We start from the raw sequence: 144,179 nt of genomic DNA on the forward strand, positions 1-144,179 counted from the left end.
GTGCTGCACATTATCCTAGAACATTACCTTAATTATACCTTTGAGTTTATATATGTACATTTTAGCACAGTTTACTTCACACTTGAACAACTTTTTTTGTATTGCAATTGGTTTTGTCTCTCATCATAGAAGCTTTTTTGTTCATATTACTGTTATTACTGTTCATTCATCTCACCTATTTACTTGACAAGTGATGATTTTGGGTTTAGTGTTAATAAATAAAAATCTGTTTGAACTAGATATTCAAAAGCTATCATGCTGCCATTATTCTATCAAAAATACATAAATTACTGTGGGATCTCCTGCAGCAAATAGTTAATGAACAGCTATTAATAATCCGTATAATAGAATTCAGAAACCAATGCAGAATGATTCTGCTTTCCTAACACCATGTGTGTTCCATGTTAATTCAGTTGTTCTCATATACAAACAGGAGATTTACAAACTAAAAATGTTTTCAGTCTTACAACAGTACAACTATTTTAAAAATGCTGTAATTGGCAAATTCTGAAGGTGACCGGGCCCCTTGTATGAACAGCAGCATTTTAGGTCCAACACTGACCTTAAACCCTAACTTTTACACACTCCACAGACCCGCTGAGTATTTCCAGCATTTTTTTGTTTTGTTTTTATTTTACCTCCAAAACCTATTGGAGGAAAATTAAGGTATTTTTCAAAGTTTTTCAGAACGTCCATAATTCCTTCTACAACAAAGCAAAATAATGTAGGAAAGCTGGCATGTGAAATGAAAACACGCGATTTGTTTTACACTCCCACAACAAGGGTCAACTGAAAGAAGGTTTATTTAAAAAAAAACAAACGGATAAACCGGATTGCAAAATGAAAATGATCAGATGCAGATACACTCTCAAACACATTAAATGGCCCTGGACTTGCACTCAGGCACGTGGCTACAGTAGAACCCGGAAACCTCTCGGCCTGCGTTCCATTGCCATTGTGAAGTCAGCGGCGGCGGGCGCCTGCGCATATTCGCCTGGAGCCCAGGTGAGGGAATTTGTTGCATTTTCCTGACCACGTGCCTTTACAGGTCAGGAACAGACCTTGGTCGACAGCTCCAGGTGAATTGAACGTAACTGCTATTTTCTTTTTTTAAATCTCGGTAATAATTGTGACCTGCTGTGCAAGAAATGACGGTGACGGAGTGTGAGCCATAGTCTGGTCTGTTCACTGGTCTAACTGTAATGGCTTTCACACTTTCTCTCTTTTTCCTGGGGTCTGGTTGCTGCTGCCTAAGTCCATCGATTTATTGTCTACTGTTAGTTACCTTGGAAAGGCGCTTCTGGGCCTTCTTGCTGCACTCAGTGTTTTACTCATTTACCCGCAGTGAGAGTCATTTAGAGTCCAACTTAGACCAAATAAGTTCGGCAGCTTACTTCCTTGAGTGCACCAGTTGGCTTTTTTAACAGTTATTTAACAACACTTGCTGAATTACCTTTTTTTTTTAATTTTCAGATTTTCTAAAGTGAATTCAAATTCGGTGTTGGGTATTAATTATGTGATACAACTTTTTTTTATTAATGTGCTTGCTCTATTTTTAGAGTTTTGTTTTACTGGAATGATTAATGCATACTTTCTTACTAGATACTTATTAATACATTTGAGATTTTCTTGGATTTCTTCTATATATTAGAGATGGGGAAATAAAAGGGACCAAATTTGCATAATGTTTATTTTACGTTGCACAACTGAGTCTTCATTTCTAGAGGTTTTCTTTACTGGACTCAGTTTTTTAAAGTTTTAGTGTTTTTTTTTATTTTAGTTCTCTGTTTAGCAAGGTGCCATCTAATTGCAGGGACTACAGTCCACGCAGTGCTGGTCTTTTGACCCAGTGACACACAGGATAGTGGTATGGTTCCAAGTGACAATGGTGTATGTTTTGGAGAGGAACTTACAAAGTTGGTGTTTCCATGTAATCTCTACCTTGGTGTTTCTTGATGGGATTACAACAGGGTATATAGTGTACAGCATTGCATTATCACTGGACCATTAGAAACTGCCAGCTGTGACAATGGTACACAATTTTATTAAACATCATTAATAAAAGCTTCTACTTAAAGCACAGAACATGTTTCCACTGTCAACTTTTCTGTTGTGTTAGCTGGCATGCTGTAAATTCCAAATCTGTTTGCACTGTCAGGGTATCTTTCCCTTCAAGTTGACTGTCAAGTGGATTACAATATCAACAATATTTTAGGTGAAAATGTTGAGCTTTGGTGCAACCATAAAATGGTTATATCCATGTGGAAATGGACACCAAAGCATCAGTACTAACACATAATGGCATAACCTGGTTCTTTCATTCTTGTCTTCTGTATATACATCTAAATCCTTTCTTGTCAGAATTAAACAAATTACGGACTTTGAATTTCACAGCTGGGACTTTATAGACTGAACTTCCTTTTTAAAAAAAGGACCAAAACACTGATTTTAAAAATAGCTGTAGGAAGCTGTTGACCCAAAGGTTGGCCAAGTTTCATAGTGGATTAACCAAAAGTAAGTCCAAGTAGAAATTAAAATTTAACTCCAGGGTAGTTCATTATTAAAGGGGTGCTGCCATCAAGTCTAAAACATGTTGGCCCTGTCGTGCAACTTCAGTTCTGGTACGATGTTTGGTATGTTGTATCTGAGTGGCTGGTGGATCATATTTAAAAAGCACATCCCTTCAGCTGCTCACAGCAAGTGAGGTGCAGGCTGTGCCTGACTTGCAAAACACTTGACAGTATCCAGCATTAAATATGGTTTGTAATTGGGCAACATTTGCTGTATAATCCTGAGTATGCAAAAAATGTAATGCTGATAATCAATTTAGGCTTTGTAGTTGGACTCGTGGGATGGAATGCTTGTGTGGAATGCTCTAAAAGCCATTGCTAGAGGATCACTGCACTTTTTAAAAGCAAGGTACCTGGCTCTCATTAAGTGCTTGGCAAAAGTGAGGACTGCAGATGCTGGAAACCAGAGTTTAGATCAGAGTGGTGCTGGAAAAGCACAGCAGGCCAGGCAGCAAAAGCCTTTTTGCCCGAAACGTCGACTTTCCTGATCCTCGGATGCTGCCTGGCCTGCTGTGCTTTTCCAGCACCACTCTGATCTAAACTCATTAAGTGCTGTTTACACAGCTATTTGTTCAAACAGTGGGGAAGTCTAGTTATAGATAAACTGGAGCCAAGTGGTATGAGCCAATAGACCTTGGGCTGGCAACAGGTAGCTCATTGATCAGTGAAATGGTGATCATCCACTGATGGCAAAGGCCTTCTGTATGCCAACAACTGTTTGATTGGATCCCAGTTGGCTGAACAGCTAGCAGATCTGAATGTTTGAAGGAGTAGCCAAAAGGGAAAGAACTGTCCCTTTTTCCTTTGTGGTTTTAAAAAAAACACTTCAAGCCTGAAAACTAGTTTATTTCCCCTCACAATTGTTGTAAACTGTTGCTTGATAACTAATAAGTCAGAGGCTCTATAAGCTGTCCTAGGCTCTCGGAAGCAAGGGAAAGTACATGGACAATGAAAATCAAAGAGCAGCATTTCCTGACAAGCCAAAAGGATCATAATAGGACCCTTTCTTCCCCCACCTGTCTAACTCATTTTTGATTCTGTGTGCAGGGAAAGTTTATAGGTGTTAGAGTTGTAACTAGCAGAGTTGTACATTGACAGTTCATAATTGTTTACATAATTATAGCTAAAATCAGTTTATTTATAATAACTAGTCATTCTTGATGAGTGCTGAAATCTGGTCTGTGCTTTATGTCAACCTCAATCTGTAGAGATGGCTAAATTAGGGAATTCTGTGCACTTTTAAAAATCATAACTTTTGTGTCAACTCCTGGAACAGTGGGCCTTGATATCCCACGTTCTACCCTAGTGAGGGCTAACACGATTAACAGGCCCCTGTTCTTTGCAGACAGATCACACACAGCATATGTTTCAATTCAACAAAATAGGTGGCAGATATTCTCTGGCTTGTTGGTCATTGGTATGGGAAATCAGAACGGATCTGCCTACTCTAACATTTAAGCACAGCTTGGAAGTTAACTGTCCATCATCATGTGAGATGCCCCAGTCAATACCTCCACTAATCACTGCCTACTTGCCAACTAATCACTCTGCTCTCATACCATATGTGTTGTTTTCTCTTTACTTTGATGTTGGGATTTGACTGAGTACAAGATCAAAACCTTTGAAAAGGTGTATTTTATTTTAGCAACACACATGTTGTGATTTACCAAACAACTATATGAATTAACTGCCTTCTGACTCTGCCACCATACGATTTTGTTGTTTATTTTTTTAGATTAATACTATGATTAGGTGCTGAACACTGAGCTATAACTAAACCACAGAATCACATTTTATTATAAGCAATATAAAGTGACTACACCCATATGGGAGCTGGCTCCCAGCAAGCAAGAGGTAGTAACAATAGTGCTGTGACTATTTTGAGTGATCTCACTAACTTAATATTCCTGCTATCAACCAATCTTTGGCAGCAACTGTAATTCTGAAGTATTCTGCTTGTAAAAAGCAATTAAAAATCACTTTTTCAAATTGAAATTCAGAGAGTTTCAATGATTATTAGGCATTTCTTTCATTGTATGCTTAATGTGACAAGCTATATTTTGTTAATATTAAGATTTTCTCTTAAACTTAGACATGTTGAAAAAATACCAGCAATGTTTTCCCTGTTCTTGAAAGCTATTGCCTTCTTCTGGAGGAGAGCTGATAATGACTTGGAACAGGACAATTATGTCACTGCAGGTATTGAGTTTTAATCCATGTTGTTAAAGTACAAAATGATCTTTACTTAGTACCATAGCTACAACATGCATGTAATCGTGTTATTGAGATGTTGTTGAAATTAAGCATTTAGACTCTACGAAGCATCCCTTTCTTATTCAACAAGCATGTTTTGTATTCATTGCGTGCCATTGTTAATAATAAAGCAAAGCAAGTTTCTCACTTATGTCGTTTGCTGCAGATGCTCTCAGATTTTTTGCTAGCTTTTTGCACTATAAATCATGTACAAAGTTTGTGCAAAGATTTGTAGCTCAGGTGCTCATTGTTGTGGTTCTGTTCGCCGAGCTGGGAATTTCTGGTCCAGACGTTTCGTCCCCTGTCTATGTGACATCCTCAGTGCTTGGGAGTCTCCTGTGAAGCGCTTCTGTGATCTTCCCTACGGCATTTGTAGTGGTTTGAATCTGCCGCTTCCGGTTGTCAGTTCCAGCTGTCCGCTGCAGTGGTCGGTATATAGGGTCCAGGTCAATGTGCTTATTGATTGAATCTGTGGATGAGTGCCAAGCCTCTAAGAATCCCCTGGCTGTTCTCTGTTTGGCTTGGCCTATAATAATAGTGTTGTCCCAGTCGAACTCATGTTGCTTGTCCTCTGTGTGTGTGGCTACTAAGGATAGCTGGTCGTGTCGTTTCGTGGCTAGTTGGTGTTCATGGATGTGGATCGTTGGCTGTCTTCTTGTTTGTCCTATGTAGTGTTTTGTGCAGTCCTTGCATGGGATTTTGTACACTACATTAGTGTTGCAAAACCAATGTAGTGTACAAAATCCCATACAAGGACTGCACAAAACACTACATAGGACAAACAGGAAGACAGCTAACGATCCGCATCCATGAACACCAACTAGCCACGAAACAACATGACCAGCTATCCTTAGTATCCACGTACGCAGAGGACAAGCAACATGAGTTCGACTGGGACAACACTATTATTATAGGCCAAGCCAAACAGAGAACAGCCAGGGAATCCTTAGAGGCTTGGCAATCATGTACAATAAATAAGTAAGAGGAAGCAATGGCCCAGTGGTATTATTGTGAAGACTATTAATCCAGATTCTCAGCTAATGTTCTGGGGGACCCAGTTTAGAATCCAGAATTTGAATTCAATGAAATGTAATCTCCTGAATAAAAAAAAAACATTGTTAATTGTTGGAAAAACCCATCTGGCTCACTGATGTTTTTCGGGAAAGAAACTCTACCATCCAAACCAGGTCTGGCTTACATGTGACTCCAGACCCAGAGGTGGTAGACTCTCAGCTGCTGTCTGAAATCAAAGAAATGAACTGGATGGACCACCTGGCATTGATGTAGGCACCTCAAAAGGCAATAGCAGAAACAACTTGGCAACCCTGTAAAGTCCACCTCACTAACCTCTGGGGGCCAGTGCCAAAACTGGGAGAGCTGTCTCATAGATTAGTCAAGCAACAGCCTGACATAATCACGGAGCCATATCTTACGAACATCCCAAACACCATTATCGCCATCGCTGGATATGTCTTGTCCCACCAGCAGAATGGCCCCAGCAGAAGTGAAGACACTATATATAGTTAAGTGGCCTGGGACTTCGCAACATTGACCTCGGAATGCATAAAGTCTAGTGACTTTAGGTTAACACGGACAAGGAAACCTCCTGGTTACCATGTACCGTCCTCCCTCAGCTGATGAATCAGTACTTCTCAATATTGAGCAACACTTGGACGAAGCACTGAGGATGGTCAGGACACATGATCTACTCTGCTTGGGGGATTTCACTGTCCGCCACCAAGAGTGGCTCGGCAACAGCACTACTGACTGAGCTGTTTGGGTCCTAAAGGGCACAGCTGCTAGACTATGTCTGTGGCAGATGGTGAGGGAACCACCATCTTTACCTCATCCTTACTAATCTGCCTCCTGCAGATGCATCTGTCCAAGACAGTATTGACAAGTGTGACCACCGCACCGTCCGTGTGGAGACGAAGTCCTGCCTTCACGCTGAGAAGAATCTCCATTGTGTTGTGTGGCACTATCATCGTGCAAGATGGGACAAACTTTGAACAGATCTAGGAACTCCAGGCGGGGCATCCATGAGACACTGTGGGCCATCAACAGCGGCAGAATTGTACCCCAGCATAATCTGCAACCTCATGGCCCGGCATATCCCCCACTCAAGCATTACCATCAAGCCAGGGGATCAACTTTAGTTCCATGGAGAGTGCAGGTGGGCATGTCAGGAGCAGCACCAGGCATGCCTGAAAATGAGGAGTCAACCTGGTGAAGCCATCAAACAGGACTATGTGCATGCCAACAAGTGATAGACAGAGCTAAGTGATCCAAAACTAACGAATCAAATCTAAAGCTCTTCAGCCCTGCTACATCATTCATGAATGGTGGTGGTTAATTAAACAATTCCGTGCAGGGGGAGGTTCCAAAAGTATCCTAGCCTCAATGATGGAAGAACCTAGCTCATCAGTGTAAAAGATAAGGCTGAAGCATTTGCAGCAATCTTCAGCCAGAAGTATCAAGTGGATCATCCACCTTGGCCTCCTCCAGTGGTCCCTAGCATTACAGGTACCAGTTTTCAGTCCACTTGATTCACTCCATGCGAGACACTGGATAGTGCAAAGGCTATGGGCGTTGACAACATTCCGGCAATAGTACTGAAGACTTGTGCTCCAGAACCAGCTGTTCCCCTAGCCAAACTCTTTCAAATATAGTTACAACAGCGGCACCTAACCAACCTATTAGGAAATTTGCCTAGGTATATCCTGTACACAAAGAACAGATTAGATCCAACCAGCCAATTACCAACCCATCAGTCTAATCTTGATTATCAGTAAAGTGATGAAAAGAGTCATCAACAGTGCTATTAAGCATCACCTTCTCAGCAGTAAACTGCTCAGTGACACCCAATTTGTGTTCAACCAGGGCCACTTAGTTCCTGACCTCATTACAGCCTTGGTTCAAACCTGGACAAAAGAGCTGAATTCCAGAGGCGACGTGAGAGTGACAGCCATTGACATCAAAGCTGCATTTGACCAGGTGTGGCATTAAGGAGACTGAGCAAAACTGGAATCAGTAGGTACCAGGGAGCAAACTCTGCTAGTTAGACATTCCTGACACATAGGAACAATGTTGTGGTTGGTGAAGGAAGTCATCTCAGCTACAGAACATCTCTATAGGAGTTCCTCAGGGTAGTGTCCTCGGCCCAAATGTCTTCAGTTGCTTCTTCAATTAACTTCCCTCCATCATAAGATCAGAGGTGGGGATGTTCGCTGATAATTATGCAATGTTCAGAACCATTTGCAACCCCTCAGACATGAAGCAGGCCATGTCCCAATGCATCAAGATTTGGACAATATCCAGGCTTGGGGTGACAAGTGCCAAGTAACATGCACACCACACAAATGCCAAGAAATCTCCAAGAAGAAACAATCTAACCACCACCTCTTGACATTCAATGATGTTACCATTGAGTGAATCCCCCAATATCAACATTCTAGGGGGTTAACATTGAGCAGAAACTCAACTGGACTTGCCACATAAACACAGTAGCTACAAGAGCAGGTCAGATGCTAGGAATACTGCAGCAAGTAACTCACCATCTGAGTCACCTAAACTTGTCCACCATCTACAAGGCACAAGTCACGAATGTGATGGAATACTCCTCCCCACTTGCCTGGTTGGGTGCAGCTTCAACGACCCTTGAGCTTGATATCATGTAGATCAAAGCAGCCGACTTGATTAGCACTGCATCCACAAACCTCCGCTCCCTTCATCAGTGCTCAGCAGCAGAGTGTGTACTATTGAACAGATGGCACTGCAGAAATTCACTCAAGATCCTTGGACAGCACCCTCTAAACCCACAGCCACTTTCATCTAGAAGGACCAGGACAGCAGATACATGGGAACACACCACTGACTGGAAGTTCCCCTCCAAGCCAGTCACCATCCTGATATACTCTGTACGGGGGATTTCAATGTCCACCATCAAGAGTGGCTCAGCAGCAGCACTACTGACCAAGCTGGTTGGGTCCTAAAGGACATAGCTGCTAGACTGTATGTTTGTGGCAGGTGGTGAGAGAACCAATTTGACCTCATCCTTACCAATCTGCCACTGTTCTTCACTGTTGGTTAAAAATGCAGGAATTTCTCCCCTATTAGTATTTAGGCTCTACCTAAAGCTCATAAACTGCTGCGGTTCTAGAGGCAGCTTACCACCACATTCTCAAGGACAACTAGGGATAGGCAATAATTGCTGGCCAGCCAATGATGCCCACATCCCACAAATGAATGTAATTACTGTAACTTTGGTGGGTGGGGGGAATAAATTGAGTAGCTTGCATTATTTTAAATGAGTGCAGTTAGTTTTGCATGAATGAGAGCAAAGAAATTTGGTAACACATGTTGGTCCAATCCTGTAGTACACAATGAAAATGGGACCCAGTGGCTTCCTTGAGCAATTCTGATTTATGTTTGGTTTTGATTTGTTTTCTCCTCACTTCGTCTATTTTGAATGGTGTTTAATGTTTCAATCTCTAGATTCCTAACATTAGTCCCTCCTATCTAAAATTTATAGACAGTATAAAATATTTTTAATATTTACCACTGTTTTGATCCCATCTGATTGTAATAGGTCAGGTCAGATTCCAGTGTAAAACCTAGTTTTGTAGCAAATGTTGAACTCATCTGTTGGTTACTGTGGTGGTTAGTCACTGAACATATTCACAAAGGGCTGCCAATGTTATTTAGTGAAAGAACACAACTTACTGATACAGATGAAAAGAAGTAAAGCTATGCCTTTTTTAAAAAAGATGTTTAGAAAGAGATGAACATAAACAGTAAAACAAATTTTAAGTCTTTGCTAGCAATCTTCTTTGAAGTACAGCTTGAAAACATTATACAAGCTCTCCCAGTTTCAAGACTTCACAAACCAACCTGCCTGCTAGGATTAAACTGTTCTCATGAATTGAGAACCCAGTTCTTCGAGAATGAAACTGGAACCTGATTCTGTAGAACTGAACACAAACCAAATTACCAGTGTCTTCTGATCATTATACAGTTAGATTAGATGGGAACAGGCCCTTCGGCCCATCAAGCCCACACTGACCCTCCGAAGAGTAACCCACCTAGAACCATTCCCCTCTGACTAATGTACCTAACGCTATGGGCAATTGAGCATAGCCAATTCACCTGACCTGCACATCTTTGGACTGGGAGGAAACCGGAGCACCTGGAGGAAACCCACGCAGACACTGGGAGAACACACAGATAGTCACCCGAGGCTGGAATAGAACCTGGGACCCTAGTGCTGTAAGGCAGCAGTGCTAACCACTGAGCTACTGTGCCGTCCTATTGAAAAACATACTAAAATTAAACAATTCAGATCAGAAGCTGGACACTTAATAATTTACATGTGTTCTTGGAAATGATTTTATTTAGATCTCGTTTCTGAATGAATTTCTGATTTTTTGTTTTAGAAGAAAAGTTACTGAAACTAAAATCTGTCTGCCTTTATTTTTAAGAAACTAAATTCCCAAATGACAGTAATATACATTATACACTTAGGAAAACCACCAGAAGAGATTTAAGTGATTTTGGAATTTGTCAGGTTTACTCTGTCCCCCTTAACCCAGTACAGAAGCTTTTATTTAAAGGTGCATTATATTTTCTCTCCTCTCTGAAAATGCACTGATTTTTAGTCTTCCAACTTTGATGTTCTTGAAATTATAGTCATGTAACATTTATCCACTGCTTTTGTGGCTCATAACTAATATACATTAATTGTCATTAAACACAATAATAATCTTAGACTGAATGCAATATTTAGACAAGAATGCTTTGAAATCATGCAGGTAATACGCTTTCCAGAATTGGAGTGGCCAAGGACAAAATTGATGGCAACAGCTTTAACAGATTTACATAGGATTTTAGGTTGCAGATGTCAGTCATTATCTGAGGTTGCATTAATTTCTCTTCTCGCGTTTCCCCCCCCCCCCCACCACCACCACCACCCCAACCATTCCACCCACATCCTGTGCAGGTAGCTGCTGTCCTGTGGTATTCTTTCATTGTTATGTACAGCAGCACCCAACTGCTCTCCCCCTCCTCCCTCTCTAACAACCGATTTGTTTTTGCAAACGTGAAAGCATAGAAGCTAGTTGCAGGAATAAGTCATTCTGGCCTGTTCTGCCATTAAATATGATCATGTTGATCCTTTATCTCAATATTCCGTCTTTGTCCCTATACCCCTTGATGCCTTTAAAATCTTTTTAAAAATCACCTGTCTCTTAACTTGAATGTACTTGGCCTCCACAGCCTATGATAGGCAATTCCACAGGATCGTTGACCCTTTTGAGTAAATAGAACACCTGATGGCCCAATAGGAAGGAGCTTTTGTTTTGTGATCAATGGTCATGGCTAGTGCATCTGCTGCCTTCTCTCAGCCACGCAACTACACAGTGTTCGTAAGCGGATGGCACCCCAAGCTGCGGACTGTGTGTGGTCCACCACATGTAAGTGATTCAGCAGTGAGAACATGTCAGCCATGTTCCCACCTAAAAGTATATATACACACAGTTTGTGAGAAGATTTGTAGCTCGGGTGCTCGTTGTTGTGGTTCTGTTCGCTGAGCTGGGAATTTGTGTTGCAGACATTTCGTCCCCTGTCTATGTGACATCCTCAGTGCTTGGGAGCCTCCTGTGAAGCGCTTCTGTGATCTTTCCTCCGGCATTTGTAGTGGTTTGAATCTGCCGCTTCCGGTTGTCAGTTCCAGCTGTCCGCTGCAGTGGCCGGTACATTGGGTCCAGGTTGATGTGCTTATTGATTGAATCTGTGGATGAGTGCTATGCCTCTAAGAATTCCCTGGCTGTTCTCTGTTTGGCTTGGCCTATAATAGTAGTGTTGTCCTAGTCGAAATCATGTTGCTTGTCATCTGTGTGTGTGGCTACTAAGGATAGCTGGTCGTGTCGTTTCGTGGCTAGTTGGTGTTCATGGGTGCGGATTGTTAGCTGTCTTCCTGTTAGTCCTATGTAGTGTTTTGTGCAGTCTTTGCATGGGATTTTGTACACTACATTGGTTTTGCTCATGCTGGGTATCGGGTCCTTCGTCCTGGTGAGTTGTTGTCTGAGAGTGGCTGTTGGTTTGTGTGCTGTTATGAGTCCTAGGTCGCAGTAGTCTGGCTGTCAGTTCGGAAATGCTCTTGATGTATAGTAACGTGGCTAGTCCTTTGGGTTGCGGTATGTCCTCATTCTGTTGTCTTTCCCTTAGGCATCTGTTGATGAAATTGCGCAGGTATCCGTTTTTGGTGAATACTTTGTATAGGTGTTCTTCTTCCTGTTTTTGCAGTTCTGGTGTGCTGCAGTGTGTTGTGGCCCTTTTGAATAGTGTCTTGATGCAACTTCTTTTGTGTGTTGGGGTGGTTGCTTTCGTAGCTCAGGACTTGGTCTGTGAGTGTGGCTTTCCTGTATACCTTTGTGGTGAATTCTCCATTCGGTGTTCTCTGTACCATCACATCGAGGAATGGGAGTTGGTTGTCCTATTCTTCCTCTCTCATGAATCAGATTCCTGAGAGTGTGGCGTTGATCCGGTGTGTGTTTTCTATTTCTGTGTTTTTAATTTTACAAAGGTGTCATCCACATATCTGACCCAGAGTTGGGGTGAATTTGCGGTAAGACTGTTTGTTCTAATCTTTGCAATACCGCTTCTGCAATGAGTACAGAGATGGGTGAGCCCATGGGTGTGCCGTTGATTTGTTCATATTTTTGGTTGTTGAATGTGAAGTGTGTTGTGAGGCACAGGTCCAGTAGTTTGAGTATGTAGTCTTTGTTAATAGGTTCATTGTCCTGTTGTCTGTTCTGTACGTCCAGCTGGTTGGCTATTATTTATCTGGCTAGGGTTTTGTCAATCGAAGTGAACAGTGCCGTTACATCGAATGAGACCATGGTTTCTTCCTTGTCTATGTGTATATTTCTGATGCTGTCCAAGAATTCCTGTGTTGACTGTATAGATTGTCTGGATCCGTTGATCAGGTGTTTCAGTTTTTGCTGTAGTTCCTTAGCCAGTTTGTGTGATAGTGTCCCTGGTAGTGATACTATGGGTCTGAGAGGGATGTCTGTTTTGTGCACTTTAGGTAGTCCATAGAATCTGGGGGTGTTGTTGCTTTCAGGTTTCATTCTTTGTAGGTCAAACCTGGTTATCTGTCCATTTTTTTTGTAGGTTCCTCAGTGTGTTGTTTATCCTATTGGTGAGCTGTGGGGTGGGGTCAAACTCCCTCTTTTGGTAGGTGTTGGTATCTGTAAGTAGTTGTTGCGCTTTTTGGATGTAGTCTGCTTTGTCCAGGATGACCGTCATTCTGCCTTTGTCTGCTAGTATGATTATGTTCTTATCATTTCTTAGTGCTTTTAGTGCTTCCCTCTCCTTGGTGTTGAGGTTGTGTGTTTGTCTTTTCCTTGTTATCAGAGGTCCCAGCAACATGAGTTCGACTGGGACAACACTACTATTATAGGACAAGCCAAACAGAACAGCCAGGGAATTCCTAGAGGCATGGCACTCATCCACAGATTCAATCAATAAGCACATTGACCTGGACCCTATATACCGACCACTGCAGCGGACAGCTGGAACTGACAACCGGAAGCGGCAGATTCAAACCACTACAAATGCCAGGGGAAAGATCACAGAACTACTTCACAGGCGGCTCCCAAGCATTGAGGATGTCACTTAGACAGGGGACGAAATGTCTGCAACACAAATTCCCAGCTCGGCAAACAGAACCACAACAGTGTATATATACACTTTATACGTACATGCACTTATGTTCTCGCAAAGGACGTTGACCAATAATCAGGAGTGTAAATTTAGCTAAAGAAAAATTTAAAAACAGCCAAGGGGCACTGAGGCTAAATAGAGTAGTTCAAAAGCTATCCCAGTTGAGATCAACTTCACAACACAAAGCACGAATTACTCTGGTTGTGGTTTAGTGCTAAATTTGGTGCTTAGGTGACTGTATACCATGAGATGAGCAGCTGTTGCAAATTTAGAATTTTGAGCACTCATTCAAACACGTGCAATTACGTTTAACTATGAGAGAGTCAGATTTTCTGATTCTATTGTCTATAATATTACTGTATATAATTGGTTGAATTATGCCAGTATGAATAACCTTTGCTTTTGTTTTAAAGATTGTACAGAGTATAAAAATGTTCTTGGAGCTACTGTGACCAGATTTTGTGGCAAATATGGTTTAGTTGATGACTCCATTTACTTCACTCCCAATGATGTGCTGGGAGGTATGCCTTTGCAAGTCGGCCAAAAAGTGAATGTGGTGGCCCAAAAAAATGAGACGTCGGGAGGTTGGAAAGCAGTCAAGGTAGGAGGTGGTCCAAATAATCAATTAGGCCAAAGATTTTGTTCCTCGGATAAGAGTACAATGTCAGGGAAAATCTGCAGCTTCACAAACCTAAAATGGAAGAAAGTGCCCTTTTGTCTGTGAGTGGGACAGGTGTTACCTGGAGTCAGGCTTGATGTCTTTGGAAAAGGTTGAGGTTAACAGCGGATGCTGCCAGATGCAGAGGTGGGCTGTTGGAACGACCTGTCTCAGTGGTCCAGGGCTACTTGGCAATTGGTTTTAAGGAAATGTTACTGGAGCCTCATGCTCAATTGCCAAACACACCCATCTCTCCCCCTGACTGTCCCAACCTACATTTACTATTCTGATCCTTTGCCATGCTGTGGTCTTTACCTACTCCCATTTATAGTCTTATGCTAACACATGCCAGCCCATGCCCCATTCCAACATTTGCCTTCACAATCTCTATATCAATTCACCTCAGTATACACAGAGAAGATCTCAGAACTCTTGCTGAGATGAAATAAACATTTTCAGTATCCATTGAATCCACTAGTTTTAAAGAATATATGTTCATAAACTCACTTATTGTGTCTAGTATCCTTCAATTACTTAACCCTTTACAAAAAGAAGCATTTTTATTTATAGCCCCCAAAAAAATGATAAGCCTGTGCACCTCTTAATCAACCACACCCAACAAGCAGTTCATACAGCACATTCTCTCCTCATAGCCTTCAGCTTGTATGAATGACTCTGACACTGAAATAACAAACAGTTATTTCAATAGTTTAATGACCCAGGGCTTTTTCAATGCAGATGTTGGTTTGTTCGCTGAGCTGGAAGGATCATTTTTCAGACATTTCGTCACCATACTATGTAACCTCTTCAGTGAGCCTCCGGACGAAGCACTGCGGGTGTTTCCTGCTTTTTGTTTATATGTTTGGGTTTCCTTGAGTTGTTGTCATTTTCGATGGTGATGTCATTTCCTGTTCTTTTTCTCAGGGGGTGGTAAATGGGATCCAAGTCAATGTGTTTGTTGATAGAGTTCTGGTTGGAATTCCATGCTTCTAGGAATTCTCGTGCGTGTCTCTGTTTGGCTTGTCCTAGGATGGATGTGTTGTCCCAGTCGAAGCTGTGTCCTTCCTCAGCTGTATGTAAGGATACTAGTGAAATTATTTCAACGAGCCACTGCACACTGCCACACCGAGGAACAACGCTGAGCAGAGGAAAATCACCTGTGTATTAAAAAAGAATGGGTTCCCAATGAACACATTCTGCTGATTTCTCAGCAACAAACCCAAACAAGCAAACAAAACGCATTCAGAAACCTTAGCTGCTCTCCCCTACATCAAAGACATCTTGGAAATGACTGCCAGACTACTCAGACCCCTTGGCATCATGGTAGCCCACAAACCCATCAACACACTAAAACAGCAGCTAATAAACTTGAAAGACCCTATACAGGCAACAATCAAAAATAATGTCATTTTCAAAATACCATGCAAGAACTGTAACAAACACTACATTGGACAAACAGGCAGAAAACCAGGATACATGAACATCAACTAGCCAACATCAAAACGACATGACTCTGTCTCACTAGTATCCTTCTATACAGATAAGGAAGGACACCACTTTGACTGGGACAACACATCCATGCTAGGACAAGCCAGATAGAGACATGCGAATTCCTAGAAGCATGGCATTCCAACTGGAACTCTTATCAACAAATACTTCGACTTGGACCTCATTTTTACCACCCCCTGAGAAAAAGAATGGAAAATGACTGCAACTAAGGCAATGACATCACCAACCCAAGGAAACCCAAACATTTAAATAGAAAGCAGGAAACATCCAGCAGTGCTTTGTCCGGAGGCTCACTGAAGATGTTACATAGTATGGTGATGAAAAGTCTGAAAATGAACCTTCCAGCTCAGCAAGCAAACCTACATCCAGCACCTCAACCTGAGCTACAAATCTTCTCAAAACTGGCATTTTCAATGCATTATTAAACAGTCATTATGATTTTAATTTTTTTTTGTTGTAAGGTTAAACTCACAACTGCCTTTAATGGTCTCAAATGGCATGACTTCTCCCAAAAGTGTCCCTGCATCTGTCAATTCTGCCTCTGTAAACAACTCTGGCAGCTTTATACTTCTCCAGAAAACTGTGAAACCATACATCATGATTTGGGATATCCAGAATAGAGGCTCCAGTGACATTTTGGTAGATTGGAGACCCCCGCCAATACCCACCACCACCTCAGTCTTTGTACAAATCCAAGCCATTTTCTATTCTGATATCCTCTATGTTTAAAGTATATTCCCCTAAAAATTTTAACCACAAATAACTAGATTTGTTCACACTTGATATAGTTCATGAGTTGTAAAATCAATGTAAAACCAAGATGAGCAATATCTTTATTTCAGCACATAGGTTTTGAGTTTTCTTCCATTCTGAAATATCTCCATTCTCTTCCAAAATTAAAAGTAGAAGTTACAATTGCAGAAAATATGAAAAATAGATGGGAAATGCTCAAAATACATCTGTAATTTGTGTCTGTGACAAGAATAGGCCAGGATATGATGTCTTGAGTACTTATTCTTCCACAGCTATGCTGTCCTGTTTACTCATGTTGAATTCTTGGATGTTCCCTACCCCTGACTCTTACAGCACTTCTTTTTAATGCCTGTGTCACCAAGAAATATATCATCATCCATCCTTTCAGGAAAATCCATTGTTAATTCCTCCCTGTGCAAACCCAATACAATCTGTTGTCTCCCCACATGTGTGGCTTTGTGTTCCCATAGCACCAAAACAACTGAATCTCTGTTATAAACAGTATCCTCTGAGTAAGAGAATGATGCAATATCACTGCTGAATCTTTTTGACTGCTCTGCAGGCTTTGGCATAATCAACCATCCTCTTCCAAAATTGTACCTTAGTGCAGTTCAAAGCTCCCATTGTTTGATTCTATTATGTAAGCAGGTCTAGCTGGAGTGTCTGGCTGATTTCTCTACTTACCAATGTGCCATCACTGTGGACATCTATTCAATTATCGGTCCTTGATTTTGTCTGTGAAGAGTCTTGAGGCATTTTTTTCTAAGGATGAAGGAGCTTTATTAGTTAAATTGTTTATGCTGTACATATCGTACAGACCAATTTTTTTTAACACCGATAAATTGGTAACCGGTGTACAAACTGATGCTTCAAATCGTGATCAAGACTGTTTGACCAATATAGTACGAAGCTGATAACATTTTAATTGGTTACTTAATAGGGAATTATTCTGGTTGAAAAATTATGTTCAGCTGCAGATATTGTTCATTGTTTGTTCTGTGGCTAAAGATTTCTTTGTCTTCTCTGATATCACTCACATCCCTTATAATTATTTCCACCTGCATAAAAGTTGTTAACAAAAGCTCAGTCGCTCATGTTACGGATTGACGTGAGTGCCACCAGAAACACAATGCTCGGATTGAAAAAAAATTGGTGGACGACATGCATATTCAGTGAAGCAAAGCAAACTAATACAAAGTTAAATCTAAGCAAAGTTCTTAATCTTTTGAACAGATTTAACAGGTGGAGTTTTGAAGTCTTCTTTTCCTGCATAGTGTTGTTAGAATGCAAAACACATTATCCAACACCTATTGGAAGTGTAACACTATAAAAAAGAGAATTGGATGAAGATTTGGAGAAAACATATTGAGGAGTAAAGGGAGAATGGACAGAATGTGTAGAAATAGGATTCAAGTGCACAGCTCCACTCTAGAGTTGCTGTGTTTCTAAGAATCTCACTGATTTGAATTACCGTGCCTCACCAAATATGAAGTATCACGCCTGAACAAGTTGCATACAGATGTTTCTTTTAATCCTTGAATGACAACAGTTGAGTAAAAATACTGCTGATTGTCAAAATATACTTGTGTTTTTTTTTAATGGTAGTACGTACAGTAAAAAGCCAACCACGTAATTTGTTTGTAATTGCTTTGGATGCAGCCTCATTTCATTTCATTAACTTATAAATGTACCTTACTATCCCGAACTGACAAACCCTTTTCTCTGTCAATTTTGGTAGCATGTGAGGTCAGAGAGGCCAATGCTGGAGAATACACTGCAAGGTTTTCACCATTAGGTAATGGCGTAATGTTAGGTGAGGTGTGTTTTTGCTTGGTTCAAACATGGAAGTAATTCCCGTGTTCTACCCTTTCATCTCAAGCATGCAAGGAACTCTCCTATACATTTTTGTTATAACTTCATTTTCCACAGTTATCCTGCTACTTTGAAGCTGCTAGTTTGCCATGTCAAAGTCAGCATGGTACAGGAGTTACTTGGCCATGAGGTGTCCTTAAAATGAGTGATTTTAAAACGTTTGGGTAGTTTATTATCACAAAAGGGAAATGGTGATGTTAGTAATCTGATCAAACTGATTTGAAAGGTTTTATTATTTTGAAGTGGTGGCAAAGTTCTTACAGTTGCCAGAATATTCTGATTTGATGAGGCAAGACTTGCCAATCTAGATCCAGTATAAAGAATGCCTATCACCCACAGTCGCTCATGTTAAATACAGTTAATTTTTGCCTCTTTCCCCTAGATTATTTACATTTTTATTAGTTGCCAATAAATTGGCGGTTGCACATTTAAAATGTTGAATTCCTGGTCTAAAAGTATTCCAAAATTATTTACAAAAGTAAATTGGGTAACTGCCTAAATTCTCAAACCAGTTTTGGATGCAACTGTTTTTAATCTTAGCATTGTAGAATCATGTATGAATTTATGTTTTGTAGATCAGTTGCACAAATTATATATTTCAGTTGTTAAATGAGGATTTAAATTGCAAATATGCAAGATCAGATGATTGTTGAAAGCTTGAATTGATTTTGTTGATTTGTACATTTTTTAATTTAGGTGGAACCTGTAACTAATCAGTGGGAGGAGGATGATGATACTTGCAGTGCATACACATGCTCTCCAGCAGAAAACGAAACTCATTACTTGATGGGCAATGTAACTTCATGCACCAAGGATGGTGGCTACATTAATGAAACTATTTACTTCTCCATGGCAGATGTGTGTGAAGGTAAAAGTGCAGCCTTTTTTTTTGTTGTGTAAAAGTTGCACACAATTAGCTTCCAACTTCCTTCACTGCCGGTTGTATCTTTTAAGGTCCACAGCATATTTTATTTAAAAGGAACATGTATTGAATGTAAGGCATGTCCACGCTTTATAAATTGATTGTACGTTCATTTTTGTCAGTAATTGCTCCATTACTGACCTGAAAGTCTTTTCTAAAGAAGTGCGTAACTCCCTGTTCTTTGGGTAAGAAATGGGAAAGATCATATAGGATTACTTTTCTCAATTAGATTAAGTAAATCTGCTGGAAAGAATATCTGTGTAGAATGCCTCCAGCTGAATGACCTGCACACACAGTTGTGCTAGGTGGGGAAAGTCGGTAGCAGACCATTAGTGCTAAATTACACCTGCATTCTAGAAATAAAAGTTACGGTGCAGAAATGGTTTGTTTAGCTCAATCAGCCAATATAACCTTCTGTGTAGCATGAATCCTAATCTCTCCTCAGACATGCAGCACTTTCTGGTGTTTGTTTTCTCCTCATGCTTCTGAGAAGAGTGCTTGGATTTACTAAATGTATTATGTTGTCTCCCGTCAGCAATAATCAAATGTAGTTCTATTCCACATGACCTAGTTTCTGCTTCAATGAGAACCCAACTGAAGAAGGTAGTAGACTCCCTACAGTGTGGAAGTAGGTCATTCGATCCATCGAGTCCACACAGACCCTCTGAAGAGTGGCCCACCCAGACCCACCCTTCACTCTATCCCTGTAACTCTACATTTCCCATGGCTAATCCACCTAGTCTGCACATCTTTGGACTGTGGGAGGAAACCCACGCAGGGACAGGGAGAATGTGTAAACTCCACACGGAGAGTCGCCCAAGGATGGAATTGGACCCAGGCCCCTGGTGTTGCTAACCACTGTGCCACTCGTTGTAACCAAGAAATCCAGTAGGGAATTATGAAGAATTTACCTCACTTGTGGTTGCAAGAATGTAGAACATGCAGGAACAGGGAATATTTGAAAAGAAGAGTACAAGTATAAGAGCGAGAAGGGATTAAAGGATTATGTTAATATTGTTAGGTCAGCAAAGGGAGAAGGAGGCTTGAGTATGCCACGACTTCATAAGAAATTAAATCCATAGCAAGATGCAAGATATGGTCAGAAGGTGTAGTATCTGTGTGGGGAAAGTTGAGGAACTATAAAGGGGAAAAAAATAGGTTCTCTAGCAGCAGTCTGGATGATAAATGAGGAGATAGAGCATGTAAGATAGGCACTATTACAATAATCATGGGGATCTTCAATATTTAGATGGACTGGAAAAATAGATTGGTCGTGGTGCCCAGGAAAAGGACATTCCACAAGTCTTTTTTGGAGCAGCTTGTGGTAGAGCCCACTATGTAACTGGTAATTCTGGATTTAGTGATGTGTCGTTAGTCAGACTTGATTAGAGAGCTTAAGGTGAAGGAACCCCCTCGGGACCAGTGACCACAATATGAATGGAAATCTCCCTGGAGTTTGAGAGGGATAAGCTTGAATCAGATGTAACAGTATTACAATTGAGTAAAACTAACTATGAAAACATGAGGGAGGAGCTAGCCAGAGTTGATTGGAAATGGAGCCTAGCAGAGAAGATGGTGTAGTAACAATGGCAGGAGTTTGAGGGTAATTCAGGTGGCACAGCAGAAATTCATCGCAAGGAAGACTAAAGAAATAAAGGGGAGTAGAGGCAACCATGGCTGACAAGGGAAGTTAGGGACAGCATAAAAGCAAGAAAAAGCATAGAGTGGTGAAGATTAGTGAGAAGCTTTTACTGTTTTTTTTTTAGTTATCCTCTGCTGGTCTTAAAGGGTGAGAAGATGATATGAGGATAAACTAGCTAGTAATATAAAAAAGATCTTTTCAGATACATCGAGTGAGAGTGGACATTGGACCAGTGGAGAATGAGGCTGAAAAAGTAACAATGGGGAGCAAAGAAATGCTGGAGGAACTGAATAGATACTTTGCATCAGTCTTTATGGAAGGCATCAGTAGCATAACAGAAATTCAAGAAAGCTAAGGGGTAGAGATGAGTGTTGTGGCCATCACTACAGAAAAGGTGCTGGGAAAGCTGAACAGTTTGAAGGTGGGTAAATCACCTGGACCAAACTGATTACACCCTCTAATTCTAAAGGAGATGCGGAGGAGCTTATTGAGGCACATTGGTGATCTTCAGGAATCGCTGAAATCGGGAGAGGAGTGGAAAATGGCTAATGTAACTCCTCAGTTTAAGAAGGGAGGGAGGCAGAAGGTGGGATATTACAGGCTAGTTTGCCTGACAGTGGTCATTGGCAAGATTTTAGAGTTCATTATTAAGAACAAGTTTGCAGAGTATGTGGAAGTGTATGGTAAAATAGGGCTGAGTCAGCACCACTTCGTCAAAGGGAGGTCATGCCTGATAAATCTGTTAGTATTCTTTGAGCAAGTTTGAAAAGAAAGAGCCAGTGAATGTGGTTTGTTAGGATTTTCTGGATTCCTTTTGACATGATCTGCCCAGGAGGCTGCTAAATAAGTTAAAAGGCTTGTTAGGGGTAAGGGACAGGCATGGATAGAAGATTAGCTGACTGACAGAAGTCAGATTGAGGATAAATTAGTCTTTTTCAGGATAACTAATGTGGTTCCACAGGGATCAGTATTGGACTACAAATATTCAAGTTATATATTAATGACCTGGACAGAGGAACTGAAGGCATTGTTACTAAGTTTGCAGATGACACAAAGATAGGTGGAGGGACACGTAGTATTTATATGTAGTAAGCTGCAAAAGGACTTGGATAGGCTAGGAAAGAGGGAAAGAAATGGCAGATGGAATTCAATGTAGGAAATTAAGAAGCTGAGGCTATTATAAATCTCTGATCAGACTGCACTTGGAATATTTTTAACAGTTATGGATCCTATAACTAAGGAAGGATATTCTGGCCGTGGAAGTGATCCAGAAGATGTTTATAAAAATAATTCCAGGAATGAAGAGCTTGTCATGTGAGGACGACTCTGAATTTGTAATTGATGGAGCTTAGAAGAATGAGGGGGGAAACTTACAGAATACTGAGAAGCCTGCATAGAGTGGATGTGGAGAAGCTGGTTCCATTAGTAGGAGAGACTAGGACTTGAGGGCACGGCTTAACAGTGAAGGGACGACCCTTTAGGTCTGAGATGAGGAGGAATCTCTTTAGCCAAATGATACAGAATCTGAAGAATTCATTGCTACAGAGAGCTGTGGAGGTCAAGTAATTGAGTATCTTTAAGGCAGTGATGAGTTCTTGATTAGTAAGTGGATCAAGAGTTACAGGGAGAATGGGATTGAAAAATATTGTCAAATAGCAGAGCAGACTCAATGGGCTGAATGGTCTAATTCTGCTCCTATAACTTATCGTCTTAAAAAATTGATTGGTCTGAACGTCTGGTTTTCATGCCCAACATTTTGTTTCTTTCTTACATGCTTTAGTTCCTTTCACCACCAGAGTCACAGAAACCGTGCTGTCTGGAGCTGTGGCTGAGGTTGTGAAGGCAAAAACAAAATCAGTTGCAAGAGTTTGTCTTTAATTTACAATTAACATCACACAGAATAAATCAACATCAGATTTTTAGCTTTGGAGTTCGTGAGTCAATTTTTGTCACAAATGAATGATGAACAAAAGTAAACCAAACATAATTAAACTTCTTGTCTCATTTGGAGCCATGCACACACACAAAAAATTAAAACTATCTCCATGTGCTAGCTACAGAAGCCTGTCCAACCTTCAGTTTCATTCCTTTATGCTGTGTGAGGGTCTTGCTGCCCAGAAAGGAAACTAGCTGTACCAAATATATTTTTGTGCTCCACACAGACTTGTGATAGACTTCTAATTTGAGGTGTAAGGGTTGTGACACTCTAGGTCTGGGGTGGCACAGCTAGTTAACAACACAATCTTATGTCACTTCTAGACTGATTGCAGAGCCTTTTTGACGGTGGTAAGAGTGCAAAGTGAATAATTTGCAGTTTAAAAACACTGCCAATCCACAAATGAAAATCATCTGAAAGTAAATTATGAAGGCTTGCTTAGAGTACTTCTATCTGGGTCACTGAGAATCTTGCTCACATCTATTTGGACAAGTTTAAGTACAAAAGTGCTACTGATTTATTTTCCAGGTTTTCAGCCATATAAAGGTGACTGGGTACAGGCCCAATACTCTATTGAACCAACAACTTGGAAAAGCCAAGCCCACTGCCTGAAACCACTTCGATATAAAAGAGTTGATAAAGTAAGTACTAATTAAAGATGCAAAGACTCTTATTGCTTTTTTTAAAAAAACAACTGAAACAAGTTGCAATCTAAAAACATAAATTGAACTAATAATTTAGAGCAACAGGTAATTTATATTTGAAAATATTTTTGCAGATGTAAATATCTGTTGGGTTTACAGTAAGACCATTTTTACGTGCCCGGGACACACTCCAGATACTTCAATTTACGTTTTGCTTTTAAATCTCAAACTTACCTTAACTAAACCCTGTATCTTTTAACACTTCTGCTCTCCCTTTTATCAAGCAACACAATTTAGTCAGCCATGCCTCCCTTTTGTTTTAAGTGAAGGATTATAGAGCTAAAGGAGAGAATGCATAAGGAAAATACCAAGATGATACCAGAACTGCAAAATCATATCTATTGAAAGATGAACAGGCTCAGTCTTTTCTGAGGGATGAGTTTAAAGGAGTCTTCAAAATTACTGAAATATTTCAAAAGACAAGAGACAGAGTTCACTTATGGAAACCTCTCTACCCGAGCGCAAAAAGAAATAACAGACAAAACTTTGTGATTTGTCTGACATCACACAGCTACTATAGCTTTTAATATCAGGGACCCTGAGAAATTACTGTGGACTATCTCTCCTCCTTGGAGTGGGAGATGAGATGACAACTTAGTTTTAACATATCAAATTGCTATGGATGCTAGAAAACCAACAACCTCAGAAAAATATTTTGATAAATACTTGAAAAGGAAAAATAAGTCGCTGGGCTTTGGTTAAAGAGTGAGTTGGTGTGGGACTAATTATTAGAAAGAATTTTCAAAGCAAATTAACATTGTTCTATGCTGTAAGATTTGATAACTGTGTGTGAAGTCTAATTGCTGGTGTGAGGAATAGGAGTGAGAAATTTGGTGCCTTAAATGTGCTTCGCTAGTCTCTAAGAGCATTGTTGATCTGTGTGGCATTGACTACACGGTCTAACCCAGCCTCAAATATCAATGATCCCATCTCTCTTGCTCCCGAAGGGACCCAGTTTTAAATACCAATGAGCATCTGAGACAGGAATTTTCTCCCAATCGCCATCTTAAGTGGAAAACCTCATATTATGAAGATGTGCAGTACTCTAGCATAGAATAGAATAGTCATTTATTGTCACTTGTAGTTTTACTGAAAATACAGTGAAAATTGTTTAAGTTGCCATATTCCAGTGCCTTTATTAATAACAGAAATTCAGGGTGTCGTGATCTGGGTGTTCTTGTGCATAAATTACAATAGATTAATATGCAGGTACAGCAAGTCACTAGGGGTGCTCATAGAATGTTATCATTACTGGAATGGGCAAGCTGGCTTGTGAAGAAAGGTTGAACAGGCTAGGCTTGTATCTAATAGAATTTAGAGTTAGAAATGACTTGATTGAAACATAATAGGATCCTGAGGAATCTGAGGGGTAGATGTGGAGAGGTTGTTTGTCACTGTTTAAAAGTCAGGGGTTGTTCACTTAAAATAAGAGATAAAGCAATTTTTTCTCCACTGAGGTTTTCTGTAACTCAAGTCACTATGCAGACATCAGCACTCAAGCTCCAAGAATGCACCTGGAACAATTTCCTTAGATGCATCAACTCACAACCCAAATGCCCAAGACAATAGTTCTGATACCTGTACCCCAACAAGATCATGATATTGTTCATGACTTTTCAAGGGCTATACTTTAGGGCCATATTCTGGGCGAGTTTCCCTGGTTTGTTACTGTTCACTTGGGTGAGGAGAGATGAACTGACTCCATCCCTCGTTATTCACCCATTCTTGGGTAGGTTGCAGCAAGGTTAAGTTAGAGAGGCGTCCTTTCCTAGTGCACACCTTCTTCCAGATGCAAATGCACTTGGGTTGAAAAATGCCAACAAAACAGGTTTTTTTAAATTACAAGAAGTGTAACTTTATGAATGACTGTACAAGAAAATATAACACAGCGCAAACACAGTAGAATTAAGAGATTAATCCAAAAAGATGAAAGGTTTTAAAAGACAGAGATAGGAATCAGTCTCTGACATGTTAGCAAAAAGCACTTAATAGAATGTCGCATCTTTTGTAGTGGAGATTACTGTTAGTGTTCACAGTGGTAGATGAAGTCAGCCTCACGATCTTTAGTTGTGCAGGTTAGTTGAGATTCTGTAGTTCTGCCACCTTTTGATTATGATTGCATTCCATGATTCTGGATGAGGAAAGATTCCTTCGTTGCCTGATTCTCTCTCTTTTTTTAATGACTTCCAGCACTCAGTGTCACAAGGTCTTTACCTACACCACATTGACCAGGAGTTATTTCTTCAACTGTGACCTTTACAGCACACCAACAGGCAGTATGTACATGAGAATGTTCGGTCTCACCAGTCCACTGCAGTAGAGTTCAAATTGGCTAATAGCTGTCCTTGTGTATGCCTGGAAAGTAAAAACAAGTCTGCAAGAAGTGGCTTACTACCAAGAGAGGAGAGATAGTTGTCCTCCCCCTTGTCTTCTCTTGTTAAGTCTTATCCTGTTTTCCCTGATAATTTACATACACAACATTCCATTGGCTTCACTTTGCCAGACAGTCACTGAATTCTCAAGGCAAGTCATATTAGATCCAAAATGTTGACTGCTTTTCTTTCTCTACAGCTGCTGATATTAATGTCTTCGATTTTGCTCTTCCACACATGTGGAATCTTTGTAGTTCCTTCTAAGTTCACCTCTCAGAAAATAAATCCAATCAGTTCGTTCTCCATTAAGCATATCTTCAAGCTTCTGGTATCATGCTTGTAAATATTTGTTCTTTCATACTCCAGTGTGACTATACATTTTACTTAATATGGCCACCAGAATTGTACACGGTGTGGTATATTGTTGCTGCTAAATTTATGCTTTTGCAAACAATGTTACTGCTCAATGGGAATAAAATTACATTCTGCACAACCTGGAAACAATATTTGTGTTGGTAGAAAATTTCTCGTGTAACTTTTCATATCTGCACAACTGGTCAGAATGAGTATTATTGTTGCATTTCTTGTTTGAAGGTACCAATAACTCAAATTCTTCATCGAGGTGGTGTAGTGGATGACATTATATTCTTCACTCTTGATTCTCTCCGAATGCCGCAACTTTATGTGCCCAAAAAAGATGATTTGGTTAATGTAGTGATTATTGAAAGTAATCAGTCTTTATACCAGTGGAGAGCTTTATGCATTGGACCTGCAAACAAAGAAAGGTATGCTATAATCAAGCCTCACAATTATACTGATGTGTTTGCCAAATGTTTGTTCACTTACTTGTTTTTAAATATTACCATTCGGACTGCTTTGTGTACTGTTCTGTCAAATGGACTGTTGGTCCATTAATGCTTTGTCAACTGGCAATAGGTTAACAGGAATGTTTGATCTTTCTTCCTTTTTTTTTCATGAGACATTGCTATCACTGGTAAGGCCAACACTTGTTGCCTGACCTCAATTTCCCTTGAGAAGATGGTGGTGAGATGCCTTCTTGAATGCCTGGAATCCATCAGCTATAGGTACGCTGGGTATAATTAGGAAGAGTATTCCAGGATTTTGATCCAGTGAGAAATAAAACAGCAATACTATTCCCCATCGGGTGGCAGTGTTCCCATGTATCCACTGTTCCCATGTATCCACTGTTCCCATGTATCCACTGTTCCCATGTATCCACTGTTCCTGTTGTTCAAAGTGCTACTGGTCACAGATTTGAAAGGTGCTTGAAAGAGTCTTGGTGAATTGCTGTAGTGCAACTTCTGTGAGTTGCAAACTGATGTGTCAGTGGTGGAAGAGTGAATCCTTGTTTCAGAATTTTGAGTTGTGAATGGTACTGGGCCTTCTGCAATCACCAGTAAACATCCTTATTTCTGACCCCCCTGATGAGGGGGACATCATTGAAATAATTGAAGATTTTTGGTCCTAGGACACAAACTTGAGGATCTCCTGCACTGATATTCTGGAACTGAGAGCCACAAACAACCATCTTCATTTGTTCCGGTTATGACTGTAACCAGCAGAGTGTTTCTCAGTGATTCCCATTGACTTCATTCATTAAATGGTACTTTGACAGCAAAGGCGCTCTCACTTCCCTTCTCCCGTTCAGTTCTTGTGGCCCAATTTTAACCAACTCTATAATGAGGTCAGGAATCAAGTCTCCCTGCCAGAACCCAAACTGAACATTAGTGAGCAGGGTATTGCTTTGTCTGCTATTTGATAGCACTGTTGACAACTCCTTGCATCATTTTGCTGACAACTGATGGAGTGATAGTTGACCAGATTGGATTTATCCTGCTTTTTTATGGGTAGGACATAACTGGACAATTCTCCACATGTTGACTTGATGCTACTGAATACAGCAGTGATGAGACAACTTGACCAGGGCAGTGGCTTTTCTTTGTCCATCACTCCGAGACAATTATTTACATCCTTATATCGTGCATTGAGTTGGTTGAAGACTGGGATCTGTGAAACTGGAGACCTGAGCAGGTGCTGGGATGGATCATCCACTCATAACTTACTGACAATGATTGCAAATGTTTCAGCCTTGCCTCTGGACTGATGTGCTGGATTTTCTCCTGCATTGAGGATTGAGGAGGCTCCTCCTTGGGTTAGTTGTTTAAATGTGCTGTTATGTAGGCTTCATTTTTTTTTGACAATTGGTGAAAATGGATAGATTTAAAGTTCTGTGGAAACCAGGATTGTTTTGTTTTTTAATATGGTCACTTTGGAGCATTTTTAACAAGGCATTTCTTGGGAATCACTTAGTTTCAGCCAATTGCTAGACTTGTTTGTTGGAGGTCACCTGCCTCGGCTTAAAGCTCCCAGAGAGCTGATATCTGTTTAAAAGTATCTTAGATGCAGGTGGAGTTGGTGTCCAGCCAGCTAAAGGAAAGAAACTTCCCAGCTGAACTTATCTGTTCTTGCATCCTTGTGCTTTCAGTGTGGTATCAGGAAAAAAAAACTAACTTGGTTTCTGGCATGGGAAATCTCTGAGGGTGTTTGTCTTAATATTTCCTGAACAAATGCAATGTCAAAAATAATATAGATGATTAAATTGAACATATCACCTGGACCCTGTGCTTTGGTATTTAACTTTTTTTTAAAACAGAAATCCAGACATCTGTTGAGTCTTTGAAATAAATGCCAAAGACTATTGTACATCCAGTGATCTGTGATGTCAATGATCTGTTCAAATTTGCCAAAACTCCAGAATGACAGCTATCTGAACAGTCCACATCTTATACTTTTTGTCTTCAAGAACTAACCATTATTGGCCGAAAGTGTGTTTTTTTTCCAAAGCGAATATCCCATTTTCCTTTACCTAGTGTGTACATCAGGTTATTCCGAAGTAAAATATTTGTATTCGTAAATATTTGTACATTTATAACTATACTCTATTAACCAGTTTGGCATATTCATTGAATGTGTTTTATCATGTAATAAATCGGAATAATTTTGCTTCTATTAAAGAAACCTGGTTGATCAGTCTTTTATTTTAAAACCTAATATAGAATTGGCCTACAGAGCTTTGATCTGATCTACTGGTTGTGGGATTGTATAGCTCTACCTTTTTTATACCACTTCCTCTGTTGGACATGCATGAAATCCTGTGTTATGGCGGTCACCAGGTTGATACCTCACTTAATTTATCATTGCTTCTCTAATTTGCTTCTTTATTTTCAGAAAAGTGAACATTTTCACACCTTGTGGTCTTTTGTTTTTCCTAGAGACTTCTTTACGATAATGCTAATTTAAAGTTCTTCACATTATACCAAAGATTTTAGGCTTAATGTTTTAAAGTGATGCTATAGTGCATAAACAAGCTTTTGAAAACTGAACATTCTTTCCTTACAGTAAAAGAGCTAAAGAAAGCAATTAGGAGTTTTATAGCATTTAACCAGTTGCTGAAATGTAGAATATCCTAATAGATTCTTTCCTTTTGCCATTTGTATAGTTATCCTTAAAGGCAAAGTGAATACATTAAAAACAAGTAATTAAAAGGTATAGAAATAGGGTTGAAGAATGAAAATAAGTGGATAGATGTTGCAGAGAATTGGCTTGATTGGCCGCTCTCCACTTTGCAAAATTTTGTTTTCCCCTCATTTTTATTTTAAGTCAATCATTGCTATGTAACTTGTTAACATTTCAGAGGTGTGAATTTCCACACAATGGTTAATTACAGTGCTAAATTATTCTCAGTTAATTTGAAAAATGTATCCACATTTCCATGGAATCCACAGGGTCAAGTTGGACCATTTTATGACGTCTTATTTGTGTTCTGAAAGAATATGTGCCCAAGTTATTTCTTCCTAGAGGGACAGGGCCAGGCTAGAGTTGTGGACTATTGCCCCTCAGAGTAGGTCCATATAATATAATGGTGTCTTAAAGCTGCTCAAAAAGATATTCATGTGCTTTTTTTTCCCCAAAGATTCAACATATGGACTTTCAAACAAAGAAGTCAGGCACCTGTTCATCTATTTCAAAGACTCAACAGATCTGAGTTTTTAAATGTTAAATACCAATATCTATCTTTTAATTTAAAAAAAACTACCTGTAGTTGTTGTAGCTCTCCAAGTTTTTCCCAGCAAATGCCCTATGATGCTGCACATATAATTTATCCCATGTAGCTCTACTTGTCCCATTTTTATAGGGAAGCATGATGAATAGTACACTAGAGCTGAATTATTGGGATATCCTTTCCATTCTGGTTCAAAACCTCTAAACAAATCATGTCTCAGAATTTCTTTGTATTCCTTCTCTCTACCATTTGTTTCTTCCATCAATTTAATATTTCAGTATTGTACCTCAGTAAGATAGAAAACTATAGCATTCTCACCATTCCTGTCTGTAGCAATTCAGCTACAACTGATTTCTTGTCCTCATTACCCCATAACTGTATAAGTCTTTACAGATTATTTGAAAAATGTGCTGGAAAAACACAGGCCAGGCAGCATCCGAGGAGCAGTAGAATCGACGTTTCGGGCATAAGCCCTTCTTCCTCATTCCTGAAGAAGGGCTTATGCCCGAAACATCGATTCTCCTGCTCCTCGGATGCTGCCTGGTTTTTCCAGCACCACATCTTTCAACTCTGGTCTCCAGCATCTGCAGTCCTCACTTTCTCCTTTACAAATTATTTGACCACATTGTGAAATAAAATCAAGTATAAACCTGTCTGTCATATGGCCAGCTCCTATGTGACAATACTTGTTTCTGTGTAACTCAGATTTTACGGAAACTGTCCACGGGCTATCTATGATGAAACAGAATGATAAATTGAATTCAGTACAGACTGTGTTTAAGAACATGCAAAAACAACATTTTCATACAGTCTTTCAGATTGAGAAACTTGTGTTGAACAAAATTGCAGTGCAAAACAAAGTGCATGAGTGAACAGCATTTTAAATCGTACTAAGTTTTCTTCCTCTTCTGATTGTTTGGGAATGTGGAAGCCATTATTTTGACTTCCTTTTTTTTGCATTTCCTTAGCTTTTTCTCTTTTGGTTAGGAATGATTGTGTGTCATATTTCTCTATTGCTGCAAAATTAAGTGTGTCTAACCTGCATGCTATCACACATGATTTCCAAACAGCAAGAAGATGTACTTTTTTTCGGGGAGTACTGGAATATACAGTAACCTTTAAAACAATTTTCAGTATCCGTTCCTATTTTTATATCAGTTCAAATGACATAGATTAGTCTGCTTATTATTTACTTTGGTTTTAATTATAAAAAATTTAATTAATGACAGAAAAACTGCTTTTGTTTTGTAGGCAGCGGTATCCTGTAGTTTGGGATCAGTCTTCAGGCAATATTCAGTAATGTCCCTGGACCAATGTTTGAATAATTCAGGGAGTATTATGTGTTGTTGTAATAGACACAGCTTGCATTTGACCCCACTATTAAAGCACGTAACTAGATAGATGTGCCATTGAGATGGCTTTCATAGAAAATCTTCTTGTAAGCTTTAACTATAACATGACGTTCCCAAGCTGCATCTGTTTCCCATCATCTGTTTATGTTTGCTGTCTCCAGGATTTAATTTATTACTCAAATTAGCTTGGGCATCACAAACTTTGAAAATTTATTCAAAACAATTCCTCCAGCACATCGCAAAGCAATATAGGCACTTCGGACCATGTGATTTACTTTTCTCCCTTTTTTCAGTATTTTCCAAATCCCACCAAATATTGTCTTCACACTGTTCTGTAGCCCAATCATCCTCGCCCTGTCAGTGCATAATATTTTTGTGTGTTTTATGATGTAATCTTCTAGTTTGTGGTCTTGTCTCCCAACTGACCCCACCAGGTCGAATTGTGCACATGGAAGACATGTCTATGCGTCACAAAGACAGGAAATCACTGCCTTTTTGAGCATTAGAAAATTTGTCATAAGGTTAATAAAAGGTTGATAGGATTTGGAGTTTGAGTCATGGGGGCCAGCATCTGTGGTGGTGAAGAAATTCAAATAGCAGCACAGTAAAAATGGCATTGGACCAAACCAAATATTACAAAATCGTATACTGTGCCACAAAATAAACTGATAAAGTCTAATGAACTGTTCACACCAGATAATATTTAATATTTTCAAGCATCCCTTTCCTTCTTGAAGAGAAGACTCTATTCTATTAAAGAACATAGAACATACAGCATGGAAACAGACCCTTCAGTCTTACCAGTCTACGTTAAACATAATTCCAAACTAAATTAGTCCCACCAGCCTGCTCCTGGCCCATATCCCTCCAAATCTTTCCTATTCATGTATCTATCCAAATGTCTTTTAAACATTGTAATTGTACCCATATCCAGCACTTTCTCAGGAGGTTAATTCCACAGAAGAACCACTCTCTGTAAAAACAAAACATTGCCCCACATCTTTTTTAAATCTCTCTCCTCTCACCTTACAAATGTGTTCCCTTGATCTTGAAATCCCCCATCCTAGGGAAGTGACAACTACCATTAACTCTATCTATACCTCATTATTTTATAAGCGTCTGTCAGGTCACCCCTCAATTCTTGCGCTCCAGTGAAAAACGTCCAAGCCTATCCAACCTTTCTTTATAACTCCAAACCTCCCATATCTGCCAACATCCTGGTAAATCTCCTCTGAACCCTCTCCAGCTTGATAATATCCTTCCTATAACTGGGCGACTAGAACTGAACACAATATTCCAGAAGAGACCTCACCCGTGTCCTGTATAACCTCAACATAAAGGATAATTTATACCCATCTTAGACTCTGAATGTACTCCTATCCTATAATCTTCATTTACAAAAGCTTGTGGAACTGAATGTGCTTCCATAAGCAACATTTTCACAGCTTCATAATGCTCCATGAAATATCGCTTGAGCGTCTGCGAGAACAGATCTAAACTTAAGATCAGTCAAAGAGATTGTTGTGTTATGTTTGTGTTTTTCTGATATTGTTATCACACAAGTTGAGTATTTCCACATCTGACGTTTCTTGCTCTACCTTTCTCCATCGTCTCTCTCCATATCTCACCTCTGGCCTGTTCCTCCATAAAATTAGCAACTTGTTCCTTGAGGTGTCCCATTCTGTCTATAAAAAAAGACAGCTGCTCCCTGGAGGGACATATATATAGCCTTTAAGATTAACACAATATATTTTCAAGTATTAAAGCTACATTTTATTAGTAATTGAAATTGTGTGAATTACATTTGGAGTAGTTACATAAGTTGGTATATTCGTAATGCCCAATTGCTAAGAATTTCTCCAGTTTAAATAAAGCTGTATTTCAAATATACATAACAACGCAACAGAAGGTACTGATGCAAAAGCCAGTCTGGGGAGAACATTGCAATTTCCAGTAATGTAGCACTTTCACATCTGGCTGTTTTTCAGTTCATCAGTTCCTGCAATAACAAGCAAAGATCTTGACCCTATTGACTTGGAGTTCTTTCACAAAGAAGGATTGGAAATTACAAGGAAGATTGACTTTGGTACCATCAGACAAGGAGAGAAAAAAGACTTGATGGTGTGGATTGAGTAAGTTAATGTGAAATAGAATGTTGAGTATCTTCAGGAAAACCACAAATAAACCTCAATATTACAGCTTGTATATACATTGTTGAATATGCTTTCATTTAGTCAGCATACAGTTTCCATACATTGGCTGTTTTTGTTTTACCTAAAATTATTTTCCTCTCTCAAGAATGTTTATAAGTTTCAATGTTATCTTGTTAACTTTGAAGCCTTTAGAGGGAAAAGTGGATTGGAAGCCCTTGGTTAATAGCACAGTTGGTGAAGCTCCACCCCAAGGGGTTCACGCTCTCCACCATCCTTGTCTAGGGCAGCTAGATACTTCACTAATCTCGACTGCATGTGCAACATTTAATCAATTGAATTTAACAGCTGAAATACAACCGCCAATCACAGTGTTAGGTGCTTTTTAAGAGTATATGTGCCATTTCTTTTGGTGCCAGATCAGTTATTAATTTTAAATCTGAGGTAGAGTGATTTTTGTTAATCGAAGGCATTGAGGGATATCTGCAAAGGAGACTGTGAAATAACTTTGCTTATCAAACATAATTTTATTGAATGGCAGAACAGGCACAACAGTCTAAATGGCCTGTTCCTATGTTCTTGCAGTGTACTATCGAATAAACAGTTGTATTTTAACAATAGCATTGAGGGTACAAAATCATGCAGGAAGTATTTGACCAAACTGAATTGAATGATATTGAGTCAGATTTGAGAAGTGCTGTCACTTGAGTCTGAAAACTTCTGGGCACCTTATTAAATGTGTGTGGTTTTCTAACTCTCAAAGTAATGGAGGGAGTGATGTAAGTTGTATTTGTATAATCGATGACCCTTTTTATTTATTTTATTTCTGTCATTTTCTGATTTCAGGAACAAAGGAAAGGAGGCACAAAGCCTTTTAAAGTATAAGCTGGCGGGATGGGAGAGAGACAATCAGTTCTTTATGACATCCCCCCAATTACTCACTGCCTTTGAAAATGGATCCAAACAACAGACCCACACTAAATTTGCATCCAACTGTAGAATGACTCAATCCCAGTCGTCATGTATGGCCCTTGGCTCTTTTCTGCCCAGAGAATCAGATCAGCAAGATTCTAAGCTTCCCAGTGTGACCTTTGATCAGAAAATTGTATCTTCACCTCCGGAAAGAACATCATCCATGCAAGGTGGTTCACTTAATTCACAAAGCACTCGAGACGATAAATTCCTGAATAATCTATCATCAGCCTCTGCAAATTGCATAACTCAGCTCAGTTGTCTGCAAACTCTTGATGATGCTCATGTAAAATGTGAAAAGGTGACGCACGACCTCAGCCCAAATGAAGAAATTGGTGAAAGTCTGCTGCAAATATTACCTGGTGGAAAAGCCTACATAAAACTCATGTGTGAAGCAAAGTAAGAGTTTTACTATTGAAAATTAATTGTCAACGAGAATATTGATGCACAAAACTATCTATTGTTTAAAAATAGCTAGATCAAACTTTAATTCTTCATTAATGCTTGAATTTCAATATATTTATGATCCCCAAAAAATGATGGCATAGAAATTGAAAGTCTCGGCTAATTTAGGGTGAATGTGAAAAATTCCTATTTTTCTTTCTGATTTTAAATGTATAAATCGCCCCAAAGTAGATCAGGAAATTCCTACTTTCTAGTTTGGTAATAGTTGACCAGTCTTTTTCCCGCATTGGTGGAACACAAACTGGGACATCAGTTACATGTTGCTGCTGAGCAGCTGCTGCTTGATAACACTGTGGATGACACCGTCCATCACTTTACTAATGATTGAGAGAAGACTGATGGGGTAGTAATTGGCCAGGTTGGATTTGTCCTGCTTTTTATGTACAGTACATACCTGGGCAATTTTTCATATTGTCAGGTAGATGCCAATGTTGTAACTCTACTGGAACAGCTTGGCTAGGAAATGACACAAGTTTTCAGTACTATTGTCGGAATGTTGTCAGGACCCATGGGCTTTGCTGTATCCCCAACTGTGTCGTGATATCACATGACATGAATCAAATTGGCTAAAGAGTGGTATCTGCAATGCTGGGGACCACTGGAGGAGGCGGAGTCAGATAATCTACTTAGCACTTGTGGCTGAAGATTGATGCAAATGCTTCAGCTTTACCTTTTCAACTGATGTGTTAGTCTCTTACATCATTAGGGATATTTGTGGAGCCGCCTCCTCCTATGAGTTGTTTAATTGTCCACCACCATTCATAACTGGATGTGGCAGGACGGCAGTGCTTAGATTTGCTCCATTGTTTGTGGGATCACTTAGTTCCTCTATGACTTGCTGCTTATGATGTTTGGCATGCAAATAGTTCTGTTTGGTAGTTTCACCTGCTTACTTTCATGTTTTGCTTCTGCTGCACTCTCCACTGTGAAGCAAGGTTGAAACCCTGCCTCAATGATAGTGGTTGTTTGGGGGAATATGCTGGGCCATGAGGTTGCACATGGTGCTGGAGTTCAATTCTGTTGCTGTTGATGGCCCACAGCACCTACTGTTGTCCAGTCTGAGTTGCTAGATTAGATTAGATTAGATTACATTACATTACATTACATTACATTACAGTGTGGAAACAGGCCCTTCGGCCCAACAAGTCCACACCGACCCTGCCGAAGCGCAACCCACCCATACCCCTACCTAAACTACAGGCAATTTAGCATGGCCAATTCACCTGACCTGCACATCTTTGGGCCGCGGGAGGAAACCGGAGCACCCGGAGGAAACCCACGCAGACACGGGGAGAACGTGCAAACTCCACACAGTCAGTCGCCTGAGGCCGGAATTGAACCCGGGTCTCAGGCACTGTGAGGCAGCAGTGCTAACCACTGTGCCACCGTGCCACCCACAGTTGCTAGATCCAGTTGCTTGTGTGTCCATTTCACCTCAGATTCTCTTGGGGAAACTAATGACATGGGATGGTTTTGAACTATTTTGTTATACTATTGATAGCACTTTTCGCAAAGTAATTGAAGTATGTGAGTTGTGGATGCAGGTTGGAATGTGCAATTTTAGCAAGCTGGGACATTCAGCAACAACAAGCTACAGTAACATTCCAGCTTTCATCTTCATAGACCTGTTGCAACAAGTAACTGAAAGGAACAGGAGGCTGGCACAAAGGGAGAGATTAGACCATGAGCCAAAAGTTAGTTTAAGTGACACTGTGAATTTTGTTTGAATAGTATTTATTTTTGCTTAAAATATGTAAATATTTGGGATGGCAGTTAGTTAAGCACAAGCAAGATAAACATCCAAGCATTGATGTCAGTATGTGGATTTTTTTTGTCGATTCTTCAGATACAATTTATTAAAGAATTTTTTAAAAATAAATTGGAACATGCTGTCATAAATAGAATATTTCCAATACTTGATTGTCATCATCTTTTAGGTGTGTATATAGCAATGTAAAATTGGTGGAATACTTGGATTGCAAAACCCTTTAAAGATGTTCTCCATGTTCTGGCAGTGAGCTTACTGATCTTGATCAAATATCTTTCCAAAAGATTGCATGTTTGTTTTATCAATGTTGTGTATGTTATGTTGTGTGGCAAATATGGTGACCATGTTTCAAAATCCTGATGGAAAACAGTGCAATATAACAAGACTCATGTACCTGCTTCCCCACAGTTTGCAGTGTGGATGATATTTTAGTGTACTAACTTCTTTAAAAGGAAAAGTTGATTCAGATAGATGCAAATTGTCACAGTCTTAAGTTTCCCTTTGTCATGCAGTGTATAATTCAATTTCCAATAACTTCTGCATTTAGAGTGGCAAAAAAAAACTAGTATTTTTATTCAAATCTGAAATGTAATGGATTTCTATATTATAGACTTCACTGTGATGTGCATAAATTGTCATTGGAGAAAGAGTTGACATATGCCAGGATGGATTTTTAAAATAGCATTTATTTTATTTGAAATATGTATTGTTTTAAACAAATTGCAATAATTATACTTTTTTTACATTATTGTATTTTTGTTTTGCAGAAATCCTGGTCGTAATAAAGATTTTCTCTTGCTTTATTTTAATAATTTTATGATGGGATGTTATGTGGAGGTGGATGTAACAAGTGATGAGGAATATCTACTGGTACCAAGATCCAGCTATCACCCCATACAATCCAAATCCTTTCAATCAGATCAAAAAGAAACGAACTTCACAGTTGTGAGTGTGAGAAATCCTTCAAGGTATCATACATTTTTGATATGTTATGCCAGCAGATGTGGTATTGTCTTAATCAGAAGATTCAGTATTTTTAGTAACAAGAAAATGATGAGCAACATGTGATGAGAAAATTATGAAATCAGAGTAACTGTGCCTCCTACGGGATGTGGTTGTGTGGATTTGCATTTTTTTAAAAACTAAATCATGAGCTCATTGCTTAGAAATCGGGTGCGGAATTGAGTCTACCCAGTAACTGACTAATTGAAGTCTGAATTAAATATGTTATTGTTCTTTTGGAGGGTTGGTGTGGACCCGATGGGTAAAATGGCCTGTTTCCACATTGTAGGGATTCTGTGTTTATTTTCTAATGGCCAGGGTTTGATTCATCAGTAAATATAATGAATCTGCTTTCACACCTTTTGAGGTGCTGCATTAATATATCAATCCTACTGTGATAATTTATTTGTATTTGAGAAGAACAGATGAAATGGGAAATATAACTATATTTCGTACATGCTACTGCATCATTTTCCTTTGTTATACAATACAGTTACAGCAACATTATTAGCTTTGAAGTCTGTTTGCCTGTGTAACAATGGCTGGACGTTGTGAAGAACATAGAATTACTCTCGAGCTGACAAGGTCAAATTACACATTCCATAAAAGCAGTTGGGTGTGTCTCGTCTCCCAGATGCGCTAAACAGAATTCTGTTCCAATCTTCTTTCCTTGCAAAGAAATGTGGTTGAAATTATAGCTTTCTGGAACGATGTTTGTTAATGAACTTGAAAGTTTGAGCATGTCATATATTAAATATCATCAGTGGAATGATGGACTGTAGAAGTTCCTGATGAGAATCCTAAATCAGGGTGAGAAAAGTAACCAGAAGCAAGGCTTTTTAACTGATGTGGAAGGATGAATTAATCAAAATTAATCCCAAATTGGAACAAAGTTAAAACTAGGGATAATAGAGCAAAGAGTTTTTAAATGTAAATGTTACAGTTACGTCAACCAGTCTGTAAGATGGTAAGTGCTTAAAAAGGGCCAGGACTCAAACTGTCATAGGGCATTATTAAACTGAACGGCAGATGCAGAGGTAGTCTAGAAAAGCTGCTGAATGTGATCCTTTAGAGCTCCATCCAGTGGTGGAAGTGTGCAGCTACAGGTCTGACTATATACCTGTAACATCAGACAATATAGTGAGCAATGTTGATTTGATTTAATTTGTTACTGTCACATGTATCAAGATATAGTGAAAAGTATTGTTTTGCATGCCAACCAAACAATACCTTATACAGGTACACCAAGATAATATAACAGAATGCAGAATATACTGTTACAGCTACAGAGAAGGTGTGGTGAAAGATCAACTCTGATATATGAACGGTCTGTTTATAAGTCTGATAACAGCAAGGAAGAAAATGTTCTTGAATCTATTGAAATGTATTTTCAAACTTTTGTAACTTCTCCACAACAGAAGAGGGTGGAAGAGAGTATAACTAGGGTGAGAGGGGTCTTTGAGACCTGCTTTCTGGAGCGGGTAATGTAGATGGAGTCAGTGGAAGGGGAGTGGTTTTCATGATGGACTGGGCTGCATTTGCAACCTTCTAAATTTCTTGCAGTCTTGGGCAGAGCAGTTGCATATAAGCTGCGAAGCATCTGGATGGGATGCTTTCTATGGCGCATCAGTAAAAATTGGTAAGAGTCATTTGTGGACATGCCGAATTTCCTTAGCCTTCTGAGGAAGTAGAGGTGTTGTTGTGCTTTGTTGACTGAACGTTGATATGGGTGGACCAGTGTAGATTGTTGGTGATATTTGTTCCGAGGAGCTTGAAGCGTTCAACCACGTCCACCTCAGCACCATTGACACAAACAGAGCCATGTCCTCCACTCTGCTTCCTGAAGTCAATGACCAGCTCCTTGAATTTGCTGACATTCAGGAAGATATTGTTGTCCTAACACCATGCCACTAAGCGCTGTATCTCTTTCTTGTACTCTGTCGCGTCATTGTTTGAGATTCAATTCACTACAGTGGTGTCATCAGCAAATTTCTAAATAGAGTTAGAACTGAATTTACCAACATAGTCATGAATCTCTAAGGAGTGCAGTAAGGGGCTGAGTACTTTGTAAAAACTTTTTGTGTGCTCCTTCTCATCCCTATCTCTATAGCAATTCTCATCCTATTACCTGGTGTTAAAGGCACAAAGTCACATCTGTAGCTGTACACTTCAAAAGATCCCATTCAGCAGCTTTTCCAAACTGCCCCTGTGCAATACCTACTCTTCTGATAAGTTTAATAATACTCTTTAACATTTATTCTCCTGGCCCTTTTTAAGCACTTACCATTTTATAGATTAGTTACAAGTAGGATTAAAATCTACTTTCAAGTAAAAAACAGCCAGATTCGCCACTTGGTGAATTTAATGAAAAGGTTAAATGTCTGCTTGATTTGCCTTCAGTTCAGATTGTATAGTCAATGCAAAGTACTTAGAGGTTTTGAACAACAGCACGTCTAACTTTGTTAATATTCTGTCTAGACTGGCCAGACGGCGCATACCTAGCTTTCTTCCACAGTATGCTGTGCCTGAGAGATTAAAAGAGTGCATTGAAAGGGATGCAGATATCCTGACCATTCAGCCAAATCTTTCAGAGGTTAGTAATTTATTTGTATCCAGTTCTTTTTTTTTAATCTCTGCTTAAAGTGAATGTTTGTTTTGTTTTTTTTTTAAAGACTCTGAGCATGTCAAAATATAAAGATCATTTTTCAACACTTCTGTGGCTGGAAGAGATCAAAGCCAAGATGGAGATGAGAGAATTTAATATTCCCAACGTGACCTTGAGAAAGAAAGGGGACTTCCTTATTCTGGAGGTGCCAGGGTTGGTTGAAGGCCGGCCGTCGGTATCTGTTGGTTAGTTGGACGTAAAATTCATTTACAGACTCTCTGCGGGCTAAGATTTGAACAGTTGCCCTGTGTTTGAAAGGACATTTTGCGTATTCACCACAGTTACCTCAATCTCAGCTTTTGAAACTCTATTTCTATTAGATATCAGGGTCAATTTAAGTTTCTAGCTCAATAATTCATTCATGAATATGATGCCAAATGGTGTGGCCACAAAACTAATTTTGCAGCATCCTGTGAGGTATGTTAAATATAGCTGTATTGATTCAGTTCCATAAAACTGCCATTATGAAGTTTGAAGCACAGTTGTTGGTTTTAAACAAAAAGCACAATAGCAAGTTAAAAGAGAGCTACTGACTAAAGTGTCAGGAACAGGATGCAGATATTCTGCTGAAGAAAGACAAGTACAAATCCAGCATTTTAAACCTAAAAATGAATTGATGCAAGTAAGAACTGAAAGAACTGCAGATGCTATGCATCAGAAACAGAAGTTGCTGGAAAAGCTCAGCAGGTCTGGCAGCATCTGTGAAGAGAAATCAGAGTCTGGTTCAGGTTTGGTGACCCTCTAACTACTGGTAGCTAGGCAAATATCGGTTTGAATGCAGAAGATAGGGTGGAGGGAGGGGGTAAGGAGTAAACAAAAGGTGGAGAATGGCTATTAAATCTACCTACAAAAGCAGAAGAGTACTCAAAGGAAACTGGAATTGGGAAGGAGTACCAATGAGAAGTAATATTTAAAAGGAAAACCAGAGATAGCAAGCAAGGCTGATCAGGATGGGAGAAGTATGGTTTTAGTCATATTTGGAATGTTATTGTGTACAAATGAAAAAGCCACATACCGTTTTCTGTTAATCAGCATTCTTACGACCTTCTAGAAAAAAAGGTATTCACATAGTACATCACCAAAAATATCCTAAGTAAAATTCAAACTTTGTTATTTGGAATCACAGTCTGAGACAAGCTGGTGGAAATATTTAAAGCTAGTAGCTATCCGGGTTTATGTAGTGTTTGTCCCAAAGTGCTGAGAAAGATTTGTATGGGTTTATCAGACATTCAGTATCATTGAGGGGACCCATGAGAGAGGGAGAAACAAGAGCTTTGGTATTTATATAATGCCTTACACCATGTCCCAAAATGCATCCTGGCCGTGAAGTACTTTCGAAGTATGGTCATTGTGGTAATGTAAGAAATGGCAGCTAACTTGCACAGAGCAAGTTCTCAAAGCGCCAACACACTGGGAGAACTCAGTGATTTTTGTATCATTTGGATTTTTTTTTTGTTCACCTAATCATTTGAACAATGACTTCTTCATCAATAAAGCAGTTCCTTGTCAAACTAGTTTAGAAAGTTATGCTGTTAGTGACTCTGGGGGAAATAACGTGTCTTGTTATTTGCAATTAGTGGTAAGGCCTCTTATTGATATAGAAAGGAGATTAAAGTTGAAGTGTGGCTCCAGTATAGCTCGTGCAATTATCTGCTGAGCAAAAGGAAATGCCCCACAATTACCGTTTGAAAGCAATACTGTATTCCATTGCTGATAACATGAAAATATACAGATAACACAATTTGTGTGTTATTACAGTGAAAATGTTGAATTCACCAATACTTTGAAATAAACAATATAAATAACACAGCAAAACAGAAATGTAGTGTCAAAAATTTAAATAGCTTGAAACAGCATAACCTGTAATTTTCAACTGAACTCTCATTCAGGTTGTGTTTTATGTTCAAGGTTATATCCTTGAGGCAAATCGTTTGGGGATGAGAAAGAAACTTGACTGATTCTTTCTCCAGTTATTGACATGAAGGGTACATCAAATCATTGGTGAATGGAAAGTGGATTTTTGAAACGCTGTTATTTGGACAAATGCCTTAATATTTATTAACTTTTTAAAAATTTTTTGAAATTTATTTTCTTTGCCATTAGGTGACCGAATCATATTAAAGAATTCATGTTATACAGAATCTGAAGTACGATATTCTGGCTTTGTACTGGAGGTAAGTAGGCTTCACCTGACTCTGGGCTAACAATATTCTAGGAAATGTGCAGATCCTAATTCAGTTTAGTATTTAAACATTCCACTTTCTTACCCAACTGCGTACAATGCATTTAAAACAAAATTCTCAGCTACAACTATATGACGGAAATTATGGCATTATGGAAATTTTAAAAGGATTTTATTGCATCAATATCGTAGAATCATAGAAATCATACAGTGTGAAAACAGGCTATTTGGCCTAACAAGTCCACACCGACCCTCCATAGAGTATCCCAGCCAGACCCTTTGCCCTATTCTATTACTCTACATTTCCCCTGACTAATGCACCTAACCTATACATCTGTGAACACTATGGGTAATTTAGCATGGCCAGTTCACCTGACCTGCACATCTTTGGACTGTGGGAAGAAACCAGAGCACCTGGAGGAAACCCACACAGACACTGGGAGAATGTGCAAACTCCACACAGCCAGTCACCCGAGACTGGAATTGAACCCAGGTCCCTGGCATTGTGAGGCAGCAGGGTTAACCACTGAGCCACTGTGCCACCTAATATTCAAATATTTGTGTTAATTTAGAAGAAAAATCAGTTGTTACCTCTCAATGTTCACCCTTGCACTAATGGCTGGATCTCTTAAACATTTTGTCCCAGTTGATATTACATTTTCTATTCACACTAAGTTCAGAGAAATGGAGTTCTAACAGGGATCGGCAATGGGCTAACTGAGTGTGTGTGAATTCACTACATCTGTCCTTGTGTTCTTGCTGTGTTCTTATTAATTTTGATAGGATGTTTCCAATGATGTCCACTTGGGGTCAGGAAATAAGCTTCTCTGGCTTAAAGGGGGCATCTCTTAATTAAATGTTAGGGGCAACACCATGGCTCAGTGGTTAGCACTGCTGCCTCACTGAGGGACCGGGGTTTGATTCTAGCCTCGGGCGACTATGTGCACACATTCTCCTCTTATCTGCAAGGGTTTCATCCCTCAGTCCAGAGATGTGCAGGTTAGCTGGATTGGCAACTCTAAGTTGCCCACAGTGTCCAGGGATATGCAGGCTAGGTCGATTAGCCATGAGATATACAGGGTAAGGGTCAAGATGAGAGTGGTGCTGGAAAAGCATAGCAGGTTAGGCAACTTCTGAGGAACAGGAAAATCGATGTTTTGGACAAAATCGATGCTTTTGTCTGAAACATCAATTTTTCCTGCTCTTCGGATGCTGCCTGACCTGCTGTGCTTTTCCAGCATCACTCTCATCCTGACTCTAATCTCCAGAATCTGCAGTGCCCACTTCTGCCTATATACAGGGTATGTGGGTGGGTCTGGTAGGGATGCTTTTGGTAGGGGGGGGGGGGGGGGAAGGTGATATCTGTGTGGGATCCATGGGCCAAATCGACTCCTTTTACACTGGGGATTCTATATAAATGTGAATTATCTCATGGTTACTGTGCTTGCCTTTACAAATTTCTCACCTACTCTCCCTCTGAACCTGCTGACTTGTGCTAAAATGTAGTGTTTTATATTTAACAAATTCTTGGTAAGTAAATATGTTTGTTCAGAGCATTACAATTCCAGAGACAGAAAGAGGCCGTTTAGCGCGTTTGAGCTGTTCTGCCAGATGATGAGATGTTCACTTATCTGTGACGTAACTCCATTATGCTACTGTTGCTCTTCTATCTTATCCCTGATTTTTAAATTTATCATTAGTGTAGAGGTTGCTAGTTAGAAAGAGTTCCAAAGTTCTTTCACCCTTTCTGTGTAGAAATGTTTGCTAATATCAATCTTAAAGGTCTGTCTCTAGTTTTTAGACTCCTCCCTAACCCAAGATTTCTCAACCAGCAGGATACCTCCCATGTATCTAGTCTATATATTCCTCTAATATCTTGAAAAATTTGATCATATCAGTTCTTAATCTTCTAAATTCCAGGGAATACAGCCCTAGTTTGTATAATCTCTCTGTAATTTAACCCTTGGAGTATATCTGTTATTCTGGTTAGTCCATGCTACCCTTGTTAGGATGGTAATTTAAAGTCCTCTACTTTGATGGTCAGACAAAAGGAAAAAAAGCAGTGAAACTTGGAAATGACGAAACTGGTCTGAACTTGTCTTGATTCTTCAATGTGGGACTCTAGCATGGTCCTGTGCTGTAGCTTCCAAGTTTTACTGTTTTATTTTCCTGTAAGCAAGACTTTGTAGAGCTGAAGGGTGACTTCTAATCATCCAGATTTAAGGGCCAACATTCCTTTAGCCTGTTTTTAATTACTTGTTGTCTCCATTCAAAGCATTTTAGTAGATGTATGTAACTGAACCTTCATGTTCTTGTGTACCTCCACTGCTTCTAGCCTTGCCAAATTTATAAAGTCTCCTGTTCTAACAAGTCCAAATTGAATGACCTCTCATTTCTCTCGATTGAAATCCATTGGCCAGTGTTTTGCCCATTCATGCAAATTTACAAGGAGATACTGATGGATTTTATACTGCTTATGATGCTGCATGTTTTTGTGCCATCAATGAATGTAGTTGTGTGACTTTCGAGTCCACTTCTCATGTCTGAAATAAATATGCTGAACAGAAGAGGACCCACTACAGATACATGGTACATCAGTCTTCATATCCAATTGTTCAGATTTCCTCCTTGCTATCACTCTCTCTGTTTCATGCTGATCAGCCAATTTTCCAAGCAGATCACTAATTAGCCTTCAATCTCATAGGCTTCAGCTTTTCATGAACTGTCTCTTCCAAGGAACGTCATCAGATGAATTCTGGAAATCCATAATGATTCCATCTCCGTAACTTTAGTTACCTCTCTTCAATATGGATCACAACTTTAGCCTTTTTTATTTGTTCCTTTAAATAATTTGAATACAATGAAGGGAAACTTAGCAAGCCAAGTTATATTCTTTATAGTTTCCACAAAGTATTCCAATCCTTGCAGTGTCTACTGGGCATCACATATATCACACATCAACCATTAGAGTTAGTGAGTATGGACAAGGCCACAGAAGACAGTTAGGCGGTCAGTGTGGCTTCATACCCTCCTGGGCAATTTCCATCCTCGACCTAGCAGATACACAGAAACTACATTAATGCTGCAGTTGAGGTCCTTTACTTCAGCATGGCTTTGTCAGATCTCTGTGACTCTATAATTTATGTATTCCAAAGCTCTTTGTAATTTTGCCTTTGCTGCTTTGGATATTAAAAAAATGTTAATCTTTCTGTACTTAAAGTAAACACATTTTCCCTCTGATCTCCTGGTGCAGGTGTATGAAGATGAGCTTGTACTGAAGTTTAATTCTTCATTTCAGCAAGCCTATGGAGGGGAGCCTATGGATGTGGAGTTTACATATAACAGGTAAAACTACTAATGCATAGTAGTTGCATCTTGAAAAACCAATTCTGTGGAAAAAGAAACTCACGTTAAAGTAGAAATTGAGGACACAGGAATTCACTTAACAAAATTAGTTGGTACAGCCTATGAATTGATTTATATTGATTTGGAACATTTTATGTTTCAGAACCTCTACTCGGAGATGCCTGTTTGCTGTGGAACAAGCTATTCATCTTGGTGAACAAGGTATTAATAACTTCTAATCCCACTGTTTCTCGAGTGTCAAAGGAGGAATTGTGGGGGGAGTTCTCCTCCAAAATATAGAAGTAACCTTTTTTTGTTTTGTACTTGAAGTTTAAAAGACTGTTAAATATTATAAAATTTCACATAAATTAGCCAAAACTGACATCACACAGCAAGCTAATTTACTCTGTTTTTTTGTTATATTCATTTATGCCTGTATCATAATATTATTAATGATGTTGAGAAAGAAAAGAAGTTATGGCTTCTCAACCATTCACCAGGATTCAGCTTACTGTGAAATTACAGATTATTGTGAAGTTTCTTGGATTCTTTGAGAAGATAACTCATTTCATGTGGGAGGGATGCCTACTATTGGGCAAACTATTTATAAACATATATAATTGGAGTGTGTAACAAAGGCAATACAATAATTGTGGGGACTCCTAAACCTTAGACTGGAGTTAGGCACCTGGAACATGAAGTTGTTGAACCAGTTGGTGATAAAGCTATTTTCTGTTTTTGCAATGGGGCAGAGTTAATTAGTAATCTTGGTTGTAAAAAAAAAGCAGCAGGGGAGAAAGTGATCATATCTTAATTGAATTTCATTTTAACTTTGGAGGCAACATAATGTGGTCACCATCAAAAATCTTAAATTTAAGCAAAGCTAATTACACCGGTATGAATTGAGAATTGACAAAGGTGGATTGGTTAAATAGAATAGAAAGTATGGTGATAAATATGAAAATGTTTGAAGAAATGACTCAAAGTATTCAACAAGATAAATTTCATTGGAAAAACAAACACTTAGCAGGAAAGGTCCATCCGTGGTCCAACTCTGGAAAATAAAGTCTTTTTATTGGATTAAAAGAAGAAGCATCACAGGTGACAACGAATAACTAAGCTGGAGACTAGCGAAGAGCCACCAAAACGTTGTTAAAAGGGATAAAATTAGAATATGAAGTATTCTAAAAGTAGAGGTGGAAGCTGTAGCCAGACATTGGCGCCTTGGAGGCAGAGATAAGAGCGATTATCATGGGGAATGAGGAAATGGCAAAGATATTGAACAAATATTTTGTGTTTGCCTTCACACTAGAAAACACAAATTACATACCAGAAATAGAAATTAACCATGGGGCTAAAATAAGTGAGAAATTTGAAATAATTAATGTTAGCAGAGAAGTGTTGCAGAAACTTAGTGTTGCAGAAATATCTGACAAATTTCCAAGACCCAGGATTCCAAAACAGCTGCAGAGGTTGCAGATGAGCTGATTATAGCTTTTCAAAAGTTTCTAAATTCGTGGACTGCTAACGTAAATTGGAAGTTAGTAAATATAACTGCTTTACAAAAAAAGTGAGTAGAGAAAACCACAGACAGGTTAGTCTGACATCCGTCATTAGGAACATTCTGGAAGCTCTTTTGAAAGTTTTGCTAGTACACTTAAAACATTATAGAATGACCAAGTCAACACAGATTTATGAAAGAAAAATCTTTCTGACAAATGAATCTTTTGAGGAGAGCTGGTAAGGAGAATTGCTTTCACCTAGAGACGGGCACATGAGATCAGAGGTAATATATTAATATTCATAAAGAATTGGTTATTGGATGTGAAGCAGGAAGGATAAATGGGACATTTTAAACTTGTCAGACTGTAACTAGAATACAGCATGGTGTCAATCAATGTAAATGACTTAAATGACAAGACTGAAAATATCTAATTTTGATATAAAGCTAAGTGATAATGATAACTATGAGAAGGACAGAGGTTTCTAGAGTTGTAGACAGGTTAAGTGAGTGTGCAACAAGATTGTGAGTGGATATAATGTGAGGAAGTGAAGAGTTTGTCACTTTGTTAGTGAGAGTAGAAAAGCAGAATACTTTTTTAAAGAGGGGTGCAAGTTTGTAAATGTTGATGTTCAGATGGACTCAGGTACACTTCTACAAGCATTATATTTAGAATATAAACATGATTAGAAATTAGGAAAACAAATGGCATATTGGTCTCAATTGCAAGGGGATTGAAGTACATAGTGTGTAATAAGGAAATGTTGTTATGGTTATATCAGGTTTCACTGAGGCAAGACCTGGAGTACCATGTATAGTTTTAATCTCCCTATTTCAAAAAGGATATCCTTACATTGGAGGTGGTCAGTTAACAGTTCATGAGGATGAATGAATTAGACCCATTCTCACTCTGTAAATTAGAATGAGAGATGATCTCATTGAAATATGCACGATTCTGAAGGAGCTTGACAAGGTAGTCTCCGATCCTCTGAAATCCCCTGGCTGGGAATCTAGAAAAAGTGGGAGGGGAGATTCTTGGGATAAGGATTAGAGTTAGGACTCATCTCCTTAGGACTGAGATGAAGAGCATTGATTTCATTTAAATAGTTATGAATCTATGGAATACTGTACTCCAAAGAGTTGTTGATGCTCCATTGTTGAATATATGTATGGCTGAGTAGACAAATGTTTTGGTCTATGGAAATTGGAGGTTATGGAAGTGGAGACTGATGATCATCAATGAATGTATTAAATGGTAGAGCAGACTGAACTCTGTGTGGTCTACCCCTGCTCCTATTTCTTATGTTGTTTTTCATGGAAATAAATCTATTTCTAAGCAAGCATTGAATGAATTCTTTGTTTAGTGTTATAAAAATGATCTGCATTTTCATTCAATGCAATAAAATAAAACTACAAGGAAAATGCTGAGAGGTTAACTTTAACAGTTCTATAGCAGCACAAGTTTGAGAAACTAAACCAATCAGCATTCTTCAAGCCCACGCCACATATGGAAGCGTTAACTTGTTTATATTAGGCACATACAGTTTAAACAACAAGGCAGTATAAGGAAGCAAAGTTTTACTGTTCATGATGGCTGGCAAATTCAGGCAGCTCAATTCATATTTTAACAGGATAGATACTAAAGGAAAATCAGTCACCTTGAAATAATCATAGCAATAGAATTTAGAAATAGAAATGCTAAGCATAATAGACTCAATTTTGATCCTTTGGGTGAAGGAAGGAAACAATGAATGCAAGTTAGAATTTTGCTGGAGAATGATTTGTAATCTGAAGATATTCATAGGGAAGAATTAAGGAATAGGGTTTTTAATATGGGTAACTTGGCAATATATCTTTGTTTCAGGAAATGTGAAATCAATGGGTGTCTAAAAGATTGAGAAAGTAAATATTGACTCCGTTGCTAATAGCTTCAATTAGATTCTGACATTATCAAGTGTGTTTAATTAGAACTTGAAACGAGTTTTTTGTTTAAAAGACATTGTAGATTGTTGGTGAGGTTGCAAATTGTCAGCGTTTTATACACTCTACATTCAAATATTTTAAACTTGGTTTAGAATCTATGAATCATAATGTGAGGTCAGTCTCTTGAGTTATGGGAGATTGTCAAAGCTGAATTTGCATTTAGAGAAAATATCCAGAGTTTTAAATGAGAAATATACATAGCATGTGAATTGTGTCATGTAGGATAAGTATCTGATGAACAAATCGCATTGCTGGAAATGGTTCTATATTTTTCTCCAACTAGATAATAGGCATGTGTAATTGATTTTGGAAAGTGCTGTATTTTATGGAAAATGAGGTTGACCAGTTTTTCAAAAGAACGATGTTTAAGAATGTTATACGTAGTTGAGTGAAATTTCATTGCATACAATAGTTCTTGTGTCAGGACTTTGGAGAATATGTTGAATGAAGGAAGGCATAGGGTTGAGTTGATACCATGGTGTTTCACTTGAGCACCTTGTGAGGTTGGGGGAGTAACTGTAATCCTTGGAAAGTTGGATAAATCTGTCCCACTGTAAAACAATAATAAAATTTTTAATTATTAGTTCAATCAGTAATATCCCTTTTATTCATCCAGTTTTGTTTCCAGAGAATGTTGCAGTAAAACCTCCACAGACAATTACTACATGGGATGATATTTACACAGTTGTGACAAATGAAAAAAACAATTGCTGCAGATTGCAAGGCCAGACTAACAAAGTAAGAATGCTTTCAGGATTTTAAAAATGTTTAAAGATTTTCTTAAGAAGTTAAAAACTGTTTTACATTAGTGTGTGTTAAAGATTTCTTGAATTATACCATAAGTACTTTGTCAACTGTACTTGCACGTTGGTCTGGTCTCACCTAAGTGTACAAACTGAGCTTTTTCTCTTTCGTGTAAAGGTTGTATTAAGCCAGACATAAGAAAGCAGTGAATTCAGTATTTTTGATTTCTGTCACTAAAATAAAATTTACCCCTCAGATATTTTTAGTAAAGAGCCCTGTTTCAAATGAGCCTTGGGAGCTGATGGTGTAAATAATGATCTCCCTGACTCTGTCAGCACTCCTCATTGTACCTTCATTTTCCCTCTGACTGAGAGACCTGGCCCACTCTGCATGTATGCAGCCGCACTCCACTTGCACCCCTTAGCAGCATCAAGGCCTCCTCTGGTGATCACTTTTTCACAATTTTGCAGACTCTCGTTTGAAAAGCACCGATTTGGAGCAATACCTGTGTGATCGCTGGCAATGTAGAAAAGGCAGTCAAAATCCTTCAGATTGTGAATTTTGAGTCTTGGCTTGAGCTGAATTCATTTTTCGTCTTAATTCATTAATTCATCCTGACTTGAACAAAAATGTTTTTATGAGCATTTTCCATTTCCGATTTTAATTGCTGCAAGGGGAGAGATATTTCATTTTCTTTCCTTTATCACGTTGAGAACTTACTCTGGAATTTTTTTTGTATGTAATAGGTAATGATGGCCTCAGCAGGTAAAATTTGCTTGGAGAGTTAGTAATGGAATGAAACCAATGCTTAATATGCAGGAGGTCCACCTAGTCATTTATCCATAATTTTTGCTAATATTATCCAATTAAACAACATGTTAAGGAAGAAACATGGAGGTCAATTTTTTTTTAATTAAAACAAAGTGGAGCAATTCTGGCTTTAGTGTGAAGTATTAAATATTATTGTTTAAACATTATTCACAGTTTACTACACACATGCTCAAAATAGCATTGCAGTAAATGGAAAATGCATTATTTCGGGCTCCGCTATACTTTTTTAAACTAGGTTTAACATTAGATATTTTTGAGGCTTCAGGTATTTTCTATTGAATGGTCAGTTGAGAAGTGTAGTATGTAAATCTGTTTCTAATATATCTTTTATTCACTCGCTGTGACATTGTATTCCTGTACTGTTTTAGGAAAAGGATGTGTCTACGAAATTAAATAGTTCCTGTACAGGTAAGAAGAGCTGTTGCCAAGATGGTGAAAACAAAGTTATGAAGGGAAGGACAACTGAAATGATGTGTACATCTGAAGGATTGTCAGTTGCTGCACACAATGGTGATGGTGAGTGCAAATCACAGTCTTGGATGTGACAGACCAGTAATTATGAAATTCATTTGTGTTGAATACAGAGGTAAAACATTTACAGTTTGATTTGTAATCCAAAGTTACTGTGTTTCTGACTAGGATATTATTACTGTTATTATCTCATTATTACACTTGCTGCAACATAGACAGTATCCAGTCCAGATAGGAAATTGGAAAGCTGGCTGATCTATCTTTGAGATTTTCTTTTAAAATGTAGGCCATATGATTCTACACAGGAGGTCAACATTCAATTTTGCAGCTGATTTTGGAAAATCATACTGCAATTAGAATCCCTCAGTGTTTAAACGGGCCCTTCAGCCCAACAAGTCCACACCGACTCTCCGAAGAGTAACCCATCTGGACCCATTCCCCTACCCTATATTTACCTCTGACTAATGCACCTGGCCTACGCACCCCTGAACACTATGGACAACTTACCATGGCCAATTCACCTAATCTGCACATCTTTGGATTGTAGGAGGCAACTGGAGCACCAGGTGGAATCCCACGCAGACATGGGGAATCGAACCTGGGTTGCTGGTGCTATGAGGCAGCAGTGCTAACCACTGAGTCACTGTGCCGCCCTATTAGCTCAGTGTTTTAAGGACTGTGTTTTGGCTGTTTTCAGCACCTTCCCCCTGGCCCCAGCATTGTAATGTATTACATTTCCAAACAAGAGAAAGGAATCCGAGCAGCTTTCTTCATCTTCTGCACATACCTGTCCCAATTTAAGTTTAAAGAAACTTGAAAGGGTTCAGAAAAGAATTACAAGGATGTTCCCAGGGTTGGAGGATTTGAGCTATAGGGAGAGGTTGAATAGGCTAGGGCTGTTTTCCCTGGAGTGTCGGAGCCTGAGGGGAGATCTTTTAGAGGTTTATAAAATCATGAGGGGCATGGATAGGATAAATAGACAAAGTCTTTTACCTGGGGTGGGGGAGTACAGAACTAGAGGTTTAGGGTGAGAGGGGAAAGATTAAAAAAGAGACATAAGGGGCAATGTTTTTCAGTCAGAGGGTGGTATGTATACGGAGGAAGTGGCAGAGGCTAGTACAATTGCAACATTTAAAAGGCACCTGGATGGGTATATGAATAGGAAGGGTTTAGAGGGAAATTGGCCAGGTGCTGGCAGGTGGGGCTAGATTGGGTTGGGATATCTGGTCGGCATGGATGAGTTGGACTGAGGCGTCTGTTTCCCTGCTGTACATCTCTATGACTCTGTGAACTTCATAAAAAACGGTTAATTCAGTCGACGCTAGGCATTACGATTTTAATGCCACCTGCATTTAATTTTCTTGTGAGTTATGCTAACCCATTTTAACACTTTCTAGTCAGACATTTAAACTGTAACACTACCTCCAATTTCATCCATCATAATATAGGAGGAAATTATACAGGAAAACAATCCAATGGGCAAGAACGTACTTTCTTTAACTCACTTCTGAATGACTATCAAAAGTCTGCAGTCAAGAGGATACTTCGTGGTGAATGCAGACCAATACCATATATTGTATTTGGACCTCCTGGCACTGGAAAAACAGTCACTATCCTCGAAGCAATCTTGCAGGTATTTCATTTTTGGTATTTATAGGAATTAGCATAATTTACAATTGCACTGGCTGGCTGGTGGCAGAGGAAGTGGTGGAGGCTAGTACAATTGCAACATTTAAAAGGCACCTGGATGGGTATATGAATAGGAAGGGTTTGGAGGGAAATTGGCCAGGTGCTGGCAGGTGGGGCTAGATTGGGTTGGGATATCTGGTCGGCATGGATGAGTTGGACTGAGGAGTCTGTTTCCCTGCTGTACATCTCTATGACTCTATGAACTTCATAAAAAACGGTTCTGGTGATTCACATAGTGTGAATGGATTTGCCCTGTAGTTAAAACAAGTTAATGATCTGTTTTAACAAGGGCACCAGCACAGTTGTATATTTTCTGATTTCATTTTCTTGAATTGGCCTACTATGTCCTACTCTGCCTCCACTAAGATCAGCATTTTCTGTGGAGAAGTGTCTGAGTTTAGTTGCTCTTCTTCATCCCTCACTCCACAGCTAATATTGACAAGTCACTTCCTGAGGAACCATGAGTACCCATGTGCTGCCACAATATGAAAGGTCAACACATTCACTCTGTCAGGCCGGCCAAATTTAATAGTATTATTAAACTCAGGATTGTCAAGGAATGATACCATTTTAAGAAGTCCTTGTTAAGTCAGATTTACTTTATGACGTAAGCAAATTATCAATATATTTTAGAACTTAGTTCACTTAGCCAATTGTCATAACATTGATAAACAAATGTGATAAGGGCTGTGCATGAAGCTTTAGAATAGCAAATTGCTGTTTCAGCAGAAGATTAATTTTAGTTTATTTTATTGCCCAATGTGGAGCAAACTCGGTCTTCATACTGTAAAAGGTCTTTTGTTTCTGTTTAGATCCACTTTACTTTACCAGACAGTCGGATTTTGGCTTGCGCTCCATCCAACAGTGCTGCTGACCTACTGTGTTTACGTTTACATGAAAGCAATTTGTTGAAACAAGGAGACATGGTGCGAGTTAATGCCACTTGCAGACCTGCAGAGGTATGATATTTCGGTTTGGATAAAATCTTTAGGAAATAGCTAAATTTGCAGATTTGTACATATAACACAGAAAGGTAGAAAAATAAAAAATAAAAGGACATAAGGAGGCTGCAAGAGAGTATAGATAGATTAAGTGACTGAACAAAAATCTGGGAAAATATTTAATTGCCATTTTGGTAGGCAGAATGAAAAAGAAGCATTTTATCTAAATAGTGAGAGATTCAAGCTCTAGATGCAGAAGGTTCTGCGTGTTCTACTGTGTGAATTGCAAAGGGTTATTACCCAAGTATGGTAAGTAATTGGAATGCTAACAGAATGTTATAATTTATTGTGATGAGAATTGAACACCAAAGTAGGGGTTATGTTTCAGTTATGTAGGGTATTGGTGAATTCACTTATGTGTACAGTGTTGTTTTCCTTGTTTAAGAAAAGCTATAAATCCAAGATTTATTAGACTAATACCTAGAATGGATGGGTTAACTTGTGAAAAAATGTTGGACAGGCTATGCTTATGTCCACTGTAGCTTAGAATAGAAAGAGCAACTTAACTCATGATCTTGTATGTTTAGTGACTGAATGACTATGGAAAGGATGTTTACTGTTGTAGGAGAATCTAGAGCTATGGGTCCCAGTTTTAAAAAGATATGGGTTTATTTGTTTAAGACAGCTGAACAAACATTCAGAAGATTTTGGAACTCTTCAAAAGATTGTGCAAAGAATCTTTGAGTGTTTTTAAGATGGAGATAGAAAGTTCTTGATAAGCAAGGGGGTGAATGGATAATGAGGGTAGTAGGATTGGAGAGTAATCAGATCAGCCATGATCATATTGAATGGCAGAGCAGGCTTGAACAGCTGAAGTGTCGACTTTTGCTCCTAATTCATTTCTCGTGTGTAGGATCTTTTGTTATGGATGTATGTATATTTTTATTTCGAATTCCATCAAATTATTGACTTTAAAACTAACAAAATGAGGACAAGTATTCCATTGAGCCCATCAGTTAAAACCTTGGGCCATGTTTATGGCACAAATATTCTGATATATGGAATGATACTCTTTCAGGAAGGCCATCATAGTTTGTAAAATGTTTTAATTATACTTACTTTGTTTGTTTTCTTTTACAAAGATAAACTTGTGAATAAGACGAGGCTTTATTGATTCCATTTCCTATAATGCAGCAGGTAAACATTGTACGTCCAGTGGTACTGAGAGTTTACCATCAGGAAAGTTCCAGAATTCATCCCAAATTTGTAGCAAGTTCAGTAGTTTGTTAGCATCACTTGCTGACAGCACTTTATTGTAGATCAATGGTGACATTAAAATTGAATGTCCAGAACTAATTTCATACATGAAGAATGCCACATACATCCTTTGGATAGAGAGAGAATTCAAGAAGAGAAATTGCCATTTCAAAAGCCTGGTATTATTGGTACAAAATATACCTGGATTTATTAAGTAAATAAATTGCATATTTGATAATTAATGTCTAAATAATTGAGCTTGTGAATTTTTGGACAATATAGATTTGAACTTTTTAAGGTATTTATATTGACATTATTTTCCTTTATTTCATTTCGCAATTATGTTATATACTGGAATATTTGCTGTTTTTCCTTAAACTACATTCTGATTATTGATTCTACTGCTGATTATTTTATCAATATCCATGCTTTTAACAAAAAAAAAGTAGGAATAGAGATTCACAGCCCTCACCCCAACCTTTTTCAAAATAGCCAACACACAAAATTCTGTCCCTACAGTAAATAGCATTGCCTTATGGAAATGATGACCCATTTAGAGGATATAGAACATTGTAATATTTCCAATGCTTAAAAGTACATAAATAGAAATGAATCAGATAAATCTTGTAGAACCATGTTTTGCATTAATTAATACCACAAAAGGGATGTAAGGAACTTTCTGATTCTGCCTCTGTTTTTATTTTCCTGCCAGTACATCCCTGAAATTATACAATTGTACAGTAAAGATGGTGAAGATCTTTGGGATGCAGCACGCTGCAGAATAATAATAAGCACATGTAGTACAGCTGGATTATTTTACCAGATTGGATTAAGGTATACAGAAACATTAAGCCATCTGCTTTAGATTTCTATTTGTATTGTATTTGCATGAATTTATTCTACATGATACATTTTCCGTGCAGTGTTTATAAATCATTGTACGAATAAATGCAATCTGTTCCAGTTGAGGTGTTGCATTTTTGAAAATGCGTGCAGAGGGTGTACTGTAAAACTCATGTTTTACAGTATTGAATAGACTGGAGACTGAATCTTAGTTTATTTGGCTAAGTCCAAGCTCGGAGGTCTAATGATTCTCTCATTGTATTTCACCAAACTTGCTGTAGTAATTGTCTTCCTGGTCCCTATGGCATATCCTGTGTCCAATTTCCACTCCATCTTTCTACACACCCTTCCCAGAACAATGGTCCTGGAATAAAGTCCTATACTCAATATGCTCAGTTTGAAACTATTCAGTGGTCAGTACGGGACAGGCTATACATAAAGCGGATTTTAAATTGCTTATAAATAATCTTAAGAGCATTTGGGAATGGAGAATCCGAAGCTAGTGATATGCTAGAATCACATGTTTGGAAAATTGGATCACTGAAAGAAGTCGAAGTTCATTATCTCTGAAGGTCTCCCTTCCTGGAGGTTATAAGAACCATGACAACCTTCCAGAGTTCCTCATGCCAGCTTTATAAAGCAAGATAATAAAAGTTATCTGGGGCACTGTCATCCAATTTACATCCTTTGTGTTGTCCTGAAAGATTGATGAAGATTGAGTGGAATCTTAAGTCTAAGCTGGATAGCTATAATTATCTACTATTTTTGTTTTTACTTAATCAAAGGATTGGACACTTTACTCATGTTTTTGTTGATGAAGCTGGTCAAGCTAGTGAACCTGAATGTCTCATTCCAATGCTGCTCGTATCGGAGGAAGATGGACAGGTACCATGCAAAAGTAGAAAAAACAGATTTTTTTTATTTGTATTGAATAATTATTGCGTTCAGCCTTGAGCTTCTATTAGTATTTCATTAACTTGGCTTTTTTGCCACATGCAAATTTCCACTCTGGTCGTACTTCTCCCAAATGGCTTTCAGATAGGCATTGCAGAAAATGGGAAGTAAGTTGAAATTGATCACTACAGCAGGTAGTATATAGCTTGCTCTAAGTAGGTCTGTCAGAATCGTGAACAAGCTTGTACTGTTAGGTTGGAATTTAGGGGGATGAGTCGTGATTTGATCAAAGTTTTCAAAGTATTACAGTGAACAGATAAGGTAGGTAGGAGCTATTTACAAGGTTCGGAAATATGGATTAGGGGACATAACCTACAAATTATAGTCAGACCTTCAGGAGTGAAATTAGGGAATGCTTCTATAGACAAAACATTGTAGAAGTTGCATTAACCATCTAAAACAAGAGGAAATCTAGCAATGTTCCCTTGATATTCAATGACATTACCATTGCTATATCCTCTGCTTTCAACATGGGAGCGACCATTAACCAGAAACTGAACTGTACCAGGAGTACAAATATTATAGCCACAGGAGCAGGTTAGAGACTAGGAATTCTCACCATCTGATTCTTCAAAGCATGTCCACCAACTACAAGGCACAAGTCAGGAGTATGATGAAATAAATTCCCCTTGCCTGAATGTGTGAGCTTCAACAATACTCAAGCTCAACAACATGCAGGACCTACTTGATTGGCACCCTATCTGCTTTCAACACTACAACACTGGAACAGGCCCTTCAGCCCACCATTCCTGTACCTACCATGATGCCATTCTAAGCTAATACTATCTGCCTGCACGTGGTCAGTATTCCTCTGTTCCCTGCCTGTTCTTGTGTCTGTCTAAATACCTCTTAAATTTATCAATCATATCTGTTTCTACCACATATCTTGGCAGTGTGTTTCAGGCACTTTTGTGTCAGAAGACACATTTCCTCGCACACCTCCTTTCAACTTTTCCCCTCTCACCTTAAATTTATGCCCTCTAATATTTGACATTTCCACCCTGGGAAACAGCCTCTGATGGAGTTGCGAAAACAATCCCAAGTTTGTCCAACGTCTTCTTAAGTTAATGCACTCTAATCTCGGCAACATTCTGATAAGCTGCTTTTGCACTCTCTCCAAAGCCTCTACATCCTTCCTATAGTGTGGCAACCAGAACTGTGTACAGTACTTCAAATGTAACATAACCAAAGTCTTGTACAGCTGCAACATATATACCAACTGTTATATTCAATGCCCCAGCTGATGAAGGTAGACATAGTATAGGCTGTTTTTATCACCTTATCCACTTGTATTGCCACATCTTGGACCTCAAAATTCCTTTGTATATCAATGCTCCTAAGGGTCCTGCCATTTACTGTGTATTACCTAAACATTCACACTCTCCACTACTAAGTCATAGTGGCAACAATGTATACTATCTATGAGATGCACTGCACCAACTCACCAAGGCTTCTTTGACAGCATTATCCAAATCTGCAATAAAGATCTGATTGGGCAGTGTCAGCAAGGATTTGTAAATGGGAAATCACACTTGACACACTTTAATGTATGCTGCAGGAGTTTTGTTAGCAAATTCAAGCACGTGGGATAGGCAGTGATATATGGAAATAGATTAAGTTTTGGCTAACAAGAAAAATCTGAGTAAGAAGAAGCTAATGTTTCTTAAATGCTAAGAGATTAAAAAATGTAAATGTACAAAGGGACCTGGGTGGCCTCAGCGATACATCACTGAAGGCTCACGTGCAGCTGCTGCAAGATATTACATAGGCTAATAGCATTTAGCTGTAATTGTAAGAAGATTTGAATAAAGAAGTAACAAAGTCTTGCTTCAGTTATATAGAACCTTGATTAGACTGCACTTGAAGCAGTATGTGCATAGCTTAGCTCCCCTTACCTTAGGAAGGATATCATTGCTATTGAGAGAGTGCAGCAAAGGGTCACCAGACTGTGTATGAAGAGGGATTGGGGAAATCGGGACTGTGCTCTCGAGAGTTTTGAAGAATGAGAGATAATCTTATTGAAACCTGCCACATGCTTAAAGGTATAGACTGGTAAATGCAGGTAAAACTTTTCCCCAGTTGGGGAGTCTAGAACTAGAAGGAACAATTTCAAAATAAGGGGAAAGCCATTTAAGACTGAGATGAGGAGAAATTTCTTCACTCAATTGTGAACCTTGGAACTCTCGACTCCAGAGGGCTTGAGAGGAGTAGCCATTGAGTATGTGTAGAGAATTATAGATTTCTGAATACCCATGATGTAAAGAGATATGGTGATGGTGTGAGGAAAGGCACTGAATCATCGGATAAAATCATCTTAAAAAGGCCACAGGCTCAGCAAACTCAGATGCTGTATGACTGGCTGTGCTTTTCCAGCACCACTCTAATCTAGACACAGGCTCAGCAAGCTGAATGGTCTACTGTCCCTAACCTCTACTGATAAGAGAAACAAAGGCAGCAAATGCATGTGAGCATCATCACCTACAAGTTCCTTTCCCAGCCCCACAACATCCAGATTTGGAATTATGTTACTGTTCCTTCACAATTACTTTCACCTTGAATTTTGGCTCCCTTACCTGCTCCATTTCAACATCATTGCCCTGTACCTAATGAACTGCATTGGTTTAAGATGGCAGATCTGCATTACCACCTTGAGCAGTTAGGAATTGGTAATAAATGTTGCCTAACTCACACACCCCATATCCATGAATAAATTTTTACAAATAGTTAGTTTTGCATATATGCTGAAATCGTGTTGAATTGAAGTACAGACTCTAGGGCTAATTGGCCTGTTCCTGTTCCTATGTTCTAAAACGTCATAATGGATTGTTGCTTTAAAGCTGTTACTTTGCAGCATCATTTTCCAAGTTATTCATAATTTTGATTTGGCCACTTGCCTAAAATGAAAATGAACTATGAAATAATATCTAAAGTACAGTTAATCAACCATGAGTTTTTACCCCTTTCACTGCCCCCAAATCCCTGGTCCTCTTAAACAGAGTTCAGCTCCAATTTACTTTGTACACTCATGGACTTTGAGCCAAAATCCTTAGTTGTGATGTTTTAAATGGAATGTCATTCCATAGTGTCTTAATTGTTTTCTCCAGCTGTTACACCCACCCCCAACTCCCCAGCCAATAGATCTCTGAAACTTCAGTGAAGTTCACTTCACTTCAATTGTTTTCAATTTGCTAACACATTTAGAATTGGGATTTTGTTTTTCTTTGACCAACACAAACTAAGTTTTAGTTTTTGTTTTAGTTTTCCATACTTGAGGGAGTAGTGAATAAATGAGAGAAGGCTTCTGTAATTTGCAATGTGACCAGTTTGGTATCATATTTTATTATTAAACCTACAGATTGTGCTTGCTGGAGACCCAATGCAACTGGGACCAATAATAAAGTCGAGAATTGCTTCAGCTTATGGTCTGTCTGTTTCACTTTTGGAGCGATTAATGGCACGTCCTTCATACAGTAGAGATGAAAACTTTGCTGCATTTGGATCCTACAGTCCTCTTTTGGTGAGTTTAGTCTTTGTCTGCAGTAGCCAACTGCTAGAGTCATGTTGATCCATCTTCCATCTGTATGCACAGTGCAAAATGATTGGTTTCTGTTTCCATCATTTTGTACAGCTACTCCATTTTCATATCTAACTAAAGTATAATGTTACTCGTCATCAAGTGAAGGCTTTGAAAGTTTCTTTTCTGTTTGTATACATTAAGCAAATATCAGTGTTGAAGAGATTAGGGAATCTGCTGAAAAATTGATACTTGGCAATACAGATTATAGGAAACTGACAGAATTTCAAACAACAGAAGTCATTTGCTGTTAATAGAAACAGGCTTATTTTGATCTTAATTCACTTTTTGTATTATTTGCTTCTGATGATAGAGGAACCATGGGTTATGCTTTCAATTGGTGTTGGACAAAGTACTTTTTTAAAAAAAAGCAATTATACTTCAATTTTCTTTACAAGATGGGGCCTCACACTAGGATGGCTGAAGTTGATGCCCACAGAGGTATTTCAGTGTGATGTGTCTCCAAATGGAAACTCAACCTCTAGACAGACATCTAGATAACAATGCTGTACTGGTATGTAGAAAGAGGAGATCATTGGTTGAGGTAGTTAATTCAAGTAAATAGTTTCCTACAGAAAGGAAGCAACTATTTTAGGGCACCGTTTGGGGGGAGTTGCACATGTATCTGATTCTGTTTGCTCACAAGCAAATTGCAGAAGTTCCCAATTGAATGAAAACAAGAATACAAGAAGTATTAGTTGGTTTCAAGCAAAATGTAGACTTGCACTGTGGTATTTCAATATCATTAGAAAGTAATTTGTGAAAAAGATTGGTTTACAAACAAATCATCTCTTGCATTGAAAAATAACAATGTCAATATGATATCTTTGTAGGTAGGGTTACATTTTGTAGTAAATTCATGGCACTTTCAGCATAGTACATAATTAGGTTTCTCATGGCAAATTAGAATATAGGCTAGAAATGAGGGATCATAATTTCTGATGACAGCTATCTGAATGGATCCTGTGCTGCACTGCTGTCTGCAACAAAGCTAGAGGGACTGCACTTTACAGGGAAAGCTGAGGAGTATTCTGAACAAAAAAAATGTGCTGCAGCATAATCTTTAAGAAAGGAAATCCTGAATGTCACAGACTGATCACTTTAGAAGAAAGATCAAAGAAGGTGTTGAATCATGTCTAGGAAAGGACTTTGCTCTTCACCACCAGCAGGCAGTGGTTAGAGAAATGGAAAGCAGAATGCATGATTTAATTAATTTCTACCAAAATTACTCAACAATTAATATATTTCTCACTTTATTCCTGTCACTGTCTTGTTACTTGTCACCAATTTTCTAATATTAGGGCGGCACAGTGGCTCAGTGGTTAGCACTGTGCCTCACAGCACCTAGGACCCAGGTTTGATTCCACCCTCTAGTAACTGTGTGGAGTTTGCATGTTCTCCGTGTCTGTGTGGGTTTCCTCCGGGTGCTATTATTTCCTCCCACAATCCAAAGCTGTGCGGGTCAGGTGAATTGCCCATGCTAAATTGCCCGTAGTGTTCAGGGATGCACAGGGTTAGGTGCATGTGTAAGGGGTAAATGTAGGGGAATGGGTTTGGGTGGAATACTCTTCGGAGGGTCATTGTGGACTTGTTGGGCCGAGGGGCCTGTTTCCACATGGTAGGGATTCTAATTCTAATTTCCTGTATCTTTCAAAAGGCTAAGGCATTAATCATTTTGAGAGTTGAACAAAATAGAGAGTTATTCTAAAAAGAAAACTGACACAGGAATCACTAGACTCTGAGAACCTGTGCATTTCAATTCAGTAATTTGCAGATTATGTTACTATTATTTGCATGTGAATCTGCCAATATCTTTTGCCAACCCAATCAGATCTATTGGCAAGAGCCATCTGTATTGAATTCTCGCATATACTATTTTCAATTAACACTATTTTTGATTGATTTTAGTTTTCTTGAAAATAATTTTCAGATGCACAGATTACTATAAAGGGAAGGACGAGTGGTCTTATAGAGAATTATAAATATGTTACTCTGATTTTAAAAAATATGACTGAAATTTAACTTCCCTCCTCTTTATAGGTGACAAAGCTAGTGAATAATTATCGGTCACATTCATCTTTACTTGCCCTGCCTTCTAAGTTGTTTTATCATCAAGAGCTAAAGATGTCTTCAGATCAGTCTGTGGTCAACAAGTTCTGTAACTGGGAAAAATTGCCCAGAAAAGGATTTCCGATAATTTTTCATGGATTGAGGGTATGCTGTTGAAGCCTTAAGAATTTTGTTATACTTAATATACTTTTTTCATTTCATATTACATGATTATAATTTCAATAGTGTTATATAGAATGAGAATTGTATTCATCCAATTCCCCCAATCATCAAATGATTTTGCGATAACATTTAACATTTTTAAATAAAATTAATGCAGCTGTATTTTCTTAATCAACTGAAATCACAATAGCACACATGGTATTTATTCACTGATGAATCATGCTTATGATGGTCTTAAGCTAATCTGTTTTTAATGGTGTTTGTTGTGAAGTAAATGTCAGCCAGGATACAGGGAGAACAGTTTTGGAGTATGATTATAGGATCGCTCACACAAGTTAAACTGAAATAACTCAGTGGTGAGAATGTCACTGGGCAAAGCAAACTTTAAAGGATACAGTTTGATCCCTGTCTGTACTCAGCTTGTTATTCTCTATAAGTATGGTTGTGTCAGTTGACATGCAGTTCTTTAGACGACTGTTTGACAGCAAAAAGATGCTAGAAACAGTTAAAGCTGTTTAATGACCTCCTCCTTCATAGCAATTGATCTGACCCTTGATACACTAATACTAGAAATTGTGGAAAATCAGGACCTGCTTGTAACAGTGTTAAAATACTCTGTCACCCATTCAGGCCAGATTAAAATAACAGACCTGTATGGTGACAGGGTTAAAATACCCTGTCACCATTCAGGCCAGGTTAATATTTTATTTTACTTCATTTCAGGCAGAGCTGTGACTTATTGTGTTCAATTCTGGCCACTACAGTTTAGAAAAGATGTGAAGACTTTAAAGGGATGCAAAAAAATTTGAGAATGATTTCATTGATGATGGACATCAGTCACATGAATTGGTTGGAGAAGCTGAGTTTGCTGTCCTTGCAGTAAGTTGAAGGCGATTTATTACATATGCTCAAAATTGTGAGGAGTCTAGACAGAGTATATGGGAAGAAATAATTCCCATTGGCAGAGAAGTCAGCAATTTAAAATGTCTGCCGAAAGAAGCAATGGTGACAGGAGAACCAAAATTATTATATAGTGAATGGTGAGGCTCTGGAATACGATGCCTGAGAATGTGGTGAAGACAAATTCTGTTGTCGTTTTCAAAATAACATTAATAAGCACCTGAAGGATTATGGAGGGCTAACCATGCAGACAAAGGCTGTGGGAGGAGGCTGGGAGATGGAATTCAGGCCTCATCATCTGTGATCTTGGCAAATTGCTCAACAGTCTCAAGAGGCCAAATTATCTACTCCTGCTCCTGGTATTCTTGCATATTCCTTTGTAATTTTTTATGTGTTGTGAAAAACAACCTAATTTCCTCAAATCGAATGACAGAAGAAGTGACAAACTCTTGTAGCTCTATTAAAAGCATGTTACATCTCCCTGACAATGATGTACCATGTGTACTTACATTCACTGATATAAACCTTGTTACAAATTGTCATTTCTGTCCTTAAATAAGTGACAAACATTTACAGAAATAGCTGTTTGGATGCTTTATTCTTTTAAGTCACATCTGATTCTAAATTTGTAATCGCTGTTAATTGAAATAATTTGTTAAAATTTCAGGGAAATGAAATGAGGGAAGGTAGCAATCCATCATGGTTCAATCCTAAAGAGGCAGTTCAAGTAATGCGTTACTGCTGTCTCCTGGCAAAACACTGTACAAACCCAGTAAAACCTTCTGAGATTGGGGTCATTGCACCCTATCAAAAACAGGTAGGTACATTCGTGATATCATGTAATAACATTCGTTCTTCTACTTCAGCCTTAAGTGGAAGCAGGTGACTTTCCAGCTACCTATTCACCTTGCAATTGTGTTTGTTGCCTGCTTCTGACTTGTACCCCTACTAAAGTATGTCACATCAAGGATCAAAACACTGAGAATAATTTGGATATTATTTGCCTTTGATATTATATTCTGAACTAATTGGCAAGAGAAAAATACAGGGAAATGGCCCTATTTATAAACTGGGAGCATAAAGTTGTAGAACTAAACTGTTCCTTTTCCTCACACTTCGACCATTATAAGTTCAAGTATACGTGTTAATGTATTTTTATTGTATATGCAGGCACAAAAGATCAGAATTCTTCTCCGAAGCGGTTATCTCTCTGACCTAAAGGTTGGATCTGTTGAAGAGTTTCAAGGCCAGGAGAAACTAGTCATAATTGTGTCAACAGTAAGATCTATTACTATGTGTTAACTTGACATTTTAAATAACTTACAACAGTCCAGACGCATTTATGGATGGTATTAAAATGGAAATAATACTGTGCCTTGAATTTTTTAAAAAAACGCACACATTAGATATACTCAGGAGGTCAGGCAGTATATGTGGAGAAAAAGAGTTATTATTTCAAGTTGATAACCCTGATCCTTGCATTTCAGTTTAGCGTTACAGCCAGAACATTTCAGATCTACATTTCTATCCTTGTTAATATTTATTAAATGTAAATATTTTATCCATAAATTCTCTTCAACCTATTTATTTTTTGACCACTTGATAAATGTTACACTCCATATACGCATATGCATCTGCAATGGAAATGTTTTGCTTAGAGATAATAGATAATAATTTCAACATGCTAACACATTTATTATACATTGGAGATAGCATTTATACTTGTGTAATTATACAATTATTGCAACATTCATTGCAATGGTACAAAACATACATGATTATTCACCCCGTAATCTGAAGATTAAGTTAAATAATAACACTTATCAAAATTAAATAGCTGAAAATGAACAGATCACAGTCTTTGAAAAAGGAAGTTGAGCCAGTTTACCACCTCTTACTTTTTTCTTAGATTATGATTAGACTGCTCAGAATTTCCAGCATTTACTAACTTTATTTCAGATTAAAAATATGTGACACTTTTCTATCATTAATCACTGCTGTCCTAGTCATAGTCATACAGTGCAGAAGAGGTCCTTCAGACAATTGAGCCTGCACTGACCAATCTATACTATTTCCATTTTCCAGTACTTGGCCCACAGCCTTGGATGATAAGACATTTCAAGTGCTCATCCATGTAAAGGCTGGGACTTTTCCTGCCCATACTATTCTCCCAGATTCTCTCCACCCTCTGAGTGAAGATCATTTTTTTCTGAAATCCTCTCTAAACCTCCTGCCCTTCATCTGAGCAACCTGTCTATAATCTCTATGTAACATAATCCATAGAATACCTACAGTGTGGAATCAGACCATTTGGCCCATCAAGTCCTACCTTATCCCTGTAACGTTGCTAATGCACCTAACCTACGCATTCCTGAAATCTATGGGTAGTTTAGTATGGCAAATCCACTTAACTTGCACATCTTTGGACTATGGGCCTTCTTCCTTGCTATTAAATATCTGACCAATCTTGGTGGTATCCACAAACTTGCTTATTATCTCTTTCTCTGCCCACCATCAATATTCTCATCTATATTGTTGATAGATATCAAGAAGGGACCCAGCACTGATTCCTGTGGTATGCCATTGGGAACTGGCTTCCAGTCACAGCAACAGCTTTCAACCACCACTGTCCTGCAACAAAGTCAATTTGCCAACTTACCCTGGATCTCGTGTACTTTTAGATTCTTTATCAGTTTATATTGTGAGACTTTTTGACAAAGGCTTTGCTGAAATCCGTACAAACTACACCAACTGCACACTTCCCTGCTCTGCGCACCTGATCACCACCTCAAAAAATTCATTCAAATTTGTTAGGTATGACCTCCCTCTAACAAAGCCACGCTGACTATCCCTGATCAAACCTTGCTTCTCCAAATGGAAATTAATTCTCTATTTCAGAATTTTCTCCACCACTAATGCTAGACTCATTAGTCTGTAATTCTCTGCCACCCTTCTTGAAAAATTGAACCATATTAGCCGTCCTCTGATACCTTACATGTGGCCAGAGAAATACTAAATAGTTGGGCCCCTGTAATTTCCTCCTTCGCCTCCCACAGCAGCCAGGGATACAACTCATCTGGACCTAAGGATTTATCTACTTTTAAGCCTGCAAAAACCTCCAGTACCTTCTCATTCCCTAAGTCAATCTGGTCAAGAATGTCACAGTCCTGAAAGCCAAATTCTGTACCTACGTTCCCCTCATCACAAATGAAGATAAAAGTGAAGCACTAATTTAGCACCCTGTTATCGTTCTCTGGCTTCACAAACAGATTGTTCCTAATCGGCTCTACTTTTTGTCTGGTTGTTCTATTCCCCTTTAATATACTTGTAAAATATCTTGGGATTCTCCCAAATTTTGTTAAACATTTTTCACACTTTGTTCTCCTAATTCCAACATAAGATTCCGCACCCTCCCCCCCCCATACTCCACCAGGGCCTCCACTGATTTCCTGTCTTTGCACCTGCTGAAAGCCTCCATTTTGTTTCTCTCTCTCCTCATCCAATCCTGAATGTTCCTGGACACTAAGGGTCCTCCGGGCTTGTAGCTCTTAAATGTCACCCTAAAGGGAACGTGTTAGGCCTGTACTCTCCATTTTCTTTTTGAATGCCCCCATTCCCCAGTGCTGTGCTGTAGATTTTCCCACAAGTAGCTGTTCAGTCCCGGAGTGCTTTATAACATATGATCTAACATCTTAATCACTTATATTTTGCATTAATCAAACATTAAAATGTTTTGAAAATCAACCTCTTTAAAATAATACATGTCTAACTTGTAACTTTTTAAAATGTGTTGGTATTGACTTTGGTGTTGGTGGATAAAGTTTAGAAAACAGTTGTGCAGGAAAGATGCTTAATAAATTGGACACTTTCTCAACTTCCAAGACCAAAGAAGGTATTCTTAAATGGTACAAAAACAAAGTGCTGGAGAAACTCAGCAGGTCTGGCAGCATCTGTAGAAAAAAAAACACCATGACCCTTTTGAGTCCAATGACCCTTCATACATTTCTCTTTACATATGTGGCCAGAACTGCTGCATGTCTCCAGCACTTTGTTTTTGTCCCAGATTTCCAGCGGTTATTTGTTTAATTCTTAAATGGTAATTGTTTTAAAATAGAACTTAAGCTGCAGGTGAGGGAGAAGTTGTGTAATTGCCAACATTAGGCCCACAAATCTAGCAAGAACCTAATTAGCTTGTGTGTCTAATTTCATTTAAAATAAAATATTAGTAACATGGAAGTGGCAATCGCTACATTTTTCTCCCATCCCCTACTGTAAGTTAAGAAGATGATGAGTGAAACTACTGAAGTAGTGGTGGGAATTGTGGTTATTAACCATTTAATCAGATTTTGGGTTCTGCCAATCTTCCACCAAAGTCATGATAGTAGATCAAGAAAACACCTTTAAAATTCCAGGATTTGACTCCCAAAGTCTCAAGCACTAATTATTAGTTTGTAGCACAAGCGCTTTATTGTTTTGTTCCAGCTAGATATTATTTTGCTTTAAGAAACAAGTTCCCTTCATCCTTCTGAGAACAAATATATTTGATCTATTGGTTTTATTTATTGTCACATGTACCTAGGGGAACCTCGATTATCCAAACGTGATGGGCGGGCACCATTTCGTTCGGATAATCGATTATTCGGTTAATCGATTAAATGCCTTTCCTTTTAGGGCTCAAAGTTTTTAAAGTCTGCTCCTCGTTCAGGAGATTGCAGAAGCACACAGCGTGCGAGGCCCCGCCCCTGACCCCATGCAACACTCTTTTTCCCCCCCCCCCCAAAACCCCGTACACACCCGCTCCCTCTCCGGGGCAGCTGGACTGTACACCAACATCAAGACTGCTGCTGCTTTTGTGGGGTAAATAGCGCGCGCATACACGACACCTTTTTACTGCAACTTTTTGACAGGTTCCATGTTTGCCCTGTACAAATGTTGGAGAGATTATCTGGGGAAGGGGGGTTTAGGGTACACCCCTCTGTAGAACTCCAGGGAAAGTGGGGGGAGCGCGAGGGGGCAGGCAGTCAGTCATTTGGAGACAGTGCCTGTTTAATCACTGGAAATAAAAGACCTGATCACTTTTGGAAACACGTCTTTGTAATGTTTCCATCGGGATCTGGAGATCTCCTTCGGATAATCCGATTTTCGGATAATTGGTATTTGGATAATCGAGGTTCCCCTGTACAGTGAAAAGCTTTGTTTGCGAGCAGTGTAGGCAGATGATAGGAAGCAAGGACATACAAATCATAGGGTGAAAAAAACACTTGGACAGAGTAAGGCATACAGGTTACACCACACAGGACATGCAGTAGACAAAGTTTAAGTTTGATAAACTTTTTGAGAAGACTTGTCAAACTTGTTAGATGATATGCAGTGCAGTGTCATTTTTCAAGAAGGCCTTCAGCATGTTTTGAAACAATGTATTAATAGATCTTCAGTGTTTCTAAGCATCCACTCTTAAATCCGTTAAAATGCAACATTTCAGAACAAGCATTTCACAAGGTGGATCATTTCTTCATTGACCATGTGAGATGTGTTTTAGATGTTCTTATACAAATTCATTTGTAAGTCATCAATGTACCTGGATACCTACATACAAATCCTAATTGGAGACAAATCAAACCATGCCTGTTCAAACCAAACCAAACTGTTCCAGTTCAATATTTTTCAGATGTTTCTTTTCTTAAAATATTTCATGGCAGCTTAACAAATATAATATTACATATGTACCAAATTAATATACAGCTTTATGGTTATGCTTAGTACAGTGCAGTTTTCTGTTTGTCTTTTTGAATGTAAACATAAATAAATCATAAGTAGTTTCAACATTAACAAATGCTTTGTACAGGTACGGTCCAGTGAAGAAAATCTGGCTGAGGACACGCGTTATGTTTTAGGGTTTCTTTCCAATCCCAAAAGATTTAATGTGGCTATCACTCGAGCAAAAGCACTATTGATTGTGGTTGGTAATCCACATATTCTTCTCAAGGTGGGTGAATTTCTGACAGTCTTGATTTTGCTTTAATCTCTTTGTTTACTTGATTTCTAAAGTTGGAAGAGGATCTATGTATGTCTTAGCATCTTAACATTAGACTAAAATCAGAACCTTGCAAGGTTGTTTTGCAGAGGCCCTGCCCACAGATTTGGCAGGAGCTTTGGGATTGCTAATGCTCACCATCGTGCAATGTCAAAACAAATGAAAACACCGTGGCGAAGTAAATATGTGAAAAATGTCTGTCTTTACAGTTTATTCACCTCTACAATGGGCTGACATTGTGCATTTTAAAAAATTATTAATCTCTGGAAAAGCATGGTAATATTTTGACAATGCAGTCAAACATGTTTTCCATATTTTCATACTGCAGTGCGAAATCCTAGCGCTTCTCTCTTGACCTTTGCGGCTTCAGCTAAGGAAACAAGCGATTGAATGGGCAGATATTGAACCTGCGAATTTTGTGAATTGATGGCATTTTGTTGGGAGAACAAAGTTTCAAAAATGCTGGAGGTCACCCCAGGTTGTTTTGTTTGTCTTGTGCTCTGTGGATAATGTCTTGACATTCATAAAGCAACCAGTTCAGTACAGGCCCATTGCCCCTCGACCTATGGAACCAATCTGAAGCCTATCTATCCTACACTATTCCATATGTTTCATCCATATGTTTATCCAATGACCATCCGTATTTTGTGTAAAAGCCTACCAAGGGGAACCTTATCGGAACACCTTACTGAAATCCATGGATTTTCCTGTCACAAGAAATGGCAGCCTTCCATCTTGGCATAGACCATAGCAGTGACACATTAATTACTTCATATTTCATCTTTAAAAACTGAAAAGCAATCTGATCGAGAGCAACAGAACAGTTGGTTTTATCCACATTAAAAATGCCTGAGTGCATACTCATTCGGGATGTGGGAAAAACTCATTTTGCAGCTATTATTGCTGGTTTTCCCATATCTTTGTGTACGAGTGGGGTGTAACTCTGCTCCAGTTGGTTACTGTGGTCATATGACAAACATGCCTCATGTTGGCCAATTAGGAGTTACTGGTCCAGAACTTCTCACAGGCAACCTTCTGATGGAGGGAAAGGCCACTAATCTCCCCATGAGCAGAATTCTGAGATATCTGCATTTGGCTTATCACAATTCCACTATATAAACAAAAATTAGAACTGTACTTGAAAATCAGTTGCAACAGTTAGTAATTTTTTTTAACTGGTACCACATTTCAAGTAGTGCAACATCAACTATAATAAAACTGTTAAACATTTCTTTGTCCTAGGATCCATGTTGGGGTGCATTTCTGGAATACTGTGTTACAAACAATGCATATGTCGGTTGCGATCTCCCACATGAAGTTTTGATTCAGCAAAGGTAAGTTTGTTGTTAATCCATTGTCCAATTTCTTCAGTGAAATGGATTAACCCATCAATAATAAATGAAAAAAGTTCAGCAGCGCTTATGAAGAAAAAAAATTGACATTTCTGGTGTACGTACTTGCTGAGAATTAAGATATAAGCAGCTATGCAGTGTTTAAACATAACTGCCTGACCTGTTGTGCTTTTCCAGTGCCACACTTTTCGACTCCAATCTCCAGCATCTGCAGTCCTCACTTTTTCCCCCCAGTGTTTAAACATAATAAGGCAAAGAGAAATAATGGTATAAAGTCACTGTGGCCACATAGGGTAGAAAAAAAGATTCAGGAAGTGCTTGAATTAAGTAGATGTAATAACTAGTTGTGATATTTGTCAGAGACAAAAGGTATCCTTATGGGGGAAATCAAAGAAATTAAATCAATGTAAGACACAAAATAAATGTTACTGATAAAAGTGCATAACTAATTTTTAGATCGATAGATAACTAAGATGGCTCAAGAGTCTAGTGAAATTACCAATTTTTGGTCTTTTTTTCCTTCAGTTTCTGCAACCACCTCCTACCCTAATGCCTCCTTATATTTCTAACCAAAACAGTTTCCATTCCTCCAGTGTATTATGTACCTTTTCCCATCAGCCACTGTTGGGTGACCAGGTTTTCAGTACCTATACTTCTTGCTGTGAAATTCTCTACACACACTACTTTATCACAGATCTTCCTTTGTACCTCTTGTGGGGTTCAGCATCTTTATTTGTTTCTGTGAGGTGCCATGTAGGACAGCTGTGTAGATGCTCTTTAATACAATCCTTATAGCTGTATATCATTCATTTTTGTAAAACTCAGCATGCTACCCACTAATTCTACGTATATGTCCAGAGAAATGGTTAAACAGTCTTCAATTTGGGTTAGAATTGTGTTTCTATACTGATATTTCCTCTTGTAACATCACATGGCATTACTAGTAATTTGAGTAGCTGGTCCTTGCTATAGGGAGAAAAATTAGAACAGACATTTTAATAGGATTGTTACTTCAAGGAAGGATAGATTGTGCAGATGAATGTCTCTTACATTAAATGCTATGAGAGACCCTGACCCAAATCCTTTCATCAGTTGACCTGTGGATCTATATGTAGTTGGAAAGGAACAGGCTGGGGCTGTTTTCCCTGGAGCTTTGGAGGCTGAGGGGTGACCTTATAGAGGTTTATAAAATTGAGGGGTATGGATAGGGTCGGAGAGTCCAGAACTAGAGGGCATAGGTTTAGGGGAAGAGGGGAAAGATATAAAAGAGACCTAGCAGGCAACTTTTTCACACAGAGGGTGGAATGAACTGCCAGAGGACGTGGTGAAGGCTGGTACAATTGCAACTTTTAAGAGGCGTTTGGAGGGATATGGGCCAGGTGCTGGCAGGTGGGACTAGATTGGGTTGGGATATCTGGTCAGCATGGACGGATTGGACCGAAGGGTCTGTTTCCATGCTGTACATCTCTATGACTAAATGTTATCGATCACATTTGTATGTTCTAGACAGCAGCCACTTTGTGTGGAAGGACAACCAGCAGATATTATTGTACTATATGTCGTACTGGCTACTAGGAAAGCAGCCAATTAAGTACATGATCATTATACTATTGGAATACTGAGTTTTCTTTTACAGACCATAAGCTTAAAAATTCTGTGAAAAATGCAGAAGAATCCTATGGAAACCCCAGAACTCTTTCTGACTGCTTAACAACCATAAATCCTGTTTGAAAAGGAAATACTTGCTGAGCTATGGGGAAAGAGTTGGGAATTAGAAAGCTTTGTCAAAAGCCAGCAAAGGCATTATGAAGCGAATAGTCAGCCTCCTGTGCTCTATCATTTGGATAGTTTACTTTTAGTGCTGTTGTATGCTATGGCAACACCTACTACAATTGCAGTTCTGAAATGTGTCCAAGCTGTATTTTGATAATTACAAGGCAGAGACTGAAAATGATAGTGAGGAGTATAAGGCCTGAGTTATTTGGGTTGTGGCTCATTTGGTTGGGAGACTTTTCATAACTCTATGAAATGAATCAGTTATGTCAAAGTTTCCCTGTAATTTTTGAAAAAAAAGGACTGTGAATGCTGGAAATCGGAAACAAAAACAAATTACTGGAAAAGTCAGATTTGGCAGTACCTGTGGAAAGAAATCAGAGTTGATGTTTCAGGTCCAATGACCCTCCTCAGTTGTGAAGAGTTGTACTGGACCTGAAACGTTAACTCTGATTTCTCTTCTTAGATGCTGCCAGATCTGCTGAACTTTTCCTGCTACTTGTAATATTGTTCCTCAATTGTTCTGACCTTGGACTTTTGTTTCCAACTTCATACTGCTCTTGAAAATTTTCAAAAGTCATATCTGTCCTCATAGTCTTCTCCAAAGTGTAAAGTCCCTCTTAGTTCACCTGTACATGTGGACTCCTGCTCTACAGTCTCTCAAATTTCTTCTCTTCATTATGAAAACTAACCCTGAATACATACTTCAGATTGTACCTCACCAAGGCAAGTACAGCTTCATCACTAAGTAACTCAGTCTTCTAGATATACACTCCCAACATCGCGTCTGTTTTAATATCATGGCAACCAAAACTTCCAGTGGGTATGTTATACATATCATTCGGCATACACTTCATGTACTTGGTGCGTTTACTTCAAAAATTTGCATTTCTCTCAATTAAACTCTTATCTTTCTTATTGACTAGTTATGGCTTTGGATGATCACATTGGTGAATAGATTGCTCTTTGTATCTTTTGAAGTGGACTAGCAAATCACTTCTTTGGAAATAATGACTACAGAGTTAAAAATTAGATGGACCCATTATAAGAATTCAAGTGAGAATCAGGGCTGACTTTAGCAATCTTATCAGTCATCCCTGCAGATTCTGTTTCATTAATATGAGGGAATGGCATTAAATGTTTGAACTTAAACTAAATATGCAACGTGGACAATGTTTTCTCTACCTCCTATTCATAGATTTCAACAGCCAGCAAATACATCCACTTTGTACAGCATTTAAAAAGTATCTGAATAAACAGTGCATAGTAATGCACAAGGAATCATACAATAGCAAAGTGGTAGTGGACCAAACATATGCCAAAGTTAATCCAATATTACTGGTCTAGCAAGGCTGAGTGCTTAGTATGTTCTTTCCGTGAAAAATATAAGTCAGCCAGTTATCACCCCAAAACCAGCAAAATAATGGAAGATATCTTCAGTACTACCACCAAGGGATTGCCAGTAGCCCGACTGTTAATCCTCAGTTCAGGTTCTGTCATAACCTACTCTGTTCCAGAACTCTCAACTGGCTTGAAACTAGATTCAAGAACTTAATGCCAGAAAATTGAAAGTTATTTTCCTCACTGTCAAGGTAATGTTCAACCAGTTAAAAGTTGTACAATTTGCTCAGCATCTTTGAGTATTCACATCCAAATATGCATCTACTCAACTGAGGGGAACACATATTCAGTTTGACAGAAAATGTTCTTGTTAAATACTGTAATGTTAGAAAACAGCAAGTTAGTTAGATTTTAACACATTTTACCATACGTTGAATGACTTTTATACTTCGAGAGGCACTGGGTTATGAGCCAGTTATTGCCCAGAATTTATTCTACAATTGCATAGTGTCAATGTGTGTAGCTTTATTTTCAAGCTCTCTCAAATTTAAAGTATTGTTAAATTTTTTAGAATGCTTATGTAGAAATAATTGTTTATGCATATAACTGAAGCTTTCTCATTTCTGTTTGCAGAGTTATATCTGGGAAGAAATAAAATATTGTCTCAGTTTTGAAATTTTTTTTGTAAAAGAGGAAGACCTCTTCAGAGGAAAATAGTGCCATATTATTTTGTGATGCTAGTTGTAAAGTTTTTTTTTAAAACTGTACATTAGCATTACAAGCCTTTACCTCTTAATTTCTAAAGCAGAAAATATTTGCACTTGGTTAACTCTAATTTTCCTGCAGCAATGCATTGAATATGTAAATTAATATATTCAGCTCTGAATTATTTCACTGTAAAGTTGGTTGTGAACGCTAATAAAAAGTTGCATTATTTGAAGTTCTTTATCACAATTACATAATTTCTTAAGTTATTTCTTATCTGGTCACAAAATTCAAGTCATTGCTAATGGATAGGATAGGAAAAATATTGAGGGGTGATGCATGGGTGAGAATTATTGATACTTGCAAAAGCCACCGTAACACTATCCAGTCAACTATAACCAAACCTGCAATTTGCATTTTTAGTAACTAATAGGCAGAAGCTTTCATAGAAAAAGGAGGCAGTAATGAAGGATAAAATGAAAACTAAAGAATTACTGAATTTTATTGACTGAGCTGCTCCTCACCCACAATTGAACTTTTCAAAATGGTGACCAAGTAATATTGGACAGCACTGAAAATGGACAATATCAAATCATATTCTATTTGTGCACAGTGTAATTTGATTGACTGAATATCAGGCACTGTTGAAAATAAGCAACCAGTCAGGTAAAGCCTATTTTGTACCATACCTGTGGTGAAACTCTGATTTTACTAAACACTGCTTCGAGTTTCACAAGTTTGTCATATGGCAATGAGGGAATGGCATTAGCCATCTTGGCTTCTTGCTCCAAAGGAGCATGCAACACAGCCACTATAATATGTAACTTTAAGGCTTCCTGTTTCACAAACAAAGATCAAAACAATTTTTATTTACTGATTGGCCAAAACGTACATATCACAAGCTGATGCATGTGGATAGAGAGGATTCCCTGTAAATAGTGCAGGGAATTGAGCCAGTTTTCTCCTTTCTTGAAACATTAGATGGTGGACTGTGGAGATACCCCTCACATGTTGAAATATGTATTGGCCCTTTATATTAGAGTTTTGTATGCCCTCACATGGTGTATACATACCTTTTGAAGAACAAATGTTGTGCAGTGTTAATACTGTGGATCTCATTCTTAAAAATCTGAAAATTCAACTAATCATTACACCTCTGGGTCAGTTGGCTGGACAGCTAGTATCATACAGAATACCAGTAATGCACGTTCACCAGTACTGGTCCCACTCTCTCAACCTCACCCCTTCTGAGACAATGTGACCCTTGGATTAAACACACCACCAGCCATCTCTTGAATGAGAGAAAGTAGTCTATGATGCTCTGGGGACAGTGGTGACTTTAGCCTTACTTAAATGATGAAAGGAAGTAATAGCATTTTGTTCAAAATTTTCTAGATTATTCATTTAAGATCTACAATTTTCCAACTATGCATGTTCATTTGTCACTTTTTACTTAAAGAAGCACAATTTCCATAATGTTTAAACTATTGTTTCAATTGTTAAAATAGTTTATCATTTTCATACAACTAAGTTGGTTGAAGAGAATATGAATTCTGTGAATCGGTCATTAAAAATAAATTAAGATGGCCAAAAACTTGAATTTTCAATGCAGAAGATGGTCAGTACATAATATCCCAAACAACTGTTCATTCACCTAATGAGGTTACCAAGTCACAAGCTGCCAGAGGTGGTAGAGGAGGTGGGTATAATTCCAACACTTAAAAGGATGGGTAAATGAATGGAAAAGGTTTAGAGGGATATGGGTAAATTGCTGGCAAATGGTACTAGATCAGTTTAGAATATCTGGTTGGCACGGAGGAGTTGGATCACAGGGTGTTTCTGTGCTGTATAATTCTTTGACTCTGGCTCCTGGTTGGGCATCCATTTAACTGGTTTGTGTATCTGTTTCTTCACCATTGGATCCATCTAATTTCGCATTATTGTGTTTACACGTGCAAATATCATTGTTTACAACATTTGCAGTCCAAATGGTTTTTTTTTTTTTTAAGTTAAATATAGCTGAGGCCCGAGCACTGATTCCCACAGAAAATCCTGTTCATTTTCTTTCTCACTCCTTCCCTGAATGGCAGTTTTACACGTGCTAATTTCCAATACAATTCTTCAATAGAACTGTACTTCAATTTAAGTAAAATACCTTTTCATTTTAGTGCTCAGAACTAGTCCTTATAATGACGAAAGCCTCAAGATTGAGTCTCAAACAACTGTTATTCTATTTTATGGACTGACCATATAATTTTCCTCTGAAAATCCTAATGATTTGTACCCTGCTTTTTCAATTTCTGGTAACAGAAAAAGGAAAATAACTGCACTTAATTGCAGCTCTCATTTCCCCAGTTATTGTTCTTCATGCTTTGAATGCCTGGTTATGAAACAAAACATGCAGCGCACACGATGCAATGTTGTGAGGTTGAAGATATTTTCCATAGGATAATAGGTAGTATTTTTGTTTATTGCATCAATGAGTTCTACACAATAACTGGTTCTAAAATGTTTCTAATTAGATTCCAGAAGACAAGAAAAGATCATGACAACATAAATATACAGATAAAATAAAACACAAGGCCAGTTTAGAAGCGTTGGCCAAGATTTCAAAGTATGTACAGCAAAACAAGAGTTTGGGAGATTGGTTCCTTAAAAGGGAACTGTCCTAAGGTCATTGCTGAGGTATTAAAAAAATGCTCAACTAAATATGTGCTGCTTTTGAAAATTGTTGTGACTTACCAAGTTTAGAAGCTATAGGCTTAAGCAAAATCTCATTCGCATCTTAAAACAGGTACCAAAGAAAGTAATGAGAAAGATGATACAAGTACCTAAACACAGAAATCAAATTAAAATCATTACAATTACAGCTGTAAGCGCAAGCATTGGATTAGTAATAAGGCAAAACAAATCCTTACGAACATGTCACAGCAATGGCATCCCAAACTGATTTGGGGGAACTGGTGTTGGACTGGGGTGGGCAAAGTTTAAAAATCACAACACCAGGCTATAGTCCAGGTTTATTTGGCGGCACTAGCTTTTGAGTGCTGCTGCTTCATCAGGTGGTTGTGACCTGATAAAGCAGCAGCACTTCAAAAGCTACTGCCTCCAACTCAACCTGTTGGATCATAACCTGGTGGTGTGAGATGTAACTTTTTATCCCAACTGATTTTTGATTGGTATAATTTAACTACCCAATTTGCCATCAGATGGACATGCCTGTACTGAACAAAATTGACAAAACAATTGGTAGGGAAAATACTGAGATTCCTCTATTTTGGGATATTAATCAAAATATACACTCACCCTGCTCTTTGTGCATTTGAATGACCTGTAGCTAAACTGATTGCAATAAGCTCGCATTTCAAACATTTTTTTATGATAAACAACAAAGTGTATTTTACTTTCATAGGCAAAATTTATTGTTTCTACCTAGACCAACAAAATTAGTGAATGATCTGTATTAAAAAAATTACAAAGGTAATATGATATCCCTGGTAAGCACTATGTGTATAACAGTACTGATTTTAGTCAATGATTCAAAACAAATTAAAGTGGAAAAAAATAATTATCCCCATAAAAGTAAAAACCACCAAAACTAACTATTCAAAAAGCTTTCTAGTACACTATAGTCCATAAGAAATTATCCTGTGCCTGTCTAATACGAAGGCACAATATCACAAGATCAGTGAGGTAAAGTTGATCTGGTTTAAAACCTAAAGCCAACGTCTTTTTTTTTTAGAAAGCCCAATTTAATTTTTGTTCATGCAAATGCAATTTCCATATTTTAAAAAGTTTCTTAAAATCTGTAGTGGAATATCCACATTAGGCACATAAGTACACCAGGTACATTACATACAAAAAAAGACACTTAAAGAACATGTCAGTCTGCTTAAAAAGAGACTGTGCATGGAAGCATCTGTAATCAAAGTACAGACAGAACTGAGAGTCAAGATTCAAACAAGAAGTTAAGTTATACAATGATCACAATTATCTGTGTTGCCACAAATTGGAATGCACATAATTTATATTTAATTCAAAGCTCCATTAAAGAATTTATAGATGAAGTAGCAAACTTTACTACTAACTGGAAGAAATAGTTTTTTAAACTTTCCTCTTATTTACAGTTTGTTCAGTTAGACAGTTACATTTTTCTGTATAGTTTAAAGAAACAATAGAACTGATCAAGCTTTTGGAACTGGAATACAAATCACCCACAAATTCACGGGGTTTACAAATTCTGACATCCATATTCATAATACACAAGTCCTCAAGCACACTGTGCATGAACATCTTCTGAGGGAGCAGGAAGAGACAAAGATGTTTCTCTGACAAAATAATCTTCCTATGACTTACTTTAGACTGGCAGTTTCTCCACCAGCACCCTGCTTTGGGAAATTCTCACTAGAAGGGAGGAATCTCTATATTTACATAAGCTTCTTGAACCTCCCTTATCATAAGGATTCTGGTCAACATTTGTTCCATTGCCTCATTGCTGACTGGTTGTGTTGAATACCAGATTGGACTATTTGGAGCAACTACTGGTTCAGCATTCAAGTAGAAGGCATCATTTCGCCCTTTAGCACTCTGTGGACTACAGGGGGAAAAAAAAGTGTCATTACTGCTTGTTATTTACACAGTAATACAGAAAAATGAAATTAAGCATATCTTATAGTTTATATGGAATATCTCACAGCAACAGTTAGACATGGAATTTCAAATTGTTTCAATGTAGAGTTAAATGTTGGACTTTATAGCCATCAGACCAGGCAGGTAGAACACCAATTTTGCATTTGCCTATCAGATGTGGAATGTGCACCAACATAAAACAAAAATAAAATGCATATAAAAAGGTTCAGTTCAGAATTGCCTGGAAGAGGTAAATCTTACATACAAGTTCAAAGCTATTCAGCTTGTTTAATTTGTCTGGATAGTCTTTTAGTTATGCAGATTACTTTATTGTCCAACCCATTCACTGTTTAAGAGGTTTAAAATTCATTTGCACGTCATGCAAAAAAGTAGAAAAGTATGGATTTTGTGCACAATTTTATAGATATGAATATTCAAAATATTAATGCTAGGACAATAGCACAGGATCACAAGTTATAAAATCTTGCTTGTTTTGCTTTTGTGGTTAGGAGCGATGAATTAAAGGGTGAAACTTTGCAGAGGATCAGTAAATCCATGATCAAATAAAACTACCATTCACACAAATGCTGCAATGTCTCATGCTGTACTTAATTTTTTTTTGTTTTAACGAGCTAATTTCTTACTTTTTTCGTAAGGTTGTATTTTTAATAGTAAAAGTTTTCAAACAAGTTTATAGAATAGAGTCATAGAGATGTACAGCATGGAAACAGACCCTTCGGTCCAACCTGTCCATGCATCCCAACTCAATCTAGTCCCACCTGCCAGCACCAGGCCAATATCCCTCCAAATCCTTCCTATTCATATACCCATCCAAATGCCTCTTAAATGTTGCAATTGTACCAGCCTCCACCACTTCCTCTGGCAGCTCATTCCATACGTGCAAAGGTTGCCCCCTAGGTCTCTTTTATATCTCCCCCCCTCTCACCCTAAACCTATGCCCTCTAGTTCTGGACTCCCCGACCCCAGGGAAAAGACTTTGTCTATTTATCCTATCCATGCCCAGAATGGTAAAACTGAATGCCTACGATACAGAAAGAGGCCTTCAGCCCATCAGGTCTGCACCAACTCTCAAGAGCATCACATCCTATCCCCATAACACCACCACAACTAATTCACCCAGTGTACACATTCCTCAACAATACAATGCAATTTAGCATAGCCAATCCACCTAAACGACACATCTTTGGCCTGTGGGGAAAAAAAACCAGAGCAGCCCGCAAAAACCTATGTAGACACTGAGAACATGCAAATTCCATGCAGTCACCCAAGACTAGAATCAAACTCAGATCCCTGGCACTGAGAGGCAGCAGTGTTAACCACTAAGCCACTGTACCACCCTTGGTATGCGAGATGTTGCATGACTGAAATACAAGAATGACTGGAAAGCTGATATGGCAATCAAATCAACCTAATGGGGTGTGTTTTTTTAAATATATAAAAATCAATAAGTTGCATTTTACCTTATCAAAATAGAACAAAGCATTTGCATTTTGATGCCAGTGTGCTCCAGCTTGTATCATGTGCATTCTCTGGTCTTTAACTATGGCAAGATACTTTCATAACATAACCGAAAAAGTCACAATGGAAGGGGGAAAAAGTCCAGCTGGCATGGATATCAACAATATTGACAAAGTGGAAAGTAATTCTGAGGGAACATGAACAACTAGGAGCTAAATTACAAAGCAGTAGCAGAAAAGTTAATAATCCCTGGATTACTGCTTGAGCCACAAACTAAACGGCATAAGTCAACAAAATTAAGAGGTAAATGTTTGGCTCAAAATTTGGTATGGGAGAAGTGGGTTCGAATGCATGGGACAGTGGGACCAGTAACTGGGGAAGGAGGCGGCTGTTCTGATAAGACATGCTCATCTAGGACCAAAGCCCTGAAGTACATAACTGCTGTGGATATGGCTTTACACTAAAGTGTGTGTACAAGCATGTGGTGCACTGAAAATTATACAGTCAGAGGTAACGGGGAAGGTACGATTGTTGGTTAGCGATGGGGTTGATTGTTACCACAAAATAAGTGTGAATGTCAAATTGTACCAAGAAACCATAAAAGTGTAGGGAAACCTAATAAGAGAACAATTATAAAGACTTTGCATCTTAATGCACAAAGCATTGGATTAAGGCAGATGAACTGATGGCATAGATCAAGGTGAATTGAGCTCAAAAGTTCTTTAAACTGGGTGGGGATGGGGAGGGAAATTAGAGGCAAAGTACTGGCATGGAAAGACAATTGGCTGCCTGGCAAAAAAAAAAGTACAGATAAAAGAGTCTTTTTCAGGATGACAGCCAGTGACTAGAAGTTCCGCACATGTCAGTGTTGGGACCACAAGTATTTAAAGTTTACATCAATGATCTGGATGAAGAAATAGAGGATACTGTTGCTAAGTTAGCAGATGATACGAAGGTAGGTGTGGAGGAAGCAGGAAGGCTGCAGAGGACTTAGACAATCTAAGAGTACAGGCAAACAAGTGGCAGATGGAATACATTGTGAATAAGTGAGCTTATGCAAGGAAGAATAGAGGAACATGGAAAAAGGTTTCAGAAATCTGAAGCACAGAAGAATTTAGGAGACCTGGTTCATGCAGGTTCAGTTCAGTTCGGAAGGTATAAATGCATTCATTTCAAAACAGCCAGAATTCAAGAGCAGTGATGTATCATTGAAGATGTTCAAGGCTCTGGTCTGATTGCATTTGGAATATTGAGGGGAGTTTTGGGAAAAGGAGGATATGCTGGCCTTGAGAGGGTCCAGACGAGTTTTAGAAAAATGATCCTGGGGATGAAGGGCTTCTCATATGGAGTAGTTGAGGACTCTAGTCTGTACACGAGGTTTAGAAGGATGGGAAGGATCACATTGAAATAGAATACCGACAGGCCTGGATAGAGTGGACATGGAGCAGATGTTTCCACTCATAGGAGAGACCAGGACCTGAGGCCACAGCCTTAAGAGTAAAGGGACAAGGCTTTAGAATTGAAATGAGCAGGAATTTCTTCAGCCAGAGGATGGTGAATGTTTAGAACTCATTGACACAGAAGGCTGCGAAGGCCAAGTCGTTGAGTGCGTTTCAGACAAAGATAGATTAGTTCTGGATTAGTAAGGGGATTAAAGTTTATAGTGAGAAGGCAGGAAAATGGGGTTGAGAAACTGATCAGCCATGATCAAACAGTGGAGCAAACTTGATGAGCTGAATGGACTAATTGTGTTCCTGTATCTTATAATCAATCAACCGGAGACATGTACATGATTTTTTTCTCTCATAATTCTCGGTTTATTGGTGTAGAGGTATCTAAATTTTAAAAATTTAAAAGGCTTAATGATTGAGGGTGGCACGGTGGCTCAGTGGGTAGCACTGTTGCCTCTCAATGCCAGAGAGCCAGGTTTGATTTTACCCTTTGGCAACGGTCTATGTGTAGTTTGCACGTTTTCCCAGTGTCTGTATAGGTTTCTGCCGGGTGCTCTGCTTTCCTCCCACAGTCCAAGGATGTGCAAGTTAGGTGGATTGGGTGTGCTAAATTACCCACAGTGGTTAGGAATGTGTAGGTAAAGTGCATTAAGCAAGGAACAATGCAGGGTTACAGGGAGAGGGCAGAATGGGTGGGATGCCCTTCAGAGGGTTGGTGTGGACTCAATGGCTTGAATGGCCTGCTTCACACTAAGGATTCAAAGGTGATGCCACAATGAGAAAAACAACATGAGAAGCACTGAACAGTAAAATGTAATGAGTCAATTACTGGAAATTGGACAAAAGAAATCTGGGTATCCTTACCATTTAAAGAGGTAGAAGTCATAGAGTTTTATGGGACACCTCAAGGGATTTTCAGAATTTTCAAGTTGTTCCACATACATATCTTCTGTAACTAAACCAAAAAAGAAAAGCATCCAAGTATTAAATCTTTAATTTTCATTCTAATTAATTCAACAAAAAAAAAAGTGTACTTTGCCTTTTATTTTCAAAGATCATGACAACTTAAACAAGGAGGAGAAATTAAAAAGAGCAAGTCTTGATGAACCGATGCAGTCTGTTGAAAGGTTAAATTTTAGGACTTGAATCTAAATTCATTCTGTTACAAGGGTGCCAACTCAAATTTGTTTACATAGTCACTCATCTAATGAGGGTAGGCTTGAGCAAAAGTCACAGGTCACCAAGTACTGCACCCAAATACAATCTTGCTCTTGACAGCACGGAAACAGACCCATCGGTCCAAACCGTTCATGCCGACCAGATATCCCAACCCAATCTAATCCCACCTGCCAGCACCCGGCCCATATCCCTCCAAACCCTTCCTATTCATATACCCATCCAGATGCCTCTTAAATGTTGCAATTGTACCAGCCTCCACCACTTCCTCCAGCAGCTCATTCGTGAAAAAGTTGCCCTTTAGGTCTCTTTTCTATCTTTCCCCTCTCACCCTAAACCTATGCCGTCTCGTTCTGGACTCCCCAACCCCAGGGAAAAGACTTTGCCTATTTATCCTATCCATGTCCCTCATAATTTTGTAAATCTCTATAAGGTCACCCCTCAGCCTCCGACACTCCAGGGAAAACAACCCCAGCCTGTTCAGCCTTTCCCTATAGCTCAGAATTCTCAAAACTGAGTCAAGATATATCAGTAAGAGATTTAAAATGGGGTAAGGAGGAAATAATTCATATTCAATAACTTTTTGTAACTGACTGCATTCAAGATTAGACAAAATACTTATTGGTGGCAAAGTACATACAACATACATGTAATGCTTCAAACCGACATTTCAAGCTTCTTTTAGCAATGAAGGTAAATAATGAACAATAATTACAAAGTTTAAACAGTTGTTTATTGGTAACTAACTAGGAAGTCGACTTGAAACTTCATTTATACCCGTTTCTAAACTCATGACCTCTACCACCCAGAAGGACAAATACAGCACATAAGACTATAACAAATGGGAACAGGCCATTTAGCTTCTCAAGTTTGCTCCACTCAGTCGGGTCACAACTGAACTGACACTCATGTCCACTCTCCTGCCTTTTTTCCATAACCCTTGATTCACCTACACAGCAAAACCATCACCCACAAGTATCCCTTAAAGTTACATTATCCTAAATTGAAACTACATTAATTAATTCTTCACGGTCACTGGGTCAAAATCCTAGAACTCCCTAAAAGCATTGCTGGTGAACGCAACCCACCAGACTACAGCAGTTCAAGAAATCCGTCATCAAGGGCAATTAAGTAGGTTAATAAATGCTGGCTTAGCTCATGATGCCCACATTCCATGATCAAATAAAACAATTCTCTTTACTCATATATTGGGCATCAAAACATGTTACCACAAGTCAGCTTATCATCACAACCTTTTATTGTAATTACAACAAAAAATATACACTTCACAGCTATGGACATCCTAACATATTTTACAGCCAACAAATTACAATTGTGATGACGTATGAAGTAATGTAGGAAGTGGTAGCCATTTTCAAAGAGCAAATTGCCATTTTCAAAATCAGTTCTTTAAAAATGTAGACTACCTTTCTGTCCAGCTTGAAGTTGTCCATATAATCGCAGATATCGTATACTAGAACACTTATCCTTTGAATTGCCTGGATTCTTTTTCATCTGCTTTAATACTTTGGAGAAAGCTAATTTAGAGTGTTGTTCGACTGTTTTAAGCATAAAGTACCTGTGAAAACATTTCGCCGAGTTTAAACGTATATCTTACTAAATTAAAAATCTTGTTTCTATTAAAGTTAAATGATCTGCAGAATTATTCTGTATTAGGGAACAACAGAAAATTTAGCTTTGTGCTCATTTTCTAATCCTGTATTAAAAGTAAAATATAATACACAAAAGAACCAGCCCCCTTTTGTAAAAACAGCAATTTCCACAATATATCTAACCCATCAAGTGCAGTTAATTATAACAGATTAATCCTTAACTGAGTAATTTCAGGCAAATAATGAAATTGCAAGTCATACTTGGTATTGAAATACATTAGCGTGTACAAAAGAGTAGCTGGAGAGTGTGCTCCCAATTGCTTACAATCCCAAAGCATCTCCTCAGTAATTCGACTTGGAATGACATAACCTGTCAAAACAAAAAAAAAAAAGTGTTCTTAATTTTTTAAAAGTACAAAGCTTGTTGGGTTAGTTTACTGTGAAAAGAAAAGGACGGAATATGTAACCTTGCATTAAAATGTTTTGCTGGCAAATTGTATACAAATTCTGTACGTAGTGCAATAAATTTTATACTGCTACTCTTTCAATCAGCTGAAATTGAAATTTGAAGAAGCAACCTTAGTTTTTTGTCTCTAAATTTTATGGATTTATTAGCTATGTAAAGATTGATGTTTAGAAATGAAAATAAACAGCATTAAGATTTAAATCATATCAAACCCTGTTTAAAAAGATTACTAATTTTGGCAGATTGAACATTAAAATTCACAAATAATTCCAAGGTAACTGTCATGTTCATTTCAAGTAAACTTGGAAACAGAATCTTTAAAATAACTATGATATCCAATTGTTCAAAAGGTAGTGAGGTTTATTTATTTTATTTTGAGTTGCAAATGTCCCTTTCTATATGAAAGAGGACAATGTAGACGCCTACAAATTAATCATTTCTCCAAAGAGCCAACATAATTCATTTATTCACTGAAGATACAAATTAGGAGTGCTCAAATTGTATGAAGTCGTCCTCACTGGCTACATTTGTTTATCATTAATGGGAAGTTTTCACTTTATTTTGTCCACGAATAAAAAGTTGCCATCAATTGGAATATAGCCCAAAAATATCAACACTAGAAGCCAGCTGAGTTCCGCTTGCCTTGACAGCAGAACACAATTATAGGCCTCATAAGAAACAAACAAACATTCTTAAAAATTGTGGGGAAATGTTAGATTATAACAACCCAATATCTGTTTGAAGTGGTCAGTGCATTAACAGAGCATGGAGCAAAAAAAAATCATTTAATTCAAACACCACTCTTAATCACTGAACCTACAACTTGCATCATTCAGAATCTCTGAAAACCATTACTAATACAATTGATTTTTTAAAGTTTAAATGTATAAGAACACCAATTTTCAATAAGTCAGAAACAATTTCTGCTGAAGCTATGTATGCATCGATCAAAAACAGCCCAAATCTTTTCAAATTTTAACATACATTCAGTATAATATTTCTAATGAGTAGCATGAAAGTGAGTCAGAAAATTGTTTGCAAGCTGAGAAAATGCAGCTTTGTGATTCACTAAACCATTCAGTATATAACGAGAATACAGAGGAACCTCAATTATCCGGCATTTCATTCTCCAAATATTGGATTATCCGGCAAGATTGCAAGGTCCCGACGCTTGACTAATCTATGATATCCGGCATTCGATTAACCAAACGAAATACTCCCCACACGTGTCCTTCGGGTAATTTGGGTTCCTCTGTACCGCTCTCAACCACTTCTCCCAATAACCCCTGTCTCTCCCAAGGCAGCCACTCACCAACAGTTTGCGTTCAAATAGCAATTTTGACGCAAGTCTTTAGTGAAAGCATAATTGGACAAAAAAAGTTTACTGAATATAATAAATTATGAGAATAACAGAGCTTCACCACAGAGGCAGGTTTAAAGGTCTTACAAGAAGTAAAGGATAAAAGGAGTTGGCGAGGCAGCAAGTTAGGGAGGCATTTCAGGAGCTTTGGACACAGACTATGGCACTAAAAGGCTTATGCATCTTAACCAAATATTTAAAAAAACTCAGTCAAGCATTTCAAAATCAAACATCATCTTAATATGATTTCATGAGATGAGGATGCTCCTGGCATGACAAGTATTTCTGCCCCCAAGATGTTGGTGAGTTTAAAATGGGTCACATGGGAAAACAGTTTGTGAAGAGTTGCCTCAGTACTTTGCATAGGGTCATGTTCTGTTGTTAGTATACACTTTGTGAACTACATGCATGTACTGCTTGAATGCTGAAGTGTTGAGGTCACTTTGGTAATTTGACACAAACTTTGGTTCACCACCTTGCTGGTAATGAAAGATAAACAAAGGGAAAATTAATGTTTCTACCCATTTGAAGTCAAATAATTCCACTACCTGAAATGGCCTAGAAGTATCACATAAAATCATAAAATATATGTTACAATTACATGATTTCTTGTCACAAAGCGGCACGGTGGCACAGTGATTAGCACTGCTGCCTCACAACGCCCGAGACCCGGGTTCAATTCCCGCCTCAGGCGACTGACTGTATGGAGTTTGCACGTTCTCCCAGTGTCTGCGTGGGTTTACTCCGGGTGCTCCGGTTTCCTCCCACAGTCCAAAGATGTGCAGGTCAGGTGAATTGACCATGCTAAATTGTCCATAGTGTTAGGTAAGGGGTAAATGTAGGGGTATGGGTGGGTTGCGCTTCGGCGGGTCGGTGTGGACTTGTTGGGCTGAAGGGCCTGTTTCCACACTGTAATGTAATCTAATCTAAAGGTTTCCTATTTTATATTTCTTTTTCTTCAGACACATTCATCCCTTGTAAAAGAACACCACTTTAAAAAAGGTGGAGAGAGAGGCAAGTACTCAAAAAATATTACCTCAGAAGAGCAGAGGAAAGAGATATTGTGCGATGATTTCTCACTCTAGAATAATCATATAGATATCAAACACAACATTATGTACTAAGGCATCAATATCAGACTTCAGGTTTAAATTTGACACCTTGAAATGATAAAATATTCCTGTAACAACTTAATGAACTCTGATGATCTACTTCCAATTCTATAAACCAATAACTACAGAAATAAATTACAACTCACCAAGTGGACTTATTTTAGGATGCCATTCTTTGAGCACTTCATGTAATTTTTCAGTAAATTTAGAATAGTAGAGATCGGCAAAAATATTATCTATTCTTCCATTTTCAAACATATGCTGTGAAACATATGAAACAGACAAAGTCATGAGTTCATGAGTCACAAAATTAGCATGCAGGTACAGCAGATAATAAAGAAAGCAAATGGTATGTTGGCTTTTATAGCTAAAGGAACAGAATATAAAAGGAAGGAAGTACTATTGCAACTATACAAGGTATTCGTGATATCACATCTGGAGTACCATGTAGTTTTGGTCCCCTTATTTAAGGAAAGATGTAGTGGCATTGGAGGCAATTCAGAGGAGGTTCACTAGATTGATTCCAGAGATGAGGGGTTTGTCATACGAAAAGAGATTGAACAGTTTAGGCCTATACTCTCTGGAATTTAGAATTACAAGGGGAGATCAAATTGAGCATTCAAGATGATAAAAGGTGTGGATAAAATAGATGTGAAACAGATGCTTCCTCTTGTGGGGCATTCTAGGAGAAAGTGAGGACCGCAGATGCTGGAGATCAGAGTCAAAAGTGTGGTGCTGGAAAAGGTCAGGTCAGGCAGCATCCAAGGAGCAGGAGAATGGACATTTTGGAGATAAACCCTTCATCAGGAATGAAGGGCTGATGCCCGACTTGCTGCCTGATGCTGTGCTTTTCCAGCACCACATTCTTAGACAAGAGGTATTAACCTTAGGATAAGGAGGAGCAAATTTAAAACAGGTTGAGGAGTTAAGGAGAAACTACTTCTCCCAAAGTTTATGAATCTGTGGAATTCACTACCCCAAAGTGCAGTGGATGCTGGGACAGTGAATAAATTTAAGGAGGAGTTAGACAGATGTTTAATTGGTAATGGGTTGAAGGGATGTGGAGAGAAAACAGGAAAATGGGGGTGAGAAGCATATAAACCATGATCGAATGGCCGAGCTGACTCAACAAGCTGAATGGCCTAATTCTGCTCCTATATCTTATGAACTAAAGTGAATAAAGCAGACACATCCATCAGCAGAATTTCATTCACTCAATTACTGAACAATTCAAAAAGGAGCATGGAACTACCAGCATAAGCATGTTTCTCCACCACCCAAAAAGGAAAGCATGCAAAACATACCTTCTGAATACAAAGAAAGAAATAATACAGCAAGTCTGCTTCATACGGGGAACCATCGGAATACCTTGCTTCTTTGGTCATCAAACAAAGTCCATAATTGAGCTCTACTAATGTTGCACAAAGGGCATCTTCTCTAAATTTCATTGGCTGTCGTCCTAATATGTAAAAGGAAAGTCTATTAAATTAACCAAAAATAACTTAAAATTTCATTAATCCATTCAACCACTGTCACGTTATCTAACATTTTTCAGCCTATATTAAATGAAAATAGGGATTTTTTAAAAATCGTAACGAACTCTAGACGAGGTGAACATTCAAAGTTTAAATTGTCAAAAATTTCAATGTTCAAGAAATTCAAGTTTTTTTTAATAAATATCACTAACAAATAATATGTGGATGCATTGTTTTAATTCTAATGCTTTTAAAGATGTGAACAAGAATACTAGTGATGGATAGAGAACGGCTGGGCAGCAGGAGACAGAGTTTTAGTGAAAGGGCGTTTCTCTAAGTGGAGACATGTGACCAGTGGTGTACCACAGGGATCTGTGTTTGGACCACTGTAGTTTGTGATATACATAAATGATCTGGAGGAAGGTATAGGTGGTCTGATTAGCAAGTTTGCAGATGACAAGAGACTGGTGGAGTAGTAAGGGGCACTGTCAGAAAATACAGCAGAATATAGATAGGTTGGAGAGTTGAGCGGAGATATGGCAGAAGGAGTTCAATCGGGCAAATGCGAGGCGATGCATTTTGGAAGATCCAATTCAAGAGCGAACTTTATGGTAAATGGAAAAGCCCTGGGGAAAATTGATGTACAGAGAGATCTGGGTGTTCAAATTCATTGTACCCTGAAGGTGACGACACAGGTAGATAGACTGGTCAAGGTAGCATATGGCATGCTTTCCTTCATCAGACAGGGCATGGAGTACAAGAATTGGCAGGTCATGTTATAGTTGTATAGGACTCGGTTTCGGCCACATTTGGAATACCGTGTACAGTTCTGGTCGCCACATTACCAAAAGGATGTGGATGCTTTGGAGAAGGTGCAGAGGAGGTTCACCAGGATGTTGCCTAGTATGGAGGGCGCTAGATATGAAGAGAGGTTGAGTAGATTAGGATTATTTTCATTAGAAATACGAAGGTTGAGGGGGGACCTGATTGAGGTCTACAAAATCATGGTTTGGCTTGTCCTAGGATGGATGTGTTGTCCCAGTCAAAGTGATGTCCTTCCTCATCCGTAACCCAAAGAAACCCAAACATATAAATAGAAAGCAGGAATTTTCACCATTGCTTCGCCTGAGGCCCACTGAATGTTACTTAGCAAGGTAACGAAACGTCTGGAAATGAACCTTGCAGCTCAGCGAGCAAACCTACATCCAGGAGATATGCATGGAAAGTTCTTTACAGAGAGGGTGATGGGTGCCTGGAACGCATTGCCAGTGGAGGTGGCAGAGGTAGGCATAATAGCATCATTTGAGATGAATGAATCTAGACAGATACACAAATGGGCAGGGAGCAGAGGGATACAGATCCTTAGAAAATAGGTGACAGGTTTAGATAGACGATCTGGATCAGCGCAGGCTTGGACAGTGGAAGGGCCTGTTCCTGCGCTATAATTTTCTTTGTTCTTTGATGTCAATAATGACTTTGAAAAATTAGAGTCCAATGGTGCAAAGAAACAACAACCACCAAAAACTTGACATAGAAATTCAATTACACATTTTCCAATCAAGAAGATTTTGACTGTCAGCTTTATGATGAAAATATTGAGATAATGCACCAACAGGTTTTGACTCAAACTTCATAAAATTGCTGAAAATTCAGAACCACAGTAGCTATCCTGCAATTAGTCAAATCTGCTGGACCACTGTATTACAATTAATCAAACAAAATATTTGATTTAGAGTTAGTCAAACACAAAGTAACCTTGAGATGCACAGTCTAAACCTTAAAACCAGCCTTATTAAAACTTCAAGTCTGGTGTTACTCAGTCGTTACACTGGCACACATTGTTAACATCACAGATCAATCAATTGTATACTTTACTCAACTGGCAGGTTAATAAAAACTGTTCCATTAAGTACTTCTATTACTGTAAACTAAAAAAATTACATGGCAAAGGATTGTTAACTATGAGCAGCTGCTAGATTAGACATCTTTTGTTTAAATAGTGAAGTGTTTCAATAATATTATTATAGTATAAATCTTTGCCTCAAAGATCAAGTTATTTCATTTAGCACAAATCTTCCTTTCCTCAGTTGGGTTTCGTACAAATGAAACAGTTTTATGACCTTACAATTTACTTTATGCTAATAAACTGGTGGGTTCTATCCTTATAATTCAACAAAAGCATTTCTTAAGAAGTTAAAAAGAACAGTATTCAAAATTGGCAAATTAAGCCATTTCTTACAAATTTTGGAACTTTTTTTGATTCTGTGTCACTATTGAGAAGAGAGATATCAGTATGGAAATCAAGTGGACAACTGTGATAAATGTTAACAAATTTAGGTGGATAAACTTTTAGTGGATTTAAAGATGGAGAAATTTCCAGGCTGAGATGAGATGCAGCCTTGACTGCTGTGAAATGAAAGGGAGGAGACTACACAGGCCTTTCAAATCATCTCAGGAAATAAGAGGTGCCAGAGGATTGAAAGACAGCTAATGTGATACTGTTATTTAAGGAGGATAGTCAGGATAAACCAGAATAAGCCAATGAACCCAACAACTAGTGGTAGGGAAATCTGTAGACAAAAAAAAAATTAGGATCAGAACTTCTCTCACCTGGACAATCATGGGATCAATAGAGGATAGTTAGCATCGCTTTGTGGGGAGATCATTAAAAAAAAACTCATTTGTTAAACAAAAAGGAAGAGGTTAGTAGGTGTGTGATGAGGGCAATGTAGTTGACGTAGTTTACATGAACTTCAGTAAGGCTTCTGAAAGGTGTCACATGGAACACTGTTAAAGATAGCCCTTGGGACCAAGGATAAATTTTTCAAATTGAATCCAAAATTTGGCTGATGACAGGAGGCAGAGGGTGCAGGAGGAAAGTTGTCATTGCGAATGGTAGCCCATGCCCAGAAGAGAACTGCAGGATTGGGTGCTGGATCCTTTGCAGTTTGCATGTGTAAATGAATGATTTAGTCATGAATATAGGGGTTTTAATCAATAAGTTCACAGATGACAAAGATTGGTGATATGGTAAATAGAGGAAGAAAGCTTTAGACTACAGGAAGATCTGGGCAAGCTTGTCAGATGGGCAGAATAGAAACAGATGGAGTTTAATCCTGAAAAATGCGAAGTGGTGCATTTTGGGAGGAATAACAAAACAAGGGAGTACATGATGAATGGTAGTCCCCTGGGTAGTGTGAACGCTGAGGTTCAGGGGGATCTTGGTGTATATGTACATCGATCTTTGAAGACAAGGTGTTAATATTAAGAAGGCATATAGGATAGTTGCTTTTGTTAGTCGTGTCATAAAATATAGATCGCAGAGGTAATGATGGGGCTGTATAGGATGTTGGCTTGGCCACCACAGTTGAGTACTGCGTTCAGTTCAGGTTGTCACACCATAAGAGGGATGTACCTACACTGGAGAGGGAATGGACTATAGTCACCAGGACATTGCCATGTCTGAAGGATTTCATCTATGAAGAGAAACTATATAGATGGAGTTGTTTTCCTTGGAGGAGAGAAGGCTGAGGTGGGACCTGACTGAGGTCTACACTCATATGTGGGACATAGATACAGGTCAGTCAAGTCAGAAAATAAACTATTCCCCTTAGTGAGGAGTCAATTACCAGGGAGCATACATTTAAAGGTAAGAAGCAAGAGGTTCAGAAGAGGTTTAAAAGGAGAAGATTTTTTATCCAGAGGGCCTGAAAGGTGGTAAAGGCAGGAACAATCACATTAAAGCAGCATTTACATGAACATTTGAAACATTGTAGTATACAAGGCTATGGGTGAAAAGAGCCAGAAAATGCAGTTAGAGTAGATAGGTGCTTGATGACCAGCACAAACATGATTAACAAGAGGGCCTCTTTCATTGCACTACGATATAAAATGAATTCTTACTTCCTGGCAAAGGGGGTTTATTTTCAGCTTCCTTCATTATTTCTGCATTCTTAACTTGAGCCCAGTTCTGCCAGACACTAGCCCCTTCTTCTGGTTTTAGAGAATCAGGAAGCATTAAATCAGCCTGCGCCTCAATTTGCTGTTCCGTTGTATGTGTCTGAATTGCTTGAACCTATATATACACAAAGAAAATGCCAGTATATGGTGTAAAATTATTCCACAAAATGCATTTACTTAGGCACTTGGGAGATAAAAGATTGATTGTTTCTGAATGACAAATAATTTATCTCAAAAGGCTTCCTCATGTTTAAACCACAGTATTAAGGAACATTTTTTTTAAGTGACAATTTTAAATCTAAGATCAGACTCAACAGACCAACAAAAAAGAATCAACTTTTGAACAGGTTATTTGTGCACATTATACAAATGGTCTGTATCAAGTTGCAATTTATATAACAAATTATCCTCTTCAAATATTAATATCACACTGTTTTATCCCGATACTGTAATAAACTGTCATTCATTGTCACATTGTTCAGCATTTCCAAGTGCAACTTAACACACAACTGAAGAATATCTGTTGTTGAAATGAATAAAATATGTTGCAAATCCTACCATTGACCTACCCATCCCCACCTCCTCAGTTTACTGTGCTAAAGACAATGACTGCTTTTTCAACTAATCATTACCCTTGTGTTGATTAAGAGCCAGTCTACACATGCGAGGGAGGAGGGAGGAGGGAGGAGGGAGGAGGGAGGGAGAGAAAATTTGTGGGAAGACCTACAGCTAATAAAAAAAAGGAATCCAAAAACTTTTCACAAGGCAGATGAATAGCAAACAATTAGTAAAAGGTATGGGGCCAATTATGAAGCAGAAAGAGACTTTACACATGGAGGCAGAAAGCATGACTGAGCTACTAAATGAGCACTTTGTAGCTGCCCAAGTCATAGTGAAAGAGATGGCATGTGTATGGGCTAAAAATTGATAAAGATGAGATATTTTAAAAACAGGTGTGTTTCCTTATAGCTATCCAGATAGGCAGAGGGAAAGAACTTGGAAATTCTGAAGACATTGGCCTTACTGTTCTTGTTTAAATACAGGAACAGCTGGCTTGACTTGCAAATTTTACACCCTAGTTCAAAAAATGGTTTAAGGAAAAACCCAGCAACCAAGGCCAATCAGCTCAACACTGACAATGGGAAAGCTTCTAGAGATGATAATAAGAGATAAAATCAACAGTTTTTGGAAAAATGTGAATGATAAGAAGCCAACATGTTAAATGGTAAATAATGTTTAATAAACTTTGTTGAATTGAAAATTGGCAGCACAGATGTCAAACTGCCCAACTGACAACAGTGGCAGTGAATGGTTGCTTTTTGAATTTCAGCAAGATACAGTGGAGTTTCTCAAAGGTTTGGTAATGGTACCCCGGCTTTCTTAATATATTAAGGAATGAGCTGGATGTGGTTCACAGGGCACAATTTAAAAATGTACAGATGTCAAAACTTGGAATTATTGTGAAATGTGAAAAGAATGGTGATAAACTTCAAAAAGGACATACGTGCATTAGAATGTAGACATAAAGCTGTCTAAATTTAATGCAGAGAATTATGTATCACTTCATTGTGGTAGGAAGAACAGACAATACAAAACTATAGCCAAACAAACATTCTAAAGCAAAACATTCTCTCTCTCTCTACCTTGCTCTTTGCTCTTTCATTTCTTCTCTGAACTTGCATGTGTAGACTGGCTCTTAACACAAGAGTAATGATTAGTTGAAAAAGCAGTCATTGTCTTTAGCACAGTAAACTGAGGTGGTGGGGATGGGTAGGTCAACGTGTCAACAGGATTTGCAACATATCTTATTCATTTCAACAATAGATATTCTTCAGTTGTGTGTTAAGGAACAAAAGGATCGGGGGTTAAATGCAAAAACCATTGAAGTTAGCAGGGCAGAGAGAAGAATTTTAAAAAGACAATCAGAATTGTGAGCTTTATAAATAGAGGTACAGACTGCAATGAAAAATGTGATGAACCATTACAAAACACCAGTTCAATCTTAAGTGAAGTGGCGTATAAATTCTGGATACTGTATCTTTGGAAGGATAAGAAAACTTCAAAAAAACGGTGCTTGAATGATTTGAAAGATTTTGTTCCAGAGAGGAGGGCCAAAATGTCCATGAGGAACAGAAAGTTGAGGAGAGATTTGATAAAGCTGTTCAAGATCGTGAGAGGTCCAGATTGAAACGTTAGGGAGAAATTGTGCCCATTGATGGAGATAGATCTGGGAAAGGATGATGTGACTTCGAACATGAGAAAGCCCAACTGAACTAGGTCCTGAGTGGTGAGGATGTATTTAGGTGTGTCCATGGACATTTTTTTTAAAAAATGTTCACTCATGGGATGTGGATGTCGCTAGCATGGCCAGCATTTACTATCCTTCCAAATTGCCCTTGAGTAGGTGGTGGTGAACGTCCTTGAACAGCTGCAGTCCACATTTTGTGGACTGACTCACAATGCCTTTAAGAAGGGAATGCCAGGCTTTTGACCCAGTGACAGTGAATGAATGGCAATATATTTCCAAGTTACGATGAAGAGTGGTCTGGAGAGGAACTTGCAGGTGGTGGTGCTCCCATGCATCTACTACCAAGCGAATCATTTAAGGATCTTTGGTGAACTTCTACAGTGCATCTCATAGTTGGTACACACTGCTGCTACTGAGCAATGGTGGAGGGAGTGAATGTTTACGAATATGGTGCCAAAGGGCTGCTTTATCCTGGGTGGTGTTCAGCTTGAGTGTTGTTGAAGCTACACCCATTCAGGCAAGTAGGGTCTATTCCATCACACTTCTGACTCATGCCTTGAAAATAGCGGACAGACTTAGGGGAGTCAGGAAGCAAGTTACTCACTGCAGTATTCCTAGCCTATGACCCGATCTTGTAGACACCAGGAAGCTGATAGTGGGTAATGGTACACCATTAAAATGGCAAGGGACAGTGGTTAGATTGTCTCTGATTGAAGATGGTCATTGCAAATCAATAAAACCTATTGCACTAACATAGTTCATTAGAAATGCTCACAGAACATCAGCCTTTATTTCAAAAGGAGATTGAATTCAAAAAGGAGAAGTAAAGACTTCAGATTTTCAGGCCTCATCTGGAATACTATGTTCAGTTCTTGGCGCTGAATCTCAGGAAAGATATAAAGGCTATGGAGAACAGTGCAGGCTCATCAAATTACACAAAGGCTGAATAGATTTAATTATGATGACAGTTACATGAACCAGCTTGTATTCTTTTGAGTTTAGATGTTGAGGATCAATCAAATTGAAATGTTTCAATTGATAAAGAGCTCTATACAGGAGGTACAAATGAGCGTTTTCCTGCAGTGGGGGAAATCTAGAAAAAGGCACATGCTTTCAAAATGAAGTCAGAAACATTTTGGACTAAAAGCAGGAGAGTGCATTTGCTGCCAACAGAACTGCAGGAGCACACTCACCACACATTCAGTTGCAGTGCCTGTTATGTCACTGCATTCCACCAGATTGCAACAAACTTGAATAAGAACATCAAAACTATTCACTCTGAAGAACTGCAGAACTAAAGACATTGAGATAATCAAGCCATACATGCTCGCAATTCTCTTTGTAATTTTGAGCACCTTTTTTTTCGGAAAGTCATTATTTCATTGGATGCATGCAGAGATGGTTCATGAAAATGATTCCGAGAATGCAGGGATTGTCTTATGAGCAAAGGTTAAGCAGACAATTGATCTAATTGAAACAATGAATTCTTAAGGGGTTTGACAGGGTAAATGTTGAGAGGATGTTTTCGCTCATGGGCAAGTCCAGGACCAGAGGGCATAGCCTTAGGGTAAAGGGATGCTAAGTTAACACTAAGAAGAGGAGAAATTTCTTGTAGCAGAGAGCTGTGAGGGCAAAGTCCTTGTGTAAATTTATGGCTGAGAGAAATAGATTCTAATCAGTAGGGGAATCAAGGAGGGTATGGGGAAAATGCAGGAAAGTGGACACGAGGAATATCAGATTAGGCTTGAACAATCAAATGGCATATTCTTGTTCTTATTCCTTATGGTGCACTTAAAAAGTGCAGATTTCATGCAATCACAGTATTCAAGTGCAAACAGATTTGTATGGAACATGTTATCATCTCCCCGAAAATTGTGCTGCTTAATAAGATAGTTTACAGGTGCAATTTATTCTGATTCAAATCATGTAAAGCATGCTTTTCTGAAGACTTGTTACAGCTTTTCAACTAGGGCTTGACACAACAGTGAGGGGAGTGGCAAAGGGAGGAGAGGGAACAACAATGGGCTGACATCTTCCAATTCTGGTGCAGTTGGAGTGCAAAATGATGTCAGCAGCACAGACTTCTTGTTCCATTGCTTTCGTAAAGCTAAAGTGAATCAGGAAACATTTCTGCATCACAAAAGGTAGTATAATCTGGAAAATGCTCCAAGACATTGGAAATATTGGGTCAACTAATAGCTTCAAGGCAGAGAACCATGCAATTTTAGTGGTTATGAGTTTAAAGGAAAACAAAGTAAAGACGTCAAACAGAACGGCAAAAATGCTTGAAGACTGAAAAACTATCCTAAAGTGGCTTCACACCAAAAAGACTAAACCAATTTCACAGACAGGAGCTGTATGTTGACTCAACAATACCTGACTGCTACACAAGTGAAAACCCTGCAATTTGTGGTTCAATATTTAGAAAGCTTACTTTCCTTTAATGTGAAAGTTCCTTGGCGTCAAAATGCAAGCTAGGAAGGAAATTGGTCGGAGTAAACTTTTTGATCTAATGCTTTTATCAAGTTGGTTCTTATGGTTGTAAGAAAGGATCTAGACAGTACAAATTCTTTTGTGTTGCCAACTTTTGCACAGTGCCCCATTGTTCTTATACTGAGCAGTCAAGCCAATTTGGCCGAGCTATCAGATAAATGGCAATTATGGCTTGTACCATGCTCTTAAATTATTTCAATACTTTAATTTGTACATCATTCACCCAGCGTGTGAGGACTATACCTGGAGCTCTTCAAGTCCATGCTAATAAGAACTGCATTTGAAACTTAAAATTAACTGAAGATGTTTCGATTTCTGGTTACTTCCGACCCAATATAAATCAAGTTTGTTAAGCAGAGGAAATCTTTCCCCATTCCCACAATGCATTGTACGTTCTAAGTTTCAAACGAATATTCTCTCGTTCTTACTGAGGTATCAGCACCTTGATGTACAAGTGCAGCATGTTATCTTCCGATAAAAAATATCGTACAAGTAACAGACAGAATGAAAATCTGATGTTCCCCCATTGATTTAATTTCATTTACAAACAACAAGAACACTTCAATATATTAGTTTCCATATGAACCATATCATAAAAAAGGTTACTGAATATAGAATACCTGTAATTGCTGTGGATCCCAGTATTTCAGAGATTGATAGGCTCTCCCACCAGCTTGTATTGTAACAGGAATATGAAGGTTACCATTCACATTCACAAACTGTGTTGAAAAAGCAGCTGTCACAGATGGCTGGATCATTTTATCCTGCAAGTTTTTCCCACCATCTGACAGTACTGCAGTCTTATCCTTGTCGTCTTCTATTTTGATCCCAGTCATACTCATTGGGATTTCATCAATTTGTACTAAATTACAAGTGTCATGAGGAATTGAGGATTGGAGAACAGTTTGGCCTTCTGAGCAAGGTGCAGGTGTCGTATATATAGTCCATGATTCTGTGTTGGATAACGGGCCTGTAACTGAAGTGGTAGCTGGAACAACACCGTATAGCTGACTGCTATCCACTGTGAGCAGCTCCTGACGAACAGGAATGTACCCTTGCTGTTGTGCCTGAGAAGACAAGGTAAGCACAGTGGTTACAGTATTTTGCACTGCAGGTTGACTCATGGTATAGCTTTCTTCAGTTGGTAAATCAACTTTCCTTTTCTTCACAGGCTGTGGAACACTCGAAGAGCTTGGCCTTCTTTCTTGCGTTATTGAGTTGACAGCTTGACTGCCAGTTTGTGGTTCCTCAGAAGATGTGTGCGACTGTAATTGGGCTTGCATTTGCTTTGCTTGCAAGGACTGGTGGTTTGTTTGAATTTCCAACTGGTGGACTTGTTGTGCTTGTACATGGTGAGACTGCATCTGCTGTTGCCCTAGTGGTGACCCCTGTGACGCATGTTGCTGAATTGGAGAACTAATTGGTCTAGACAACTCCAACAATGATCCAGCAACATCAGCACTGTCCATGTAGATATAATGTCCTCTTTGCTGGTACATTGTAACAGGAGTTTGAACAAATTGCTGGATTTCTTCAGACCCTTTGCCATTTATGGAATCCAAAAATTCTTTCATGCGATGCTGTGGTATTGTCCGTGCTTTCATCCGTAAATATTCCTCATAGGGAATCGAATTCTCCAATGAATGATTCATTTTAAGCAACTAAAAAAGTAAATTGCAACATTATTTTCTTTAGAATGTAGATCATTTAATTCCAAAACAAAAATAAATCAGAGTAAGATATTGGATTTAAAAAGGTATTGCTCAATAATAATAGGATTTTAACATTAACAACACGCACAAGCAAAATAAAGTGCCAGTAATAATCAGAACAAAAGTAAAGTGATATGAATTTAAAAAAAAACACACTATAGGAAGCATGAAACAAAATAAGTTAGCTGGAAAATGTACCTCAATACATCAACACAACCACATGATGAAGGAGCAGTGCTCCAAAAGCTAGTGCTTCCAAATAAACCTGTTTGACTATAACCTGGTGTTGTGCGATTTTTAACTCAATGCTAAACATCAGGATACTAATAGGCAAGTGAAGAAATTTGCATGGTACTATTGTCAAAAGACTTTTGGGTCAAACTTTTCTAAATAAGGCAGACAAAGCCAGGAGAGGACTTGTAAGTGATGCTGAAATTGATTCACAGGTAACAAAGAGAGACTGAAAATTGTGAGGACAGAGGTACTGGATGTATTTTGACCTTATAAAGGGTGGAATTGGTTTAGCTTTCTAGAGTATCTGAAATTTGCAAATACTGAATGAGGGAAAGATCACCAATATCAAAAACATAGGTGCATAAAATGAGTGCATGGGCAATCAACAGTATTAACAGGCAACACTAGAGTTGGAAGAAATCAATCTCTGCAAACAACTGCACGTAAGACAAAGTCCCTAGTTGCTATGTTGTTGGAGTTGCAGCCATCCAGGCAAGTGCATTACACTTCTGCTTTGTAGTGAATGGTGAGGCACTGGGGAGTCAGGAGGTGAGTTGCTTGCAGTTATTCCTCACCTCTGACCCACTCTTGGACCAAATGTACTTAGATGGCCAATCCGGTCTAGTTTCTGGTCAATGGTAACCCACAGGATGTTGATAGTAGGGGATCCAATGATGATAATGCTACTGAATGTCAAGAGACGATACCTCAATACAATTGTCTCCTATTGGAGATGGTCACTGCCTGCACTTGTGTGACATGCATGCGTTACTTGCCACTTGTCAGCCCAAGCCTGGAAATTGTTCAGGTTTTGACACATTTGTACACTTTGGTATCTGAGGGATCAGCACCAGGAGGCAATGGCCTAGCGGTATTATTACTGGACTTTTAATCCAGAGACCCAGGTATGCCCTGGGGATCCATGTGCAAATCCAACCACACGAGTTAATCGAATTTGAATTCGATAAAAATTTGGAATTAAGAGTCTAATGATGACCACAAATCCATTGTTGATTGTTTCGAAAATCTTTGTTTAAGGAAGGAAACTGCCATAATTATCTAATCTGGCCTACAAGTGACTCTGGACACACTGCAATGTGGGTAACTGTCTCTGGGCAATTAGGGATGGGCAATAAATGCTGGCTTAGCCAGAGGTGCAGTCAATTTGTGAATGAAAAAATAATGAAAGAAGCAACTTGGTCTTTTTGAAAGCTGTAAAAGCTGTTTTAACATTACAGCCTGGAGCAAATATCAACTAAATGAAGTTAATACAAAGTAAGTGGCATGCTGTGACATGCCCTCAGTGTCCTACATATTAATTAACTTGTAATTGCATCTCAACTGCAGTTGTGAGACTAGTATCCACAATCAGACATGAGCCAGGCAAAACAAATCATTTACTTTGTTCAGCTCTCCTCTGCTGGGATCATTACTGACATCCCAAGGGAGAAATCTGTATATACCTGCATACACAGCTGCAAATAGTTAAAAGTTAAATTTTTAAAGAAACAGAGAGCAGAATCCATAACCTTTAAAAATATTTCAAAGTATAAAGAACATTTTAGGAAGTACCCCCCAATCATCCCACAAAACTCTTTGCACTCACTGAAAATCTGCATCCATTTAAGGGAGTGCTGAACTATCACTTCCAGGTCATGCCCGGACTCCTTTACACTGCAAGGCAGCATCAAATTCAAAATGGAAATTACTCTGCATTGTATTAAACTTAGTGCAAATCCTGAAAAGGTTTTGATTTACTACCCCATTGAATTGACTCCATTAAAACTGAGATTGATATATTCTTTGTTCGTAAGAGAATCAAGGGTTACAGGGAGAAGGCAGGAGAAACAGGGCTGAGAAATGTATCAGCCATGACTGAATGGCAGAACAGACTGGATGAACCAAATGGGGTAAAAACAATAACTGCAGATGCTGGAAACCAGATTCTGGATCAGTGGTGCTGGAAGAGCACAGCAATTCAGGCAGCTGCTCGTTGGATGAACCAAATGGCCTAATTCTGCTCCTATATTTTATGGTCTTGTCATATGCTCTATCCTTGACTCCTATTTTCTTCATCTTCACATTCCCCCTTACATCATCATCTACAACCTTAGGGCTAAGTCCATTGGATCTAGCCTGTACATAAACACCAAATCCTTGCCACCAAGGTCACCGTCTTAACTGAACTAAATTACTCAAAATGTAGCACGATAATTTATCACAGATTAAGTTTCTTGTCCCTATTCTCTGCATTTGAAAGAATACCTACTGTCATTTCTTCAACTCTGTCGACTGCATCTTACAATATCCCCTGGTTGCTAAACCGACGCAGTTGCCGTTCTTGGTTTTGAGTATTCCAGTATTCTCTGCAAAAGTCAACTAACTCAGTGTTATTCATATCCTAGCCCCAAAATTCTAAGACCCCTCACCAATAATGCCTCCTGATCCCATACCCCAAGTTTAAAATTCTCTTTAAATTGATAAATTTTCATAGTTGCACCCTTCCTAAACCCCAACCTCTTCCAGCCCCAAACATCCTAATCCTCTAACTGTGGCCTCTTATCCAGTATCCTTTCATCCCATCAATTAAACTTAGATGATTTAAATCACCAGTGCCCCACGCTTCTGAACCTACTACTACTACCCGTCCATACACTCCCATAGAACCCTCAAGATCAATCATAGCCTCCCAATCCTAGACTCTAGACTCCTGTGTTCTTCAACATTTTGGCAAGAAAATAGCATACAGTTCAAGGGTTTCAGGATGACTTTTCTCAAGATTTCAAAGACAAAACTGACATTCCTTCTGATCAGTGGCACTCCATTCCAGATCTCAGTACAGGTCACAAGCTGAAATAAATCTGTTTATCGTCGCAGGTAAATCCATGTGACCTTTCTTGCCAGTTCTATCAGGTCTCTGCTATACAAGAATCAGGAAGAAAAAAGGATCTAACTGGCCACACAAGTACAGTGGTGATGCACTGGCTATATTTGAATCAAAATGTCCAACTGAAATTCTAAAGAGTGTTTCCATCTTGAAGCCCTAATATTGCAAAAGAACAAGAGCATGAACACCACATCATAGCCCAACCTGCCCTGTCAGTAGGTTCAAATGATCTACAACATTATTTCAAGGTATATCGGGGGGGGGGGGGTCAGGTTTCCCCTGATATTCTAGTCGGTATTCCCTCAAGTATCACTGCTATGTTGAACTAGCTGATGACACATTTACAATAGTGAGTCCACTTTAAAAGTATTAAAGTGGCTCAAGGGCACTTTGAACGTCAAGAGGCTGTCCAAGCACTATAGAATGTATGCTCTTTCTTTAATCTGACAAATAGTGTGGATTCAATGATGTGTCTTAATTTGTCCTCCATTATCATTGAGTACTTTGTATACTCCAGCATACAGAAAGCTCTATATTTAAAACATAGAAACATATTTCCTGCATCCTCACACAAGAAAGCAAAACACACAGAATACTGGAGCTTTACATAAATAAATACCCGAGAGATTACAACAACTTGACTGCAAACTAGTGATTAAATTGTAGATAGTCTTAACCAACCTGTTCAAATGATACAACTATTGTGCAGCTGAGTCTTCTAGCCTTCATACAAGTCTGATTTTGTATATAATTTTAAATCAACCTGTTCAGACATGTTTTATCACCTCCCAGACAGGTGAGGCCTGAACTCAGACCTTCTAGCCCAATTATAGAGCCACAGCACAATAAATAAGCTTATAACTCTGACTTCAAGGCACAAACCTAATGATATTCTGAAGTGAATTTATTCACAGAATCTAGGTTTTGTTATCTTTACACCTCTCCCTTCCCTACTTAGTAACAGTAATTAAAAGAAAAGATACATTAAATTCTAACTAACAAGTATGATTTTATAGATTTTTTAAAAAATCAACATGATCAAGCATAGAAGACAACCTCTGAGGCAGGTTACACTTGAACCCAAGCTTTATAGATCTACTTAGAAACTGGAGTCATGGAGATGTACAGCACGGAAACAGGCCTTTCAGTCCAACTCGTCCATGCCGATCAGTTATCCTAGCCTAATTTAGTCCCATTTGCTAGCACTTGACTCATATCCCTCGAAACCCTTCCTATTCATATACCCATCCAGGTGCTTTTTAAAATATTGTAATTGTACCAGCTTCCACCACTTCCTCTGGCAGCTCATTCCATACACATCACCCTCTGCACAAAAAAGTTGCCTCCTTAGGTGTCTTTTATATCTTTCCCCTCTCACCCTAAACTTATGCCCTCTCGTTCTGGACACCCCTACCCCAGGGAAAAGACTTTGTCTCTTTATCCTATCCATGCCCCTCATGAGTTTATAAATCTCCATAAAAGGTCACCCCTCAGTCTCTGACGCTCCAGGGAAAACAACCCCAGCCTATTCAGCCTCTCCCTTTAGCTCAAATCCTCCAACCCTGGCAACATCCTTGTAAATCTTTTCTGAACCCTTTCAAGTTTCACAATATCCTTCCAATAGGAAGAAAACCCGAATTGGACGTAATATTCCAAAGTGGCCTAGCCAATGTCCTGTACAGCCATAACATGACCTCCCAACTCCTATACTCAATGCTCTGACCAAAAGGAAAGCATACCAAACGCCTTCTTCACTATCCTATCTACCTGCGACTCTACTTCTCCAAGGAGAACAGCTGATTTCTCTGAGCTCTCTTCTGACTTGCACCTTGAGGGTGGACAAACTTTGGGGATTCAGAAGATGAATTGCTTTGTTCTGAATTCTCAGTGTTTGACCTGCAGCTTTAGTTACAATTTCTAGGTAGCTGGTTCTGTTTAGATTCTGGTCAATAATAACACTTCAGATGTTGATTGTGAAGAATCAGCAATAGTAATGCCATTGAATATCAATGAGAGATGGTTAGATTGTTTCTTATTGGAAATAGTCAATGCCTAGCACTTCTCTGGCATGAATATTACTATGTGAATGGAGACTGCCTTAAGTCTATCTTGGCCTTGCTGTTCTGCAGATACGGTATTGAGAAACCAGGGATACATCTGACACTGATCAAAACCCAAGCCTTTACTTCACAGCAACCAAATCAATATTTTTCCAAAAACACCCAATTTACAAAAGGTCTACTGACCACAGTCTCTATGGTCCTCAAAGATTTTGCTGACTTCTATGTATATAACATTTCACAGATTATGTGAATTGTTGACAGTAATTGTCCACCTAGGAAATTCTGTGTCACTGGTCATGGGTTCTGGGGTCCTTGTGTGGTTGATGAACCTGATCCCAAAGCCGCATCGCTGACCACATATTTGATAAATGTTTCGGGAGGTGAAAGAGGTCCTTGGCCGTGAGATCACTGGCATTTGTCTCCAGTTCGGTTTCTATACTTCCTCTTGCCAATGAGTATTGTTAAATAATTATGTCCCTTCACACAAGAGTTTCGTCCAAGTTTCTTCTGAATGAGACTCTCCCATGCATTGACATGAATAGTGTATTTCTTGAGGGAAGCCTTCAGGACATCTTTGAAATGTTTCTATTGCCATCTTCTTGAGTGCCTTCCTTGAGCTGGGCAAGGCTGATTTGCTATGGTAGTTATAATTCAGGCTTCCTAAATCATATAGCTGGCCCAGCAGACTTGAGTATGGTCACAATGTAGGTGCTATTAGCTTCTTCAAGGACACTAACATCAGTATACCTGACCTCCCATCTGATGCAGAGTATTTGTCTCAACAGAGTTGATGGTACTTCTTAAAGACACTTCCATCCTGCCACAAGTCCATCAAGTTTGATTTTATGTTTGCTTATTCACTTCTCATGATGCTTTGAAATTAAGTCATTCAGCCTGCTGAACTTTGCTGGCTGAATCCTGTTACTCTAGTATCCTATAGGATAAGAACAATCCAATTCCTTTCCATTATTATGAATCACTTCTGCCCACAGTCATATTCATAACTCCCTCCATCTTCATCTCAAATTCCATAGGAAGAACGCATGGACTTCTTAATGTCCAAACTGTTTTCATCCTGTCACTGTCTTTGCCCATGCAGTAGACAATTCAGTTTTTCTTCCTTCTCCTCTTGAGTAGCCTTCAAACTTTTTTTCTACAATCCATACTAAGTCTTAATTAGCCTCTCAATATCTTCAAATATTTAATATTTCCCAAAAACTTCCACACGCAACTTCTTAAATTTCTACATGTCCTATATTTACAAAATCTTGTTAAGGCATTATAAAATACAAAGGGAGAAACTATTCCTGCTTGTAAAAGGATCAAGACTGAGATAATACAGATTTAAAGTATTTTCAAACATAGCAAATTGAATACAAGAAAAATACCTTTTCATACAATAAGTAGTTTGAGTCTCTAATGTACTGTCTGGAAAGCATGGTATCAGCAGATTCAATTAAGGCATTCAAGCGGACACTAAATCATTACTGAATAGAAACAATGAACAAGTGTACAGGTAAAAGACTAGAAAATGGCAGTAAGTCATAATGCTTATTCCGAGAGCCTTCTGAACTGCAACAACTCTGTATTAACATCAGCTAACTATACCCTTGGAGTCCAGCCAGTCATTTCCTGATCAGGACCAAGACAGTTCCAGTCAAGAGTACAGAGCTTGCATCATTCTTCAATCTCTCTATAGCTTTCTGTTAACCATTCTATTTCACTCTGCCTTGCATGGAACTGCTCATTAACTGCTAACCCTAGACTCTAAGTCTCCTCTCTCCTCAAAGAGCTCTTCTAACATTGTTTGGTTTGCCTCAGTAACCCTCTACAGGCAATCATTCAATTACATTTACAAACATAGGAATGACTTCTACATGACTATCAAAGACAGCCATATTTATCTCTATCAATGACCATCTGGGAGAACTTGAACTAAAGATTTTATGCCTTTTGTACACAGTCTGAGTTTTTAGTTCAAAAGAATGAAAAAACTTAAAACACTTATACAGCTGCAGAATTGAATTAATGAATAAAAAGTTTAAATTATAAGTTTGCCACAAATTAAATCATAAGTCTGAATTTTATTCAATAAGTGATTTATGATTTTTGTCATCTCCTTATTCCCTTGTTCTTCAACAATGTAAAGGGGAAGGAATGTTGCTTCTAGTGCTGACCAATATTCCTGACTTCTACGATGAGGGAAACAGAATCAGCATGGAAGATTATCAATGGATTTTAGTTTTAGTGTGAAAAAGATTTTCTATCAAATTATAGTGCAAACTGATTTACATATTTAAAGTCATTGCTCAGTTTCAACGTAAGTGGTGGAAAAACATTGGGGAGAGCAGCTGCAAGTTTCCAGACTGCTAAGAAATCAGGAAAAATGCCTTTCAACAATTTATACAGAATCCTTTAAAATCTTTGAACCTTGCACACCAAATGTACATATATGATCCATTTAAAAATAGTAAACCGCCTAATACAAATAACTTTCTAGAGGGTCAATGTGGGCTTGCTGGGCCAAATGGCCTATTTCCAAATGGTAGGGATTCTATGCACTCCTTCAAATTAATCACCAGCAAGGATGAAACATCTAAGATATTATCTAACTTGTCACTTTAACTGGATATATTAACATACTGTAATTAGTAATTTATAATACAAAGTCCTGGATGAATAATCTGAAGAAATACTCTATATTTGTTACCTGAGCTGCTGTATCCCTTTACTTCATATTTATTGTATCAATTATATTTTACTTGGCATCTTAAAATTACTTTGCAGCATTAAAGCTAACTCTTATAGTGTACTTAACATAGTATACCAAGGCATTTCACATGACACCAAGCCACATGAAAAAGTTCAGAATAACAAAGACCAGATCTAAGCTCTACTGTCCTGCAACATCCAGTGGTGAATGATAATAGACATCTAAACAAATAACCAGAGGAGGCAGCTCTACAATTATCTCTATTTAATAACAGGAGACCAGGACATCGTTCCAAAACTAACCACATCTTCATCTGTACTACTACAAACATTGACACCTACCAACTATGTTCTGTCCACAAAAAGCAAGAGAAATTCAACCTGACTGATCACTCAAACAAAAGCAGAAATTGCTGCAAAACCTCAGCAGGTCTGGCTGTATCTATGGAGAGTAAGCAGAGTTTCAGGTCCAGTGACCCTTCTTCAGAACTGATGGTGTCTAGGAAAAGGTCATTATTTATGCAGAAGATGGGATGAAGGGATGGGGTAGAAATAAATGATAGGTAGAGATCGAGCCTAAAAGAATGAAAAACAGATGGACTAGGTAAAGGTCAGCTTGGGAGAACCAATAACTGCTACTAGGGACTATTAGTAGCTGACAATGGGTTGTGTATGGCAGCAATCCACATGATGACAAGGTTTGGAGTGCAGAAGTGGGGGAAAGACATGGGGGAAGGTGCTCAAGACCTAAAATTGTTGAACTTGACATTTCACCTTCTGGACAATTCCCAAGTGGAAAATGAGGTGCTGTTCTTCCAGCTTCATTGGAGCACTGCAGCAAACCAGAGACAAATGTTGGCCAGGCAACACAGTCAAACATTGGCCATAGAACACAGTGGTTTGTTGAAGTGACAGGCAATTGGAAGCTCAGTGTCAATCCTGAACACAGAATTGAAGTGTTCTGCAAAGCGGTCACACTGTCTGTGCTTCGTTTTCCTAATGGAGGGGAGACCACATTATGAGCAGCAAGTACAGTAGATAGATTAAGTGAAGTACAGGGAAAGCATTGCTTCACATGGAAGGTGTGTTTGGGTTCTTGTATAGTGAGGAGGGAGGAAGTAAATGCACAAGTGTATTACTTCACATCAATTTACTCTTGGTCATTAGCAATGTAATCGAAAAGGAGAGTACTACCAAGCAGCAGTTACATAGCAATGACTCACCTACTTTCACAGTTTGGGTTCGACCAAGGCCACATTACCGCCTTGATCAAAACATCGATGAAAGAACTGAACTCAAGAGATGTGAGTGATTGTTTTGATAAAATGGGAGCATTTGACAGAGTGTGGCATCCAAGGAGCCCTAACAAAACCAAAGTCAGTTCAAATCATGGGAAAGTTTTATTGGTATGTAAACACCCTCCACCATAGATGTAGGCAGCAATGTGTACCGTACGCAAGATGATCTGCAGCATTTCACCAAACCACATTTGACAGCACCTTATGCAAGCAGATGACCTTTATCACCTGTTACGACAAGACCAGTGGATCCACAGATAATCCACCAGCTGAAAGATCCCCTACAAGTCACTAACCATCCTGATTTCTTATTTATTTGTCACATATATTTGAAAAGATATAGTGAAGTGTTTTGTTGCCATCTGAGTTACAACAAGAGTAAAAGGAAATAACGTAAAATAGAGCTCATCTTCTATACAAGGGGTCAACAAACACAGCTACATGCCTTTTAAAAGATCTCTGCAAGTTCCAGGCAGCACCACCACCATTACCGAAGACCTGCTGTGCCCCTGATGTGGGCCTACTAGAGCTAGGAAACCTCTTTCAGGTATTGCTTGGAACTACTTTACGGTTTGTTCAAAAGCTTTGAATCCCATTAATAGCACTGTGGATGCAATTACACCAAATGGGCTGTTTACAAAGATCACTCACCATCACTTTCTCAAAAGGAATTAGGGATGGATGATTGGTAAATACTGGCATTGTCACAAACACGTTGTGAGACAGAGTAAATCATTTTAAAAATATATACTGCCTTGACTGAACTCATGACATCCTAAAACTCTTTATAGGAAAAACAAGTACTTTTGAAACGTAATATTTGTTATCATGCAGGAACCTAGCGTTCAATTTGCATACAGCAAACTCCCACAAACAACCATGTGACAATAACTTCTTTAAGTATTAAGGCATGAAGGTGAAAGAATGGCCGTGACACTTAAGATAGTCTCCTGCTTTTCTTCAAAACAGTGACATAGCATTTTTTGATGTTCTTCTGAGAAAGGAGACAGTTCCTCAACTTAATGTCACATCAGAATGATAGAATTTCCAACATTTCGACACTTCCTCAGTACTGCACTGGAGCGTCAGTCTAAAGTTTGTGCTCAAGTCTCTGGAGTGAGCTTTGAACCCACAACCTGAAGGAGACATGTTATCATTGCTCATACAGAAGAATATATTAAGGCAAGTGACCCCAAAAAAGCTTGGTTCAAAGAAAAAAGGTCTTTAAGCATACTTTAAGGGGGAGAAAACATCAGAGTTAGAGAGGTTTTAAGGACAGAATTTCAGAGCTCAGCACCTAGAAACTGTACATACTGCTGTAAAGTTCATGAAAATGGGAATTTACAGGAGGCCATAATTACATGGGCACAGACACCTCAGAGGGTAGGATGGGAGATTAGAGAGTTGGGAAGGACAAGGCTTTGGAGACACTTGAGAACAATGATGAGATATTTAAAACTGAGGTATTTCCAAAACAGGAGTCAAACTACAGGAGCAATGGGTAAACAGAACTGCATGTTAATATTGAAACAAAGTTTGTGGAGGTGAGAAATGGGAGAAGTCTAGAACGTCAAATGTAGAGGTAACATATGCATGGACAGTGGTTTCAGTAGAAGATAAACTGAGGTTGAATTGGAGATTGGACACATTATGGAAGTGGAAGTAAGCAGCCTTGTTGATGGAGTCAATATACAGTCAGAAGCTCATTTCAGGATTAAACAGACTTCCAAGATTGCAGTCAGCCAATTCTCAATCCATGCTATTACCATGCTCCTAAAACCATGGCCCTTGACTTATTTAGCAGCCTCCTGTCTGGCACCTTGTCAAAGGCTTTCTGGAAATCCAAAGAGATCATGTCCACTAGCTCTCCTTTGTTTAACTTGTTTATTACCTCCTCAAAAACATCTAACAGACTTGTCAGATATGACTTTACCTTGACAAAGTCATGCCGATTCAGCCCTGTTTTACTAGTATTCCACAATCTCCTTAATAACAGACTTTAAAATCTTACCAATGACCATGGTAGACTAACAGGCTAATAGTTTCCTGTCTCTGCCTCTCTCACTTTAAACATTAGCCATTTTCCAATCCTCTTGATCCTCCCTGACTCTGGTACTGATCTTTCAGGAATCACCGATGTGACCACTATCTCCTTCGGAACCCTGGTGCGTAGTCTACCTGGTCTGAGCGATCTATTCACCTTCAGGCCTTTCAGCTTCCCCAGCACATTTTCCATAATGATGGCCATGTCACTCACCTTTGCCCCTGACTCAAAGTTCTGATATGCTACCAGTGTTTTCCACCATGAAGACTGATAAAAAAAGTACCTATTCATTTCTTCCAACATTTCTTCGTTCTCCATTACTACTTCCACAGCCTCATTTTCCAGCAGACCAGTTTTTACTCTTACCTTTCTCCTACCTTTTATATATCTAAAAAAGGCTTTTGCAATCCTCTTTTACAGTACTAGCTGGCTTACCTCATTTTCTCCCCCCTCCACTGCTTTTTTTTTTAAAATGTTATCCTCTGCTAGCTTTTAAAAGGGTTCCCAATCCACTGGCTTTGCATTAGTCTTCACTGCGTTGAATGATTTTTCCTTTTGCTTTTATGCTGTCCCTGACTTTCCTTGTCAGCCGTGATAGCCATGCCTTCCCCTCCGTATGTTTCTTCTTCTTTGGGATGCATTTCTGCCTGCCTCCCAAATTACTCCTAGAAAATTGGAGGTGTAGTGGACAGTGAAGAAGGTTATCTCAGATTATAACAGGATTTTGACCAGATGGGCCAATGGGCTGAGAAGTGGCAGATGAAGTTTAATTCAGATAAATGCGAGGTGCTGCATTTTGGGAAAGCAAATCTTAACAGGATTAATGGTAAGGTCCTAGGGAGTGTTGCTGAACAAAGAGACCTTGGAGTGCAGGTTCATAGCTCCTTGAAAGTGGAGTCGCAGGTAGATAGGATAGTGAAGGTGGCGTTTGGTATGCTTCCCTTTATTGGTCACAGTATTGAGTACAGGAGTTGGGAGGTCATGTTGCGGCTGTACAGGACATTGGTTAGGCCACTATTGGCATATTGTGTGTAATTCTGGTCTCCTTCCTATCGGAAAGATGTTGTGAAACTTGAAAGGGTTCAGAAAAGATCTACAAGGATGTTGCCAGGGTTGGAGGATTTGAGCTATAGGGAGTGGCTGAACAGGCTGGGGCTATTTTCCCTGGAGCATCGGAGGCTGAGGGGTGACCTTATAGAGGTTTACAAAGTCATTAGGGGTATGGATAGGATAAATAAACAAAGTCTTTTCCCTGGGGTCGGGGAGTACAGAACTGGAGGGCATAGGTTTAGGGTGAGAGGGGAAAGATATAAAAGAGACCTAACGGGCAACTTTTTCACATAGAAGGTGGTACGTGTATGGAATGAGGTGCTGGAGGAAGTGGTGGAGGTGGTAGAATTGTAACATCTAAGAGGCATTTGGATGGGTATATGAATAGGAAAGGTTTGGAGGGATATGGGCCGGGTACTAGCAGGTGAGACTAGATTGGGGTGGGATATCTGGTCGGCGTAGACAGGTTGGACTGAAGGATCTGTTTCCATGCTGTACATCTCTATGACTGCTGCCATTGCTGATCCATCAACCTTCCTGATTTCTTCCAATCAATTCTAGCCAGCTCCTTCATCATACCTTTGTAGTTCCCATAATTGTAACACTGTTACATCTGATTCAAACTTCTCCCTCTCAAACTGCAGGGAGATTTCCATCTTAATTGTGATCACTGCCCTCGAGGGGTTCCTTTTTCTTAAGCTCTGTAATGAAGTCTGCTTCATTACAGATCACCAAATTGAGAACTGCCTGTTCGTTAGCAGGCTCTACCAAAAGCTTTTCCAAACAATGGCCTCAGATATCCAGAAATTCCTTTTCCTGGGATCTGCTACCAGCCTGATTTTCTCAGTCCACCCACATTCTTATCTATGATGATTACTGTAACAGCATCTTTCTTACATGTTTTTTCTATCTCCGCATTTATTTTCAGCTCCACATCCTGAGTACTGTTAAGAGATCGATACAAGACTCCCATCAGTCCTTTCTCTTTTGCAGTTCCTTAATTCTACTCACAGAGATTCCATACCACCTGACCCTACATCGCTTCTTGCTGTCCTTCATTTCTTACGAACAGGTCAATCCCATTCCCTCTGTCCATTTCCCTGTCCTTTCAATAGGTCACATATCCTTGGATATTTAGTTCCCAGCTCTGATCCCCTTGCAACCATATTACTACGATACCCACAACACTGAAATTGGCAGGACCAATCTGTTGTTTCAAGCTCACTTACCTTGTTGCATATCCTGCATGTATTTAAGTACAACACCCTCAGTCCTGCATTGTGTCCCCTTCTGGAAACTTTAACATTGCCTGAGTCCTAATTTCACAAGTTCCAAATCTTTTATAGATAAAATCATGAAGAATGATAATTAGAAATGCTTCATTTTGATTATTGCTGAGTTACTGATCAAAATTGTATAGTACTTAGGAGCAAGAGTAGCCCTCCAAACCTGCTCCATAGTTCAAACATATCCTGCCTGTTCTGGTTGTGCTCCCAACAAAGTCTTCAAATCTGCCTCTATAACCCTTGATTCCTTTTGTTATCAAAAATACTATTAACTCAACCTTGAATACATTCAATAGCCCAGCTTCTACTGGTCTCTGGGGAAAGAGAATTTCACAGACTAACAATGCTTTTAGAGAAAAACAAAATCTGCTCATTGCCAATATAATTAGAGGACTGTCGAATGCTACATTAGATGTGATACATGCTTCATTAAGACTCAAGTCTGCCACCAAGATTTCTATTCATATTTAGCTTATATCAATAGGATTAAAGTTTCTTCTCACAGATGTAAGATGAAAAGAAACTTAGCGGACTCGACGTGACAAGGCCATAGGCAAAGATCTACAGCACAAATTAACACTTATTCCAGACAATTCCTCTCAAATACAGCTGCTGCAGAGACAAAAATAAGGCATACTGGTGCAGTTGTAAGTCAATTACCACAGCAAAACCTTTGTTCTGCATCTGGGTTGTATTAAACAAAAAAGCTTTCAATTAACAAAATCTTGCTCAGTAACATGATACCTATCCCTAAGGGGAAGTAAAATTGTTATGATAAAGAACACAGCACTCACTTTGCCATAATTTTACAGAAAGATTCAGTTTTAGAGTAAATTAAATAGTCCCTTTGATTATCTATTATTGTCATCCATTGTAGATATCAGACAGTAAAAAATAAATAGTTTTACAACTCATGGCAGGTATTTTATTGTAAAGAGACACCAATTTATCTGTCATGAGATCAAAACTGGTCCAGTCAGTGCCAGTTACAAGTTACAAGTGAATATACTGTTAAAAAGCAGATCGCTTTAAAAGCGATTTTTAAAAAAAATAAAAACTGAAACCTGACAAACAAATAGAATCAATTAACCCTGCCTGACAACGATATTTAATGGGACAAAAATCAAGCTCATCAACTGTTTTGGTTGAAGGAACATTTATATTCTGCACATAATAAGCCAATTTTACACAACTGACACTTTTTTAAAAGAGATATTTGAAAATGCTCGGACCAATCTACTGTACATCACTATCGAATTAAGCAGTCACTCTGCACCCGAGAACGTAGAATGCAAGAACAGGCCTCAAATACCAATAATACTTGGTTTCCTAAACTGACAGATCTGCTCATCCGTCTGTTCAACGGATCGTGATTTAGATGGGGAAAAAAAAAGTTTGCCTGCCTGGTGCAGAGGGAAAAAAATAATAATTTTCAGACTTCGAAAAAAATTGCACAAGTCAAGAGAATCAAAATTTACAAGATAAACTAGGAGCATATGGTATAGTGAAAACAAAGGAATTCATGCAGTGGAGGAATGAGTTATGATCTGTCAGCCACGATCAACAGCTGTAGGCCTCAATCCTGCACCGCATAGCCTGCCCCTGGAAAGAGGTGAGTTATTTCATTGAAAGAGAGCGAGGTTACAGGAGCCATTCGCGCCGCTGTTTGGTGTTTCTGCTGAGAGTGTACTGGCAGTGGCCTGGGCCCCTGAAACATGCGGCTCCTGAGCAGCGGGGCCCAGCCGCAGGAGTTCTCCTGACTTTCACTGAAAATTCCTTGCGCTGCATCTCTTCATTTTTGCTTTACCTTTGTTTTGAACCTCGTTGAAGCGTCGCTGGCTACGGTCGAAAGACGACAACCAACATCGGGAGAAGGAGGGAGTAAAGAGGAGGCGGCCGACAGGAGAACGCTGCCGCCGCGGGAGAGGCGTCACCATTCACGCGCACGCGCGGCTCCCTCTTTTTCCCATGAAAACGGGGCGGGTCCTATTAAGCCGCGCCCACCAACGCGACGGGGCGCATGCGCAGCACTGTAACGTTTCCCCCTCTGCTTTCGCCGGGTCGCGGCAGCGAAGGCGCGCGTGCGCAGCTCCCATTGTCGCGGGAACCGCCGGCTCTGCTCTGGACACCGCCCCCATCGCCCGAGTCGGCGCGCACGCGCGCCTGCAAGGTCGAGTTTGCACATACAGGGTGCGTGCGCAAGCGCGGGCCCCATATACCAGGCGGACCGTCAACAGGGAGTCTGCGCCGTTCTGGCCGTGCCCATACCATTACACCCAGAGCCCCGCCGAAATGGCGAGTGAGCAGCCAATCAGGAGGGTGAGAACTCGACGGGGCGTGGCTACTGTCAGTGAACTGCTACATTGTTGCCGGTGTTTATGGCGCATGCTGTGTGCGGAGTAGGAAGTTCGGGCTTAGTGCAGGTTACTCTCTCACTGTATTTTTATTCTGTAGGAGCTGCTTGGCCTGGAGCTTATAGTGAGTCGGGCGGCAAGGTGGTTAACACTACAGCCTCACAGCACCAGGGTCCTAGCTTCGATTCCAGCCTTGGGCGAACTGTCTGTGTGGAATTTGCACATTCTCCCAGTGTCTGCGTGGGTTGCCTCCGGGTGCTCCTGTTTCCTCCCATAGTCCAAGGATGTGCAGGTTAGGTGAATTGCCCATAGTGTTCAGGGATGTGTAGGTTAGGTGTATTACTTGGGTAAATACAGGATAATAGGGTAGGGGAAATGATCTGGGTGGGTTACTGTTCCAGGATCGGTGTGGACCAGTTGGACTGAAGGACCTGTTTCCACACTGTAGCAGTTCTATGATTTATGGAGAGAGAGAGAGGGAGCAAGCTGATGTTTCAAGTCTGGATGATTCTTCATCAGAACTGAAGTGTGGAGGAGGCAGCATTTCTGCAATGGTTTGTCTAACTGCCAGACTGGAAAAAAGAGACAGTCCCACTGGGTTGGGGGGAGGGATAAGAGGACATGGTGACAGAGAATGTAACAAATAAAGCTGAAAGATACGGAAGCAATGGGTTTGTAATTTTTAAGATGTTGAACTCAATGCTGAAGGTTGTAAAGTGGCTAGTTTGAAGATGAGATGTTAGATTAGACTACACTACTTACAGTGTGAAAACAGGCACTTCGGCCCAACAAGTCCACACCGACCCACCGAAGCACAACCCACCCAGACCCATTTCCCTACATTTAACCATTCATCTAACACTACGGGCAATTTAACATGGCCAACTCACCTAACCCGTATGTTTTTGGACTGTGGGAGGAAACCCACGCAGACACGATGTTGATCCTCCAGTTTTCACTGTGATTTGCTGGAGCATTGCAGCATGCTAAGGACAGGGCATTATGTTAAAATAACCGACTGTGGGAAGGTCAGGATCATGCTTGTGCATGGACCAGAAGTGTTCTGCAAAGCGGTCACCCAGTCTGCGTTTGGTTTCTCCAATGGAGAATAGGCCACATTGGATGCAGGGAATATAATACAAAAGGTTGAAGGAGATACAAGTACTCTGGAAAGGTTATTTAGGCCCTTGGATCGTGAGGATGATAAGGGTGAAGGGGCAGATGTTGTAGGGAAGTGAATGATGGTATTGATGGTCAAGAAATGGACTAGGGTGTCTTGGAGGGAATGACCCCTGCGAAATACAAACAGGGGAGTGAGGGGAATATGTAGTTGGTGATGGCATTCTGCTAAAGTAGTGTGAAATGGCAGAGAATGATCCGTTGAATAGGGAGACCAGTGAGATGTAAAGTGGGAACATGTGATTAGTGTATGTAGTTGAGGGCCCTGTCAACTACAGAGAAACCACAGTTATGGAACAAGAAAGCCATGTAAGGTGGCATCATCCGAACAGATATGACATAGGCAAAGCAACTGGGAGAATGGGATGGAATCCTTGCAGGATATGTTTGACAGGGCCCGCAGCCACATCCAACCTATTGCCCGTGCATCCACTCTTGTCCTTCCCATCACTCTCAATAGCTGATCGGGTCCACCTGAGAAAGCTGGTAGCCTGACACATCTGCTATAGAGATGCGGGGAAGAGCTTGGCCGGGGGGGGGCGGGGTTACAATGAAGACTCTTAACAAAACTCATACTCAATAAGAAAACAATTGTAATTTAATAAGCTGAGTGGAATATATATGTAACAGAACAACCCTGAAACATTTTCATATATACCACACTGACCAGATTTGAATTTATGAAGCTCAGCTCCCTAATCTTGACTGTTCTGGAATATGAATGTCTCATTACCCTTACAAGCTAGGGAAACACAAAGGCTGATACTGGCGTAGTAAAAAAGTTGGAAGATGCTCATGTGTGAATGAGAGAGAAAACATTCTTCTGTAAGTTACATTCACTGACCGAAGGGTTCAAGGACACAGAGAGAAAGAGAGACAGGACGCAAACTGGCGGAAAGGTTTGACTCTTTGTGGTCTAATTTGAGTGTACACTTGCTTGTCATGGATTGAATGTTTGTCTGTTGTTCCCTGGAACTCGAGATCCGGAAATGTTATGAATTTAATTTGCACTTTGGGAATCTATAAGATGATTTTTAAAAGAAAAAGCCATTTTGTGGGACAATTATACTGGGCATGGTAGCTGAGCAAGGTTACTTCATGACCTTTTTCACATAGTTTAGTCCATCGTTGTGATGTGCTGTTCAAACGGAAGGTTATCTAACCAAAGCAATTGGCCATTTAGCCTGGCTTGATCAGGGTTCCCACTTTGATGTGCATATAGCTTAATTAGTTAAGCGTACTCAGTCCTGTCAATGCGTTTCTCTTCCTCTGCAAACATTGGCCATTTTATTGCTGCTTATCTGCTTAAAGAGATGTGGCTTTTTGTAGTTTTAATACCAATTTCTGTATAAAGACAGCTTGTTTACAGCAATAAGTAGAGTAGCCTGAGAGAGCTCTTCGGGGTAAGAGCTGGTGCTGCTACTCTGCTAATGGTTTTAGAACTTTAGCTCAAGCCTGGCTGTAGGTATCAATGTTATCGTGTAACTTTGATGCCATTGGTAAATAAAGGTAATAATTTAAACTAAACTGTCTGTAAGAGTTTTATATTCCAGACTACCACAGAGTACGATCTCCGGGACGAACCAAAGAGGCTTACAGGTCAAGTCCATCAGGGATTCCCTGAGCCGTCTTTAACATCCTTATTCTCACTTTTAATCCCACCAGCCTCCATATTCAAAGGATCATTCTCCACTATTTTAGACAACTCCAGCAAACCACCACCACCAAACACATCTTCCCCTCACTCGCCTGTATGGATGTCGTAGGGCTCATTCCCTCCAGGACACCCTAGTCTATTCCTCGACTACCAAAACCACCCTGCCTTCCCACGGCACCATCCCATGTAACCACAGAAGATGCAACACCTGCCCCTTTTCCTCCACCCTGCTCATGATCCAAGAGCCTAAACAGTCTTTTTAGGTGAAGCAGCATTTCACCTGTACCTCCTTCAATCTTGTGCATTGCAATGGCTGCACCCAATGTGGCCTGCTGTGCATTGGAGAAATCAAACACAGACCGGATGACCGCTTTGCAGAACACCTCCAGTCCATGTGCAAGCATGACCTTGACCTTCCCGTAGCCAGTCATTTTAACACAGTTTCCTGCTCACATGCCCACTTGTCTGTCCTCGGCATGCTGCAATGCTCCAGGGAAAACTGGAGGAGCAACATCTCATTTTTCAACCAAGCACTTTATATCCTCCTGGGCTCAGTATTGAGTTCAACATCATGTGTTGTCAACCCGTTGCTTCCCTTTTAGATTTACTTGTTACATTCTATGTCACCATGTCCTCTCTCCCCTCCAGTGGGACTGTCTGTTCTTTCCAGTCTGGCAGACAAACCATTATTCTAACCATCTCACATTCTGATTGTTTAGTGTGAACTATCAACATTGTTTCTCCCCCAGCACTCCCCCCATCCCCCCACTATTGCATAAATGCTGCCCCTTCCACACATTACTTCAGGCCTGATGAACAACCATCTCATCTCAAAACATTAGCTTACTCTCTCTCCATGGATGCTGCCTGATCCGCTGTGATCTCTAGCATCTTTTGTTTCCAATTCAGATTTTAGCACCTGCAGTAATTTTCTCCTACATATACAATGGAGGACTGCATGATGTTTGACTGCTGCACCCTCACCTTTACTGCATCATTGGCAGTTTCAAGGGGTAGAAGAAAAGCTTGTTTCCTAATTTGTACTGAAAGGTTTTTTTTTTAATCCTTCTGGAGGTTTTTTTTGTCTCCATTATTCTGCCTGGACTTCTTCTCTCCCCATGTGCTGATGTGTCAGTGTGAATTTTTCTTCTTCCTGTGAATGCAGAAAAACTAACTTGCTGGAAAAATCCAGCAGGTCTGGTGGCGTCTGTGAAGAGATAGCAAAGTCAACATTTCAGGTCCGGTAACCCTTCTTCAGAACACTGTGAGTCCTGCTGAGATTTTCCACAGTTTCTGGTTTTTTTTTTCAGATTTTCAGTACCTGTAGTTCTTTGCAATTTTTAAAATAAAAAAAAAACAAAAAGTGTTGCCGTGATGGAGCTTAGTGATTCCACAACTGATGGGTAAGATATTAGCTCTGCAATCCTGCCACATCGAGTCAGGAATGGTGATGGGTGATTAAAAACTTACCAATCTCAGCCTCTGCCGGAGGCACAGGGCATCACAGATGCCAGTCTTCAGCCAAATCAATTCATTCCATGTGACATCAAGAAACAGTTGGATTCACTGGATACAGCAAAGGGTATAGGTCCTGGCAACATTCTGACAGCAATTCTGAAGACCTGTGCTTCAGAACATGCTGCACACCCTGCACCTCCTCCATCCCTCTCCTCCCCACAACCCCACTGCAGCCAAACTCTTCCAGTGTAGTTACAATACTAGCATCTACCTGACAATGTGGAACATTGCTCAGGTACGTCCTGTACAAATAAAAAGCAGGATAAATCCAACCAGCCAGTTAAAACCCCATCACTCTACTCTCAAATAACAGTAAAGTGACTGAAAGTGTCATCAACAGAGCTATCAAGCTTCACCTACTCAGCAATAACCTGTTCACTGACATCCAGTTTGGGTTCTGTCAGAGCCACTTAGTTGCTTCATGTAAGCATGAGAAAAAGAGATGAATTCCATTGATGAGATGAAAGCGACTGCATGTGGCATCAAGGCCACACTTAACTGAGATGCTATCAAGGAGCCCTAGAAACAATGGGAATCAGGAAGGGAAATTCTCTGCTGACTGGAGTCAAATCTGGCACATAGCAAGATTAGATTAGATTCTAAGATGGTGTGGTTGTTGAAGGTCAGTCATCTCAGCTCCAGAATATTTCTGCAGGAGTTCCTCAGGATGGTGTCCTAGGCCTAACAACTTCAGCTATTTCATCAACAACCTGCCCTCCGTCATAAAGTTAGAAAAAAGGATTGTGCTGTTGACTGCACAATGATCAGCACCGCTCGCAACTCCTCAACTACTGAAGTAGTCCATGTCCAAGCGCAACAAGACCTGGACAATATTCAGGACAATAACAAATGGAAGTAATATTCACATCACAGAAATGCCAGGCGATGACCATGTTCAATAAGAGACAATATAGCCACAACCACTTGTTACCTCACAAGTCAGAAGTATGATGGAATAGCTCCCACATGTCTGGATGAGTGCAGTTCGAAAAACACTAAAGAAGCTTGACACCATCCAGGACAAAGCAGCCCATTTAATTGGCACCAAACACAGAAATATCCATTCCCTCCACCACTGACAATCAGTATAAGCAGTGTGTACCATCTACAACATACACTGCAGAAACAATTCAATGCTCCTTGGGCAACACCTTTCAAACCCATAAATAGTTTCATGTAGAAGCACAAATGCAGCTCATGCATGGGAACACTACTACCTACAAGTTCCATTCCAAGTCTATCATCAATCTGACTTGGAAATATATTGATGTTCCTTCGATGTCATTGAGTCAAAGACCGAGAAATCTAGCATTGCAGGTCTACCTACAGTCCACTTGTGAGTCAAGAAAACAACTCGTCACCATTTTCTCAAGGTTAGAGTGGTGCCGGAAAAACACAGCAGGTTAGGCAGCATCCTTGGAGCAGGAAAATTGATGTTTCGGTAAAAGCCCTAGAAGGGCTTTTTCCTGATAAAGGGCTTTTGCCTGAAACGTTGATTTTCCTGCTCCTCAGATACTGCCTGACGTGTGCTTTTCCAGCACCATTCTAATCTTGACTCTAATCTCCAGCATCTGCAGTACCCACTTCTGCCTACTATTTTCTCAAGGGCTACCAGGGATAGGTAATAAATGCCTGCCCTGCCAGCGACACCCATGTCCCACTGAATAACAAAAGAAACTCAGCAGGTCCAGCTGCACCTCTAGAGAGAGAAACAGAAATAAAATTTAAGGTCCATAATGACTTCTTCAGGAAGGAGGATTCATCCCTGAAGAAATCATAGCATACTCAAAATACTAACTCTGTTTCTCTTCCCACAGATGCTGCCAGACCTGTTGAGCATTTCTCCTACCCTTTCTTCCCATATTATTTAACATTGTAAATATACCCTGCTCTTCAAGTACTGTGCCTGTCCTTTTTTAAATGATCATTACAAAAATACCTTTCCCCCCAAAAAATTTGTGTATCCTTTAATATTGTCAATAATGAACTGCAGTAGGCCTGATTATAGCTGCTGGGATTAAGAGTAAGAAAATCAGATCTCTGGCCATACATTTTATATTCACAAATAGTTGTTCTCCCCAGTGAAAATTTGCTGTGCAAGCGTAAGCCTTGCTGGAGTTGTGGGAATTCACACTTTATGTCGCCAAAATACTCAAATGTTTCAGAACAGAAATTAAATGGTTAATTGAAAGTTCACCCACAGTACTCTCCTTGCCTATCTAACATTGGGTTCTTCTCTGAGATGGGGACCTTGGAGCGTTTTCTTAAAGTTGGATTATTGGATTTGCATTGATGATTGAAAATCTATTGCATAACATTCCATTGGGAGGTTTAGGTGAAGGACACTTGTCAAAGCAAATAGTGAAAAAGTAGCTTCTACATTCATTTTCAAAGGAAGAACAAACTAATACTTAAGATTTTTGTCTCACACTGATCAGGACAAACAAAAGAATGTCACTTTTCAAACAAGCACACCAATTTATATTACCGGACAAAAGGAGTGTTGATTCTTTGGCAAGTTGATTTCTATTGGTCAAAGAATTGTCATGGAGGAAATGTTTCTTTAAAATAAACATATTCAACTTGTTTTCATAAAATGAGTTCATGTTCATTGAGGTACTGTATATCCCTTCTATCAAGTGTAAATGAATCACATTACAAGCTTAATTGATTATCTTAATTCAATTGTTTGTGGAGGTATTAGATTAGATCAGATTACCTGCAGTGTGGAAACAGGCCCTTCGGCCCAACAAGTCCACACCGACCCTCCGAAGAGCAACCCACCCAGACCCATTCCCCTACATTCACCCCTGACTAATGCACCTAACACTACGGGCAATTTAGCATGGCCAATTCACCTGACCTGCGCATCTTTGGACTGTGGGAGGAAACCAGAGCACCCGGAGGAAACCCACACAAACACGGGGAGAACGTGCAAACTCCACACAGACATTGCCTGAGGTGGGAATTGAGGAAGTGAGGACTGCAGATGCTGGAGACCAGAGTTGAAAAGTGTGGTGCTGGAAAAACGCAGCAGGCCAGGCTGCATCCGAGGAGCAGGAGAATCGACGTTTCAGACATAAGCCCTTCTTCAGGAAGGTGGGAATTGAACCCGGGTTCCTGGCGCTGTGAGGTAACAGTGCTAACCAATGAGCCATAATGCCGCCCATTAGTGCACTCAGGATGCTTCAGTAAGTCTAACAGTATGGAATCAAATCTAACAGCAGACATTTTGTTTAATTTGTGCAAGCATGGGCTACATCTGTGCTCTGCCTCTTACAGATAGTCAAAGGAACTTGATTTGATTATTAGGACATACGGTCTAACATATCTGGCAAAAATACGAGCACTGAAATTCAGCCACAATATTGCTCCATCATGTGGTAGGCAAAAGATCTGTGAGAAATAAAACATCTGTGCTTAACTGTTTAAATTAATTTGTGCAATTCCTCGTGTCTTAGAAACCCTTTCTCAGTGCAAATGAGATGAAAATTACCGTAAATCAAAACAGCCAACAATACATCATTGGCACTTTATTTAAATATTTCTGTCTATTTTCGATAGGCGTTTTGTATACCAACCAGGAACAATGGTGAGAAGGAAGATAAGGACCTGGCATAAATAAACACCATCCTGTTTCCAAGCCTGCCACTCAATAATGCCCAAGAATAATTAGAAGAGGAAAATCCAAGTTAGTCCTTCTGAAGCATCATTTTAAAATTATTTACAACTCCTTTCTACCAGTATAATTAATTGCTAGCCTTGAGTATACATTTCTTATTTTCCATTTTTAACTTTTCCCCTATATTTTAGATCCCTGTCCAACATGTGAGTTATTGCCCATTAACCTGATTTAAGATTTGTGAATACTAATCTGGCAGTGAGTGCCAGAGTCCTACCACATGGTGGTGCAATGCCTCAGTACACGGAGAAATGTGGACCAAATAATCCCAGTCAAAAAGTATAAATCAACATGACTGTAACTGTGCTTTAACCATATAATCAGGATTTTGATTCACTAGTGCTTCCAGATTCTTTTCCCTAAACAAACACTGCTGGCTGTTTCTGAGACTAAGTTAAAATGAGAATAATACACTGAAAATATGTTTCAATTTTGTCACTACAGATTTTACAAAGATTAACAAAGACACAATATTGTAACATGAATGAAATCAATAAAAGTAGTATAATGTATTTATATTTATATAAGACTGCAAGATTATTTAGATAATTTAGTTAAATGTGGCAAAATCAACTCCACACTGTAAGTAATCTAATCTAATCTAAACTGATCTAGCTGATGATAGATTACAGACCTGAAAGTTTAACTCGTTACTTTCCACAAATGCTGACAAAACTGCAGATATTACCAGCATCTTATGTTTTTAGCTGAGATTTCCTGCATTCACAGTAATTCACTCTTGTATTTGTCCTTGTATGGTCCCAGGCCAGGGTTGATAAAAAAAATTGAAAAAACTGAGAAGAGCATGTATGGTGCATATTCCACTCAATTCCTGACCAGTTTTCTGGGAGGCAGGGTGAGTCATTAATCAGGAGTTAATCTCCTAGTTAGCATAAGGAAGGGGTCTGGTATCATTTCTGGATGTCCAAAAAGGAGACTTGACTCTAATTGAAGCTAAAATAACATTGGATATGAAGGCTCTTGTAATGAAATGGTAGTGCCCCTACCTCTGAGCCAGGAGACCTGGGTTCAAGTCCCGTTTGCTCCAGAGGATTGTAATAACGTCCCTAAGCAAGTTGATTAGGAAATATCTATAGCACTGGAGGTGGACGTTCTTGTGATGCAGAGGTAGTGTCCCTAACTGGAGGCGTGGGTTCAAACTCCAGATGTCATAACATATCTGAATAAGTTGATTAGAAAAGCTTGTAGTATTGAAAGTATACAAAGTGTTCTTTGTGACAGATCTTTGCCTCCATTTTGTACCTATAAAATGAGCAAGATAATTTCCAATTTCATGATTCCTACTCAGTGTGATTGATTTTGAATAAGAGGTTTATCAGTGCATGCTGATCACAAAACTGATAGTTGTGATAAAATTATGTTAAAGCAAGAATCAACTAAGCACTTTGTGGCGTTGACTCAGAATAACCAATTTTTATTTGAAGTATGATCATCAATGCAGTTTTTTTTTTAAAATGAGAATGAACTAAGTTAAAAGCATGATACAAAATATCATTACTTAACTAACAAATTCACGTTAAAGTGTTGAAAAGAAAATTGCTGGGAAAATTAAAATTGCTGCTTCAGATTTTCTACCTTGGACTGCTTGGCCAAACTTTCAATGGCCTGCTGACATAAGGGAGATTGTATAGGACTTTGGGATATAGTTAGGAGTATAAAGGTCATAAAAGATTATAGATCTGGAAGTCTGTAAAGTAAGTAAAGCCAATTGCTAGTGAATTGGAGGCAGGGGGATGACAGAAGACCAGAATCTGGCCACATTCCCTACTTGGTGCTAATTAACTTCTGGATGGAAATGCCAAAACCTGACCTTAATACACGGCCACCAACTGGAGTCCTTTTGTGGTCAATTAATGATCAGCTTTGGGACACATCCCTCCAGGGCTTCAGATACTTCATCTTCAGGTGGGAAGACAAAAATAGGCATACCCAACTAGTAAACAACTGTGCGAAGCCTGTTAGCTTGGGGCAGATCTATTGTATGTGACTGAGGAAGTGGAAATACAGCAGAGGAGAGGTCTCTAAGAGCCTCAACTTTGCCCTAGGACCAAACCTTCAGCCTGTCCCCTCTCCTTTCCCTGTGACCATCAACCCCAAAATCCACCCCATCAAGCATACCTGATTGACCAGCAACTCCAGGTGGACGAGACTTACTTGTTTCGGATGCTAATTCCAGTAAAACGACTGCTGGCAGCCAATCAGCTGTCTTATTTCTAAATGATTAAGTGGGTTTTATCATAGAGTCATACAGCATGGAAACAGACCTTCAGTCCAAAGCTCATCCATGTTGAGCAGGTTTCTTAAACTTGTGCCATTTGCCTGCGTTTCACCCATTTTCCTCTAAAACTTTCTTATTCATTTACCTGTCCAAATGTATTTTAAATGTTGTAATTGTACTTGCCTCTACCACTTCCTCTGGCAGTTCGTTCCATAAATGCACCACCCGCTGTCTAAAAAAGTTGCACCTCCAGTCCCTTTTAAATCTTTCCCACCTCACCTTAAACCTATGCTCTCTAGTTTTGAACTCCCTATCCTGTGGCAAAGACCTTTTCCCCTCTCACCTTATCTATGCCTCTCATAATTTTATAAACCTCTATTAGGTCACTGTTCAGCCTCCTATGCTCCAAGGATAAAGTCCCAGCCTCTCCTTATTAACTCAATCCCTCCAGTCTTGGTAACATCCTTGTAAGTCTTTTCTCTACCCTTTCCAATTTAATAACATCCTATGAAGGGTGATCAGAATTGCATGCAATACTCCAAAAGTGGTCTTATCAACATCTTGTACAGCCACAACATGACATCCCAACTCCTTTACTCAATGCATTGACCAATGAATGCAAGTGTGCCAAAAGCCTTCTTCACTATTCTGTCTACCTGGGACACCTCTTTCAAGGAACTGTGCCTCTAGGTCTCTCTGTTCGATATTATTTCCCAAGGACTTACCATTAACCGTGTAAGTCTTGCCCTAGTTTGTCTTACCAAAATACAACAACTCACATTTATCTAATTTAAACTAATTTAATTGAGTTCTTACCTTTGAGGCTAGATAGCATTCATTTGATGTACCAGTCTATGATTTTATGGATGAGGGCTGCTGGCACAGGACATGTTTGGAAGCATATTTTCATCTTACCTTGTACAACTAGTTGCCCCAAGCAATTTTTCTCCATAGTTAACAATTGAAAAATATGCATATAACTACATTTATACAACATACAGAACTAACCCATCTTCTGCCAAGTATCTGTCTTCACAAATTTCAGTGATCTGGAGGTTTTCCTGTTTTTCCAGAATGCATTCATAGAGCCATAAAGTCATACAGCACAGAAACAGATCCTTCAGTCCAATGCATCCATGCCGACCAAGTTTCCCAAACTAACCTAGTCCCATTTGCTTATGTTAAGCCCATACCCTTCTAAACCTTTCTGACTCATGTACCTGTCCAAATGTCTTTTAAATATTGTAACTGAACCTGCATCTATCACTTCCTCTGGTAGTTCATTCTACAAATGAACCACCCTCTGTGTGAAAAGGTTGCCCCTCATGTCCCTTTTATATCTTTTCGGTCTCAACTTTTAATTGTGCCCTCTAACAGCATATTTAGAGTCAGTGAGCATGGAAACAGACCCTTCAGCCCAACTTGTCCATGCTGACCAGGTTTCGTAAACTGAATTAGTCCCCTTTAGACAATAGACAATAGACAATAGGTGCAGGAGGAGGCCATTAAGCCCTTTGAGCCAGCACCACCATTAATTATGATCATGGCTGATCATCCATAATCAGTATTCTGTTCCTGCCTTATCCCCATAACCCTTGATTCCACTATCTTTAAGAGCTCTATCCATCTCTTTCTTGAAAGTATCCAGAGACTTGGACTCCACTACCTCTTGAGGTAGAGCATTCTCTGGGTGAAGAAGTTTCTCCTCAACACTGTTTAAATGGCCTACCTCTTATTTTTAAACTGTGTCCTCTGGTTCTGGACTCACCCAGCAGCGGATACATGCTTCCTGTCTCCAGAGTGTCCAATCCTTTAATAATCTTACACGTCTCAATCAGATGCCCTCTCATCCTTCTAAACTCAAGTGTATACAAGCCCAGTTGCTCCAATCTTTCAACATGTGATAGTCCTGCCATTCCGGGAATTGACCTTGTGAACCTATGCTGCACTCCCTCAATAGCCAGAATATCCTTCCTCAAATTTGGAGACCAAAACTGCATATAATACTCCAGTTGCGGTCTCACCAGGGTCTTGTACAGCTGCAGAAGGAACTCTTTGCTCCTATACCCAATTCCTCTTGTTATGAAGGCCAACATGCCATTAACTTTCTTCACTGCCTGCTGTACCTGCATACTTGCTTTCATTGACTGATGCACAAGAACACCTAGATCTCATTGTATTTCCCCTTTTCCTAACCTGACTCCATTTAGATAGTAATCTGCCTTCCTGTTCTTGCCACCAAAGTGGATAACCACACATTTATCCACATTTAGGGAGGTGATGGCCTAGTGGTATTATCACTTGGCTGTTAATCCAGAGACTTGTGTAGTGTTCTGGGGACCTGTGTTCAAATCCTGGGCATGACAGGTGGTAGAATTTGAATTCAGTTCATGGATGGCATGGTGACTGAGTGGTTAGCACTACTGCCTCACAGTGCTAGGGACCCGGGTTCAATTCCCGCCTCAAGCAACTGTCTGTGTGGAGTTTGCACATTCTCCCCGTGTCTGCATGAATTTCCTCCGGGTGCTCCAGTTTCCTCCCACAGTCCAATGATGTGCAGGTCAGGTGACTTGGTCTGTAGTGTTAGGTGCATTAGTCAGGAGTAAATGTAGAGGAATAGGTCTGGGTGGATTGCTCTTCAGAGGGCTGTTGTGGACTTGTTGGGCCTAAGGGCCTGTTTCCACACTGTAGGGAATCTAATCTTAAACTGCATCTGCCATGTATCTGTCCACTCACCTAGCTGTCTAAGTCACCCTATACTCTCATAACATCCTCCTCAGATTTCACCCATCTTTGTGTCATCAGCAAATTTGCTAATATTACTTTTAATACCTTCATCTATATCATTAATATATATTGTAAACAGCTGCAGTCCCAGCACCGAACCTTGTGGTACCCCACTGGTCACCACCTGCCATTCAGAATGGGACCTGTTTATCACTACTCTTTGCTTCCTGTCAGCCAGCCAATTTTCAATCCAATTTGGTACTTTTTCCCCCAATACCCTGTGCCCTAAGTTTGCTACTAACCTCCTATGTGGGACTTTATCAAAGGCTTTCTGAAAGTCCAGGTACACTACATCCACTGGCTCTCCCTTGTCCATTTTCATAATTACATCCTCAAAAAATTTCAGAAGGTTAGTCAAGCATGATTTCCCCTTCATAAATCCATGCTGACTCTGATCTATCCTGTTACTGCTATCCAAATGAGTCATAATTTCATCTTTTATAATTGACTCCAGCATCTTTCCCACCACTGACGTCAGGCTAACCGGTCTATAATTCCCTGTTTTCTCTCTCCATCCCTTCTTGAAAAGTGGGACAACATTAGCCACCCTCCAATTCGCAGGAAATGATCCTGAATCGATAGAACATTGGAAAATGATTACCAATGCATCCACGATTTCTAGAGCCACCTCCTTAAGTACCCTGCATTTGGCCCATATCTCTCAAAATTCTTCCAATTTATCTTGAGCATGTCCGAAAACTGACTTGCCACAGTTTCACTTTGCAACATTGCTTTTGTTTTTGCTTTTTTGCAGCAAAAATGATGGCCTAATGGTATTATCACTGGCTTATTAATCCAGAATGCAGTTAAAGTTCTGGATTCAAATCCCACCACAGCAGATGGTGGAAATTGAATTCAATAACAAACAAAATCAAGAATTGAGAATCTACCAGTAACCATGAAATCATTATTGATTGTCAGAAAAACCTATCTGGTTTACTAATGGAAGGAAATTGCCATCCTTACCTAGCCTGGCCTACATGTGACTCCAGACCCACAGGAATGTGGTTGACTCTTAATTGCCCTCTGAAATGGCCTAGCACGCCATTCAGTTGAACTAATCGGTACAAAGTCTCAAAGAAATGAACCCAGACAGATCACCTGGCATTGACCTAGGCACCAGGAAAGACAACAGCAAAAACAGCCCTATTGACCCTGAAAAGTCCTCCTCACTAACATCTGGGCATGAGTGCCAAATTTGGGAGAGCTATCTCAAAAATTGATCAGACAACAAACTGATATAGTCATACCAAAGGAATCATACTTTTCAACCACTCCCTCCACCACCGATGCTCAGTAGTAGCAGTGTGTACTAGCTACAAGATGTACTGCAGAAATTCACCTGAGACAACACCTTCCAAACCCATGACCACTTCCATGTAGAAAAACAAGGGCAGCAGATATATGGGAACACCATCACTTTCAAGTTCCCCTCCATACCACTCACCACCCTGACTTGGAAATATATTGCCACTCCTTCACTGTCGCTGGGTCAAAATCCTGGAATTCCCTCCCTAATGGCATTGCAGCAGTTCAGGAAGGCAGCTCACCATCACATTCTGAAAAGCAACTAGGGACACGCAGTAAATGCTGGCCAGCTAACAATGCGCACATCCCACAAATGAATTTTAAAAAGGGTACCGGTCTCAATGGAGTTATTTCAGTTTCCATTCTCCTATTTGTTTGGTTTCAATATTGCAGGACTGCAAGTAGAAGAGATTTGTGGCATTCTCGCTTGTTTAAATTACATTCTCTGCAGTGTAGAAACAGGCCCTTCGGCCCAACAAGTCCACACCGAACCTCCGAAGAGCAACCCACCCAGACCCATTCCCCTACATTCACCCCTGACCAATGTGCCTAACACTACGGGCAATTTAGCATGGCCAATTCACTTAAACTACACATCTTTGGACTGTGGGAGGAAATTCTGCTGCAAAAAAAAAACAAAAAAAAATCAGTTTGGCAAAAATGCTCAGACTGGCAACCACCATGACAATGTTGTAAAGTGAAACTGTAGCAAGTCAGCTTTCGGACATGCTCAAGAAAAACCAAGCCCCTTTTGTAAAGATACACCCATTTTACATTGACTAGCAGCTCACTTGTGGAATATCTAGTATGGGACCTGAGCTATGTCACTTTAACATGAAAACAACTGAAGCCTGTTTGCAGCCTGGAAACTCCCTTCAGAAAATCAATTCATTTGGCAGCAATGTGTGAGTTCACACTTTTCAACTTTTGCTGTGAAGCTCCATGTCCAATGCAGAGCCCAAGAGAACTCTACTGAATATTCAGAAAACAGATAATTTCTGTGTAAACACATTCTATATTATGAATTAATCAGCTATTGGATAAACAGAGTTTCATGGAAATTATACAGGGTAACCATTTGTTCATGAACTGAGCAATCTGGTTCATTGTTAACAAACAGTAAACGTTTTCTTGCATTAGCTGCAGAAGTGCGATTTTGAAGCAATGTTGATTGGTTAGCCTTCAGGCTAATGCACATAACTGCAGCTTATTAAGAAGCCTAAATTGATCTCTGGATCTTGTCTTTAAACTCAGTCACTTCAACAGCTGTTTTATCTGATTGCTTTATTGCTATGATGAAAATCAGTAACTCTACACTTTAGCAGTAATCGAGGTTCCAACATAGACAAGTGTTCAAGCAAATTCTCCAGCCTTGAAATTGCTTTTGTTAATAATAGTGAACAAGGACTTAATTTGCACAACTGTAGTTTATGTCTTAGTAGCATTTTTACTAGCACGATTATTTGAGATGACAGGAATTATTCAATCATGTATGCTAGAACAATGATTTATGATGATGGGTCAATGTATGTGAAATCATATAAAATTTCCACAATGTGGAGCGGGTACACTATAACATGACAGTCCAGTAAGCAATTCAACTTGATATGGTAGACAAAAAAACATAATTGTGTTCATTACCGTCTGTTATTCAATTAAAAGAAATAGTCATTCTCAAGATTATACAGCACAAGTAAAAGTAGCAAAGAGAGGAAGGCCATTTTAACGTGCTAAGTATTTGTTCAGTAATTTCAACAACACTATTCTACTTGGAAGCTCCTTGGATGCTGCCTGAACTGCTGTGCTCTTCCAGCACCACTAATCCAGAACACTATTCTACTGCCTTGCATGATGGAACCTCTTCAAAGAATCTTTCATGGGATCATGTTCTGTTTGCTAGAGTATTCACTACAAAGAAAACTGCAATTAGTCTCATAATCCCAGCAGACTTTCTTGTCATGACTCAAGGAGCTCTGACTGCGTCTTGCAGCTGCAAGAACTGTTATTTCTCAGGAGTATATTGAATGGAAAACCTTTTCTATCCACTGTGCCAAAGCAAACTCTACAATGTAACAAAATACTGTTGTGACATCGTGCATCTGTTCACTGTTATGGAAATGTTACATGGTTTAATGTACCTGCAGCGTGAGAAGGCCCAGCTGCAGTCTATGACAGTTTGAAATTCAACACAGAAAATTATGAAGTTGAACATTTTGGCGATAAGAATGAAAAGAGACATTGTATGCTAAATGTTGCAATGCTAAAGGAGGTGCAAGAGGAAAGGGATCTGAACTTATCTGTGCACAAATCTTGGAAGGTGGCGGGTCAGGCTAGCAAAGCAGTTAGGAAGCATATAGAACTCGAGTTTTTCAAATCGATTCTTGGAGAGCCAGCTAGGATATGATACTCCCTCGATGGAGTATTGTGTCAAATTTTGGAAATTAAATAAAGGATGTGAATGCTTTGGTAAGGTTACAGAAGAGACAATTAGAACGGCTCCAGGGATGGAGGATTACCATTATATGGATAAACTGACAAAGGTTTGCTTGTTCTTTTTTAGAACAGTGAAGCTGAAGATAAATTTGACACATGTTTAAAAGTGTAAATGGTTTTATGAATTGAAACAAGGGAAAATCTTTTCTGATGTGTAAGGGCTTTAGGAATCTGGTAATGTCTCAGAGCCACCTGCCACAGAGCATAAATTGTACAGTGTAGGCAAAGTTAGTTAGATAGAGAGTAGATAGATGGGAGAACATAGATGGGGGAACAGGGTCTTCATAATTCACCAATTAGCTCTGAACGTGGTATATCTCAAATTACCATGTATAGTTCCATATAGGGTGAGTATGCAGTAGGTAGAGTTCTACAGAATCTAAAGCTTAAAGAACGATCCTTAACCTAGCATTATCCTTAATCAGTCTATCTTGAATCCAAACTCTAAGGTAGCTCAAAAACTATACAATGTTACACTGATGGCAGTGATGGGATACACTGCCCTGAAGATCGCGTTATTGTGATATTTAAGAAACAGAGCCGGAATCATCAAGGCAATGGCAATTGATAGAAGCTTTTTAGTCAGAAGAAGGGAAACAAACTTTTAAGGAACAGTAAAAAGTAGTGAGAGCACTAAAAGCAGCCAAAGGAATATATATCTGGAATGTTCACTCTGAAAAAGAATCTGATGACCAGCCAAGTGGAAAAGGCTCAATCCCTTAGAGGAAAACCCCCCACAAAAAAAAAGTAGGAACATCAATAAAACTCAAAAACGCAAAAGTAAGAATTGTTTGAATTCAAAGTCTTAGCATTCTAACAATGTAATCAGTGAGCTCATTATTATTTGTAACAAATTGGGCAAGAAATGCAAGTTTAATTCATTAACTATGATATTTTATTGAATCTATTTATCAAACAAAAACGTCAAAGAAAAAGGAAATAGCACAAACCTGACCATGTAGTGTCAAATTTGGCATGAAAGGTCTCAGATACAGAAAAAAATCAGTACAAATGCTGTATTGGGAGCCATCTTTGATATTGCCAAATAGGTAATTACTCTTACTGATTGCAGCCATTTTGAGAAAGTTTCCATGAACAGATTTTTGGAAATGTTTCATCCATATTGGAAGAAAAATATCTTCATGCATCTCTATGAGGAAGCTGTATGGTAAATGAAAATGAATTTTTACATTGAAAAGAGCATTAAACCAGCAGAACAGCTTTCAGTTTTAGTACTACAACACTCTTGGCAACAACAAAAATTCAACAACAATTTTAGTCAACAAAGAATACCACAAGGCAAATAATAAGTGTAGTGCATGGAGATCAAAACCCTAACAAGCATCGAATCAAATCATTTCCACACCATTATGTATGTTCATGCCTTGGAACAGGACCTTGAATGACATGATAACATGGCAATGAGACCTGTTTGTTTACAAGGACAACTTCTACCTATAGACGTACAATAAGTCTCTTTCGTGGAGAAATAACATCATCACCCAATCCAGATGCTATTGACAGAGAAGAAGAAGCAACATGATTAACCCATATGTTGCTGCAGTTGCATCAATACAAGACAACTCAGTAGGTACCACCCTTACCAACTGATCAGGCTGCCAGATCAATTAAATTCCTGGCCTAACAAAAACTACTAAGCAAAAGGAAAGCTCACCAACCAGAGCTCACCAACTGTTTAGTGAGCTTGACATGTGCATTTGCTCTTATGTTGTGATTTACTTTTGTTGAATGATTGAAATGAAAGTGGGCATTTCTACTCTTCTCGTGAATAGCTGAATATATCTCTAAAATGTCATGTTAGCTTATAGAATGATATTTGGAAATTTTATGTATTGTGCAAGATTCTCCAGATTCACATGCTCAACCTATAGCATTTTGTGGATTACAAGTATTGGTACACAATCCTTTATCCAAAATTCTCAGGACCAGTTTTCGAAATTTGGAAGTTTTCGGATTTTAGAATAAGTGACAGTTTAATGGTGAAATTTTAAAAAGTCTTACCGAACAGCAGACGTACCTGTGAGTATTACGGGCCCTGAGACAGCATTGATGCCTGCCAGTGCTGGGTCACGCCCCCACGTCATATCTGAGTGATGTGGGTTGAGAGGGTTAACTGTTTGCGCGCCAAACAACCTCGTTATGGAGAAAAAAATTTCATGGAAGTCTTCGGATTTTGGAGCTTTTCGGATTTCGGGATTTTGGATAAGGGATTATCTACCTGTATTACTTAAAGTGATTGTTATGGGATGAATATCAACTCAAACCCAGTCAAACACTTAAGTTTTCTAATAGTTTCATCTCTCTGAGTAAAATTATAAACGTATAAAAGCTTAGTTTGTTTATTTCCTGGTTGAAGAAAATTAAAGAAGGAATTTTTTGAGTGTTGTCTTTATTCAATTCCTTTAATTGGTGCATTTCCTCCCTGTTCAGTTCATCGGTTCAAATTTCTGGCTGGAAATCTGTGCACCTTCTGCCAGCCTCCAACTGCAAAACAAGTCAGAGACAGAAAAGGTAGTAGGCCTTTCTGCCACATTTGGGACCTTTCAGTTTGCCTTGCACAGGACCTATGTCTATCTTTCAGTAGGCAATTAGTGTCAAGCCTACATTCCTACTGCATTGCCACAGTGAAGAGTGGAACACCATTGACATCAGACAGACAAGTTTCCACTTGGGCAGAAAAGGACCCCTCTGTTAAGTTTCAGACCTTTTAAGTGGCCTGAATCATTGAAAATAGTGGCTACTTTTGAAATTTTTTAACAGAATGATCCCTCTTGCTCAGGGTGACAAGGGGGATCACAATTGGTATTGTGTGGAAGCACTATCTAACAAAAGGCCGTCAGGCCCCTGTATCAGGAAAGCTTTCACACCAAATCTACACACTTTGACAGGGGGAAAGCATCCATGGGCATGATCACGATGCAATTATTGGGATCACATTTCAAGGAGTCTCAACACTATTTTCTTTTAGAAATGCAACTTACGAGTCATTGAATTGAACATTGCAAAACTACAACTTAAAGCCTGAGATATGCCCTTTTCTGGCACCTCTGTTATTACCTTCTGCAGTTTAAAGTTGATCCTGAGATTGTTTAATTAAAATAGGTTCCAATATGTGTCTGAATTTGGACATTACACAATTATACTCAAGAACTATCAACATTTTCTGAATATTCTTGCTGGTTGCAACAAGGAATTTGGTTTTAACTAATCATGTGGATATATGATCACTTTCTTATCCCAATCAGTCTCACTTTTATCTCTTCAGTTTTTTCATAAATCTGTGCAAAATATTGTCCTTTCCATGTTTAATAATATTCAGAAATGTACAGAATTTGAAAGTACATTTACTGGTTATACTTAAATCAAAAGAGATATTGTCAGAAAAGAGTTTTGTAAAAAATGGAGAGCTGGTAACAAGATGGAGTGTGAATTAATAATTTCATTGCCAAATCATTGTAAGTTGTTTATCATTCTGCAGATAAACTTAGAATCTGAGGATAGATATAGCAAAGATCTGTTTCTTCATTTATTGTCATCCATGCTGGAGAGGCAAAATTAACTTGGATTTATTTCTCTAATCATAGCACTTATGCTGGTTAAGTGTTCTCAGGCAATAAAGGCTTTTAGTTCATTTCAATTTTCAGAATAGAATTTAAATCTAAGTCATAGCTGTATTCTGATCCATTTGATTTATTATTTTAATTTTCCTATTCGAAGCTCAACTCATATGAAGAAACAATTATTTGCTCTCCATATTTTTTTTCTAGAATTTTCCAGTGATATACTTTAACAAAAGTGGTCATTTATGCAGTATATTTTTTTCACTAGCACCATAAGCCTTCCTTTTATACAGTCATTCATTGAGTACATATATGTCAGAATACAATTAATGGTAAGAGATAAACCTGATTGCATCATCAATGTCAACAGAAATAAGTTGTTAAACAGTATACCTTGGCCCCAGAATGCTTCTAGAGATCTGTCAGTCTTGTATTTTGTAACGGCTTTATATCTCTGGCAGAATTGAATCTAGATTGGTTGTCATGTTTTTATATTTGAATTCTAAGGGCAACACCACTATCCGCCTCAGAAAAGACAAATAAAATCAAAGAGGTGGAATTGGGAACTGGAATTCCTTGTCTTGGGAATTTTTGTTACTTGAGCTCTGTCTGGAACTGGGCTGATGGAATTATAAGTAAGGATGAAACCACGTGGCTCAGCGGTTAGCACTGCTGCCTCACAGCACCAGGGGCCCAGGTTCGATTTCGGCCTCAGGCGACTGTCTAGGTGAGGTTTGCACATTCTTCCTGTATCTGCGTGGGTTTCCTCCAGGTGCTTCAATTTCCTCCCACAGTCCAAAGATGTGCAGGTCAGGTGAATTGGCCATGCTAAATTGCCCATAGTGTTAGGTGCATTAGTCAGAGGGAGATGGGTCTGGGTGGGTTACTCTTTGGAGGGTCGGTGTGGACTGGTTGGGCCGAATGGCCAGTTTCCACACTGTAGGGAATCTAATCCATAAAGGGGTGGCACAGTGGCTCACAGCACCAGAGACCCGGGTTCAATTTGTGGGTGGCACGGTGGCACAGTGGTTAGCACTGCTGCCTCACAGCGCCTGAGATCCGGGTTCAATTCCCACCTCAGGCGACTGATTGTGTGGAGTTTACACGTTTTCCCCGTGTCTGCATGGGTTTCCTCCAGGTGTTCCAGTTTCCTCCCACAGTCCAAAGATGTGCAGGTCAGGTGAATTGGCCATGCTAAATTGCCCGCAGTGGTAGGTAAGGGGTAAATGTAGGGGCATGGGTGGGTTGCGCTTCGGCCAGTCGGTGTGGACTTGTTGGGCCGAAGGGCCTATTTCCACGCTGTAATGTAATCTAATCTAATCTAATTCCCACCTCGGGCAATTGTCTGTGTGGAGTTTGCACATTCTCCCTGTGTCTGCGTGGGTTTCTTCCGTGTGCTCCAGTTTCCTCCCACAGTCCAAAGATGTGCAGGTTAGGTGAATTGGTCATGCTAAATTGCCCGTAGTGTTAGATGCATTAGTCAGGGGCAAATGATGGGGAATGGGCCTGGGTGAGTTGCTTTTTGGAGGGTCGGTGTGGACTTGTTAGGCCAAAGGGTTGTCTCCTCATTGTAGGGAATCTAATCCAATCTAAACCACTCCTGGAGAATATTCACCTTCACCCACAGTCAAATGGGTGCTGAAGGTTCTAGCCACTCTGGTTAGACCGATAATGCTGATGCATCTGAAGTGACACCAAAAGTTATCAGTTCCATGATAATATGGTGCCAGCTCACTCACCTTGTGGGATCTAGGATCTATCAAAATGTAGAAAATTTTCAAACCATATATAAGGATATGGTATCCTCACATGCCACTGTCCTCGGTGATATATGAAGACTCCATATGTTCCTTACCTATTGCAACAGGATTGTCCATGGAACCACCTTTGGATTAGCACTACAGCTGGAGGGTCATCTTAGTCATATCAGCTATAATAATTGACCAATGTTAGATTCACCACATGTTAGAGGGAAACATTGAACCTACTTTGTAAGCCATTCAAAACATATGTGACAGAGTCCAGTTTGGAAACACTGACATTGACAGTGGTACTCCAACCTGATGCAAATCATTCTCAATAAAATCAGGCATGGTCTGGGTACATGTTGTTACTGTCAGTTGGGCATGTAGCTCATGCTGTTATCTGGCTGTGATTTATGTAGGTGAAATCAGGGAACTGTAACATGAAATACATTCCCTATGTTGGACTTATCTGTGGTTTGGAAATCCATAGGGTACCTATACCCTAAAGGAAGGAAACCATAAATCTTGATGAATATACAAAGTGTCAATATCAGCAAGGGATTTAGTTATAGAAGGTTGAAGTCTTAAAACCGATACCTTGAAATGCACACCTTTGAGTTGTTAAACCAATCCATCTAAAATTGTTTTGCATCATTTAACTGTGAAACAGTTTGGATGTTTAATAGGATGCTTAAATATTGTGTAAGGGTCTGACCAGTGGAAAAAAGTCAAGTTTTTAAGCATTGACACAATTTTAATTTGCTTTCTAAGCCACGCTCTAACTCTGAAATGACAAATTACCTTTGGTGTTTTGGGATACCCTGAGGTCATGAAAAGTTAGCACTGCTGCCTCACAGCGCCAGAGACCTGGGTTCGATTCCAGCCTCAGGCGACTGTCTGTATGGAGTTTTCACATTCTCCCCGTGTCTGTGTGGGTTTCCTCCAGATGCTCAGTTTCCTCCCACAGTCCAAAAATGTACAGGTTAGGTGAATTGGTCATGCTAAATTGCCCACAGTGTTTGGTGATGTATAGGCTGGGTGCATAAATCAGGGGAAATGTAGAGTAATGGAGTTAAAGGAATGGGTCTGGGCCGGATACTCTTCGGAGGGTCAGTGTGGAGTTGGTGGGCCAAATAGCCAGTTTCCACAATGTAGGAATTCTATGATTCTAAACGCACATGGATTCAGTTTATGACATATCTTCGAGCTAGCACACATACATAGAGGTTGCTTAGGTGCTTTAAACCAAGGCAGCATCAACTTTAGCCTATCCCTTAATCCATTCCTAATACATTAAAATACACATATTTAATGCCAATATTGTTTTGCTTGTTAACTGCTTATTAAACAGAAATTGTATAGCGAGTTTTGACATCATGAACATCATGAACCCAAGTAGCCACAAAAAGACATGACCCACTCTCACCTAGTATCCTTACAATACAGACAAGGAAGGGCACTACTTTGACCATCCATCCTAGGCCAAGCCAAACAGAGACATGCACAAGAATTTCTAGAAGCATGGCATTCCAACCGGAACTCTACGAATAAACACATTGACTTGGATCCCATTTACCACTCCCTGAGAAAAAGAACAGGAAATGACATCACCACAGGAAATGACAGCACCAACTCAAGAAAACCCAAACACATAAATAGAAAGCGGGCCATACTACCACTGCTTCATCCAGAGGCTCACTGATAATGTTACCTAGTATGGTGATGAAACATCTGAAAACAAACCTTCCAGCTCAGTGAGCAAACCAACATCCAGAAATTGTAGTAGAGCATATTTTTTGTCATATGTTCAAACTGCTGCATATTGCATTATCTCTATAGCTTTCTAGTCTATGGCCTCCATAATAACTTGCTAAACATGGATGATGGGTTATAACTTTTCACGCTACTAGCAGTATCAGTAGCCTGCAGAACTGGTTAGCTTGGTTGGTTTGTAATAAAATGACCTAAACATATGAGTTCAATTCCCATCACCAGCTATGGCTACTATGACGGACTCTCCTTTTCAACCTCTCCCTCCTTCTGACATTCAGATTAAACCAACACCAGTCTCGCTTTCTCGTGAAAGAGCAGAATTATGGTGATTCTATCCTTTTGTCTGCAGCCTATAGTGACTATTAAGGCTATCTATATTCATAAAGATCAGTAAGTGTTGTTTGATCTGTAGTTTTGAGGAAAAAGCAGGCTGGTCCACTACCAGTGCCTGCTGCTGGTGGAACTGGTGCTTTTGTTGCTGTTGGAGCTGGTAACACCTGTGGTTTCTTCTGAGAAGCAATATAACCTGGACAATATCCAGGTTGATCTGTGCCATCTTGATGTTTCTATCAGACACCAATGGAAACTGTAATATAATGCTGATAGCCATGTTTCTCTGAGAGCTGTATGGTGCTAGCCAGCTCTATCATGCCTAGCAGAGCCTGTTAATTTGCATTGTTTCCCATCTAGCCTCCTTCCCAGCCATCGTACATTACCTGGGAAACTGCATCCTTTAATCAGCACAGTGTCATTCAGTTGACTTATTGGCCTGTGGAACATTCACTTTACCTTACCATACTCACCTTCACTGTTGCACTTGTGACCCTCTGTCCTCCCGTCCTTGGTGCACCGGGGATACATATCACCACTGGGGTCCCCTACCTTCCCCCAGATTTCCTGGACATTGAGGTTCCACTGTCTGTGCTGAACTTTAACCCTCGCCCGAGAGAAACCACCACACCGTGATGTTTTTGATTCCCCGACAACCACCCTAATCCTCACAGGACAGAATATATCCTGGGGCTTCTAAATACCACCACCCACATCCCTGTGAGCATTGCCTCTTCTACCCCAGTTCCTCACACTGAGTTGCAGACATAATTTGGCCTCAGCATGGATGATGTCCCTGAGAGGTGTTTCACTACCAAAGTCTGACTGTAATCCAACAAAACCCAAACACACAGGAACCCAGCCCCTAGACTGACTGAAACACACCTTAGTCCACTTCTCCTTACTCTTATTCACTTCTTTTGGAAGGTGCAGGCCTGTTTTTGGCTGCTGAGTTCCTGAAGTGTGCAATGTGTCAGGTTTCTCAGTTGGGGAAGAGTTAATTGGGAAGCCAAAGTTAATTCCAGTAAGTTGTGTTAATAATGAGATGCAAATGCATGCACTTGCCACTTGCTGCTAGCATACTCAACCCACACCCTGACAGGGAGAATTCAGTCATTAAGGATTGTTTCGATGGTGAGAAGATGAATTTTGGCCCCTCATCACAGTGGGGAGAGGAACACTCCATCCCTTGTGTCTTCTTTTCCATTTTAAAAAAACAGAGTTCACATTGAATAGAGCTTGCATCTCATATGTTAGCAATATGACATCTTCACTGGACTTGACACCACTGAAGCCTCCTGAGACAGGATGTTTTGTAATAATAAATAGTCTGTATGAATGTAAATTACTGCCATGGACTCATAAAACAGGATACTGCTCCAACCTTCCTTTTCCCTTTTCTGTTTTCCTTTCTTATTGTAATTTGGTCAACCTGCATTACATCAGCTTAACATGTCAAGGTATCTATCTATAAAAAGAGGATGTCAATTGACATTCCCTGTAATATTGAAAATGACAACATGTGAGTTCAGCTTGTTACATTGATTAAAGATGTTTGTTTATACACTGAGATTTAAGAATGCATTAGTGTGGTGTAGCTGTGATCTGTGCAGGTCAATATAATGTGGCATCTATATGCATACACTCTCTTAATGTTACCTTGTGAAATGGAGCATGTGTAAAAATGGCTGTGAAAAATTCCAGATCTTAGTTTAATGCAATTCAATTCATATCTAGTTAGAACCACAAGAGCAGGCAGCTAAAATAATCCACCATCATACTAATTTGTTGCACAATTTAACGTGCCAAAATAGATAATTAAAATTATAATGCACACTATGCATAAATTATATCTGGATATGTCTGTTCTTCCATAATTAGGTTTCTCAAGGAACAAAATAACAAAACAAGTCTAGCAACTTATATTTTGAAATGTAAACCAATTAAACAATAGTTGTCAGGAAATTGTGACAGTTTTCCATATATGTGATGCTAGTTTTACATTATCTCAGTTCAAAGACCATAATGCAAGCAGCTCATAAATGCATCATGAATAGTGCCAATAGTTCAAATAATTGGTGAGTTTCTGATTAAAGAGGAGCAACTAAACTCAACAATATCAAAGAAAATCAGCCAACAGAGAAACAGAATACAGAAAATAAGATGATAGTTATACAGCATAACATATTTGAATTATGATGGAAAATGCAATGTTCATCCTGATTAACATTGGAGCAAAATTATATTACAGTGACAATGAGAAGTATTCACTATTTAATTACATACTAGAGAAAAGCTCATCTGATCTTGTAAAATCACAGTTAAATCTTCTTTCTATTTTCTGCAAATGATGGATCACAAATTATGGATTTGAAAATCCCAAGCTACAGCAGAAAATTGTGCTTGAAGCATATTGCATACAAATCAAAAACACCTAATGAAAATTAAATAGTAAGTACACCAGATGATTTACCATATTGTGTAGAATATAAACTAAAAGTTAAATATCGAAACTCCACTAAAATAACAAAGAAAGAAATTTTGTACTATTACGACACCAAGTAAACTCTCCCTGCTTAATTTAAAACTGCAACACAGAAATGATTTAACCTGTACTGAAATCTGTTAAAATTCAAGAGGCAAAGAGCTCTGCCAAAAGTCACTATTTAAAGTAAAAATTAATAACTTTAATTTTTTGAAGTCTAACACAGAATAATTAACCAACAACTATTTATAACTCATTTGTCTAAACCTATCTCTTACCTTCCCCCTACAATACTAATCTGATAAAACCCCTGATTAGGATTTACAGAAAAGTTCAAATTTCAAAACCAGCCAGCTGTCAAATCTTCTCTTTGTATCTTCTTCTGTCTTCTTTTCTTCTTCTTAGGGATTTCTGTTTTACAGGTCATTGATAGATAAAGGTACCTTTAAGAGAGTATGTGGGCAGATGTTGGTGACTTGACAGTTGTCCCCAACTGTTCAATTTTTCCTGGTCTTATACCCCAAAGCATCAGATCATTTTATTGGTTTTTAATACTGTCAATATCCTAAATTCAAACATGATTGGAGTTTGATATTTTGGGGCATAATTTAAACTGATTGGCCGAATTTGAACCTGTTTTGTCATCTCCAGGCAACCCAGCTAACCTAATTGTTCAACCAAATGTTACATTGTGACCTTATTCAGAACACTTGGTGCTATGTCAAGTAGCTCTGCTAGCTTTTAACTTTCTTAAAGGTGCTGTACCCTAACACCTTCATAACACCTCCCCCCTTAAGAAAAACTGAACCATCATAATGAAAAGATGGCTTCATTTTTTTTCTATTCTATAAACACATTACCGTAACATACAGAAAACTTTTACCTACAACCCGCAACATGTACGATATTTAAATTAAAAGTCAGTAACATAAGACGCTAAGACAAGATATTTCTTGAGTTTTGTGATTGATTAATACTTTACTAGTAGTTGGTTAATTGAATAAGATGACCGAAGTACTAGAAATGATTTAACTCATAAATTTGTATAAATTAATTAAATAGGTAGAGATGGCTGGACAGGTGATATGCTGTAGCTGTATGATGTGCTAGCTGGCTGATCCCAATGTGAAGGGCAGTGATCACATCTGCAATAAGTGTTGGTTGCTGGAAGAACTCTGGATCAGAATTGATGATCTGGAATCTGAACTTCAAACACATCCTGGAGGGGGAGAGTTATCTGGACACTTTGTTTCAGGAGACAGGGTGTGATTGTAAGTG

At 39.1% G+C, this 144,179-nt stretch overlaps 2 protein-coding genes across 3 annotated transcripts; one reads left to right on the forward strand and one right to left on the reverse strand.

The window, feature by feature from the left end:
* The first annotated feature begins 818 nt into the window (after window positions 1–818).
* mov10l1 (Mov10 like RISC complex RNA helicase 1) lies at window positions 819–75,037 on the forward strand. Of its 2 annotated transcripts, none has more exons than XM_043713732.1 (28): window positions 819–1,090; window positions 4,663–4,769; window positions 13,958–14,145; window positions 17,534–17,662; window positions 19,033–19,204; window positions 23,365–23,477; window positions 26,507–26,697; window positions 33,337–33,480; window positions 34,345–34,869; window positions 37,471–37,671; window positions 40,184–40,298; window positions 40,378–40,555; window positions 42,474–42,544; window positions 45,806–45,897; window positions 46,061–46,119; window positions 49,998–50,119; window positions 51,325–51,472; window positions 52,876–53,060; window positions 53,929–54,075; window positions 56,027–56,148; window positions 56,943–57,042; window positions 60,467–60,628; window positions 62,726–62,899; window positions 64,485–64,634; window positions 64,988–65,095; window positions 69,663–69,803; window positions 71,094–71,185; window positions 74,951–75,037. In XM_043713732.1, exons 2-28 carry the CDS (start codon window positions 4,685–4,687, stop codon window positions 74,970–74,972), a joined length of 3,936 nt encoding a protein of 1,311 aa, XP_043569667.1. In that variant the 5' UTR covers window positions 819–1,090; window positions 4,663–4,684; the 3' UTR covers window positions 74,973–75,037. The 2 variants fall into 2 exon arrangements, with proteins under 2 accessions (XP_043569667.1, XP_043569668.1); XM_043713733.1 differs by having other exon boundaries at window positions 820–1,079; window positions 51,325–51,473; window positions 52,889–53,060.
* A 3,010-nt stretch (window positions 75,038–78,047) lies between these two features.
* LOC122561705 (transcriptional regulator QRICH1-like) lies at window positions 78,048–115,712 on the reverse strand. Its single transcript, XM_043713734.1, has 9 exons — window positions 115,578–115,712; window positions 99,105–100,145; window positions 93,687–93,858; window positions 89,613–89,767; window positions 88,455–88,569; window positions 85,632–85,740; window positions 85,185–85,336; window positions 83,446–83,536; window positions 78,048–79,616 (listed from the first exon to the last, which is right to left on the reverse strand). Exons 2-9 carry the CDS (start codon window positions 100,134–100,136, stop codon window positions 79,427–79,429), a joined length of 2,016 nt encoding a protein of 671 aa, XP_043569669.1. The 5' UTR covers window positions 100,137–100,145; window positions 115,578–115,712; the 3' UTR covers window positions 78,048–79,426.
* Window positions 115,713–144,179: the final 28,467 nt, after the last annotated feature.

The sequence above is a fragment of the Chiloscyllium plagiosum genome, chromosome 23, assembly GCF_004010195.1.
Source record: "Chiloscyllium plagiosum isolate BGI_BamShark_2017 chromosome 23, ASM401019v2, whole genome shotgun sequence".
NCBI lineage: Eukaryota > Metazoa > Chordata > Chondrichthyes > Orectolobiformes > Hemiscylliidae > Chiloscyllium > Chiloscyllium plagiosum.

Excerpts from the sequence above, each read along its gene's own strand:
- mov10l1 (XM_043713732.1), top strand. The coding sequence starts at position 4,685 with ATGTTTTCCCTGTTCTTGAAAGCTATTGCCTTCTTCTGGAGGAGAGCT. Across the intron at positions 56,149-56,942 it reads TTTTACCAGATTGGATTAAG|GATTGGACACTTTACTCATG; the intron begins GTATACAGAAAC and ends ACTTAATCAAAG. Across the intron at positions 65,096-69,662 it reads TAGTCATAATTGTGTCAACA|GTACGGTCCAGTGAAGAAAA; the intron begins GTAAGATCTATT and ends TGCTTTGTACAG.
- LOC122561705 (XM_043713734.1), bottom strand. The coding sequence starts at position 100,136 with ATGAATCATTCATTGGAGAATTCGATTCCCTATGAGGAATATTTACGG. Across the intron at positions 85,741-88,454 it reads TCCTAAAATAAGTCCACTTG|GTTATGTCATTCCAAGTCGA; the intron begins GTGAGTTGTAAT and ends TTGTTTTGACAG. Across the intron at positions 85,337-85,631 it reads CTAATGTATTTCAATACCAA|GTACTTTATGCTTAAAACAG; the intron begins GTATGACTTGCA and ends ATGTTTTCACAG.